General features: G+C 47.9%; 1 protein-coding gene across 6 annotated transcripts; it reads left to right on the plus strand.

Annotated features, from left to right (window-relative positions):
• Positions 1-6956: 6956 nt before the first annotated feature.
• Positions 6957-93893, plus strand: PAK1 (p21 (RAC1) activated kinase 1). 6 transcript variants are annotated; one of them, XM_063326683.1, is made up of 17 exons: positions 6957-7079; positions 10657-11114; positions 38611-38688; positions 55798-56008; positions 61508-61608; positions 63271-63418; positions 65072-65109; positions 67637-67753; positions 68047-68221; positions 72034-72097; positions 72991-73039; positions 75993-76105; positions 81971-82088; positions 82556-82655; positions 84470-84666; positions 86161-86298; positions 88723-93893. In XM_063326683.1, exons 4-17 carry the CDS (start codon positions 55819-55821, stop codon positions 88807-88809), a joined length of 1635 nt encoding a protein of 544 aa, XP_063182753.1. In that variant the 5' UTR covers positions 6957-7079; positions 10657-11114; positions 38611-38688; positions 55798-55818; the 3' UTR covers positions 88810-93893. The 6 variants fall into 6 exon arrangements, with proteins under 6 accessions (XP_063182753.1, XP_063182746.1, XP_063182770.1 ...); XM_063326676.1 differs by lacking the exon at positions 38611-38688; XM_063326658.1 differs by lacking the exons at positions 6957-7079; positions 10657-11114 and adding an exon at positions 11366-11451.
• Positions 93894-102635: the final 8742 nt, after the last annotated feature.

Genomic DNA, 102635 nt, shown 5'->3' on the forward strand with positions numbered 1-102635 from the left:
TTTAACAGAATTTGAATGACTGTATGGCCCGGGACAGATGCATGTTTTGTCTGCTTGGTTTTTAAATCTCAAATGCATCAGCCAGAGATTAGAATCATAGAATAGAATCATAGAGTCGCCTAGGTTGGACGGGACCTTTCAGATCATCAAGTCCAACCATCAACCTAACACTGACAAAACCCATCACTAAACCATATCTCTAAGCACTATGTCTGCCCGGCTTTTGAATACCTCCAGGGATGGTGCCTCCACCACTTCCCTGGGCAAAGGGATTGTGGCATCCCTTGTGACTGTGCAGTGTATACACAGGGTAAGAGCAGAAAGGCTCATTCCTGTTTTTTTCTGTTCATGAAGAGAGACAACACAATGAAAAATGAAGATGCTTAGTAAAATAAGCAGCATTTCCAGCATCCCAACTGTGTCCTTGTGGCTGAGCGGTATGAAGGCATCCTCCTTAGCCTAAATTTTAGTATGATGTGAAGGAGGCTGCAGTGTCATTCTTATGGATACTCTTAAGTTCTTCCTCTTGAAGGACAGCATGGGAAAAAGCATCATGGTGTTTGAGGGAGTTCCAGCCTGATGAACAGCAAACGGTGATCCCTGGCAGACCGTCTTCCTCCATTGCTCTAGATACAACATGATGCCCTCCCCAGGAGCATTCAGTGAAGTTGGAGATGCTGCAGCTCCCAGAAGGCCACTTCTGTGATCCACTTGAACATGAAAATGTGAACACCAGCCCACAGAGGTTCTCTTTCTCTGACTGTAATTTGTTCCGGTGGTATTCCCTGATAGGAATATCTAAGGATCAAAATATTAAATTTTAAGAAATATCCTATTGGAGTTTAGGTGTGTAGGTTCACAAGCATGGTCCTCCAAAATCACCAGCCAAATGATTTCTTTCCGTCTGGCAGAACTCTGAATTTTCTTTGTGCACATCCGGCCGGATGCTGTCTTGGCAAGCAGTTCAGCTCCCGTATTGCTCTTAACCCTGCCCGGGATCCTCAGATGCCATTCCCTTGCTGGCATCTGCTGAGGGTTGTGGTCTGGAAGCTGTGCTCCAAGCACACCTGCTTCACAGGGGATGGCGCTGAACTGAACACATACCACAGCGCACACAGTCACATCAGGAAACAAGTGAATAACCACGGGCGCAGCAGCATTGCAATTAAATAGTCAAGAGAGCTTGGACCAAGACTAGAGCTCTTTTTCCCCTGAGGCGTTCTCCAACCTTTAGGCTCCTTTTTTTGGGCCCAGTAATTCCTAACTTGTTACACCATGACAAAAACTCAGTAAAAGTTTTCTTGTTCTTATTTCCTTGGGCACTTTCACGCTTATTCGCAATTCTGCTTTCATCTTAGCTGCAGGCATTGATGGATACACTCTGGTGAGTATTGCTGTGGCTTGTTCTGCCCCTCTGGTGCGGGTTACTGCTTCACATCAGAGCTGTCAGAACGAACGCGTGCTTGGGCTTCTACCTGGTGACAAAGCCAAGCTCGTAGATGGTTGATAAAGATGCATCTGAGTGAAGACGCTGGATTTTGGAGAGGAGCAGGTAAAATGTAGGCACACATTCCTTCTGCTGACTTTGCGAGAGGGATGGGAGCTCCAGCCCGAGGTGACGGCGAACAGCTGCAGAATGGCAACATCTTAAACTGATGCAGCTGTTGCTAAGTGACTGAGCCGAATTTAGTATTTTAATTTAGCAAATTTAACAAATTAATTTAGCATGCAGGTGTTAATTTATTACCTTAACTTATAAATATATTTATGTTGGTTTTTTCCTCTTTGCATTTGAGACTGCCTGGCAATAAAGGGAGCAAATTAATTTGAATCCCAAAGTTTGTCTGGCTTCACCATTCTTTCCTAGCTGATCCTGGGAGGTGATTTATATCTTGCCATCTGATTCCTTAATTGCAGTTTGCAACGAAGAAAACCATATAATACTTGAATTGCAATCTAGTTTCTGTTAGAAGCAAATGAAATAATTATCTGGAAGACCAATCAGGAAGCATTCCGATCTTCCTTGGTGACATGCCTACTTTAGTTGTATAGCTCGCGTCCTTCTAGATCGCAAACATCAGCGTTAAGATTAGCCCAGCATTGTGAAAGCGCTTACTCGGCATTTCATCATCAGAATGAGTGAGTCCTGCTGGATTTTGTGATACTGCTCCTCTGCCAATGTCAAACGGATTCCGGCAGAGCAACCCTCACATGCTCGTGCTGAAACCTGGTCGGCCCTGAAACGGCATGTTAAAACAAGAGCTTACAGTTGGATGCACTTTGCTTTGGGCATCGGCTGAGAATTCCGAGACTGATACGGATACCTTGCAACTGGATACCCATGAGAATAAAAGAGCTGAACTGAAAGAGATTAAGCAGCTCTTTGTACGTTCTCCCCTGTGAAGTGTAAAGAACTGAGAGCTTCATTGTTTTGTAACCACTTAAAAATTAAAGGGGTAAAGCAATTACTTCAGCACGGTCCTCTTGAATATGGTTTTATTAAATGTGCTCTTCCCAGAAATCTAGGCTTACGTGCAAAAAATAAGAAATCCTCCCTACACAGTTTTCACAACAGAGCATTGTCCAGCATGGAACTTAAATGTTCCCAACCCCAGCTCCCCGTGAGTAGCTTTCCCACACTGTTTCAAACACAGTCCGCACACGTCAGCACTTTCTGCACGGTTCTTTGAAAATTATTTACCTTATGCCCCTAGGCCCTTTTTATCTTTGCAGCCATTTACGTCTTCCAGTCTGGGTGGGATAAAGGCCGCCGGCAACAGAGAATAAGTTTCAGTATCATGGTTTTTTGCCAGGCTGCTCTCTGCTAACACAAAGCCTTCGGACAGAGGCCGCCAACCCGCTGCAAACGGCCGGATGAAATGTTTCTTCCCTGTAGCTCACCTGCCTGCTGAAGCTTAGGGCTCTGTGTGACTGCACTGGGTCAGGTCTGTTCCTCTCGGTGTGTATCTGCTGTCACTGGAAGCGCTCAGAGACAGTTTGAAGGATCGATCTGGTCTGAGAGCAGAACTGGGAGCCAGGAACGCCTGGATTCAGGGAGCATCATTGCAGTAGTTTCGCTGCGTGGCCTGAGGCTACTGGTTGAGCTCTTACCTCATTTTCCCCATCGGCAATACGGCTCACAGGACGGTTTGGTGATTAATTTATGCTGATGAAGTTCATTATTTAGTAAGAATTGAATAATTTGATAAGAATCTCTACGTATCCCAGAAAGTGTGGCAAAAAGAAAAACATAATAGCCAGCCCTAAAACTGTTAGTTAATTAACAAACCCAGACAAGATGGGGAGACTGAGGACAGAAACCTCATCAAAGAAATTACTGCCAGTTTCATTGGGGCATTTTGCCTAAACTGAAGATCCTAGATGAAGTTATTCTTCCATGACTAGTGCTACTTGACACTCCTCTGATTCCCTTGACAGGAATGTAAAGTCAGAAGATGTCATATTCCCGAAACCTCAGTTTTATCCGGGCATTTTTGGCAAAGCTACGCAGCATGCTAAGGCAGCCAGTGAAGAAGTTCAGGGGGTTGTATGTTGTTATTTTGCAGTTCCTGCAGGTACACGCTAGGAAGCAATTGGAAAGGATTATGCAATAAAATGAATTTATTAAGATTTCCTGTGTCCTGCAGAACAATCCCTGACTCATCGGCGATTTGGAGAGCACGAAGATGTACATCATATCAAAGGAATTCTGCAGGGCCAGCTCTCTTGGCAGGGCTGAAGTGATCTGTATCTCCAGTGTAACTTTGGTTTTAGTGTGACCAACCAGTATAATTAAATCAGCGGTGTCCCTGTCCTCAGCCAAATTACCTCTGAGCTTTTATAGCTCCCTCTATTGGATTAACTATCAAAGCTGGCAAAAATATCAAAACGGGTGCTCCGTCTCCAGCTTTTTGGTGAGTTAATGTTGCTCCACAAATTTGAATGATCTTGCTGTTTTTATGATGCTTTGTGTGCGCTGGGTCAGTGCAGGGTATGTTACTTTGCACTTTAAATGAATTTAACTGCACTGATGTTCGAAGCTGCCATGAAATATCATAGAATCATAGAATCATAGAATGTGTTGGGTTGGAAGGGACCTTTAAAGGCCATCCAGTCCCACCCCCCTGCAGTCAGCAGGGACATCTTCAACTAGATCAGGTTGCTCAGAGCCTCGTCAAGCCTGGCCTTGGATGTCTCCAGGGATGGGGCCTCCACCACCTCTCTGGGCAACCTGGGCCAGTGTCTCACCACCCTCATTGTAAAGAACTTCATCCTATTGTCTAATCTAAACCTGCCCTGCTCTAGTTTAAAGCCATATCTCAAATATCTCAAATTCAGTGTAGTTTTTCCAAAATATCTGAAGTCAGCTACTCTGTAATCTTTGTGTTATGATCCGCTTAGTCCACCTTGGACACAATGCAAATAGGTAGAACTGAAGGATGGTGGTTTCGTATTTGCACAGCTTGTGAAGCATCTGAAACGCCCAGAGACTCCGTGTCTGTCAGTGCTCTGCACTTTTTGGTTGCCATTCATGTAACCCGGTGAGGCAGAATAGCAGAGATAAGGGAAAGCGCAGGGGAGGATTTCTCTCTGCAGCTTATTCTCCAGGGTTTTGTTCAGTCCAGTTTTAAACGGCTCAAGCTACTGAAGTGATTCAAGCTATGACATTTTGGCAGGGTGTGAAACAAAGTCTGGCAGAGGTGCTGTGCCTGAGGGGCTGGTTTTGTTCTCTCTGAAATGTGTGGCAAATCTCTGGCGGGCCGCAGTCAGGGCAGGATTGGGTCCTCAGGGTCATTCAGTTTGAATAAGCTCGGCAAAACCAGCAAAGGAATCTAATTTTGTTATACCATTACACTGTTACAATCTCTTTCGGGCTCAGCCTCTTCTGTTTACGGTGTCCTCCAATGCAGCCAAGATTTTCTGTGTAGAAAAACGAGCTGCTTTTGTAAGGTTTTGAGTAATAAATAGCCCTGGATTAGTAGTCCCTGGCTGATGTCTCATTCAGACTGTCTCTTGCATTACCTAGGGTTTTTTTTTAAGCCCTGATACTGGAAGTGGAAGCTCTCTGGAGGCATGCTTTAAAAAATCAATAAAGAGAGGAAAAGCTAATTGATTTTTAAATTATTTTTATTATTATTTTCTTTATAAGCTAGCCCATTAAACCTGGGCAGTCCCTAATGGAAGGTAAGTTTACTGCAGTCTGTTTTACCAAACTTTCGGAGTCGTCTCCCTTGTCGCCTTGCTTTCTTTTTTATTTCTCCCCACTTAGAGATAAAAGGACATTTAAAAAAAAATAACATAGTTCAGGACAATTTGGATTAATTTCACTTTCAGAAGTGTTTTTCTGGATTTCTTACTGGTTCAGCAGGAGTTGTTGAGCTCAAGTTACACGTAAATCCATTTCTCCTGTGTTCTTCCACAGGCTCACAGACAAGGGTTTATCTATCTCATCGTAAGTCTACGGTAAAATAGACTGAATAAAATGCATAGAAAATTATAGGACATAAAAGTGATTCTGAGCGTGTGTTATAAAACCATTGCAGCCCCGTAAGCTGAATCCTGGAAGGAAAAACCTGTCACAGGCTTGTCTGCTGGAAACACTGTTCTGGGCAGCAAATTTACATTTTGGGCAACAGAGTGCTATATTTTTTTTTTTCCGATTTCTTTGTATCGAGGAGAGAAGATTAGAGTCATGGCTCTGGGACAGTCCAGAGAACCTCTTCACACCCGAGGCCAGGACAGTCACCCAAAGGTGACCCGAGAAGGCTCTGGCACACAACGTCGCAGGTCAGGGCCGCTTGCTTGTCCTGGCAGCAAGAGGCAGCAACCGTAGCTCGTTCTGGGATTTCGGCAGGTATTTTGCCGGTCTGGAGACACGCTCTCATGCGCTTGGGATGTCTGCCTTTACCGTGCTACTTTCCACGCTTCCTGCTCTGTCAGCAAGTTCCTTCATGCTCCAAAGGCCCAAGTGAATACGCAGTATTTATGACCTCCCCCACCTCTCGGTGGTGCCCCTCTCGCTCTCCCTGGGTGCCTCGTTCTTCGTCGGCCGTAAAACGCCGCCTGTATTTTACAAAGCAGAGTTAGTCGCTGTCACGATTTCCAGTCAAGATGGAGCGCTCATCACTAAAGGAGCGTCTACCGTATATGTATCCTCGGGGGATGAGGAAGGGAAGGGACTTTTGAAAGTGAGGTGGATGATGAAGTAAGGCGGGGGGGGGGATAAAGGAAAGGGGGAAAGGGAGGAAGTGGGACTAGATGTTTCAAGAAACAGCTGGGGAAGAGCCAGGGGAGGGATGGATGGGGGCTTTTTGGACTGCGGGCAGAGGGAAGTTCTGAAGCAGGGAAGTACAGTTACGACTGCAGTTGGGAGATTAAAAGAGGAAATTCTGTCTCTAGTTTCATGCCTGCTTTCGGAGCACGTCGATGCTGTTTTTAGTAGCTGAAAGCAGGCTTTTCTGTTATGGCACTCCTCTCCGCAGATTCTTGCACAACGTGGGATTAAAATGCGAATGGTCAGATCCTGGTGCAGATTTACACAGCTCCAGTGGCTGACCCAGTGGGTTTGAAGTTTAAGCTCCACCCCCTCCAAAAAAGCTTATGGCATTTCAGTATGTTTTTTACTCAGGATTACCAGCCGTATTCTTTCAAGAAACAAAACTCTTCAGATCGTTGAGAAAAGATACAAAATCTAAGTCAAACCCAGGATCCAGTGCAACTCCGCAGAAACTTCAGAGTGCAGGGTAAAACTCTCCCCATCTTTTTAAGCTTGAATTAGCAGCGCGCCTCAAAACGGGGATACGTGCTTAGATTCAGCTGTTAGCTAATGAATCAAAGACTGACCTCATTGTTAAGCCATTACCCATCTGTATTTTATGACTTCCAGAGATGCACGAGGCTTCCAGAATCAAATAGTCACTTGTGGCTTCTCGAGTATTCACCCTGCCTTGCTGACTGCTCACCAAAGCGCTGAGTGCTTTTAGCTGTCTCTCTGCAATTTCCTGGCTAAAGGAGATCTGGAATGTAAAAGTGTATTCATCACCAGAGGTTTTGCCGGATTCCAGGACTTCAATGAAGCGGTAAGAGATGATTTAAAATTGGAATGGCGTGGCGATTCCTCCCGAGTTTTCCATCAACTCTAGGGTGTTTTAACCAACAAGAAAGTAGCCCCGAAGGAAAACCTTAATGATTTGGGATTTAAGCATCAAAAAAAGTACCAGGTTGTAATGACTGTTATACCTGTACCAGGCAGGTCCTGGCTCTTTACTGTGAGCCTCTCGATACAGAAATGAAGGACCAAGCGGCAAGTGGGAACATGCCCGCTATGACGCTTTAGCCATGTATCCAGAGTGAAACAACCGGGTATAGCCAAATACCGAGAAATGGTAGCGCATAAGATGATGGATTTTTCGATTTCACTTGATAAAACAGCAGAGAGTGCTGAGATCAAACAAGTGTAATCCAGAGCCGTCTTCGCTAAAACGGCAGCCCTGGTTCCTACCCCTGTATTTGATCTGATTTTAGGCACAGAAATCTTAGCAAACCTTTCTCCAGGATGGTAGGAAATACATGTCCGTGTTAAATACACACCAGGTGTAATGTGCTACTTGCACACATTTTGGAACCGATTCGAGCTTCCTCTGTGATGGATATTTCACACCGTCTACCATCAGGGTATGTGAGATAGGAACCAGGTGCTGCTCTCCACCAGTCAGGTGTTCTGGCCCCTTTGTTATTTTGCTACTTGGCTTTTCTGGCGCTAGAACACCCTAAAACTTACTGAGGAAATGAAAGATCATTGCTGACGTGCGTTTGTATGTTTGTTTAGAGAAAACATTTGTGCATCAAGGATTTGTGTCCAGAAACACATTCCCCACTGCTTTAGTCTGTTGCGTTATCTGGACAAAGTAGTATGAAAAGGAGATAGTTCTGATTTGGAAGTGTTTTACGTACATTTTGCAGAGCTGTACAAGCTTATACGATATGTAGGGCAGCGATGAATCATAGTCTGTCTTCTTCATCGCTTCACACCACTGTAACAACGTTATTTTGCTGGACTGACTTCTGATTTACTGGGTGAGAAACCTCCAGGCAGTAGTATGCTGACCCACCATCACCTTCGGTTTTGCTTGCCGCTGCTTGCTGTTTCTGCATCTTCACAGCGAGATCTTTGGCCGAGGAACTTTATAATTGTGGGCTGTATGACTATATTACTCCTTTCTTTTTTTTTTTTTCTTTTTCTTTTTACAGTCCTTGCCTTACTACTAAGACTTGGAGACTTGTAATTAGTTTTCAAGCCATTCATGAACTCTGGTTTCTTCCTTGTAGGCTGAGGCCAATTTGTCTCTAATTGCTAGAGCAGATTAAAGGAGGGGACGGATGATTGCAGGTGACTAAATTGGTATGTCATAACACGTTACTGTCCCTCAGCTGAGATGTAGCTTCTGTGGTTTCACATGCTCTTGTGTTGCCCCTGCATTCTGTCAGCCAAGGTATTTGGGGATTTGATCTGGCTGAAAAACACCCAGGAAAACCTTTGGAAGACCAGCTCCTTGATCCCTTCCGTGACGTAGCTGTGCTGGCACAGCGCAGGGGGTAGCTCAGCAGCAGAGATGCGGGCTAAGAACTACCAATACTGGTACTGCTGACAAAAAAGAAATGGTCAGGCTGTGGCCTACGGCAGCCGGACTGCTCGTTCTGCTGTATGTCCGAAAGGGAGGAAAACGCGGTTCTCACACGATCGCTGTAAAATCGATTGTTCAACAGAGTTGGTCTTTGAGGCTGGGGCCTGGTGCCAGGCTTCTTCCCACAGAACACAAGAGACCCTTTTGAGGTGTAAGGAATCCCCTTTTCCCTCTCCTACTGGAAAAGGGCCATCTGACTTTATCCTGAGTACAAGACAAATCCTTTCCCTGAAAACCCCCTGAGCACTTTCTCGGCTCTGAGTGCTTAGAACGCAAATAAAATTATCTACGTTTCACTCATTCCTTTCTCAAGTACCAAATTCTGGCTTGCAGCAGTAGCTCGGTGTCCCATTCTGATGTGGTTCGTAGACATCCCAAACGCCTCTCCCTCCTTTGGTTTGGGAGCTCCCTCTGAAACATCCAGCAATAGCTTCAGAAAAAGGAGCCTTAAAATCTGGGTAAATTTAGAAAACTGTATCGTAATCCCAGGATGTCCCTTCGGGATATCTCTTTAAGATGCCGTATCACTACAGAGTAGGATAATAACTAAACGTGAGAATACAGTTCTGAGTGTTCTGCTGAGATCCCACGAAGATTTAATTGAAACAATGTCTGAACCGAGTTAATCTCAGTACAGATAAAGTCTTTTTTCAACTTGAAGTGGCTTTAAAAGCACCTATAATTAAAGTCCTGGTTATTTCACGCTGCTTTAAGTACCTTTATGCGATACAAGCGCAGTTACATAGCGGGGGCTGTTAGAGCACTGCACCAGCCGTACACGGACCAGGCCTTAGGTCAAGCACTGCCATTGCCTCACCCAGCCATTCTCCAAGCAGTTAAATGAATGTATTTCGTAAAATATCCTGGCGAACGAGGCATGTTTATGAGGATTTTGGACCGCTCTCTTGCCTGGCTTCAAGATTTATTTTTTAGATTATCAGGGTGCATCCCTGTTTCTGAAAAGGCTTTGTGGTTTCAAGTGCAGTACAAAAGGAAGTTGCTCTTTAGGTCTCAGTTCAGGGCTGAACGGTAAGTTTTCAGGGTTTTGGTTTTTTTTGATGGTGCCCCCTTTGTGGATCCGGCGTTCAAGCTGAGCTGCGCGGTTTTCTCCTCCGTTCCCTCCCCCCCCCCCCAGCTCCCACGTAACTGTGGGATCCTTGGCACAGGCTGATCGTGGCTGCCTTCGAAGCGAAGTGACCCATTGTCCTGGTTTGAGGACACCGATACGCTGCCCTGTACTGCCATAAGCACCTTTACGCTGCAGCCAGAGCGCAGGCTGTGGGGTTCACCCAGTCTCTCCCTGTGTGTGGCTTTGAATCCAATTTTAAACGTATCCAACAGAGGGACGCAATTCTAACTGTGCAATTCCACAACAGGTTAAGCTGGTTGAGATCGGCTCTGTTGCAGTCCAGCTCTTCCCCAGGCTCGCATTCTCCCTTCCTCCACTTGTTTATTTTTGCGGGGTTAATTTTCTGCTGGTTTAGCTCCCGAACAAACTTTATCACGGGGAGCTGATAAGCATTGGTACAAGGGGGAAGGGCAAGACTGTGGCAGCACTGTCTGAACCTGTCATATACGGGCACGCCGTAGAATCACGGAATGGTTCGGGTTGGAAGGGACCTTAAAGACCATCCAGTTCCAACCCCCTGCCCTGGGCAGGGACACCTCCCACTAGATGAGGTTGCTCCAAGCTCCGTCCATCCTGGCCTTGAACCCCTCCAGGGATGGGGCAGCCACAGCTTCTCTGGGCAACCTGGGCCAGTGCCATCTCAGTGTAACAGTCAGGTCTGGGCTGGTGACCTGTATTATTTGTCTCCCTTTTTGTCTGCCTCTGCCTGCTTCGCTTAACGTTTTACTTTTGTACATTCCACGTACACAACCTCACCGTGCCGGTGCTCTGTTCCGGAGAGCGGTGCAGCCGGGCGTCTGTGCAATCACATCCCTCCTCTTTTTTTCCCCCTTCTCTCAGCAGAGCACAAACGCTGAGCTGCAAAACTCCTGTTCACCGGGGTGACAAGCTTCCAGCGAGCTTTGGATGGCGGGGAGAGCGAACGCATCCCTGCAGTCTACGGTACCGACGCCTCGGCTTGTGCGAGAGCGGAGCCCATTTAATTCTTGCCTTTTTTGGGTCTGTGCGCACGCAATCCCCAGCTCAACGGAGCTCCGCCAGAGCACGGTGCGATACAAATAACAGGAATAAAGTCATTCCAAAGGGTGGAATTGCCGGTGATAGCTCCCCGCCTCGTTGCTCCGTTGATGGCGTGATCACGAAAAGACTTTTACGTCCCGGGTCAACGCCGCTCCCTCCCTCCTTCCCTCTGCCCTCCGAAGGAGCCGGGTACGGCCCGCAGCTCCCAGGTGCCGGCGACGGATTTCCAAGGATTTCCAAGCGAAACAAGCTCCGGGCTCCAGATCCGCTGCACCGGGAAGGTACCAACCCCCCCGCCCTTCCCCTTCCCCCCACCTAAAACTTTTCATCCCGGGCCACTCGGCTGCGATGCTTCGCCCCCCCCCCCCCCCCGCCATTCCCGAAGGAAACGGGAGGGTCCTGCCCCTCTCCCCGGCTCCTGCCCCCCCACCCCGTGCCCGGTTGCCCACCTTGGGGCGGGCCCCCCCGGAGCCAATGGCAGCCACAAGGCGGGGAGGGCGAAGGGAGGCGGCGCCGGGCCCACAATAGGGGCGGCGGGAGGGCGGCCCGGGGAGCGCAGCGCAGCGCAGCGGGGCCGGGCGGGCGGCGAGCGGGGCAGCACCTTGCGGCGGGCGGAAGGTGAGTCCCGCCGGGCCGGGGAAGGGGGGGTTTCCTCGCTTCTTGTTTTGTCGCCGGGGAGTTTGCAAAGGGGTTGAGCGGCTGGGTTTGTTCTCCCCCCTCCCCCCCCCCCGCCCTTTTCTTTCAGGAAGGGGGTACCAGCTTGCCTCCCCCCTCCTGCCTCCCCGGCTCATTCATTTAACAAAGGGAGTTGGCTTCAGCCTCCCCCCCCCACCCCGCCCGCCCCGTTTGGGGCCGCATGGTTGGGGTCCCGGGGCAGAGGGAATCGGGGCTCAGCCCAGAGTCTGTGCCGAGCACCCCGTCCTGCCTTCGGCTGTAGGGGGCGGGTGCTCCGGGCAAACACAAAGAATTGAGGAGCTGGACCCTTGCTGGGCGATGGGGTGATGCAGCCCCGGGCTTTGTGTGGCTGATGCGCAGGGATGGAGAGGGGGGAGCGTGTCTTCTAACCCCCCACTCCCGCCCCCGCATCCTTCCGCCCGTGTGCGTGCATGAATCCGTGGCTTTTTGCTTTCAAAGTACTCAAAAGCAATGCTGAACTTAAGACCGTGAGATAACTCAGATTGGAAGGGACCTCAGGAGGTCCCTAGTCCAGCCTCCTGCTCAAAGCAGGGGCTCCCACCTGGGGAGTGGGTCGCAGTGAAGGGACGTCGTGAGATGGGTGGCACCGCTGGGTGCTCTTGGATGCTCCTGGGAGCTCGAAGGAGAGGAGGCAGCACCAGCAGGACGAGCCCTCAGGGGTTCGAGCGCTTCTCTCTTCCACTGTGCACGGAAATGCCCCCAGTCGACAGCTCTCCCATTCCCTGCAATCCCCGTTCTTGCTGCTTTTGTTATCCAGCGGGTTTAAAATTCATGATTGTTGGGAATAGCTGGCTCCATCCGTGTGCGTGTCACGGTGCATCTGCTCCTGCTGAGCACTACTTGATCCTTATTCCGACATTACCTCCAGGAGTTTTTCTTCAGGAACAAGATTTATAAATAAACGTCAAAACCGGGCTCTTTGCTGGGGACCTGTTACCGCCTGTGAGGCATATACTGTACGTGGTGATTATGATATTTATATATATATATGTTAGAACAACTGTAAAAGCTGTTTAGTTAGCCAAGCTTTTCAAAGTGAAAGCGGGTGTTGTAGCTGGGTGAAATGGCTGTGTCGGGCACAGACGGAAGAGTGTTTGTTCTCTTTGCTTGCAATTACTCTTTGTACAGTGACTCATGGGTGCCTTTCGCTGAACTGCCTCCCCCTTCTCCGTACCTGGAGTTTCCTGGTGTTGCACACATTACCTGGCAAAAGCAGGGAGCATCTTCCGTGTCTGCTGTTCTAACATCTCCTAGTGTGGGCGTGCTAATCTTGCTCACGGCTTTTTAGGATAAGGCTGGAAAAACTCCTCCTTGTGGAACAGCTTCTGTGTGCGTGTCCACTGGATGCTTAGAAATTGCTTTTCCCTGGGCGTTTTTAAGTCGGAGAAGTAAAGCTCATCTCTGCACGGAGAACAGAAGGTACAGTAGAAATCTGAATACATCTATTAAACTCTGGATTGCCCTTGGGCCACGGGACAGAATTTGTTCTTAGCTGTACTGTGTAATAAAGCTGGAGTTTAAGACTGGAGACTGATAAGCTGGGTGGGTATTTAGCTTTTCTGAGTCGGGTGGGGAGGGACCAGGTTCTTTAAATGGGATGATATAACTACCATTCTTTAACTTGGAAATGAAACCCGAAAATGAAGTTGAAGAGGAAAATGCTTTTGTAGCATGACAGTGGGAATCCTTTGACTGGTTTTAGGGAGTGTTGCGTGCTCTGGCTGTTGCTCAGAAACGAAAAGAGTAGGGCAACGTAAGGTTTTTGATTCGTGCTTTTCCGTGCATCTCGGGAACGTTGGAAGAAACGTGTGACAAGTCCAGCGTAACTTCCCCAAGTGAAAATATATTGCTTGTTTATTGTGTTTCGGACTGCCTTGCACGCACTGGATTGAAAACTGACGCTAGCTCTTCTTGCCCGAGAGGTCAAAGAGCTCTTTGATTACTGCTGATTCTTATGTATCCCTATCCCTTCGCAGGTCTGTGCAGAACTTTTCTCAAAGCTTTGACTACAAGTGCATGAATTTCACCTGGTTTGCTAACTAATGTTTTGGGGTTTTTTGTTTTTGTTTTTTTTTACAGATGAGTGAGCTTTTTTCCTTCTTTCTCCTTTTTGTGCACCTGTCTTGCTTCCTCAATGTGGGAAGTTTTGTAATTTCAAAAGCTAGTTGTTACGGTCTAGTTCCTTTATATTCTTAAAGCTGAAATAGACTTTTCTCAGTAGTAAAATACAGAAATGATCCAGAGCTCCACCCTTAAAGTGATCGGGGTTTACAGTTCATCCTGTCAGCAGCAGATAACAGAAGGAAATAGACTTTGTAAATGATCTGAAAAACAACCACTCTTTGTGAGGACAGACAAGAAACAGACTGAAACCGGGCAACTAAAACCAGAAGTCATATTTCCTTAAAGCCTAGTCACTTGTTATCCCTTTGACAGGTACAAGAATTTCTCTGGTTGGCTTTTTACTTCTACGGGAAAGCAAAAGAATATTGTGTGCCAGAATCGTATTGTGTGAAAGAGGCTTTTTGTACGCCTGGCAAGGAGCTCAGCTCGTTTTCTCAGCCTGATGCCTTGGCCTGTATAGGAACCGGGGAGAATGTAGGCATGTTCTGCTTGATGCTGAGGGCTTGCTTTTATGGAGAAAATAATTTTACTAGTGCGTGACTCGTCTTAGGCACATGCACAGCTCTCACCTGGGTGTGGGGGGGGGGAGACTGCTTTGCACCCCTGTTCCCAGAGATGGGAATGGCTGGGTCCGTTCCCTTTGGTGGCGGCGGAACTGGGACTGTCAGCAGATGCCCACTCATGTGGCACATAAGTCACTGTGATCGCTTCTTCCCTTCTGATCATAAGGCATGTGATGCTCTTTAGGAATGAATAGCTTAAAAATGTCTGGCGCTGCTTCTGCTAACCGGGTTTTTACTCAAATTTAAGTGCAAGCCTGAAACTTCTGAACTGGGGCACTGCACGTGTAGGTGTGGACATTATGGCTGTGAGGGGCAACACTCGGTGCTGCCACTGGTGGTGACTGCTCCTGGCTTTGTGCAGGGGAGGAAGCTCACTTCTCTCCTCTTCCTCCTCAGGCACATCCTCAGAGCTCTAGATGGGTCTTCAGGTCCTCCCACGCTCTGTCTCCTTTTCGGCATGTGGCAGTGGGGCGCGTGTCACAGTTTCAGGGCCCTTCACGGGATTCGCTTGATGAAAACAGAGATGCTGAGAGCTGAAAACAGATGCTCGGAGCCGAAAACATAGATGCTCAGAGCTGAACAAGTCTCCCCACGCGCCCACTGTGATCGTGAGAGAGGAAAAGGCCTTTTTAGAACATGGTACATATTGTCCTGAGGTTGGTGTTTTAAAATAGGTCAGAGAGTTGCACTCTGAAGATGCTGATCTGTCTTTGTAGTCGCCCTGGCCTCCTCTGTCCCCCATGTACTGCGTTGTACGTGGCGGCAGGTGGCCGAGAGGAGTTCCGCTCACTCCTCTCGCTGCGGGGATGGGGGCAGGCGGCACCGCTAACAAACCCGCTGGCAAAAGCACTCGAGCAGCATGGCTTTCGTGAGTTCCCTTCCTTTTAGCGCTTGCTTGTTGGGGGAAGGGGAAACAAAAAGGCCATTCTGATTCAGTGCATTTCCAGGGGAATTTGAAGAAAAAGTGGAAGTATTCAGTTCTGCTTTATGTGCTAATATAATTCTGGTAGATTGTCTAGGTGCTGGAATAGCTGTGCAAACTGGCAATCCAAGTGTTGGGCCTTCCAGTCGTGCAGCTAACGATGGCTTTTCTCTCTCTCTTGCGTCTAGTCTGAGATGCAGGTTAAACAATAACTTCCCTTCCATGGTTTCTTTCCTTCTTGCACTCTGACCTTCTATATAGCTAGTTTATTTCACTCTTAAGCTGATATAACTGCCTTAAAGCCACTCTGTTTCCTAGTTCCTGTCTGGAGTCAGTGAAGTAAAGCGGGGGCAAATCAGGCATCTTTGTATCATCGTAGGCTTAAAAAAAGGAGTGGGGGGAAAAAAAGGTAATAGGATAGAAGAAAGGCCCTAATTTCGGAAAAGCAGGCCAAATCAGAAGACTGCAGAAGTAGTAACCAAATGTGCTTCCTGAAAAGAAATAATTTCTCCTACAGTAGCCCTTTGTGATCCCAATTGCCATGTGAGAGGCAATGCAGGTAATATATCGTGACTACCTTGAAGCAGACGACATCTAGCTGCAAACATCTCCCTGATCTAGGTGGGCCTGCAGCTGTGCGACTACGAGGAAGTCAAGTGGCAAGTACGTGCTGCACACCAGTGGGGTGTAAAGCCTTCTTTCGTGCCTTTTGTTCTCTTCTTTCGCCATAAAGTCAGTCCATACCTGTCATCTAAACAGGGAATGGAAGAGGAACATAATTACTATTCATAGGATTCATAGATAATATTCTATGATGTTGTGTGTGGTTTGGGGGCGGGGGGAGTCATGCAAGTTTACCTTAAGGCATTGTCTCCTGCTCTTAGAGCTTGCTGCGTGTTGTGACAGTGTGTCTGTCCATGGTGTACAGCTGATGGCATTCGGTGACTTCACAGATGGCAGCAGAGAGAAGGAAAATCAAATACAAAAGGTTAGGACACAGTTTGACGGACTGGCTCGCTAAGGTGTCACACTTTGGGGCTTTGAGTTACTTTCTCTGAGCATTAGTAGGGCTCTGAACTATCCATTCTCTTAATGACTGTAAGTGGCACAAAAGTATTTTAGGTGATGCCTCTTACAAGACGAAGCCCATTTCTCAGGGCTTCTGTTCTATTCATGAAATAGGAGCTGGAGTGAGAAACATTTTGCATTGAACCGGTGGCTTGCTTCATGTGGTTTTTCTTCTCATTTACATATAGCAAGCTTAGTGTAACGTGAAATACCTTATCACTTCTTTAGCATAAAGAATTTCCAGTATAGATTATTCTCTGCACCCTACGTATTCCCAAATGCACATTCTCTGCTGATCTTAGAATATGAGTGGCTTGGCCACTTAACCCAAACTCCTCTGGAGAAAGAGGAGAGAAGCGAATCCTTTTCTAAAACTCGGATTTAATTTCCCCAGCTATCTGTAAGTGAACGTGATGCAGTTTCAAGTTCAACCTATGGGCTTTGTGCCAGGCTAAATCTATCATTTGCCTTTAGTAGGTATTTCAAGAATGTCTTATTTCAGTCGTGCTTTCGAGAGGCTTGAAGTCACAGCTGAACGTAGAATTCATGTGCCTCCGTAGTTCAGACTTGTTCGGGATGAAGGAAAAGCTGATTTCCTTCAGCAGCACCAGCAGGGAGGAGTGTTCCAACCCCCCTTTCCCAATCCTGTCTGTACTACTGAAGCTGTTGGATTTGTTTTAGCTCAAGGCTCTTTGCTAACCTCCGTTTGAGGTGCAGTGTGTGTTTGAGGCCATTATTGAGCTCCGTAACCCCAGCATGTGTTGAGGTAAAGGGGGGGAAAAAAAGAAGAGGCCGGGCTCATAATGTATCCTTTGCTTTTCTAGTTCATTAAACTGCTGGCCTGAGTCTGAACTCTGGTGTCCCTTCGTAACAGAAGGTAGATTTAACGGTGAGGTAACAGCTGCAAAGACCAGGGAGCGCAAAGGACCGTAGAACAAAAAGGAATTAGCAGCAAATGGACGCATCAGGATTTGAAATGCAATATTGATAAGTTCATTAAAATTGATAAGACACTCAATTATAAAACCCCCGTTACATTTTGCAGTTCTTTTGGAAATAGAACAATTCACATGTCCTTATCCTTTCAGGGATGCCTCACTCGACACAAATTTTAGTGTCATTTCTTTTGGAAACTGTAGAATGTGTTAATTCTTAGTGGAACTCAAGTTTGCCTGTGTTTTATTTGGTAAAACATTGTTTTTAGTGCACTGGAAGACTTAGTCTTAGTATTATGTACTGAAAGTTGCTTCAATTGAGAGTGATACAAATCAGAGTAGAATTGGGCTGATGTCACTGTAGTTAGGGTCAAAACCTAAAAGGCAGATATTCACATACTGGCTAATTTTTAGCAAATTGGACAAATCTGTAGCAAAACAAGGCGCATATAGAGGGGAAACCCTTTGATCCAAGCTCAGGAATTCAAGGAACAAGTTTGTGGAAGGGAACGTTGGTTCATGAAAAGGGAAAGTGTCATGTTTTTCCTAATTCTTCAGGAATGTGCATATGGCCTCCGTAATACAGAAATTTTCAGGCTGCAGATCTAATTGCCTTGTGGCACCTTAAATGACTTAAAGCTGGATTTCCAATGTGAGTCTCTATACTTTACTAAGTATTGTGCTTTTAAAAATAGTACCTTTAATTAAGGATTTGCTTGAGAGGGTCTGAGCCACTTGACTCATGGCACTTCTTGCTGAAGTAAGAAATTACTCTAGGAATACTCAGTTTCCTTCCAAGGAGGAAGATGAAGATGTAAAACGAAGATCCTGGAGTGACTGTGAAGTGGATGGTGCTTCTCGTGGACTTGGTCACTGCTAATTCTTTTTTCCGCAGAAGTTTGATTGAATTTTCTTGCCGTGCTTCCCAGGAGAGCAAACTCTCCCGTTTAACCACCAGATGTTAAACCGCAAGCTTATAGTTCGCGTCCCTGTTTGCCCTGACGTTGTGCTCGTTTTCAGTCCCGCTTTGGAATAAGATGCGAGCGGAATTTCAGTGTCGCTTCTCTGGCATCGGGATCGCAGCAGATTGCAGATGATAACGGAAAAAGCGTTGGGAGCTGAACTCAAAGGGGTGGCCTAGACATGAATGGTGCTAATGCCGCATAGCCCTTCATCTAAACCATCCGCTTGCTGATAATCAAAGTAATTGGTAAGGTTCTTTGGTAAAATGTATGCATGTTGTGGGTGTGTGTTAAGGTGTTTGATGCTTTCTGTTAAGCTCTGAGATCCTGGAGATGTGAAAGCTATGCAAAAATCTGTGTCATATAAAAGAGACTTCTCCCACTCCTGTCTGCAGAGAGGAAAGACAGAATTTGATCCAAGTGTGCCTTGAAGACTTAAATAATGAGATTTAAGCACAGAGAGGCTTTGATTTGAGCCTCCAGTTCCTAATTTTGTGGGGTGAAGTGAGGGTATCTACAGTAAGTTATTAACATTATAACTTAATTCTCCAAAACCAGGGAAATCTTCACTGGGTAGCGTTACAGGCAGCCAGAGAAGTCGTGAGGGGAGGAAGGAGGGGGAACTGCAGCGCCAGCGACAAGTATTTTATCACAGTTATGTTAATCTAATAAAAAAATATCTCAATTTCTCGCTCATCGACTTTCTGGTTGTTGCATCAGCCTATATGCCTCGGTAAAAAGGTGTCTGGTAAAAATTGCAGTCTCTTGCATTTGTGTGTCTTACAAATTCTTCTCCTGCGCAATTTTGACTCCCCAGGTCGCAGAGAGAACAATAAAAAAAAGCTGTACCAAATTCACACCAAGCAGCAGGACTCTCATCCGCTACCAGGTCCGTGCTAAAAGAGTCTGAAAGAAAGGGACTAGAACAACTTTTCCAGGCCTTTTTTAATCCCTGTCATACGCTCCTGAACTGGATTTTGAAGAGTACAAACACAACTAAACTGACACTTTGCCTTGATGAAGCTGTAGCCTCCAGTGGCAGACCGGTGTCTCTCTTTCCGTATCTGGGAGCCCTGACAATAAAACTTAACTTGCTGTGTATTTGTGGGAACTAACTTCTGTGTTCTTTCTGTTGTGTGTCTCCATTCCTTACTTATATCTCAAAAATAGCCGAAAAAAGGTTTTTCCTTTTGCCTTTCTACGTTAATGTTGTTTGTCTCCCTGCCTATCTTTACTTTCCCTGGCCACCCCTAAAGTTGATGAGATACAGAGTCCTCGTACATCGGTGATGCTGAAGGTACTGGGAGAACCCAGATGAGCAGCTGGGAGGGAAGATGCCTTGTCCTCCACCCCGGTAAGAAGCAGCCTCTTCAGGGCTTGGGAGGAGGATGAAGGCTGGGGAGGGGAGGAAGCCTTAGGCTCGTTCATTGCCTGCTTCTATCAAGCAGGCAGTTTTGCTGATGAGATATCTGGAAATATTTAAATGCGTAGATTTCCTTTAGAAAGGCTGAGGAGGTGAAGGTAGGGCCGGGAATGGCAGAAGCAGGACTTTCTTCCAGAAGAAAAAGCCCAAAACCTCAGGATTCCTTCGGGGCTCTCTTAAAAAGCCGGAAAGTAGAACACAACCAGTGTATCTTTCTGCGTAGGCTGTCTTTAAATGGAGGCAGACGGTCACGGGTGGCGTTTGAATTCTAGGTTCAATAAAGGCCCATCCTTCCCTTAGACGAAGCAAAACAGTGTCATTTGTTAGAATTCAAACCCAGCATCTAAACGCCGCGATGACTTGTCAGCAAGTGACTCACTGCACTGTCATAGTAGGACTTCGGGCTCTCACATGGAAGTTATACTTGCTGAAACGGCATCCTGCCAGCTTGTATTAACCACCCTCCCCCCCCAAAACTTGTCTCAGATTTACTCGTGGTGAAGAGGGGATTGGGGGGACAGGGCAGGAGAAGGCGGCCAGGGTAGGTTGAATGATCAGGAATCTCATTACCTCTTCCCTGCAGGCTTCTGAGCGCCGGCTTTTTCGTTTGTTCCGTGTCTCTCTGAAACGAGTCCTTGGGTTGCAAAAGGGAAAACATTCAGAAGTGATGAGCGGGCCGTATTTCTAAGTGTTTAGTCATTTACTTGGTCTAACCGAAAATGTCTTTTCTTGTGTGCAATGTCTTTTTTTAAAGTTACTGGCCACTTTAAAAAAATACCAACGTTGAAATGGTCTCAGCGTGGTTTCCTTTACCTCCCGCAGCTGATGAGGGGATCATCAGGATCATGTTTTTCTTTTTCTTTGTCTAATTCACATCATCGATTTTATTTTAGATGCCCTTTGCTTTTTTTTTTTTTTTTTTTTTTTTTTTAAGAGCCAATCCTCCTTTCTAATGCGAGGTACATCCTGCAAGAGCCCTTCCTGCCTTCTCATCCAGTACTTATTCATCCTGGGACCTGGTCCAAATGCCACCAGCAGCGTTGGTGTGAGCTTTTTTTTTTTTTTTTTTTTTGGTTTGTTTCAAAAATGTTTGATGACGTGCTGACATGCGGCAGCATTAAACACTGAAGTGTGCAGTCAAGGAGGTAACGGTGACGGAGATTAAAAGAATCTCACCTGGCCGAGCAGCAAGTGGGTTTCTGCTCTTAACGGTGTATCTGTTTCTGCCATCACGCTTTAAGTTTAGCATTACAGTGGATGTCTGTCATATCTGGTGATGTTCAGTTGCTCTTTGAATCCCACCCCATTGTTTTGGCACAGTATCGCGGAGGAGTGACTTCAGCCAGGTGATCTCACCCGCCGTGTGGTGTAGCTGTGTTTGGTTTTGAAGACTTGAGGTTCTGTTCCATCTGCGCTCCCCGTAGCTGTAGGTAAATCATCGACAATCCAGTAGGATGAGCATGTGTGATCTCTGTGGTCTGTCTCTTCCTCCTTCCTCATGGATTCACGCACTTCCCTTCTGTGGCGGGGCTCTTGTTAGCGTTGTTTTCCTTTTCACTGGGACGTGAATGGGATGAGCAGTGAAAGAATCATAGAATTATAGAATGTGTTGGGTTGGAAGGGACCTTTAAAGGCCATCCAGTCCCACCCCCCTGCAGTGAGCAGGGACATCTTCAACTAGACCAGGTTGCTCAGAGCCTCATCAAGCCTGGCCTTGAAGTTCATCTCCAGGGATGGGGCCTCCACCACCTCTCTGGGCAACCTGTGCCAGTGTCTCACCACCCTCAGTGTAAAGAACTTCTTCCTAATGTCTGATCTAAACCTGCCCTGCTCTAGTTTAAAGCCATCGCCCCTCGTCCTATCGCTCCATGCCCTTGCAAACAGCCCCTCCCCAGCTTTCTTGTAGGCCCCCTTCAGGTACTGGAAGGCCGCTATAAGGTCTCTCCTGAGCCTTCTCTTCTCCAGGCTGAACAACCCCAGCTCTCTCTGCCTGTCCTCACAGCAGAGGGGCTCCAGCCCTCGGATCATCTTCATGGCCCTGTGCTAGACCTGTTCCAACAGGTCCATGTCTTTCTTGTGCTGAGGGCTCCAGAGCTGGACACAGTACTCCAGGTGGGATCTCACCAGAGCAGAGTAGAGGGGCACAGTCACCTCTCTTGGTCTGCTGGCCAGATAAAAGACTTCTGTCTAAAGCATAACCTGTGCTAGTCTCAGCATAAAGCCTCTTTCACCTCTCTGTGAGGGCTCTGATCCTAAATTCCTAATGAACTAACTACAAATTTGGAAGGAATGAGTCTGTGGTTGACTTTGCATTCTTCTTGACTAACAGATGAGAAGCTTGTGTTTGCTTTTTTCCCAAAAAACCAGGCTCCCCTTCCCCCATCGCAAAGCCATAAAGCGAGGATGTGGCTGTTGGCAGCTGTTTTCCTTTAGATGTGGTCAACTCAAAATTAATATTAAAAGCGTAACTCTGAACTTGCATTTTCTTGGAGACCGAATGTGTGATGAAAGGACAGGAGGGTTCTCTACCTGCTGGAAGTGTGCTCTTTGCTTGCGTGGTTTTTTTTTTTTTGTTTGGTTGGTTTGTTTGTTTTTTTTTTGGAGGCTGCGATCAGGGGGTGAAGCTTGACACAGCTGAGCTCACCGTGGCACGCAGCCATCCAAAGGCAAGGGTGCTTTTCCCTTTCAGCGCTGGGCTGTGAGCTGACCTGGCAGAAACCTTAACAGAGCTGTGTGAGGGAATGTAGCTGCGGTGTAGTATTAAAAGATCCCGGAGCTGACTGGAGGTTTGAAACCTGGCTGTAAGGACTGTCGGACAATATGGCTAGATCCGGTGGCTTCTCGGGATTAGCTTACAAAGTAAGTGCCTTTTTGCTCTTGAAAGATTTGTCTTGTCATTGTGATACCCACCGTATACAGCTTTTTTATTTCGGTTGTTTTGTTCTTACTTTCCTCTATCCCCAACCTCTCTGAACCTCTACCACCTGCCCAGTCAGCTCCTGATGGACCTGCTTGTGCTCCGTATCTGAGAGTCCTTCGTACAGAGCTGTTCTCTATGGCTACCTGAAAGGAGGTTGTAGAGAGGTGGGGGTTGGTCTCTTCTGCCAAGGAACAAGCTGTGGGACAAGAGGAAATGGCCTCAAGTTGCACCAGGGGAGGTTTGGGATGGATATTAGGAAAAATTTCTTCACAGAAAGGGTTGTCAAGCATTGGAACAGGCTGCCCAGGGAAGTGGTGGAGTTGCCATCCCTGGAGGGATTTAAAAGCCGGGCAGACGTGGTGCTGAGGGACATGGGGTAGTGGTGGACTTGTCAGCGTTAGGTTGATGGTTGGACTCGATCTTAAAGGTCTCTTCCAACCTTGATGATTCTGTTATTCTATTCTATGAAAATGGGTTTTGACTCCTCATTTAAATGTTAAATGTTGAAATACATTTAACAAATGTATTTGCTAGAAAGAGCCTGACGGAAAATCACAACCGGATCCTGTATTTCTGCCGGCTCTCATCGTGCTGTTCTGGATCCTCCTTTGATTCAATGGGAAAGCAGTTGCCTGCAATCCGTCCCACGCTGTAGGGACTTCATGCTTCACCTGGTGGGTTCATTTGTTAGCGTGGCAGAGCGCTTTGGGGATTTTTTTGGACCTGCATAATGTCTTACCTCTTGTAAGCGTTATATATCTCCCTGTAATCTTGAAAAGATAATTCGGAATGGAAAGGATGTTTTCCCTAGCAGGTGTAAGCTGTCCCCTGGGCCCAAACTTCTTGCTGGTGTCCAACTGGAACTATAGTTTTAATCCAAGACGGAATTAAGTTACTAATGCTGCTGACGGTCACTAACTAACGTTATGAAATAATGCTCCTGTTTCGCTCTGCTTCTTCCACCTCGCAGCCCTTCGGTTCATAATCGAAGTGCTGCGGTGCAGGAGTTCTCTCTTGTACAAATGCTTGCGGCTTATTCACGGAGATGCTGGGAGTCTCTGTCACCTTCCACCTAAACGCTGCCTGTAAAGGCTCACGGTGAGCATAAAACACAGCTGTGCTGGAGGAGTAACAGGCTTTTTTCTGTCACGCAGGTGTAAAGGGCAAACACAGAAGCGGCGGGCACAGGGAGGAACGGGAAAACGTATTTCTTGAATAGCGTAGTGTCGCGTTATCTCTGAATACCCTGAAATGTCTGCAGAAAGACTTTGGCAACATTCGTGCCTCAGAACTCATAGCCAAGACGAAAAACAAGATGAAAAACTTTTATGTTGTCGGGAACTGTGCAGCAGGTATTCGGTAAGATCTGCTGGGCATGAAGGAACAAAAAAAAGTTGTGGGGAGTTTTTTCTCTCTCTTTTTTTAACTTTTTTTTTTTTTTTTTTTTGGTAACCCGGGGACATAACTCTCTCCTGTGGGTTTCAGTGGGAACATTCAGGGACTGTCTTAGCAGCACTTAGAGAGCCTAACCTTGAGAACAGACGCAGAGTCTTTCATGTGGCTACATACTCAAAGGTGCGGGTAAGCATCGAGTGGGAATCCAGAAAACGCATGGGTGCTTGATTCCCTCGGAAACTGCTGGGATTTGGCACCTCAGCTGGTCAAGTATTTTAAAAAAACTCTCAAATATCTTTCTGAAAATCGGGTCTGATGTTGCTAATCAGTTTGAGGAGTTGGGGGATTTTTTTTTTTTTATTTTTTTTTTCCCTGAAGTAATTGCCGCCTTTGATCCGTGTTAACTTTCTAGCAGATAAACAGGAGGAAATGGAAGGAAAGCAACAGAAATGACTTTGGGGCTGGAGGGATTGGCGCAAAAAGAAGATAAAAGAGCTATATCCTTGTGTAGTTGTATCAAATGAGGAGGAGGGCAGGACTGTTTATGGGTTTCTGAAGGGTATAAATGCCAAGGAATGGAGGGTGTGGAAGAAGGAAACTGTTTTGGTCTCCGCTCTGCAAGTGCCTGCGCAGGCAGGCAGCTTCGCACACCGCCTCGTCTGAAAGGAGCATTTTTATTAAATTTGCGAGTGTTTCAGGGATGTGCTGGTGAGGAACAGAAACACTTTGTGTGGCAGCGAGGAAAGTGCCTGCTTTAGTACTTCAGTCAGGGTAAAACATTTAGACCTGCAGTTTTTTGCACCTCGGATTGCCTGGCTCCTGTCAGTGTCATCAAGTGGCACAAAAGTCACCTCCCGTTTGTGCCGGGCTCCCGGAGCAGGAGGAGCCCGGACAGAAACCCCACCTGAGGTCCCAGCAGCTCCTCTCCCAAACTTGCATTGTTAGTGCTTGGATCGCTCTGTGTTAACGCGGAGCTGGCTACCGTGGGGCTACCGTGGTGACCCAGTTTCGTCTGACTGATCTCTCTGTGGTATCCGAAACCTCCACCAGGAAGGAAAAGCGGGGTGACGGCCGTGCCGGGGCACAGGTTGGTATGAGGGGGAGAGCGGGGACAGCAGGTAGGCGAAACTGTCTTGGGACTGCCCTTCTGTGATGTTAGGGCTTTGCTTTTTGTAGCCATTAGGACACGAGTGTTGTATACATAAGGATATAATCCATTAAGATTAGGGTATCTTGGGGAGTGCTCGGTGACGAGGGTGTAAAAAGGTTACTTGGAGTTGATAAAGCTGTAGCAGAGAATATCAAGTCTTAGCTGCTGAAGGTACTGGGGACATTCCCACACCAAGCGCGCTTTGTGTAGCCAACAGAGCAGAGAAACTAATTTGGGATAATTACAAAAGGAAAAAATTAGGCCAAATAGATAAGTTAGATGTTAATAAGTCGCCAGGGCTGGATGGCGTTCAACCGAGAGTCCTGAGGAACTTGAATGGGAAACTGCAGAACTGCTGGCCAGGCTGTAGAATTTCTCACTACAGATGGCCACCGTGCCAGAGGACTGGGGAGTTGCCAATGTAATTCCCGTCTGTAAAAAAGGGCTCTAGAGGGGATCCTGGGAACAGCCCACCGGAGGGTCACGCCACCAGGAATGGAAAGGTCTGTAAGAAGGCTCTCTGAAAACATAGATGAATGTTAACTGTTGGGAAAGAGTCAGAGTGGCCTCTGAAAATGAAAATCCTGCTGCCCTACTCCATGAAGTTCCGTGGGATGTCGGTAAAAAAAAGGGTTAAAGTGGGTGCAGTATATTTGGATTTTCAGAAAACTTCTGTTGAGATCTTAAGCTCCTACAAGTTTGGAGAAAAGGTTAACTTAGTAGTTTGAAAGCTGCATGAATAAAATAGGAAGTAAAAAAAACTGGGGATGATTTCACTTCTCGGGATGGAGTGGGAAACATCACTGCAGTCGGAACCAAAAAAGCCACCATCTTCATCAGGAAGGGGATGAAGGGTGTCATTTTGCTTCAGTATAAATGCTTGATGCACCCGCATCTTGTGCGTGATGTGCAGTTCTGGTCTCCACATCTCCAGAAGGACACAGTGGCGTTGCGGAAAGGCAGCTAAAAGGGTCAGAGAGATGGGCTGCCTTCCAAGGTGAAGCTAAAATAGCTGGGACTCTTCCTTTTGGGAAGGAGGGGAGGAACATGGGCAAGGTTTAAATGTTAAAGTCAGCAGGTGAAGCTGAATATGAAACGTCTGTCAGCTCCCGTGCTATTACAGCCAGGGAACTTCGGATAAAACAAGGTGAGCTTTGATTTTTAAAAAAGACGCAGGAGCATACTAGTGCTGTAAAGGAGAATTGCTGCTTGTGGCCTCGGAATAGGTGGGATTTGGTGACAGGCTTTGCAGCTCTCACCCATGCAGGGCGAATCCCACCTGCGTTGCCTTTGCAAGAGAGTCTGCATGACCCTTCCTTTCCCCAGGGCTCTCTTCTGCCGCTTTCCATAGGAAGTGATTATCCAGGTGGCGGCCAAGCGTTTGACACTCCCTTGTCTATGTGCTGAGACTTTTTTTTTTTTTTAATTATAAGTGACTTACCCCTCTCAGAAGTGATTTATTTTTTTTTTAAATGCTGCCTTCAGCAGGGTGTGCATGTGAACTTTATTTTAATTAAGGGCGAGGAATCTGTTTTACATAACCATATCCCAGATTCTCATGAGAGAGTGAAAACAGCCCTGAGGGACTGATGAATTCGGCCAGCGGAATCCGTTGTCTCACCGATGGGAGGCCTGATTCTGATCTCTCTTAGGTTCTCTCTACCTGTGGGACTTGCTCTGGGCTGGCTGACAGCCAGAGGATTGAACTGATACAAAGGGACTGCCTCCTCAAACCTTTATTTTGGGCTACTGATTTGTATTTCTGGGCAGATACAGGGGTGGTGGTTGCAACTCTGCATGAGGTTGTTGTCACTGTAGGGGGAAAAGCCCAAGTGGGATGCGAATCTGCTTCCAGACCCTTTCAACCATGGCTTGATGTCTGTCTTCGATGACTTCTACCGCTATGCCTGGTGCCAGGGTGTCACACTGCAACGCTTGGTTCACCCGCCTCCTTGGCGCAGCAGCGCCTGCTGCGATCGAAGTGCCGTCCCCAGCGGCCAGTCGAGTTGCTCCGGGTTTAGTGCTGGCAGTACTGGGTCAAGGTGGGTCTCTCGGTCTTTAAGAATGAAACCAAACTGCGCTGGGAGTCACAAATGAACCTCTTAGAGGTCGTTGTGTATTTCTCGGTCTTGTTTTTTAAGTGCTGTCAACTAAAATTGGATTTCAGTTGTAAAGCCTGAAAGGGATGGTGAGCAGATGAGCGAGATGTTTCTGTACCATTAAGGAGGGAAAATCCAGGGTGTGCGCGTGGTCTTTTGTTTGTTTGTTTGTTTGTTTTCTCTTAAGAAGAAAGAAGTGATAAAGATGTTAAAACTCAATTGTTGGAGTACTGGGAGCAGGGCGTGTAAATAAAAGAGGATCTCTTTCAGTGTGCACAAAGAGAAATATGAAAAACAAACCACAAACTCTGTAAAGATGCTAATGAATTTTGTGAGTCAAACCTGGCACGCCGTTAGCATCTGCCGGTTGTTTACGGCGCTTGAAGTGAGCATCCCTTTCAGAGAGTCTGACGGACTGGAGGTGGTTTTACTGCCCTGTTACCAAAATCTCGCTGTGGTGCTCTGAAGAAGCTGGGCTGTTGCCAGACCGCACAGTTGCGACCTCGTGTGTCCTGCTCAACTTGGTGGTGGCTGGCAATTATTTTTTCTGAAGCCAAAACCGTGGGGAGGTTTGGCACCTCTGTTTATTGCATCCAATGATACAAAAGGCAGATAACTTTTTTTTTTTGTGTTAATCCAGGCTCAAACACTGATGCCACTGAGTAAGGTCCATGTTGCTTTTGTCGTACCGCCGTTCTCTGCCCTGAGAATGTCTAGAAATTTGGGTTCTCTTGTCAAAATAAGTAATCATCTTACATGAATCAAAGGAGGGTTTTGCTGGTCTACCCTTAAAGTTTTCTTGAAGTGGTAGTTCATGCCATCAATCTGAAAAGTGTTTAGGACTTAAAATTGATGGGAAGTAGCTGGTGGTGCTGGAGCTTTGCAGCGGTGCACAGCTGATGGGCAACTGCCATCAGTCTCCTGTGAAAGGAGGAAACACTTTGGAGGAGCACAGAGGTTGGGCGAAGATAAGCCGGTTGGAATAGATGTTCTTCAGCTGTTCAGCAGAGCAACGTGAACGAGCGCACTTTAGACAGAAAGGCGTCTGGTGGTCCTACCGCTGCTCGGATGTGCTTTGCTGCGGGGCGAGTTGGTAGGTTGGAGCTTGTCCTTCAAGCGGAAGGTGACAGAGGTGCAGCCTGGTGTCAGATGAGGGAAGTGGGGAACAAGGTCAGTGTCAGTCGCGTAAATCTGAGAGGAAGCGCCGAGGGCTTTAAGCACCTGAGAGCGCAGAAACAGTAGAGAAATTCCCGATGATGAAATGCTTTTTTTTTTTTTTTTTTTTTTGAGAGAGGCCTAGAAATGAAAGTCCCATCCCTGGTATAGGTGGTCAGAACAAGAACACCAATAAGCTGTGCCAGGAGCAGTGTTCTAAATCTCTGCTTCGCGGCGCTGGTGCCCTCTAGGGAGTAGGGTAAAGTGTTGTAATCACTGAGTAGTTTGAACCGGGAACAAACCCGTGAGGTTCATTCAGGAGGAAAGGAAAAAGAGAGTGGGCAGTGCCGAAGTTTCACGGGAGGTGGGTAGGGATGGGAGAGCGCAGCCAGCTCCTGCCCCGCTCTCCGCGCGGTCTCCATTCCGAGCGTGGTACCAGACCCAGCAGCTTCTGCCTGGCAGCCTGCCCCCGCCAGCAGATCCCCGCGCTGTGCCTTGACCTGGAGTCGCTTGTGAAATTAGCAGGGGGTTGGAGGGTGGCAACAGAAAGCCCAGAGCGGGACAAAAGTCTGGAAACCCACCTGGTGTTTCTCCTCTGCTGTAAATTTGTGTGACCTTTCTCAACTCACTTAAGCTGTGTCCTTAATTTACACACGGGCAGCGGAGCTGTTGTGCGCTTTCAGGTATTCTGTGTTACCCAGCAGAAGTTGTGCCTTCACCCGCCTCAGTAACATTTTGACACTGAGGATGGATGACACTTTTATGGAAGGATGGTTTTCTGTGGCTTGCTTAAAATTCAGGAAAAAGATCCTGAAATTTTATGAGCCTCTAGTGTAGGCAGAAAGAGTTGGCCGGGAGGGAAAGGAGTATTATCCTTTTCTGCAGCAACTCTTGCTCATTTTCCCTTCCAAAACAATTTTGGAGTATTTCTTTATTCCAAGCCTTTGTTAATTCAATGTGCAGAGAAAAAGCAGATAGTTGGTTCTTTTTGAAAGCTGCACAGCTTAGAAGATGCTTGAATATATAAGCCATAAGCAAAGAAATAAGAACATCCTAAGGAATAATACGAAGTGTGATGCTTTCTGGACTGCTGCACGGCTGTAAAGTGATGGGCGAAGTGAGATTTTGCCCGCACAGATCTCCTAAACCTCAATACTTTGAGTTTTACTTGGTTTTCTTTGGCTTCAGAGACAGCCTGTGTCTGGAGCTGAGGCACTCCAGTACTTTGCTTAGTGTCCCCAAAAGACCTGCAAACGTAGCCAAGCTTTTTGGGCTTGAAAGAGATGAGCTGCGTAGCTTGAATTGCAACGGGGTGCCTCTAGTTCTGGGAGGCTGTAATGACTGCGACCTTTTGAAACCTTGTTCAAACTGTTTTTGTTGCACTCAGACAGGAATGTTGTGTTCTTTGTTCCACCTCCTGAGAGGCAAACCTTTCTGTATAGGCCGCTTGCGGCTTTTATAGTTTGATATATATGGGTCAGGGGAGGTAGCAGGCATGCTGTTAGATGTTTTCAAGCTGCTGAAAAAGTCCTTCTGAATGCGTGATGGAGGTTTTTAGGATCCCAGCTGAATTTTTGCAAATAACCTCTGTCTTGATTAGGCACATAAGCCCTGAAATTTGAATTCCTTCCAACTTTTGCGCACGTGAGCGAGTGGGCTGACTCCTCTCTGAGGCAGACCTGTGTGGGAAAGGGTTCCATGTTTAATTCTGAACTCTTCTTTGCCCTGGAAGGAAGCATCCAACGTCTCAGTTTCCATTACTGAAATGTCATTGTTTTTCAAACAGAATAAAAACGTGCATTTGGTAGTGACAAATAAGGTAAAGGTTTGCACTGCTTCCTGAAACCATTGGAAGGGCTCTTCGTGCCTCTACACCTTTAGGTATGTGTCTTCACAGAATCACAGACTAGTTGAGGTTGTAAGGGACCTCCAGAGGTCATCAGGTCCAACCCTCTGTGCTCAAGCAGGGCCACCCAGAGCCAGTTTCCCAGGACCGTGTCCAGACGGCTTTTGAATATCTCCAAGGATGGAAACTCCACAACCTCCCTGGGCAACCTGTGCCAGTGCTTGGTCACCCTCACATTGAGAAAGTGTTTCCTGACGTTCAGAGGGACCCTCTGGTGCTTCAGGTTGTGCCCGTTGCCTCTGGTCCTGGCACTGGGTGCCGCTGACAAGAGCCTGGCTCCATCCGCTTTGCACCCTTCCCTGCAAGTATTTATTTACATTGATGAGATCCCTCTGAGCCTTCTCTAGGATGAACAGTTCCAGCTCTGTCAACCATTCGTCATAGGAGAGGTGCTCCAGTCCCCCCAGCATCTTTGTGGCCCTTTGCTGGACCCTCTCCAGTATGTCCGTGTCTCTCTTGTACAGGGGAGTCCAGCACTGGACCCAGTAGTCCAGGTGTGGCCTCACCAGCGCAGAGTAGAGGGGAAGGGTCACCTCCGTTGACCTGTTGCCAACACATTGTCTAACGCAGCCCAGGATACCGTTTGCCTTCTTTTCTGCAAGGACCCATTGCTGGCTCATGTTCAAGTTGGTGTCCACCAGGACCCCCAGGTCCTTTTCTGACAAACTGCTTTTCAGCTGGGTGACCCCCAGCGTATATAGCAGCCGTGTTGTTCCTCCCCAGGTGTAGGACTTTACACTTCTCCTTGTTGAACTTTGTGAGGTTCCAGTAGGCCCACCTGCAGTTCCCTGGGTCCTCCTCCTTGAAGATTAGGAGTGACGTTTGCTTTCCTCCAGTCTATGGGCGCTTCTCCCAGTCACCATGATTGATCAAAAATTATCAAGACTGACCTCGCGATATCTGCCATCTCCCTCAGCACTCGTGGCTGCGTCCCATCAGGGCCCATGGACTTATTTTGTCCCCAGATGTAGATGTGAACTGAAACTTCTGGAGGACTAAGGCCTTGCGAACTGAGCCCGTTCCTCAGTCCTCCTTTCTTCCTTTCTCTTCCTCCCTCCATTGCCTGCTGACCTCCGCACTCAATTACTGCAAGAGGCACTGCACTTGCATGACGAGGCTGTTGTGGGTTTGGCTTTAAATTTAAAGCCTACAGGTAATGTGGCTTTAAAGCCAGGACACCTCTTTTGCAAAGGTTCTCCTGCTGTGTGGAGCTTCTCCTGGGGCGGTGGTGGCATGCCCATATGCAACTTGGTGCGTGTAGCCTGTGGAAGGCGTTTTCTGTGTTATGCCTGGCTTCGGAGGCGAGTCTGCCGCAAGGATCGACCGCGCGGCTTGTGCTATTTGCTTTGGAAATTATAGTTTCAATTGCTGCTGATAAACCCAGCTGATTGTTATGTTATACATTTAGCAGTCTCTTTTTTTAGTTCTTTCCTTAATTACTTATGTAAATAATTTTAGAAGACTTAGCATTTATTTTGGAGAAGCTGGCATATCAAAGGCTGTGAGGCTCGCAGCAGGTGCTGTAAGTAATCGCTCTTCTAAATTAAGCAACGCTTTCCAAGGCAGTAGGTTAATTTCTGGGTAAGCAGCCTGCATAAAGATTCTTAGAATCAGCTGGTTCGTGACCCAGCAAGTGACTTAAGGCTGTGTGTAGCTTTAATTGCATGAATTGTCTCACGGAAGCCTTTCATTTTTGGAGGAAGCTGGGGCTGCGCTGGAGTTTCTGTTGAGATAGTGGTATCACGTTGAAATCTCTGTCACCTGGCTCTGTGCTTGGCTTTGTACCTCAAGAATCCACACGTTTGGACCATGGGCAGGCATGTCAAGCTGCCTGGAGCCCAGGGTGCGCACATGAGTGGCTAATGTTTGTAGCAAAGTATATGCTGCTGCGGATTTTCTGGAACTAGTAAAAGAGCAAGCAAAGGAGCGTTTGAGAGTTTTGTGCCATTTCCACCTTTGTTTGTGCAAAGAATATTTCCTTTAATATCTCCAGCAGAATCACAGAACGGTTTGGGTTGGAAAGGACCTTAAAGGCCATCTGATTCCACCCCCCTGCCCTGGGCAGGGACACCTCCCACCAGCCCAGGTTGCTCCAAGCCCCGTCCAACCTGGCCTTGAACCCCTCCAGGGATGGGGCAGCCACAACAGTGGATTGTTCTCCACAGTGTTCTCCACAATGGAGTTCTCCTGGGATCCATAAGCAGTAACTGTTGTCCTGTGGGATGGATTCTGCTCAAGTGACGCTATCGTTAACCTTTGCAATGCCTTTGCATTGGCACCACCGTGTTCTTGCTCAAGGCTAGGAGGTCACCTGTGGCCTGTTTTTCAGAAACCACCCGGCCCGTGAGGCTGATGGGGGTCAGTGGTGCTTGTGATTTGATCACTACGTGGTTTTCGTAGACTCCGCAGGGCTCTGAGGAAATTGGTAAAATCTTTAGTGCTGTCACTACACAGAGTGTGACTTTGGAGCATTTCGTCTCGTTTGTGGAGTAGGAAGGTGCTGTTCTTACAAACTCAAACTCCCTTTAAAATAGCTCTTCCTGCAGGAGTATCTTGCCAAAAAGTAAGAGGAAAGGGGGATTTTCTGCTTATAGAGAATCCCTTGCAAAGTAGAATAGAGCAGAAGTTATTCCCTTCTTCAGGGATTTAAGAAAGGAGAAAACTTCAGAGAGCTGGATAAAAAAACCAAAACAAAATGTATTTTTGATGCCTCCATGTGACTGTAGACTGGGACTAGTCCCTCCTCTGACTTATGGTTGGTGCCTCCTGTGTCTGCGGATGCTCAGCCTAGTTACCGAGCTGGTGCTTGGAAGCATACACCTGCTAAATAGATCCGAAGCCACTTTTCACGCTCCTTAGCTTGATTTTTGCTATGGTCATTCATCTTCCGACAAAAATGCTCTTAGGCTTGAAGCTCAGTGTTGGGACACAGCCCTTTCATGTTTAAAAAAAGGCAAAACAAAACCAAACCAATCCAGATGACAGGCTTCTGAAGGTTTGAGCTGAATTCTTATGAACAGTGTTACAGAATGACACGGTTCTTGTAATTGGTTTAGGGGTCTGTAATCTCTTTCAATCTCTTTTATCTCCTCGTTTTCTAGATTAAAACTTCACCGATTTGTTTACTTTGAAATCTTGAAGAGGCACAGTTCACGTGCTACTGCGGAGTCTAACAAACTCAATATTCTACTAAAACAGATTCTTGCGCTGTCAGCAAAAATACTCTTTCGGTCTTTGTTCCTAGAAGCGGCTGCTTTGATTTAAACAAACACCTTGAACAAATCAAGAGCCGGGGGCTGATGCCCCGATCATGTCTGTCAATGAATGTCAGGTTCTAACCCTACGTTCAGGAAGCCTTGTCTGGTGGAGAAGGCGCTTTCCTCCAGCTTGAAGAGCCTGACTTGAGTTCCCTGCTCTGTAATGGAAACAAGATGGATAAGCGACTTTGCTTCTCCGTAGCTCAGCTTTACTCTGAAACCTGATATCTCATGGGGCGCTGTGAGCGAAAAAGGCCCTCTTTAAGTGACGTTACAATTCTGTGGGAATTGGGACCAAAATATCTTTTAAAAGAGACGGCGAAGAGGAAATCGCACTCACTGCTGAACACGGATTGCCTGCTCTTCAGGGATCTTCTCACTGGGGATGCCTTGTGGGTTTAACAGATGGTCCGAACGCGTATCGATGCACTCGGACGGTCTGAGCCTGTTCTCTGTGGTGCTGCGAGACGCCTGCAAGGCTTGGAAACGGAGAGTTGCACTGGGCAAGAGCTGGACAGACCGCTTTGGTGACGGGAGCGTAGAAACATGATAATCTTGCATACGTCCAGTATGTGAGCGGGGTTTTGTCCTCCAGAGAGACAGCAGTATCTCAGCTAACACAGCATTGTCCTCTGCTTCTCTAAGTCTTTCTCGCTAAGAACTGCCTTAAACTCAGTCTTTTTTTCCAGACTGTGTGAAGAATCGGTAACGCTTTCTGTTACCAAAAGCAGGACTTGAAGAAGAAGGAATCCTGTCCCTTACCAAAGATATGAACACTGCGTTAAGGGACTTGGACGCATTAATAACAACAAAATACTACTCCAGCAGTCGGTCCTCTGAAATACAACACGTCAAGCAAATTGCTGTAACGTTAGACCGAAACTTGGCAGTTATGTTTGTGCGGCAATTTGATTCTGTTCTCCTAAAATACCCCTGGAGAACATCCAACTGTAGCTCTGCTGTGATCCCAGGACTACCCTGTGAATGCCTTGAACGCTCGCACGTACGTGTTGAGCAGCAAGTTCTGGCGGCGTGGCCTGCCTACTTGTTAGAAAGCTTCGAAATCTGGTTTGCTCTCAGAGGGCTTTTCGTTTGGGAAAGAGGAACTGATACCATCCCGATTTTAACTCCGGAAGAGGACGGGGAAATAAAAAGCTTCAGAGACCCAAGCTTTTGTCTGGGCTGTGGAGCCAGCTGGGTGTCTCGTTCAGGCTTGCCCGCCTCCCTTCGCCTCTGGGGCTCTTTCTCAGTGCCCGACAACTGCGTTCCCTCTGAAAGTAAAACCACTTTCGGTGTGGCCTGTCAACCCTGGTGTCCCCTGCCCATCTGCAGTCACGGTTGTCACCGTGAGCGCCTTACTGACCAATATAAATGCACGGTCTCCTCTCTTTGTCCTTCCACAGCCATCGTTTGAAAAGCTTTCCGCTGCTTTTGTCTTAAAAACTTAACTTTTGAAGTTAAGGGTCCCTTTTGCTTTATTGACTATAAAACGTGCATGATAATTACAGGACAATTGTTGTGTTAGCTGAGATACTGCTGTCTCTCTGGAGGACAAAACCCCGCTCCGACCAGGAGCAGTTCAGCTTCTCTCACTCGAACTCCAGGGGCCAGGGATGAGGAATTTCCTAGGTTTTCCGCTCAGCGGTGACAGCGGTATCTGTGTGGCTGCTGTTTATTACGCTGTAAGTAATAGTTTAATGGGCTTGCATGCAATAAATTGCTATTTCGTGTTGGCGTGTGGTTTTCAATAGTGTGTCAGAGAATTACTTACGCCTTTTAATTTGCATCGTTCCAGAAGGAAGGCAATATTTTAAAAATGTGATTATGGTATCGAGGGTTTGTGAAGTGGAGGGCAGACAGGCTTTTGCTTGCTCCAAAGATTTCTTGTCTAGAGAATGTAAGTCATAAACATGATAACTGTGGGACTTTTTTTTTTTTTTTTTTTTGCTGCCTTTTTATTTTTTCTTTCTTTGAGTCAGGCTTCTTTCCTTCTCCTGCTTTTGGATCATCTTAGAAAATGACTAGTTTCAGGGTAAAATGCAAGCATTACCAACTAATCTGCGGAAGACATCGTGTCATTTGGTAACTAAATGCTGCTTTTAAATTGGAACCCGTCTTCTCTCTTCAGCAGCACGTGTGCTTAGTTTTGACTCTTGGTCCAAAATGAGCCACGTTTCAATCCCTGAAAGACCCACCGTCCCTTGGTTATCTTTTAAGCTGTTTCAGTTTTGTTTGGTTTTGTTTTGGTTTGGGTTTTTTTCTGTTGGTTGTTGTCAGGGAGCTGCTGTGACGGCTAACGAGGCTGTACCAAATCCTTGCGCGTTGTGTCCCGGTTGCTGCGTTGATTAATTACAGCGATGCGATCTGACTTGCGCCGTAGGTGTGTCGATCCAGTCGTGTGCAAGCCCCTGCTGCCTCCAGGGATCCAAATAAAGGATCTGTTTAAGGATGAGATCCTGCGGACCCCATGCTGTTGGCAGTGAAATCGGTAACTTCAGTTTGGGCAGGATCCAGGCCCCCCATTCGGAGCAGCGATACTGTACGAAGGCCTTGGCTCCTGGAGTACGTGTTACTTGGCTCACGACAGGACAGAGGTCAGATTGGGTTGAACACGGCTGAGAGCCGTGTTTCCCTCGGGGGGAAAACATTCAACTTGGGCATATAGTTAACTAAGCAAATATTGACCAGGTACGAATGTAGAACAGGGATGGGAAAGACCATCAACTAATGGCAGACTGGTTTCCGGAGCATCCGTGCTGTTGGATCTGGGCACGAAGGCGCTCTGTGGGTAGCGATTAGCTCTCAGACCTCGATGCTTCTCGGCTGTAAACCTGTCCGCCTTGTCCCAGGTCGCGCTGGGGGTGGCAGCAGTTATTTTAGGGCTGTTGTGGAGGTATCAGTGGGAGAAGATGACAATTTGGGAGGTGGTGCTGGAAAAGCATCTGCCGGTTGTTGGTGTTGCTTATCTAATCACTAATGATAGCAGGGAACCAAACGCCGGGGATTATTGCACAAGTTCAGTCATGTTCCGGATGCAACTGCTTTGTGGTTGTTTTTTTTTTTGGTTTTTTTTTTGTTTTTTTTGCCTTTTAGAAGTCTGGTTTGTTTGGCAGTGAGTAGCTTTTGGAGTTGTGTTTTTAGCCACTGTGCTTTTAAAATCAGGATGCCAAACCTCCTGTTAATGCGGAATTGCGAGAATATGTGCATATGCAGGCACCTATTTGTTGAATTTCATTGTTACAAAATACCACCCTGGGAAACCTCACGTCGGATGTTGTCGCACGTCCTTCACATTTTGCCAATTTTCAGAGGCTGTCAGGTAGTACTGTGTGGGAAGTGTTACAGGGCATTACGGGATAAATCCCAAAATCCTAATTCAGGCCAAACTCCCACTGTTTTCAGTGGGTGGCTTGCTGGCATTAAGGCCAAGTACCCCTTAGCTATCACAGATGACCTTTCTGTCTTTTTAAAGTCAAGGAGACTGAGAATTCGTGCTTGTATTGCAGATCAAAGTGCAGGATTGCAGCCTTTAAAATTTATAGATGCGCTTGGATTTGTGAACAAGAAGCCGGTTAAATAAAACCATTTCCAGTAACTGTTCTTCTGATTCTCAGTAAGGTTGGTGAAACGCCAGAGATCTGGAAACAGAAATCAGCTGGTGATTTAGAGCTGTTCATAAAGAAGACTCACTTTTTAGGGGAAACGCCGACGACCTGAAAACTCTACCTTTCATAAATGGAGAAAATGCAACCACTTTTATTTTGCAATGAAAATTTAAAATTCTTTCAAAATATCAGCACAAATTTATCGAAACGTTGTTTGTTCAGATAATTGATTTTTAAATATATATTTTTTTTTAGGAAAATGTTTCTGTGAAATGCCCGAAACTTTTGCCAGAATATTGCTTTCCAGTAAGAGATACTGAATTGCGTGTATTTTAGAAGTTAATAGTTTGGAAGGAGGCACGTGAAGGGTCCAAATAGTAGAGACTGTGTGGTGTTCTGGCCTCTTCTGTCAGTGCGAGAAAGAGGAAAACGTTGTGTTTGTGTTGGCAACACTCAAAAAACCAAACCAATATCCCAACAGTAAAAAAAGAAAAAGGCCCAAAACCCTTTAAAAAAAACGTTGCTGTGCAAACGTTGTCCGGCAGGAAGTCTTCCCAGCCAAAGTTAAGAGCTCCTTTCCTTCACCTCAGTGGAGCATCCTCATTAAAGTCCGCCTGATCCCGTCTCGGTGCCAGCCTTCAACGTTAGCAACGCACAGCTAAGGAACTTGCTCAGCTGCAGTTGGGGCTCTGAAGCCCACGCTGTATTATTTTCTTCCGTCCCCGCTTCCCCTTTGGTGGTCTCTTACCTACTCGTACTTCAAGCTGGGGAGAGCTCTTCCATCCCATCATCTGGGATCCAAGGGGGAGGAAGGGTTTTCCCATCCCTCTGTGTCCCCCTTTACCCTCTGCCATTGAGTTTCCAATCAGGAATGTGTTTCCTGTGGTAACTGAAGTGGCAGAAGCACCTGGAAGGGATTTTTTTTTTCATGCCGTTGTGCTCTGTTAACTACCTGAAGTGCCTTTCCTTTAGAGAGGTGATGGAGCGATTGGAGGTGGGCAGAGCAAACAAGAAGTACTCGCGCTTTTTTCCCCCCTCCTTTTGCGCCTCTGAGATCACAGATGAGGTACTTGCAGCTCCCAAGTACCAGGACTGCACTCCGCACGTGAAAACCCAGAGGGAGGGTGTTGTAGTACTGATCCCAACTCTTTCACTGGTTTTTCTGCGCAAGGTTGTCGCTTTTCACCTCTTTTAATTTGTCTTCATCACTAAACCGGGGCCTCGGATGCCGCTGACTGAAAATCTGCTTGTTTCAGATAAGTAGCTAGAACGATGTTGGGGACCTCTCTCCCCCGGAGACTCCCTGCCGCTTTTTGTGCCTTGCAATTGCAGAACTGGTGAGGTTTGCAGGATAGTCTAGTCCAAGCCCCTGCTTAAAGTGGTGGCAGCTGGAACAGTTTGCTCAGGGGCATGTCCAGAGGGCTTTTGAGCACCCTCAAGGATGGAAACCCCATGATTTTTCTGGGCAACCTGCTCTGTGGTTTGGTTCCCCCCCAGAAAAAATGGTTTGGGTTTTGGTTTCTTGTTGTGGTTTGTGTGTGTGTGTGTTCTTTTTCCCCTTCCTTCTTACGCCTAAATGGTATTTCCTGTATTTCAGTTTGCGCCCATTGCCTCTTGTCCTGTTGCTGGATACCACCAAGAGGAGCCTGGTTCCATCTTCTTTAACCCCCATCAGGTATTTATGCACGTTGATAAGAACCCCCTGAGCTTTTCCTTCAGCGGGCTGAAGAGTCCCAGCACTCTCAGCCTCTCCTCATCTGTCAGTTGCTCCAGTGTGGACCTTTGCTGGACTCTTCTCCATTATGTCCATGTCTCTCTTCTACTGGGGAGGAGAGCACTTGTCCCAGCACTCCAGATGTGTCCCACCAGGGCTGAGCAGAAAGGAAGGATCACCTCCCTTGGCCCGTTTGTGAATGCGGCCCAGATGCTGTTGACCTCCTTTGCTGCAAAGCCACTTTGGAGGCTCATGGTCAACTTGATGTCTCCCAGGACTTTCTCTGCACAGCTGCTTTTCTGCCGGTTGGCTCACGGTCTGTGCTGGAGCTCTCCCGAGCAGCAGGGCTTTGCATTTTCTTTTGTTGAACTTCATGAGGTTGGTGTTGGTCCATTTCTCCAGCCTGTCCGTGTCCCTCTGAGTGGCAGCACACCCATGGGGTCCACCAGCCACCCCTCCTAATACCGTATTGTCTTTAAGCTTCCTGAAAGCATACTCTGTGCCGTCACCCATAGTTTTCCTTTATGAAGACTCCTGGGTGAAGCATTTAATGAATCAAATCTCTCAACAGTTCTTGAAAGTACCTTGCTGTTCACTGGGGAAAATCAGACAGAGGTGAGGTAACTTCCCTAGTGCTAAAAGAACATGAAATACTGCGCCTTGTAGTGAAGGCCTTCATCATTATTATTTTAAGACTTTAATTCCTTGAATCTCTGATACTTCCTGCAGTACCAGCTCACGCCTTATGCTAACACCATAGCAACCTGCTGTGTCACTCTATAATGTTGCTCGTTGGTCGAAAGCTGGGCAAGGAGTGCTTTCTAGGGTAGGAAATCCATGGGGTCGATGGAAAAATGCAGTAGAATGAGTGAAAAATCCTATTGTAATTTATTAGTATTGCAAAGTGATTTTTTTTTTTTTTTTTTTTTCTCCTCCCTAAATTGTGCCCCAGAGGAAATCGGGGCATCGACTGAAATTTTCTCAATGCTTTATCTATATCCCCCTCCCCCAAAACCTACACCCTAGGCACAGTCTAAACCTCTGGGCTAACAGATGGTGTTGAGAGGGGGAGGGAGGGGAGCAATTTGCATCTAAATAGCTGAAATAAAAAAGGGTCGTGTCCCACAGACCAGCCCCACTCACCTGCTGTTTAAATCCCCCTGAGAAACAGGCAAACGCGCTTAGTTTTTTAATGTCTGCGTCAGCTGTACTTAACTCTCTGAAGCATTCTGTCCTAGAAAAGCTGCAAACCTGCGTATCTTGCTGGATGGATTATGTTCCAGCCCCAAAATAATGAACTCTTAAGGATTTGAATCTTTGAATGCGGTTGACAGCTGTGTCACTCTTGTTTGGCCCTCCCATCAGAGTGACTGCTGCTGTCGGCTGTCGTAATTAGTGTTGTGCAAGCACTAGTGGTATAGAAAAGGCTCAGAGCAAATATCACCTCTTCCGTCAGCCTCATACTTCAGGCTTGAGTATGTCTTGGTGAGTCGGTCTTCAGAGGTGCCCTTCCGTATGGTCTGGTGGCCTCATGCCGCAATATTCCACGCTGGGTTTGCGTGCGCAGGTGAGATGGGCTTTGGCCCTAGTGACCCCTAAGCTGCAGCACCGTGGTGACCCTGATCCTGCAGGACTGTGACGCAGTTCCACGTTGGGGGTCATGCTTAATCCCGCATACGGGCGAAGCCATGTTGCTCTGGCTTTCTGACCGCGTACTGTAAAAACTTGCCAGGTTAAACGAAGACCTTCCTGCCTTCTGCCTGCAAGAGCTGCTTTGTAAGGATTTTCTCCTTGAGCGTAAAGGTCTAAAAGTTGTTCCAACTGTTGTTCTTTTGGGAGTGGGGAGGGGAGCAGAAACGCTCACCCACCACTTCTGCATATTCGTGGCGACTGCTCTGCGTCTACGCCCTGACCTGGCAGCAGGGAGTGAGCTTCTGTCCCTTCAGGCAGACTTTCTCAAAGTTTAAGGGTCGTAGAACCTCTAACAAGGAAAATCTTCCCACTTCATCATCATGACCTTCACTATCAACACATCCTCCCTGATTTCCTACTGGGTTTGGAGGGATGCAGGCAGTGGAGGAGGCAAGAGGGCTTCACAGCTGAAGGTTACTCTTACTACTAAATACCAGGATGAGTGAAACTTGTTTCTACTCACCAGGTCCTTGGGCTTCTACACTCAAATGCTAAAAATAAATAACGTGAAGATAGTCCAAGTTCAGGAACTTTATTAGTTTTGTCTGTTGGCATCTTCTCTACCTCCCAGTAAGCCATTTGGAGTTTGAATTTGGCAGACTTGAGGGCTCGGCAGGATGAGGAGTGGTGAAGGAGATGGCTGGGGACCCACCATTGTCTTCTGTGTGTTGACCTGGTAGAATAAAATTTCCGCAGAGGAGGATTTCTGTTTCTGGAACTGGAAGACCTTGAATCTCTTCTTTCTTCAGCGCAAGCCCGAAGGGAAATTGTGTGGTTAACCCTCCTGAGCTGCCTGGCCCTCCCTCCCGCCCACAAGTGTCTTGGAAGAGGAAACGGGCTCAAGAAGTGTCTTCGTTTTCTTTTCTCCTTTAATTCCTAAGTGTGTTTCCATACAGCGAGTGGCAGTGGCTGAATGACCTGCATGCGTGAGGTCAGCGTGGATTTGGGCAACAACCTCGTTTATATGCCTCTGGGGGGTTGGTTTGTTTATTTTTTAAATCAATATGGATTGGGGTTAGTAGAAACAAGACCCGGTGCATGTATACTTACAGAAGTAACTTGGCAATGCGTAATACCAAATTATGCGACTTCAGAGCTGTCTATTGTGCTTTATAGCATATATATATTTTTTTTTTTTTTTAAGCACTTTGTATCACTTGAGGATAGTTATTTTTTATAAATGGTCGTAGGATGCACTCTCACTGGGAGTAAACAAAATAGGCGAGTTGCTTGGGTGGTGCAAGCGATATACGTGCATGCGCAGATCCGTGTGTGTATGTATGTGTGTGCGTCCGTGTTTCTACAAGCACGCTCTCCTGTACTACATGCTCTGCCTCTGCCCTGCTCCTTCCGCCGTCTGCCCCGGGGCCCCAGTTCAGTGATACCCGCAGGGAAGGGGCTCTGGCAGCTGCGCTGGCTTGTGCCGCTGCCGTCTCCTCTGGGTAAAATTCATGCTATGTGGCAGGGCCCCACGCGGCAGGTGAGAGCAAATCCAGAAATGAAAGGTGATTTTTTGAACTACTTCTTTCTCTCTCTCTCTTTTTTTTTTTTTTTAATTTTTTTCTTTAAATAAAACCACGTGAACTGCGCAGCTGTAGAAGAGGCGCATGTTACGCGTTGACAAAGGAGGCAAAGGATTGGAAATAGGAGGAAATAAATAAAAGGTGTCCTTCGAGACTATATTTGCAGGTGGTGGGGTGAAAAATGGGAAAACTGTATTTATTGGCCTGGGATATATGCTTCTTTTACTTTATTAGTTTTCATTTCTTCTTTTAAGCGGCTTAGCAAGTGGCTGACTGACATTGGAACATTTATTTCTCAGCCTTCCTTGGCTCTCCGACTGGGAGAGGAACTTGTACAGAATGCACCCCTCTGGTAGTTTACAGGGTTTTTTCGATCATTTTCTGGGTATGGAACTTACAGATAAAAAAAAAAAAAAAAGTGTGCTGGATTGAAACCACGCCTGAAGCAATCCTTGGGATAATACGATTATTTGACTGTTTTTTAATTAAAATAGAATTCTAACTAGATTGTCTTGAGCATACGTTCAGCTCTGGTTTGTTGTTTGTTGCTCTAATCGCCTCCTAAATTAGAGCTACTGATATTCTAATTCACCCTCTCCCTCTGAGGACACCGACGTTAGTGTGAAATGATACGTAAATGATACACAGGCACGCAAGACGATAGCAAACGGTCTTTAAAGACATTAGCCCAAACTTCGGTCTTCTCTTTACCTGCAATGTCTTGACAGAGAGAATGATGAATTGGTATCTTTCTGTATTTATTTCTTTCTCTGTCCCGACAGGTCTTTCAAACGCTGAGAAATCTAGTCTGAGAAAAATGCCAATAATCTCAGCCTTTGAGGAAGGAGCAGTTAATGACTCTCCAAGGAAATACCCAGAGTACAGATGCGCTGGGGGGGAGGGAAGGTTGGGAGCCAGCGGAGCAGAGGCTGGAAACGCTACATCGTCTTGGATCTAAGAGAGAAGCCATTTCACGGAATCACATAATTTTTCAGAGTTGGAAGGGACCTCTAGAGATCATCTAGTCCCACTCCCCTGCTGAAGCAGGATCGCCCAGAGCACGTTACTCAGGGCTGCATCCAGGCGGGTCTTGAAAGTCTCCAGAGAAGGGGACTCCACACCCTCCCTGGGCAGCCTGTTCCAGGGCGCTCTCACCCTCACCGGAAAGAAGTTTTTTCTCATATTTCATCGGAACTTCCTATGTTCCAGCTTGTGCCCGTTACCCCTCATCCTGTCACTGGGAACCACTGAAAAGAGTCTGCTGATATAACGTAAGATATTACAATAACAGACTTGCAGGCTGACTTGCTCAGGGCTGCTTTTTGAGAGCCCGTTTCAAAAAGCTGGGATTTGGGATTTGACCGCTTCTATTTGAGCTGTCTCGGTTCAGCTTTGTCAGAGCAAAAGCATTACGTTTTTGCAGATTTTTAATCTTATTAAGGATCGAAACCCTCGGGGAAAGTTTCACCTATGGGGCTGTAAATTCAAACCGTGTTAGAAGTTTAAAGAATGTATATTAGGCTCAAATCCAACTTCTGTTTTTAAAGCTAAAAGGGACCTAGCACAATGGCAGGCCACAAATTTCGATGTCTGTTTTATAATATTTAATAGAGCAACAGAGACTGATAAAACTTTGAGGCTTTAGTTAAAGTACCCTCAGATAAAACTAGATATACGTTGAAGAGTGTTCACAGAAAAACAACAGCTATTTCCAGCCTGAAGTGATTTTTCTTAAAGCTGAAAGCAGCCAAACCTGCGTATCTTGGGAGGCTGTGAATCAGCACCTGCAAATACCAGCAGTACAAGAATAACCAGGAATGGAGGAAAACTCAGCTCAAAGGAAACGGCTGGAAAGAAGGAGTGGAAGAAGCAACCTCATACTTGCAAAGGAGAGGGTTTACCTAAGCCATCGGGTCTTGCTCGTTTCTGGGTTGATTTGTGGGATCTCCTTTCCCGCAGCCAGTGTATTTCACCTCACCGCATCCCTCTGCGAGGAGTGTAAGGACAGCCCCTCGCTCCAGGAAAGACACTGAGGGGCTGGAGCGTGTCCAGAGAAGGGCACCGGAGCTGGTGAGGGGTCTGGAGCACAAGCCTTGTGAGGAGCGGCTGAGGGAGCTGGGGGTGTTCAGCCTGGAGAAAAGGAGGCTGAGGGGAGACCTTCTCGCTCGCTGCAACTCCCTGAAAGGAGGGGGCAGCCAGGGGGGGTCGGGCTCTTCTCCCAAGGAACAGGCCATGGGACACGAGGAAGTGGCCTCAAGTTGCACCAGGGGAGGTTTAGGCTGGATATTAGGAAGAATTTCTTCCCTGAAAGGGTTGTCAAGCATCGGAAGAGGCTGCCCAGGGCAGTGGTGGAGTCACCATCCCTGGAGGGATTTAAAAGCCGGGCAGACGTGGTGCTGAGGGACACGGGGTAGTGGCGGCTTTGTCAGCGTTAGGTTGATGGTTGGACTCGATGATCTGAAAGTCCAACCCTAATTCTATGATTCCAGCAGGAGAGGGGGGCAGTCAGCGCGGGTTGTGCCACGGTGGGTGTACGAATGTGAGCTGCAGTAAAGAGGGAGGCAGTGCTTACGTGGGGCAGGGTGTAAATGCCATAAAGCGGAGGGGGCGAAACTGGTTTGGGAGGTGCAGCCCCCGGCGTTCCTCCTGGGTATGCTTAGGGGTCGACGCCGACACTTCTTGTGGGCTGTGAAATAGCTGCTCTATCAGTTTTATAGCAAACAGAGCTGTTACTGTCGGGGTGAGAGGTGAAATTGTAGTGTTTTAGCTAAGTATCTCATTTTACACTCTCTTGCCTTGGATTTACAACAGGAGAGAGAGGGAGCGTGGGCTGGTAACGCGGGCTGGAGGCTGAAATGAGAATTGGTTTGAGTGCCTGAACGCTGAGGAAGCTTCAGGGTTATGGGTACGGAGCAGGAACCTCTAGGAGAGCATGCTGGTGGTGAACGTCCTTGAATCTGAATTATTGGAATTACGGAAGGATGATCAGAAAACTCTGCGTCTCGATCCGCTGCGTGCGGTGCTCTCGCAGGGAGGCTGATTCACACACCGGTGACCTTAGCGGGAAGTAGCCGTGGGACTTCAGCAAGGTGACTTACAGCGGTGGGAGGGAATATTATACGGAACAAAACGCTCTGACTCATACAGCTTCCTAGAACATCAGTCTTTGGTTGTTGTCTTTGTTTTGGAAATCTGTTGAGTTTTGGCCAGCACTTAGAAAAGGGACAACACTCTCTATTGAGCTTCTCGGCTGCTCGATAGTGACCATAAAATGATTTTTAGCATTTTAAGGACAGAAGGGAGATGCAACCAACTTGACAAAGCAGTCTTGAGATGAATAAAACATGCGTACTGGCAGTCCATCCATCAGTGAAATCCAAATTCTGCTGAATTTGCAGTTCATATTGTTGCTAATTTTATGATGTAGATCCTCGTCCGCTGGGAATTGGATTGAAAGGAGCGAGCCGCTTGCTGCAGGCGCTGACAGGGCTGCGTGAAGGAGCTCGATCGGTCTCCTCTGGGTTAGGTTTTGTGGCTGCAGCCGGTGTTGCTGCCCCATCCCTGGAAGCGTTCAAGACCCGGCTGGATGGGGCTTTGAGCACCCTGGTCTAGTTGGAGGCATCCCTGCCTGTGGGGGTTGGAGCTGGGTGGTCTTTAAGGTCCCTTCGAACCCAAACCATTCTGTGAATCTAGGAGAAAGAATGAGGTAGCAGTGAAGATCCATGCGCCCTACTTAAAGCTGCTGGGGTAATTGTAGCAGGAACACGGGATAAGAAGATCCATGCCCCAGAAAGACTTGCACAAAGATGTTGAGGAAAACCTTGCCTGCTATTCCTGGTCCTGTTATTAACTCCTACTCCTAATTACACAGTGCCTTAAAACGGGCCCGCTTCTGTAATAAATGATGTTCTTACATTTCCTTTTATTCAACGGAGTAAAAATAGTTCACTTGGCTGATGGGCTTTATTTAACCGAGCGCTAATGCAGTTGTGTCGTAATGTCTTGCAGAAAGAGCAGATCCTTTGTACCAGCCCTGTAGAGCTTTCTTTTCTCTGCTGACATACAGAAAGTGTGATTGAGATCCGAGTAAATGATGTGATGAAAGGCTTGATGGTACCTCCTAAAACCAAACTGCTGCTCATGAAATTAAATGATGATGGTTCTTAATGGGCTAGCGAATGCTCCGCAGTCCATTTGGTACAAGGAAGGAAGTCTGGGAACGTGAGACCTTGCCACAGTATCCTCGCTGCGCCTACTTCTGTACGGACTGGGATTATAAACTAGGTACAATTGGGGGTTTTGCTAGATGGTATGTAATTATAAACACGGCGCTGATGCTCTACCAGCGCAGGAGGCTTTTCTGTGAAAGCTCGATTAGGTGGAAACCCCAAGCTACCTTAGGCTTTTTCATTTTGCCTTTGAAATGAACTGCTTTTGGAGCATTACATGTATCATAATTCATAGAATCACAGAATGGTTCAGGTTGGAAGGGACCTTAAAGATCATCTAGTCCCACCCCCCCTGCCCTGGGCAGGGACACCTCCCACCAGCCCAGGTTGCTCCAAGCCCCGTCCAACCTGGCCTTGAACCCCTCCAGGGATGGGGCAGCCACAGCTTCTCTGGGCAACCTGGGCCAGGGGCTCACCGCCCTCACAGCAAAGAATTTCTTCCTAATATCTCCTCTCAATCTCCCCTCTTTCAGAAGGAGTAATCACTGCAAACTTGAAGCAGATTTATATGCAGATCTCAATTTTTTTTGTCTTTACTGATGCTAAATTAGGTCTTTCAGTTCTGACTATGTGATGGTGCTCTCCTTATAGAATCATAGAGTCGCCTAGGCTGGAAGGGACCTTTCAGACCATCGAGACCAACCATCAACCTAACTCCGAGAGAACCCATCCCTAAACCATATCTCTAAGCACTACGTCTGCCCGGCTTTTAAATCCCTCCAGGGATGGTGCTTCAACCTCTTCCCTGGGCAGCCTGTTCCAATGTTTGATAACCCGTTCAGTGTAAAAATTTTTCCTAATATACAATCTAAACCTCCCCTGGTGCAACTTGAGGCCGTTCCCTCTTTATCTCTTAATTCGGTTTGTCTACAACAAGCTTGTGTTTGACGCAGCGCTCATTCTGTCTTGGGAGAATTACTCGTTCTTCCTCTTTTCCCCAGCTTTGAAGAAGAAGCAGAACTGTAGCGAAGCAATGTGAAACTGAAGCAGACTTTGCGATTTCCTTTAATTGAAAACTACTGCCAGGATGAAAATCCTGGCTAGCAATTAAGGGAATGTGACAGCTTTGCCAGTCGTTACATAAATACGACGGAGCACGGGGCTTCCTACTGTCGTTAGCTGCCCTGAACACAATGGAGCCATACACAGAGGCGAGCGCTACCCTGATGATAAATGTTTGCATTTCTAATTAGCGCTGAACTCTTTTGGCATTTCCCCCTCAGTCTTAATTGAGGCTCTTGGATGGCTTCATCCACTAACGATGCTTGTGTTGTCGTCTTGTCCTTTCGTTTCCCAGCAAAGAGAGGAGTTAGATGAGTTCTACTCCTGAGAACATCCGTTTCCTCTTCGCAGGTCTCTGTCTTCGTGTCTCTTCTTCTTAGGAAAAAAATCATCTTTTACAGGTTAATGCGAACTTTTTGCTGTTTACGCACTGTGGCTTTTCGCTAACCACTGCGTGACCGTGTCTTCTGTGCCTGTGGGATGTTCTTTACTTGACGTGACAGTGTTAGAATTTTCTGACCTATTTCTCCCCCCCAACTCCCATTGCTAAATGGCAAAGATCAAATCTCTGCATTTAACAAGGCGCAGTTTTTGCAAATACCTATGTGCATTTCAAACGTGAATATGCCGACTAGGAATTATTCCACATCAGGGGACAGCGGGGGCTTAATTCTGAGCCCTGTGCTCAATGTTCGTCTTCTGGATTGGAAACTTTCGAATGGAAAAATGATGGATGATTCGGCTCCTTTCAGTTGCTGTTGCCGCTAATGTGCAGTTTGGGTTTAGAGCCAAGTAGGTTAGGTGGACAGTTGCAGGGATGGGTTTAACTGTGTGTGTTAATATATTTTATTTATACTGCATCCAGTCATTTCCTCTGGAACGCGAGATTTCCCCCAGGGAAACCTGCTTCTATGAGCTTTGGGTGTGCTTTAACAGGAGGCCTTTATTTTTCCCACCCTGCTTAGCAAGCTCTAACTCCCGTCGCTGCTTCGACTCCTGCGGTTGAAGCCCTGCCTTCCTCCGAGCACAAGTGGAACCGGAGCCAAGGCTGCTCCGCTCCGCACCGCTGGGAAAGGGAGCCTGTCCCGGCATCTGCACCAGCCAACGGCCTTGTTCAGGCACGTAGCCAGGGGCGGGGGGACAGCACGCCTGGAGAGGAGGAAATAAGGAGGATGATTTGTGGACTGAGAACTTTGGAAAATTATACTCTTGGTTCCTTCTGCCTCAGCGTGGATTTCCCTTCCCCACTGCCTTTTCCCCCCCACCCCCTTTTACCCCCCACCCCTTCTCTTTTTAATATGTAATCTCTTTTCTGTGGGGCTGTTTGGAAACGCCGTTGGAATGGGGTGAGCGCTCACTCAAACCGAGCGGGCTGCTGCCCGGGGATGGGAAGAGCCGGAGCTGGTCCCTGCAGCTCTCAGAGCCTGAGCCACCCGACTGGAGCACCGGTAATCCCAGTTCGTGGTGTACTCCGGGTACCTGGGCATAGCTGGCATTGACCGCGAAACGGTTATCGTTTGACGCTGCTAGTTATTCAGGAAACGGCCGAAGCGAAGTTGAAACACGGCAATTTAAGCTGGCGTTGCCTCTGCAGTGTTGGATTGAAGCCTAATCTGGTGGAAAGGGCTTGACCTGCCTCAGTGCTGCTGAACCCCTCCGTGTATCCGGGTTAGCGACACGGCGGTCCTGCACGGGCCCACGCCGTGGAGGCTGGCGAAAGCCGGCCCTGGATTATTTAAAACAAAACCGAAAGAAGCTTTGTTAACTTGAGTGAAAGGAGAACTCTGCTTCGTTGCTAGGAATCGAGCGGTTATAATTAGTCTGCTCTTCTTTAGAGGCATATCTGGGTGGTACAACGGTACATCTATCTGCCGAGGAGGAGGTCTGACAGCTCTCCTGCCCAGAGGTGGTGCCCGCTGCAGTCGGTGGTGTCCGTGTCCTCCTGCAAAATACGGGCTAGGGCATCCCACCCGGCAGGTCTTGCATTTGCCTGAACAGTTGGGGTTGAATTAAAGGCTTTTTTTTTTTTTTTAATTATTTTTTTTTAAAAGGACCCTCCAGTCTTTTGCCATTTAAAATCCCAAGCCGTGGAGTCCTCCAGCGTTCCTGTTGAGCTGGAACTGGTCAGCCATCCTTTGTGTCTAGCGCTATGGAAATAACGCTGGCAGGGGAGCAAGGCTGCAGGCGGTATTTGGCCATCTGCCACGAGAGCATGTCTCCTTCCCCCTCCTCACACCCCCCTGCTCCGGCTGTAGCGGTGGATGCGCTCCCTTCCAAATGTATACTTATGTTGAGTGATTATCACTTCATCTAATTTAGGGTTTTCATCTGCATCTTTAGGTGGTGGCAGCACCTGCAGGGTCTAGCAGGTAAATTCTGAAGATAGGTGGGCAAACGCTGCTGAACTGTAGTTCTTTCTTTATTAGAACTTTATGAAAACCTGGGGCTTTGTTTAATTCACATGTAAATGTTGGGTCTGGGCTGATGCGCTGATGGCCCTTGACTTTTTTTTTTTTTTTTCCTGTTGTTTAATTGGCACACTTGCGCAGCGCTCAGATGCGCAGTTAACTGCCTGGGGAGACAGCTAAATGCAACAGTTTCTGGGATTTTTTTTTTATTTATTTTTTTTGTTTTGTTTTAATCACCTCTAAATGTGACGATGAGCCTGTCCTCCCTCAGGGTGTGCGTATCGCTGCTGCCCTTTTCTGTGACAGCACGTGTCCCAGATCCCATCCGCTGTCAGGTGGGGGAAAGGGACACCTCTTGCTTCTCTTCCAGGTGGAACGTGTGTGGGATGCCTTTCCCTCAATGCGAGACTGTGTTTGGGACTTAGTCCCACGTAAAGCAATAAAGGAAAAATAAAAAAAAACGAATGAGTATCTTTTGCATCCTGTGTCAAAACCCAGCCGGTAAACTCTGCCGTTAACTTTCTGCTGGGATTTGGATGAAAGAGTGGCAGAGGGGGAGGGAATCTGCTGCCCGCAGTGTGTTTGTAGAGAGCAGGGGACAGCCCCTGCTCCTTCCCACCTGGGCAGCACGAGGAGGAAAAAGGAGATTTATTTTTTATTTTTTTTTAACTCTGTGTGTGCACGAGCAACCTCTAGCCGTGGGGTGGAAGGCGGCAGGGATAGTGGTGCAGGGGTGAAACGCTTGTTCTGATCAGGATCAACTCTAATTAAAGGTCAAGACGCCCTTTCCTCACCCTGGCAACAACAGAAAAATAGCGTCTTGGAAAAAATGTGAGGTTTCCTTCTGGTAATAGGCAGAGAGGGGAAAACGGTTGCTGAGCATCTCCCCCGCCGCCCCTCGTTCAATACACTTTTGTTCATCTCTAAGTTGTAGTGAGTAACTTGCAGCTACTGTCTTGCCAGACTGCATGAATTATAGATGGCTCTTTTATGAGTTTTCGTGTTGACTCCAGCAATTAGTATGCATTGGACATACTTATCTTTATGGAATCTACTGTAGCGTAGGTTTCAGCTCCTCTGACTTTTTAATTGCTTTCTGGTTTAGCAATCACTCATCTGCCTGTCTCGCTAAGGAATGCAAAGGAAACACAGCCAGCTTGCTAGAAACTCACAGTTCAACGTGGAACATCAGGTTTGAAACGATGTGGTTTACCAGAAGGAAAAATGACATAAATAGAGGATCTCTGTTCTCTCTCTCTCTTTTTTTTTTTTTTTTTTTTTTGTGTGTGTGTGTGTGTTACACGCAGCAGTGCCAGAAGGCTCCACGTACGTTGGGGTCCCACTCGGCTAGAAGAATGGCTCTTGGGCCTGTGCCTGTGTTACAGGGAAGCTACAGCCATGAACGTCGTGATTTTGAGCCACGTCTACTGAAGGCGGCTCAGACAAGGGTCTGTGTGCTCTCGGCTCTTGGCTGCCGCTGTTGGCACCCGTGGGTGCCGTCTCCTGTTCCGTACCTCTGCTTGCCCTCTCTTGAACCGCCAAGTGGTTTCCTGAGCCTCTTGTCCCCTTTGTGCGTGGTCGTCTGTCTCTCCTTCCTGTCTGCACAAGCGGTTTGTAGGTGTGAAAGGCGTTTTATCAGGTCTGCCGCTCGGCTCTGCGGAGGCTGGAGTAATCTGATTTAGCTAATGGGTTTCAAAAGTTGATGGGGAGGAGCAGGGAGCACTTGAAGGCCTCTGTAACTTGACTTAGGTTGCAGTATGTAATAAAACTTTAAAAGAAAAAAGTACTGTGAGCTGAAACAACTCGAACTTCCCGTACTCCCAAACGGCTGCAGAAACAATAGCGCTGCGTTATGGCCGTGCCTTCCTAGTGGTGGCTGTGGGGTTTGGTTCGAGCGCTGGTATTTTTCATATACGTAGTAGTTGAGAATAATTGCGTCTGCAGCTAAACGGTATTCCCTCGTCTGGCTGCGGCTGAAAAGTTCATGTGCTGTTTCATCGCTTCCACTGCTCACTTAATCATGCCGCGGAAACAGAAGGCGAATTTCGCAAAGCACAGTCATGCTGGGGCGAAGAAGGAAGCGGCTCGGTCCGGTGACGCTTTGCGTTCCTGTTAGGATGGATCGAGGCGCTTCGGTGCCGTAACGCTGATGTTATGCCGGCTGGTGAAGCCATTGCCTGGCGCCCTGAATTTGAGCAGGGCCTACACAAGGGGTGGTGGCGGGGGGACGGTTGTTTAAAGCCCGCTTACGTGGGAATTGGCAGGAGATTATTTTAGGAGGACGAGAATTTGCGCAGTCAGCTAGGCTACGGCGAGGGAGACGGCCGCCTCTGTAACCACTTGGTGTGGCTCCGTGCTCTGGGGGCTCAGCTCGGCCGTAAAAGCCCTGGAGAGGGGGGTGCGATTCGGTTCAGGACGGGGTTTCATCCACGCGCTTTGAAGCCAGCAGACGTTTGAAGTATAACGATGTTGAGTTTGGGGGGTAGACTGTGTCTCTGTGTCGCAGGGAGAGGACTCACGTAAGCAGGTTTTTTGGTTTTCCCTTTAAACACATAGTGGGAAAAGGCTTTTGGGAACTCTCTGGGATAGTGCTGCTATTACAGGGGATAACTTCTGTAGAACCAGTCTCTCGGTTTTGTGGGTTGAGACATTTCTCTCGCCCCTCCCCCCATCTCCAAACAGATTAAATAGTTCTTATTACTCCAAACATAAGACTTCAAGGAGGAGGACGGTCTGGGGGCTTGAGCGATGGAGGAGAAAGGAGAGGGTGTATTGTAGGCTTTGCCCACCTGAGAGTCGCAGTTACCAAATAGGTGTAAAACAATATTGTTTGTTAAACTATGTAACTTCTCGGCAGTTACTTGCTCATTCAGGGAATAATATAAAATAAACAAGAGCTTGTACCGCCAGTGTTTCCAGCCCTGCGGTAAAACAGTAATTCACTTGCGCGCCGTCCTTTCCGACTGAGGGATTTTGAAAAACCCTCTTATATTGAAGAAACTGTGAGCAGATGTCCCCAGGGCTCTGCAGTGGTGGAACTGAGGGTGAGGACGCTTGACATCCAGAGGTTTTTCTTATGTTTTCATGGTCTTTTTGGTGTTGGATATTTTTTTTTCTTTCCCCTGTGTTCTTTTTCCTTCTCCCAGCACTAGGCCAGCCTCTGCCTATACTCTGGGATGGGGGGTGTTCCTTCCTCTTCTCACTTCTTTTTCCCCAGCCTGGAGCCACGCGCCGCTCTGTTCTCTTCCTTGTACCGCCCTTCGGTCTGATCTTGCGTCCATTCCCCAACACAGTGAACTTCACCCCGTCCCCCGCTCAGCCCCGTGCCTCTGACGGGCAGGTACCGAGCACCGATTCTCACCTGCTCGCCTCTGCTCGGCGGCAGAGGGACCCAACAACGTGGCAATCAATCATCTCCCCTGCTGTCTCAGCCGTGCCTGCAGCTCCAGGAGTCCTGGCCGGTGAGGGAATCTTTGGATGCACCTTTATCCAAACCCCTGGGGGGGTCAGCCAGGGTGTTACAGCAGCAAATGGGGTGCCTGCTCCCGGGGAGGGCCGTTTGGCCGGCACATAGCTGCTAACCTTCATTTTCCTTCCGCTTCCCTGTTTGCAGCGTATTCCTAGCACCCTCCCAGCAACTTGCTTTCTCGTGGTTAAATAAGCAAAGAAATAAGGAAGAAAAATAAATGCGAAGAATGCATCTCTTTACACGGCCCTTCTGCTTATGTCCTTTCAAAAGCTTTAGTTGTGCCGGTTCAGTACCGACACTGCGCAAAGCCCGTCGGTGAGGCCTCAATATCTTCATGTCGCACAGGTCTAGTGCGCAGCAGTGGCTGCCAAATTTACCAGTTGGGTTTGAGTTGAGACTTTTTTTCCCCACTGCTTAGACGGGGAGAGTCGTCGTTTGCACCGCTTCACGGCTGGCGCTCCGGCTGGCGCCTGGTTCTGCTCCGTTTTTTACCGAAGCCATGAGTGATGGGAGACGCGCAGGGCACGTGCCGGAAGACGCCCAGACGAACGCGCAGCTAATTTCCCCCTGCCCCTCCCAAACTGTCCCCTCGTTAAAATCAATACCCCACATACTAGTCTCTCGTTTAGAATTCCGTCTCACGGTTGCGTTGGGAGCAAGCGGGGCTGGGGTCAAACCTCTCACAAAGCTCCCTGTGTGTGAAGGCCTGTCCAAAGCCTTGTGCGCTGCGCAGTACTGTCAGCTCTCCCATTTAAAAGCAAGCGTGAAGAAACCGGGAACCAAATAAGTGGAGGAGAAGGTGGAGCTGGAGACCAGTGACAGCTAGGGAACCGCAGCTCTCAGCAAAGTCCAACGTGCTGCAGCTGAGTGCCTTCTGCAGGCAGCATTCGCCTTTCTGAACTCCCTGCAGCTCTGAGAGCAGCCTACCCCGGGTCCAAATCTTTCCAGTTAATGCTGAGCATCAGTAGCTTGGCCAGAGAAGACTTTGAAGACCTCCAGGGTGGTGTGTGTGTGGTGGTAGGACCGTCGTGTGGTTGCGGGATCTGTTTGGAGCGTGACCCAGTGTGGTTCCTCTCCGATGGAGAAGCAGCTCCCTGGAAGCCAGCAGTGATCTTGGCTTTGAAGAGCAAATCGCTTTTGACTTTCGGCCACCCAGTAATTCTCCCTGAGCGAAACGTCTTCCCTTACTGCTTGTGAAATTCATAAAGTTGTTGAACTGCTTTTTCCACCCAAACAGAAACTGTGCCTGCTTTGGCCTTTGTTCTACGGTTAACTCCCGACTTTCTTTTAAGAACATAATGCAGACTAATTCCGGTTTCCAGAAGGATCTCGCTGCAGCCAGGCTGTGTCTGGAGTAACGCTGATCTCATTTGGGTGGAACAAGCTAGTTGTTGCAGAATAATCTATTACCCTGTTCCAAAGCTTCCGTCTTTAAATCCGCACAGCAGGGATTATTTACTTAGGGATTTATGTGTGTGTTGGGGATCTAGTTTTGTTTGACCCTTCCAACAGAACAAAATGCAGTCGACTTCCCAGCGGTTTGAACTGTGTCTGAAGTCTGCTGCTACCAGGGAAAGGCCGGGGCCGGCTTAGGACCAAGCGAGGACCGTGGCCCTGCGTCTGAGGTGACGTGGGTACAGCTCTGCGGCTTCCTGGCCACCTCTGCCTCTGAACCAGTTCAGCAGCTTTTTAGCGGCTGGATCGAAACTCTTGGAGTGCAAACTTCAGTCTTTCTGCATCATAGAATCGCAGAATGGTTCAGGTTGGAAGGGACATTAAAGATCATCCAGTTCCACCCCCCTGCCCTGGGCAGGGACACCTCCCACCAGAACAGGCTGCTCCAAGCCCCGTCCAACCTGGACTTGAACCCCTCCAGGGATGGGGCAGCCACAGCTTCTCTGGGCAACCTGGGCCAGGGGCTCACCACCCTCAGAGTGAAAAATTTCTTCCTGATATCCAATCTAAATCTCCCCTCTTCCAGTTTAAAACCATCACCCTTCATTCTATGGCTCCCCTCCCTGATCCAGAGTCCCTTCCCAGCTTTCCTGTAGGCCCCCTTGAGGGACTTGAAGGGGCTCTAAGGTCTCCGTGGAGCCTTCTCTTCTCCAGGCTGAACACCCTCGACTCTCTCGGCCTGTCCTCACAACAGAGGACATCCTCTGATCATCTTCATGGCCCTCTGCTGGACCCATTCCAACAGGTCCATGTCCTTCCTGTGCTGAGGACTCCAGAGCTGGACGCAGTGCTCCAGGTGGGGTCTCCCCCGAGCGGAGTAGAGGGGCAGAATCATGTCCCTTGACCTGCTGGCCATACTTCTTTTGATGTGCTGGAGATTGATACAAACATTTTGACGTAGTTTTTAGTGGAACGAGCATGGAACTGAGAGGTCTTTCGAGCTCAGCAACTTGTTGGCTCCTCTCGAGTATCTTTGCTGCCTGGTATTTACTGCTTTTCATCCCCACTCTACACTTCTGCTCCGTGGTTTCCTTGAGAATCGGCTGTATCCTGAAACAGGCTTTTCTTAACGATCAATAACTCAAACGCTTGAACAGAGTCTTGTTAACAGAAAAAACTTGGAGCTCGAAAAGAATTTGTCCCGCTGACGCTTGGTCTGTGTTGATACGAGGTTACAGGCTAGTCTGCAAATGCCCGTGTGTGGTTTATTTGGCAGTGTGTGATTCTAGTTTACAACAAATAAATAAATAAATAAATAAATAACGCTGCTTCTTTCTCTTTCCTGTTCCTAGTAACGGCCTCCCCAGCTGAAGATGTCTAACAATGGAGTCGAAACAGAAGACAAACCGCCTGCTCCTCCGATGAGAAATACCAGCACTATGATCGGATCGGGCAGCAAAGATGCCGGGACTTTAAACCATGGCTCAAAACCTTTGCCTCCCAACCCGGAAGAAAAGAAAAGGAAGGACCGATTTTACCGAGCTATTTTACCAGGAGATAAAAGTATAGTATTTTGTCTTTTCTTCTGAACCTTCTGCCTGAATGTTGCTCTGAATGACCTCAGCTAAGCACCTGGTGCTTACTAATGGTTTAGGTTTTAGAAAATGTTGTTTGTTTGTTTCCTGTGTGACTGTCTTGGTCATTTTGGGGAGCAGAGGGAGGTCTTTTGCCTGTTTGTTGCTATAAACAGCAAATAATTTGAATTAAGCGTGACTAACAGGCCATCTCCTGCCAGGCCTGTCATATGTTACTGCATGGTTGGTCTGGTGTTCGGGTCAGTCATTGTCTACTTGCTGTTAAGAATAATCCGTTACTGCAAATTCTTTGCACATTTCTTGTGAACTGAAGGAATTTTCCCCTGTTACAGGGATTGAAACAGATGGAAAGGGAGATAGGAGCTGTGAACTGTACGTGAAATTCTAATTTTTAAGATCAGGATATTTTAAAAAACTCCCTCTCTCCCATATGAATCTTTTGAAGTGATGTAAGTTAAAAAAAAAGCCTCTATCCCCTAATATATGCGGGTTTCTTTTTATATCTGACCTATTTTTTTTGAGTTCCTCTTTCTAATACATCAGCTTTTTGCAGAGTCTGCATTGCAATGGTATCTGGACACTGGATCACTAAAGTCAAGCCTTGATGTCTTCAGCTTCCTGGGCTTTGGGAGGCAGGCTGTCTCCTTAAATTTGTTAGAAAAAAGACTAATTGGAGTGCCACTTCCACTAATTTAAGTAAGACGTAGGTTCATTTTCCACAAAATACTGCAGCATTCATTATTATTATTATTGTTTGGTACCTTTGGCAACTTTATATTGTTTTACAAACATGGATTTTTGATTATGCAATGCAGAAACCCATGAACTCGATGTTAAAAGTTTGCCGGATCTTGGTTAGAACTTGCAATTATGATTGTTAATCCTGAAGAGCTGCAGGATTTTTGTGTCCGCTTAAAGAAGACACAAGGGAAAAGAAAGAAGGGAGTGCAGCTTTTAAATCTCGAGGCTCAACAGTTGCGGGGACCGAAGAAATCACCTGAAATTTATTAGAGAGTAAAAGAAATGCAACCTGAAATGCCAGTTTGAAGTAGGTTTTAAAGGAGAGCTGCAAAAGTGAACGGTTTGGGTAAAATCAGCAGACAGGCTGCCTCCGATTTGGACATGCCTGCGTTTGCTGAAGGTTGGCCAACATGGCAGATGCTTCAGGAGATGAGAGATTTTTGTTTAGCCAAGCCCAGCAGAGCCTTCTGTTGCAATACACCTGCCCGAACGAGAATGGTTGCTTCTGTCCTTTAATTCCTGTCGAGCAAAAAATACCTTTAACGCTGTCGCCTTCATTTCAGATGGGTTGATTTTCATCTTCTGAAAACTCCTCCTAATCTCATGGTGACAGCTGAACTCCCGGTGTCTCCTGTTGCTTAAATGTTCATGAAATTCCCAGGTGTTCAGCCACCTCTCTGTGGTTTGTGCCTGAAATAATTTGGGTGTTATTTGTTAGTTTGGCTGGACTGAAAGGGGAGTTGGTTTCTGTTCCGTTCGAGAAACGTAATTTGGGGCAAATCCGTGGACCTTTGGATCTTTACGCAGGGAAGGCAGAGATTTGTGTTTAACCTCTGCTGGGGCTGCAAAGAGCCTGCGAAGAGCTGAAATGCTCGGCGATTAATTTCGCTAGTGAATATGGACGCGGGCTTTTATGCTGTAGCCTGAGAGCTGCTGAAGTCGATGGTATCAATCCCTTAGGAGACGTGGTAGCTCTTTATGCCGGGCAGGGAACAGCACGGGAGCAGGCACTCTACAAAGGATGGGTGGGAAAGATGGTGAAGAGGTGGTACTTTATGCCAAAGTGCAGCTGAAACGCGTGGAGTCCTGCTGTGGAGCAGGCCACAGACCTGTTGAGAGCTTGTGGGGCCAGATCAGAGGGGAAGCCAACAAAGGGGGGACATCTTGAGGGCATCTTTTACAGCTTACTGGGTCAAGAAGGGCAGTTCTAGCTGAAGGCGCTTTCAAAAGTGTCTTTTCCATTGCGCTACTCCTGTGCGTGAAGAGAGCCATAAAGGACACATGGGGCTTAAATCCCGGGCCCCATACACATTTGCACACTTCCACTGAGCGCTGTGCCCTTGCCAGGCTGCTTTGGAGATGTCATGCTCTGCCGGCAAAATTTAGGATGTGTTTTCCAGTCCTGATTTCCCCTGTCCCAGCCTAAACCCCAAAACTGCTATTTAAAAAACACGTCGCCTTACTACTGGATGGGTCATACGGGTGCAGAGCTTGCGTGACTTGTTGCTTTCACCAGGTGTTGTGAACATCTGAAGTTTTTTGGGTTCGGGGCTCCTCGGTGTCCTAGTTGAGGGTATGAATTTGGCTTAAATGTGGAACGTTTAGCGCCTCTGAGCTCATCTTTTACCCACAAGACGACAGTTTGGAGCACCCGGGAGCCCTTTGCGTGGTGACCAGAGGGAATGCTTCACTCCACCTTACCAGTGGAGAAGACCTTTCCCATCTGATTATGCTTCAGGATGGGCTCACGGGCTTATTTTACAGTGGGACCTCGTGCTTCCTAGTTGCAGCTCAAGTTGCCAGAGCATCATAAGGAAACTTTGTGGGTGGCTCTTGTAACAGCGTCAAACGTGCGAGGTTTTGAATGAGAAGGTGGTAAGGTGTTTGTGGGAATAACGCACTTGGTGGTAGGTAGGCCTTCTTAAACAGATATATGATTTCTCTTTTATTTTTTTAATTTGAGATTCCTCAAGGCTTTTGGACTCCATTGCAAGGATAATATAATCTCTGTGGAGGGGGATTAAGCGTTTAGGAAGATTGGGAGTGCCCATCTGTAATTCTTTTTGTCTTCGACCTCCTGCTATGACATAAATACCTGCTACAAAAAGCAATTATGTCATTAATGGTTTAATACGTTTAGGCTTTTAGATCTGTCAGATTTTGGATCAAAAGCTTCTGGAAGTTCATTGTCCTCTGGGACTGCTGGAGGAAAATCTGTGAATTCACGTGCCAACTTCATGCGCGTTCAAATGATGATGAATTCAGTCTGGGTGCTATAAACCCCTGAGAGTGGCAGGCGGGCAGGTTTAAAAAAAGGATACAGAGCAATTATGGTTTCAGGCGCTGTAATGTTATCACCAAGGCAAAGTGATCTTCAGCGCGAGTTTGCGGCGGCTGCCCCAAAGAGTTCTTGAGAGTCAGGGAAAACGCAAAGGGTTGAGATGCCGTAGGAAACGGTTGCAGGAAACTAAGATAATTGGGAGAATATTAACTGCTGGGGTGTAGGAGAACAAAATAAGCCATAAATGCAGAAAAACCTCTTCCTATTTCTGTATTGCAGCGTAGCCGTACTGAAACTCTCTACCTATTTGTCGAACATGAACAGAGAGCTGGAGCTTTGATATGACAGAGGCCATTATGTTATTTAATCAATCCTTCTAGAACCGTCTTTACTGCTGTGCGTAGCTGAGGCTCGTTCGGGCCATCGTCTCCCGCTTTGGATAAGTCAGCAGTCGGCTCGGTTTGCTGGTTGAACGGATACTGGAACAGCTGGTTCCAGAGAAGTTTGTTGGGATTTGGGTGTGCGGCAGGGAGCTTGGGCTGTAGAAATAATAAAAAAAAAAAAACCCCAAACACTTAAGTGTATTGACTTCTGAACAGCAACTTCGTCATGCCCTTGGGCGTTTTTAGGGGTACATTCAAACCTACTGTGGCAGTCATCCTGGCCCACGTTGCGGGTGTGCGTCACGCGTGCAGCGTTCCCGCGTAGTGGTGCCAATCCCTGTGCCCTCTTCTTCCACGCCTGAGTGGTGGGCTCCGAGGCTGAGCTGACGCCTTGCTCTCCGGCTCGGAGGAACGGACGATCCTGAGGCCCGAATATGGTGCCTCTGATGGCTCTCTCTGCCTCTCTTTTCCTCTTGCTTTCCATCCACCGCTAACGCACGCAGCTTTTTCTGCCTACCTGCTGGATGCAGCGGCTTGTTCCTTCTTTGGCAAGGCCTCCGTGCTGCAGATGCTCACCATCTGCTAACCAGCAGCTGCTTCTGTCTCCTCCCGGCTCCCCCCTCTGTGATGGCTCCTCCGGCATTGCAGCTTTCTCTCCTCCTTCCCCTTGGCAACTCTCTCGCTCTTCTGCGATTCAGCTTCCCCCGTCCCCTTTGTTTGAAAGAGGGATCGAAAACAATCTGTTCCAGCTTCGTGTCCCAAATGGAGCATCTGATTTTATTTTTTTTTTTTTGATCCAAAATTAATCTGTGCAACAGTAACTCTGTAATGATGCAGAGAACGGTGCCAGAGCTGGCACTGAAGGAAGTGGGATTCGGTCCTTCGGGGCAAGCCCTGACCATCTCTACACAACCAACCACCAGCAGCGTCTTAAATAATTGCAATATCGAGCATTAGCGTCACAGGTTTCTGAAATACCTGGGGTTTGGCATTCATGTTGCCAAAAATGCACTGGGGAATGTCAGCCACGGAACGAATTCTGTTTGGCTTTAGATATAAAAGGTAGCAGCTGAGAAACGCAAGTGGTTTAGTCACCTTCTCCTGGCTCTGTTTGTTTTTTAACTGCGAGCAGCAGCAAAGCCGAGTAGAACGTGGTCCTTCCTTAAACTGCTCTCGACTTCTTGAATACAGCCAATATTAAAAGGAAGGCGGAGTCCTTAATATGTCATGAATATGGATGAACTCAATCCAGGGCAGGACGATAATCTTGTTTGAAGACTTGACTTGAAAATTCGCAGAGCGCGTCTGCTTTGATTTATTTCCTTTCCTGTTTCTTCGTGACTTGTGCCCCTCACCTGCCACATTCTGCCCTCTTGCTCTGTGTCTTCAAAGCTTGTTACTAAAACCACATTCAGGTCCTTCGGTGAGCAGGAGAATATAAATGGTTTTGCTCATGTAAGATTGTGTAGCAGGAGCTCATATGTTATATTTGGTTTTCTTCATGAACTCTGTTTTGAGAATGTAGGATGCAGGAAGCAATTTATAAGCAGCATTTGTAGTCAGTTTTGTCCCTGTCTTAATATGAGAGGCGAGTGTGTATTTAACAGCGCATAATATATATATTTTTTTTAAAGTTCCTTAAAACAACAAATAAAAAAACGTGTTCAAAACTGCATGGCTCCCACTTAACTGCTGCTGTAGTGCTTTTGACTCTGACTTGTATAAGTTCGAGTGAATATTTCAGGTAAATAGCTCTTGTGCTATTGAGCCTGGCCCTACCGGTTGATACTTGACATACCCAAAATATCAGTTTCCTTGGCTTGAGCTCGTCCTGGGTTACGAGACTTTGATTTTTCTTGTCCTTTTGTTGTCCCAATCCTGTGCTGGGGCTGCTCTGAAGTGAGGTGACAAAGTTTTTAAACTTGCTGGTTTTCTGCCCCGGATCGAAATCCCGTAACTAGCAAAAGTGGGGTGTGGTTGGGGAGGTAAATTGGAAGCTATTGGGGAGATTTGAATTCTCGATGGACTTAATTTTTTTTGTTGTTGTTCTTGTCTCTTCCAGCCAATAAAAAGAAAGAGAAAGAGCGGCCGGAGATCTCCCTCCCTTCAGACTTCGAACACACGATTCATGTGGGGTTTGATGCAGTCACGGGAGAATTCACGGTAAGTGAATCCGGAGGAAAAGAGAACTATGTGGTTTGGCTTATTGCTGGGAGGAGCCAGGACCCATTAATCTTTTATATAGTAATGCTGGAAAGGTTATTACCATCATCTAGTTTGATCTCCTCTGAAATACATCTGCAGAGGTTACCCACTAATTCTTGCTGAGAGACTGTTTGTCAAACTTGGCTCATCCCAGGAGCCCAGGCTGCCAGCAAACTTCTTTCCGTTACTGTTTTTTGGCTGATATGGGCAGCAAAACGTGGTATATCTGCCCTCCCTTCCCCTCTCCTCCTCTTCTAGAGCTGGCTTAGGCCTCCAGCATAGTCTGTGTTCGCCAAATGGGGCTCTGAGAGCTCCCCTTCAGGACACGCACAACTGTGCGTAACTATTTGTGACAGAATGTGTGTGCGCTGCCCGAAGGCTAGATGTCAGATGCTTTTATGGTGGTTTTTTTTTATTGACGTGCAAAATACTATGAAGACAGAGTTGTATTTCATCATATTATTCTTCTTAATTTGATTACGAAATAGTATTTAATAGCAGCAGAAGGTGTACATGTTTTTGCCTCTTTAATATTCTTCTTTTTCAGGGACTCTGCTCTCCTAACCTGAATCGTGTGTACAGTTGTGTTTTGCATGTCAGCCTCTAGACTTGCCCAGGTTAATGTAGATCTACCAGTGTGGCGTTACCTGAGTGGCGTATCTAGCCAGCCTTTTGAACAGGGAGCGTAACTTGCCCCTTCGTCTTGTCCCTTGCCGCTTCATCTATACAAACTGTGACTCTTGCTGGTGGTGAAGGGCACGAGTCAGGCCGTACTCCAGATGTCTTTGTTTTCTGGCTGAAATGACGTCCCTGTAATGAAATTCGGAGCTTCGTATGTGAGGTTGACATCTCTGCTTTCCCAGCTCCGGTTACAATAGGCACCAAACCACTATTATCAAAGAACCTTTAGTGCTACAAGAAGACCCAAGTGAATGTTGCATGTTTGTTGCACTAGATCATAGAATCATAGAATTGCCCAGGTTGGACGGGACCTTTCAGATCATCGAGTCCAACCATCAACCTAACTCTGTCAAAACCCATCCCTAAACCATATCTCTAAGCACTACATCTGCCCGGCTTTTAAATCCCTCCAGGGATGGTGCTTCAACCACTTCCCTGGGCAGCCTGTTCTGTCCCTATCGAGCCTATGCTCGATAACCCTTTCAGTGTGAAACATTTTTCCTAATATCCATCCTGAACCTCCCCTGCATGCTATACAGTGCGTGTTACTTCTGTAGTCTTTCTTGGATATATGTAAATATGTGTATATCTGTGCATAAAGGGTTTGGTTTCTTTGCTTGAGGCTCTTCCTGAACTGCAGCATTTGGGTCTGCTCCTTTCTGTCGTTTGAGTTTTGGTCTTCAAAGGATGTGGGTTCACCCAGAGCCCTGTGAGCAGAGTGGCATTTGCATGTCTATGCAAGGAACGTGTGACTTGTAACACAAGACAGTGGCTAGTATCGATCCACTGCCTCTTTTCCTTTCCTCTCTTCTTTTCTCGCAGTTACCCTCACAGCACTGGGTAAGCCCAGAAGCTGCCTGGCAGAGCCGTGGTGGCGGGTGTGTGTGCTGTCACCCGTGTTAGGCTGACTGTGAACTAACGAGGTACGTCTCCCCGCAGGGAATGCCGGAGCAATGGGCGCGTTTACTGCAGACTTCCAACATCACCAAGTCGGAGCAGAAGAAGAATCCCCAGGCAGTGCTGGACGTGTTGGAGTTTTACAACTCCAAGAAGATCTCCAACAGCCAGAAGTACATGAGTTTCACAGGTACGTGGTGATCATCTCATACAGCTGCTTAGTCATTGTGGGGTTTCTTTCATTTAATCAACAAGTAGATCTGTCTTTTCAAGGAAAACGTGGATGCGATTCTCTGGCTGCCCAAGCACCCCTCTTCCTTTAAAATGCTCTTCTGTTAATCCTGATGCCCAGCAGAGGTGCAAAAGAGGAGTTCAGTCAACTGCCTAAATCCCAAATCACATAGTTTTTCTGAAGCTTACAGCCAGCATCTGGAAGGCAGAACCCAGAGCGCTGGTGTTGGGATCCCAGTGATGAAAATCACTGGAAAAAAAACGGGCAGTTAAATTTTGCACCAGTTTCAATTTCCAGCATGGGTGTGGATGTTGATTCGTGCGTGCTTGGGTTGACAGTGTCTGCTCCGGTGTGCCGTGATTGAGGAATATGCCTTAGTGGCCAGGTGCTTGATAACTGCTGGCTGCATTCCTCTAAAAAAGCTACTAAGGTTTTGTGCCTTCTTTGTATGGATTACCTGCCCACTGGAGGACTCCTGCAGCCTCCGCTCCTTTTTCTCTTTCAACTCTAACTCCTTCTCTTTCTAAATATTAATCATGGATTGGAAGGGGCCTTTAGTCCAGCCCCCCTGCCGTGAGCAGGGACATCTTCAAGTAGATCAGGTTGCTCAGAGCCCCGTCCAACCTGACCTTGAACACCTCCAAGGATGGGGCATCTCCCACCTCTCTGGGCAACCTGGGCCAGTGTTTCACCACCTTCATTGTAAAAAATTTCTTCCTTCTATCTATAGTCTAAATCTGTCCTTGGTAGTTTAAAGCCATTACCCCTTGTCCTATTGCTACAGACCCTGCTAAAAATGTTGTCCCCATCTTTCCTGTAGACCCCCTCTAAGGACTGAAAGGCCTACAATAAGGCGTCCCCGGAGCCTTCCCTTCCCCAGGCTGAACACCCCCAACTCTCTCAGCCTGTCTTCACAGCAGAGGGGCTCCAGCCCTCCCAGCATTTTTGTGACCCTCCTCTGGACTCTAGACCTGCACCAACAGGTCCATGTCTTTCCTGTGCTGAGGGCTCCTCCTTTGTGGTTTTTTTTTTTTGGTTTGGTTTGGTTTGGTTTGGTTTTTTTGTGTAAGGGGATATAACCGTGTCACCAGAACGGGTATTAATTAGGAAGGCTTCAGGCAGGTATGAAAGCACAAATCTTCCCCATGTGTGCCTGGGTAGTCAAACAAGAAGCCTGCCATTTGATTCATTGGGTCCTCTGTTGCTATTCCAGCAAGTTTAGGTGGTTGAGATTGAACATCTTGCAGGTTTTGGGCTGGCCGCAGCGCCTCTGCTGGTGATTTAGCCCGTTTAATATTGAAAATATTGAAGAATATTGAAAATATTTTGTGTATATGGATGGAGGACAGTATTCATTCAGGTGTCGCATTGGGAAATTCTACCCTCCTGCAGCAGGGATTTGGGGCCCCTGTGTTTATCTGCAGAACTTTTTACCCGCTATTCCCATATCTGCCGGTTGTCCGCTTGCTCTGGGGAGCCGGAGGTAATGCCTAGGTTTGGGAGCAGACTTTTTTCCTGCCCCTTCTGAAGGGAGCGTGTCCCTTTCTCCAGTCCGCACTGCTGCTGCGTTTGCAACTCATTCCTAACGGCGTTACTATCTGTCTCTTTCAGATAAATCGACAGAGGATTACAATTCATCAAATACCTTGGTAAGCCTTATATTCTCATTCTGTCTGTTTAAAAACTTGCATAAAGTAGTTAACTACACGTAAACTTTTACCTCGCTTAGTCTTTTAAAGTCTGAACTATATATCTGCATGTGAATACACGTTTATAAAAACAGGCATGCTCTTTCTGCTTTTTTTTCAACCTGGGGAGCATCAAGTAGGCAGGAGTAGCTTTTGTTAGTGAACAGAAAGTGTTGAATTAATGAGTTGAAATAGTTCTGTTTTCATAGAACTCAATCTCTTCCTGTACCTAGAACTTGATAACCGCTCTGCTCCCAGGTCTTATATGTCCGTATAAACATCTGTGATATAAAAAAAGCTTAATTACTAACCTACAAGGTCTGATTGAGCAAAGCTAATGTTGTTTGATTAGTGTTGATTAACCAAACTAATCTCCATCAGAAAAGGAAATAAAAGGATTTCCTCCTCTCTGCTTGACCTTTACTCTGTCCTTGCCAGGGCAGGCACCGCTCCTGTTTGCTTTGTTAGGAGACGCGATATGTTTCTCCGTGTACACGCGAGATAGAAGAAACAAAACATTCAATTGAAGATGATTCATAAACCCCCACAATTCCCCCAGCTCTCGTTTTCTCACTGCCATGCCACTATCTAGAGTTGGCTTGTTCTGCTCCCTTCGGGAGGCGGTGTAGTTGGATCTGGCCCTTTAGGACTTTCTGCGAAAGGAAAAGGGGAACCTTTTTGCCACTGTTTGTTGTTACGTGTAATTGTAGGTCAGTCCATAGGAGCTTAGAATATCCGAGATGTTGGATTTTAAAGTAAATCCTGAAAAAAGCAGTAGTTACCAGTCTACTGAGATAGCCTGATGTTTCTGGATAGACGCTGAGTAGCCTTTAATTTTGGGGATATTCGGGAGTTTCCAAGTGTTTTTTATTGATGCTTTTAACAGGCTAAGCTTTTTTGTCAGTTATGTGTCAGGATGCTGATGACGTCAAATATTTTACGTTTGGTGAAAAACTACATTGTTTTCCCCCTCTTTCGAAGAGAACTTTATTTTAAGGCCTTTTTTTTCCCCTGCCAGTCTTAGGGAACTGATGATAAACAGCCTGGAAGCAGGAGCACAAGCAGAACTGGTCTAGTGGGTCGAGGAGCTCGCCAAGTTTATTTTGAAATGTTTATAGTGTGAAGGATGCCATGAACTTCAAATCCAGTTTCAAATTTTTAAAAGGCTAAAAGTGGCTTTGAGCTCTGAGCACAGTATTGCAAAAAATTCCGGTTATTTTTTTTTAACCAGTTATAAATCTTTTCTTAAAAAAATAATCATTGTTCCTATTTTTCATAAAATTTTCTTTTAGAAAGCAATTTTAAAAGGGATTTGAAAAGATTTTTCCAGATTCTCTCATTAGTTAGTTCTCAGTCACAATACCAAAGCTGATACTAATTTGATCTCCCAACTTGTAGAGGAAACATTAAGGTTTTGATGCAAATTAAAACATTTAAAGACTGGAATTGCCAGTCTGCATGGTCGGGGTTTGAAGCAAGCAGCGAGAAAGAGAGGCAACATAAATAGGGACAAATATGTCCAAATCCAGATGTTGTCCCCAGAGTTGCTGGGTCCGCCGTGCGGGTGTTGGGCAGGCAGTGAGAGAGCTCAGGTGGGTCTCAAGTCCTTGGGAAGAGGATTGCTGTCACACAAGCAGGTGACAGGCTCTGTCTGAACAGTTGAGTCGGGCAGTGCCGGATTGTCCTTGCCGTTTCCCATGAAGGCTCAGGATGTTTGGAGTTCGAATTTGTCGGATATTGTAACTGTTCTGGTGTAGCCTGTTCTGGTTATTAATTTTCATAGAATCATGGAATGGTTTAGGTTGGAAGGGACATTAAAGATCATCTGTCCCATGGGCAGGGACACCTCCCACCAGCCCAGGTTGCTCCAAGCCCCGTCCAACCTGGCCTTGAACCCCTCCAGGGATGGGGCAGCCACAGCTTCTCTGGGCAACCTGGGCCAGGGGCTCACCACCCTCACAGCCAAGAATTTCTTCCTAATATCTCAGCTCAGTCTCCCCTCTTTCAGTTTAAAACCCTTCTCCCTCGTCCCATGGCTCCCCTCCCTGATCCAGAGTCCCTCCCCAGCTTTCCTGGAGCCCCTTGAGGGACTGGAAGGGGCTCCAAGGTCTCCCTGGAGCCTTCTCTTCTCCAGGCTGAAGCCCCCCAGCTCTCTCAGCCCGTCCTCCCAGCAGAGGGGCTCCAGCCCTCCCAGCATCTCCGGGGCCTCCTCTGGCCCCGCTCCAGCAGCTCCGTGTCTCTCCTGTGCTGAGGCCCCAGGGCTGGAGGCAGCACTGCAGGGGGGTCTCCCCCGAGCGGAGCAGAGGGGCAGAATCCCCCCCCTCGCCCTGCTGCCCACGCTGCTGGGGATGCAGCCCAGGCTGCGGGGGGGTTTCTGGGCTGCCCTTGCTTCAATGCAGTCTCTGTTAGGACCTTAATCCAAGGTTTGTGATTTTGTTTGTAACAAGCGATAGGGTTTTTATTGGTGCTGTTTGTGTACCACACGCAGAACGTGAAGGCTGTCTCCGAGACCCCTGCAGTGCCCTCAGTGTCCGAAGATGAAGACGATGAAGATGATGCCGCTCCACCCCCTGTGATAGCTCCGCGCCCTGAACACACAAAATCTGTGAGCAGAAATCCTTCCTTCAGCCCCCACCGCTGCAGTCACACGCATGGCATGGTGCTGAGCCCTCCTTGGGAACAGGAGAGGGGGAGCCATTCCTTCTGGCAGAGCACCTTCATATTGTCACCTGCCTGGTTGTGGGGGGGGACAAGAGAGTCCTTGCTTAGTGACATTAGCTTGCTAACAAAGTAGCGATAGAAATGCATCCCTGACAACAAGAACGATAACAATGAATAGAAGTCTTTAAGCCTTCATCTGATTTGTATTAATACGTGTGTTTCTCTCAACAAAATTAGATATACACCCGCTCTGTGATAGACCCCCTTCCTCCTCCTACCAGGGATGTGGCGACTTCTCCTATTTCTTCTCCTTCGGAAAACAGCACCACGGTGCCTGACATGCTGGTCAGGAACACGGAGAAACAAAAGAAAAAGCCAAAAATGTCAGATGAAGAGATCTTGGAAAAATTAAGTATGTCTTTTTTTTTTTTTTTTTTTTTTTTAAATTTAAATTCCGGGTCCTGCTGTGTTGGTTTCTCAAAATCTTAATACGCTGAAATGTTTTGACATTCCCATTTTGAGATCCCTTGCTGAAGACATTGCGTTGTGACTGTGTGCCAAAATCGGGGGCAGATGGAAGGAGGGAGCATAAATGTAAGCTGAGCACCTGTGGTGCCAGCTGAAGTCCCCGGGGAGTTACAGATCCTCAGGCTCTGCAAAACAAGCGCTGAATAAGTAACATCAACTTAACTATGAGGTCTGGGATTGTTCCACATCTTGATAGTCTGTAGCTCTGGAGCAGGGATGTTGGTATTGAAATGTTAGATGTAAAGTGAGCAGAACTTCCTCCTGTGTCTAAAAAAGGGAGAGAAAATGAATGCATCCCCAAATTCACCTTCCCCGATACCATGATGTAAAGTGACTTGGTTATTTTTAAGGGCCCTGACATTGTGTGGGTACCCGAATTAGTAGCTGTTTCCGAGAAACGCGTCTCTCTCTTGTGTCCTAGTGTCTTTAACAGCCCCTGCCTTTAGTTCATGGATCTTCTAAAGTGCTCCTCTGCTGCCTGGTATTTTTGGGTTATGCTGTGGCACATCCAACAGCTGAACCCGCTCTTCCGTGCAACTGATTGCTCTCTTCAGCCTGGGCCAATTTTTATTAGGGTAGAGCATTTCTAATTCTTTGAAGTACTAATCCTGTATTAATTACATACATGCCTTGCTTGTCAGTTGATGTAAATTGCGTTAGCACCCCTATGGTCAGGCTGGTCTCCTCGGTTGAGATTATACCCCTAACGGTCAGTATTCTGTGAAGCAAAGACTAATAGCTAGATGAAGGAAAATTTCATCTGAGGGTATAACTTAAAAAAAAAATAACTTAAAATGGCATCCGGGTACCTCATTCCTCCGAATAAAGCCTAAATTGAATTTGATGGCATGTTAACTGGAACTGGTTGCTACTGGAAAACTCATACCCGTTGTTTCAAAACAGCAACTTTGCCCGCTTAATTAGCAGGACCTTTCCATCATTAAGGATCCAAGCCATTTTTGTGACTAGGTGGAGCAAGCCGAGACTGTGGCACAAAAAAAAAAGGTGCTATTCGGATACAAATATACTCACTTTGGTAATGAAGAGAAATGAAAGTGCTGCTCCTGGGAGTCTTGGGCGGCAGATACACCTTCTGACACCGTGCGTGCTCCGGCGAGTGGCGTCCGGTGCTGAACTGATTCTTTAGCGTTGAGGGGTTTCGTTATAAATGTACGTGGGGGTGTGGAGTTCAGTGGCCGCTGTTAGGTGTCAGCTTCTAGATGTGAGCTAGTCTGAAGAAACACACAGTGAAACTGAATCCTGTTGCAAACCGGTGGTTTTTCCGCTGAGAGCAGTGGGGTCGTACTTGTACAAAGATACGCAGCCCTTGCATGTTTTTGGTTTGACGTGAATGAAATGACTAAGATCTTAAAGCACATATGTATTTACGTATACTGAAGATGTGCGAAGGTTAAAAGGGAGCTGATAAATCTCCACCGCTCCGCATTAACACAGCATCGGAACAAGCATTAATGAATCCTCGCCTGATTTCTTGAGAGGGGGGAAACGTTGCCCCATTTTACAGACGGCGGCGTTAAACGGGGCAAGATTGGCAGCTGCCTCTTGCACTGGCCTTGGGGGAACCGTCTCACAGTCTGAACTTCTGGCCTGTGTCAGGCCTCGAGGGAAGGTTTACGAACATTTGTTCAGAAATGCCTGTCCTCGGGGCAGGCAGCGCTGCCTCCGTAATTGTACAGCGCGGGTTATATCGTCACATTTCTCTTCCCACCCTCCTCTCCAAACACGGGCCGTGTTCCCTTCCTTTACCTCTCTCTGCCCTCAACCCTGTGGGTTTGGCCGCTTTCCAGCGGTGTCTGAAAATAGCCTGCTCTTACTCTGCTGGCTACTGGATTTCTTGGCCTAATGACCACGAACGGTTTCTTTGCCAATATACATCTGTTTAGGCTCAGCCCCGGACCCCTGTGAAAGCAGCACCATATGTTGGCAGCTCGAGTGACTTGCAGACACCATCTCAGCTGCAGCTCCGCATCCCTTGATCCTGTTAACCACCCTGGCGCTGTTAGAGAGGAGGCTTGCTCCCAGCTGAGCTCTAGGAATTGTTGGCTCCGATTTCTTCAGCCTCAAAAGGGTGCGATTCCTGCCTGCCGTAGGGGTGTTGTGAATATCAGTTCATGTTTGCAGGGCGTGTTGCGTTTCAGTGATGCTCCTTTTGTCAGCTCCTCCAGTTTCGTAGAATCATAGAATTGTTAGGGTTGGAAGGGACCTTAAAGATCATCCAGTTCCAACCCCCCTGCCATGGGCAGGGACATCTCCCACTGGATCAGGTTTCTCAGAGCCCCGTCCAGCCTGGCCTTAAAACCTTCCAGGGATGGGGCTTCCACCACCTCTCTGGGCAACCTGTTCCAGTGTCTCACCACCCTCATGGTGAAGAACTTCTTCCTAACGTCCAGTCTGAATCGTCCCATCTCTAGTTTTAATCCATTCCCTCTAGTCCTACCATTCCCTGACATCCTAAGAAGTCCCTCCCCAGCTTTCTTGTAGGCCCCCTTAAGATACTGGTAGGCCCCTATAAGGTCTCCTCGGAGCCTTCTTTTCTCCAGACTGAACCCCTTGAATTTACCCCCTGGCAACCCACCATGCAAGTTGCAGGACTCCAGCGCGTCTTCGCAACCTGTCCTCGTGCTGAGAGTTCCCTCCCGTTGTACAGAAAACATTGTGTTCCTCGTGGATAAGAAATCCAGCCTGAGCCTGAGCGGCCCCTCACCGCCCCAGAGTGTTGCAGAACACCAGGCAAAGTGCTTTTCCCTCCGAGGGATGCAGTGCTACACTTTCTTCTGGCTGAACAGCCACGTTAGGGGAGAATGAGCTGAGATCGCCTCGGCTTGCTCTCCAGAACCAGAGCAATGCTGCAGTCGCGCGGTAACTGCTGCTAAAAACTGCACTTGACTGTTGGCTTCCTCGAACAGCGGCTGAACGACGCCCAGGCCAGGGGAGGTTTGGCTCTGAAAGGTCTCTCTAGTTTCCCCCCTGAGTCTTGCAACCCAGTCATTGGGTCAGTAATGGCTACGCTTGTGCCGGTATGTTCTCCCAGAAGTTGTTGCAGTGTAGGAAAATCTTTGGCTAGATTTGCAACAGACTTAGCTCTAAGATGGTGTAGGTGCCCCATCCCTGGAGGTGTTGGACGGGGCTTTGAGCAACCTAGTCTACTGGGAGGTGTCCCTGCCTGGGGCAGGGGGTTGGAACTAGATCACAGAATCATAGAATGGTTCAGGTTGGAAGGGACCTTAAAGATCATCCAGTTCCCAACCCCAGGACATTGCGGTGCAGGAGCATCCTAGATCATCCAGTGCGTTTAAGCTGGGAGTGACTTTAAGTTGCAGGTTTCCAGCAAATAATTGTATTTACACGTGTGAGGGCCATGTGTTCCCATCCTGGGCCTGGCAGTGTGCACTCACCGTCTGCTAGTGAAGATTAAATGTACTTCCTGTCTGTGTCCCACCATTTCTGAAGGGAGATACCTGTGGGAGGGGAATGCCGCAGCTGGTGCGTGTGGTTATAACCGAGGACTTCCTTGGTGTGCGTGTGCCTCTGGATTTCTGACGAGTGGTTCACGAAGCACAGCAGGTTCTGCTGTGGCCGTGGGGCTGCTCTTAAAGTACAGTTGTTTCTTATATCTGTACAAAAAAGTACTTACAAAATTCTCTTGTGTGTTTGTTTGTTTGTTTGTTTTTGTAGGAAGTATTGTGAGTGTGGGCGATCCGAAAAAGAAGTACACATGTTTTGAGAAGATTGGACAAGGGTTGGTATATGCTCCTTCTCTGTCCTGTACCTTCCCTTACGTTAAGAAGGAAGCACTGAAACCAGGCTAAGTTACTTTGCTGGAAGAGCTGTTGGTGATGCTTTGGAGTTGGTTGTTATTTTGCTTTCTTTTTCTTTTGTATTTTTTGGGGGGTTTTGGTTGTTCTGATGGGTTCCCCACTTTCCTGCTCTTCTCCCTTTCCTGGCAAAGTTTTGAGTCACAGGGACTGGGTTTCTTGCGCGAATGTGTTTTAAAGTAAGAAAATATGTCATTAGATGGTCAGGTTGTTAAATGCAGCTGCAAGCAGGGAAGGAACCGTAAGACAGTCTTCAAATTACAGATTTGTTTTCTGAATTAACTCTCCTTAATGCGGGTGTTGTGCCCCTCTTAGCAAGGTAGGGGGAAAATAGGGGCTGGGGGGAGGCTATAGGGAGGCAAATCAGTGCAATTCACTGAGAGATTTGCGGTCGGCTCTGTGTGCTGAGGCTCACGCTCCCGTTCCCCTCGCTACAAATGCCACGTTTGTTTACTTCAGCGGATCCTTTCTCCTCTCTAATCACGTTGGGCAGTCTGCAAGCCAGGGCAGTGCAGTCACGCCAGTTGAAATGGGATCAACTCCCGGTCCTACAAGCTGTGTTAAGTCGCTGGTTCAGCAGCAAGGGTTCAGGTGACCATACTGTCCCTTATTAGGAGCTTTGTTGCCCCTAAACTCTCTGGCTTCTGCTCCATTGGCAGCCTTGGCTCAGAAATACTTCGGATTATATTTACTGTGTGAAAAGGAATGGGACTGAGAGCACTTCAAAGGGACAAGTGGGAAGGGGCATGTGTTCAGCTCTCAGCCTTGCTCCGAAGCGCTAATAAGTGTTTCTTTTCCTTTTCTCTCTTTTGTGTAGAGCCTCGGGTACAGTTTACACGGCAATAGATATAGCTACAGGACAGGAGGTAAGTGCTACCAGAACACCACAGCAGTGGATTTTGGATTGTGTGCTAAAAGTTCAAGTTGATGCTACAAAATAAAGACCATCTTTCAAAGGTTCATGACATCTTATTTTTAATGAGGTATTTATTTCCTTACTAACGAGGCATGGTCAAATGGTCTGAGCCGACAACTGGAAAAAATTACTTCCAACGTTTTGATTCCTGAATCATTCTGTATTTGTAAAGAATCTTTCTGTGACCGCAAAGGCCAGAAGCAAACGTTCAGACTGGATGGTTCGTCAGTAGAAGTTTCTCTCTTCATCCCCAGGGTTCCTGCCTGTCCCCATTTAAACTCTTTTATACACCCTCTGCTCCTTTACTACCTGCTACCTTCCTACACTTATACTGGGTGACTTCCATAGAAATCGTTCCTCTCCCACCCTTTGCCCGCTCGCTTTCTGCCCTTGAATTGAGAGACAAGGAATGTCTGTCTGTCTTTTTTTCCCCCTCTCCCGAATATTGAAAAGTGCCCTGCATATTGCTTGCATAATAAACTAGGAGTGATGGAGACGCAGCATCTCTGGAAACCATTATTGCTAGGCGGAGGATTTTTACAGAGGAAAGCGTATGCATTATTCCAAATACATTTATGGAAGTCTGCAGCAATGCGTGTCTGCTTTGCATTTAGACAACGTCAGGGTTGTCCACCAGCAGGTTTCATAACCGTGCTTTTGGATGAAACTCCGTCACCCCCTTTCCCAGATCCTGAAGAATTAATACCGTTTAATTGCAGCCTCTGAGGAAGGGGCGCTGCATTTATTTTGAAACAATGGGAAAGTTTCCAGGAGGAGGAAGTCTTTTGATGGTTTTCTGCTTTCTTTCTGGACCCCTCCGTTGACTCACATGGGAATATTTGAATCCTTCTATTACAGCAGACTTTTAAATCGTTCCCACTACGCTAGTGTGATTGGGCCCTGGATTTTTAAATTTGCTTTCGGCATCGCTGTAACCTTGGCACATTGTTCCTTTCTGTGAAGCGCCCTGCTACCAATCCTTTGAGCTCAAGGAGCTCAGTGAATGGCAGCACATTTTGGGAACACTGGAAGGAAACTCCTTGATTTTGCGCTGTACGGGAGCCTTGGGCAGCTCCCAGGATTAAGAATACTGAAGATTTTCACCGATGGTGGCACTGGAAGAGCCTGCCCAGGGAGGTGGTTGAGTCACCATCTAGATTTGGCACTTCAGGGCATGCTGTAGTGACAGAGATTGTAGGTTTGGGGTTTTTTTGTGTGTGTTTGGTTGGACTCAGTGATCTCAAAGGTCCTTTCCAACCATGAAGATTCTATGGTTCTATGATTTAGTATAACTACAGCTGTTTATTTTGTGTCCTAATGCATGGGATGGTCTTAGATAAGGAAAAGGCCCCCATATGCACTTGGACTGTGGGTCTACCTCTGAAGAGGAGTGAGGAAGTACAGGAGCCTCTCTGAAGCTCCCTCAGCATTGGTCTGGGATTTCTTTTATCTGCCTCAAATGCCGTCCCCCTCTTCTTCGTCTTTCGTTCTCCTCTCTGGTCTTGCATAAAGGGCAGGATGGGGTTTTTGTTTTTGTCTTTTTTAGGTGCTGTTTGGCAGCCCTGGTGAATACTGTGGAAAACCAGCATGGTGTCTGTCTGTTCTTGCCTTCTCATGTGTTGGGATTTTTCTATAGTCGCCCCTGCTATAGTATCAAAATGCTAATTGTATCCGTCTATATTGGCACTCCGTGGCTTGTTTCCTTTTAATCCTTGCTTTTGTGAGCTGGAGTTACTGGCTCCCCTCCATTCGCCTAGGCCTCTTTCCCTGCAAGTGGCAGTTTTTGTGAAGGCATAATTACATTTCATTCCCTTTGCCTAAATATTGTCCCAAATACAGTTGGGTCGTAACGTCTGTGGAAGTGTTTCTTCCTCCTGCTGTGCTGAGTGGCCTGATTGATTTGACGGCTTGTCTGAGGGCCAGGTGCTCTCACGAAGTACTGGGAGTGTGGCGAGGTGAGCACGAGTGTTGAAAACACGTTGTACCCTCCTACCTTCTGCGTATATACCTGCAGAGCAGGTGTCCTGAAGCAGGCAGAAAGCTACAGAGCCAGAGGACTACAACTGACAAATCCGTCCCTGTTGCCCTTCAGTTATGGCTGGGGATAAAGCTGAATCCAATTCAGTTATTTTCAGCCTTTTATCTAAACGCTGGTGCTTCTTTCCCCCAGGTTTTGCTGTGACAGAAAGAAATAGAATTACCACCTTGAAGTACTAAGCTCAGGCTACGTTATTTACACCCTCCGTGCATGGAGCGTAAATACCACCCTCCAGAGCACGGGCATGGGCTGCCCAGAGAGGTGGGGGAGTCTCCGTCTCTGGAGACATTCCAAACCCACCTGGACGCGTTCCTGTGCCACCTGCTCTGGGTGACCCTGCTCTGGCAGGGGGTTGGACTGGGTGATCTCCAGAGGTCCCTTCCAACCCCCACCGTTCTGTGATTCTGCGATGGCCGCCCTGCTGTAGATTTCTAGCAGCAGAAATTTGCACAAGAGCAGAAGAAAAATCACCCAACTTCCAGAAACATCCAATCTAAAAAAAAGATTAATAAGAATCCTTTAAGAAATAAAAAGGTTTTGACATATCAGTCCATACGAGAGTAAGGGGATCTCGTCTTTGTTACCAAGAAGCTGTAGATGGAGACGGCTGTCCAGCTGTGACTTAGAGGTTCAGGATGAAAACAGCAATTCCCCTTGTCCCTTTTGGCATTAAGTATCCTCCAGCAGGTGTGGAAACAGACTTGGCTGCAGGAACTCGCAGAGTTACTAAATGGCTGAGCAACCCGCGATGGAAAAAGTGTTTTCCCCCTTCACGTGAATGTGGGACTAAATAATCGACAGTGGTACGGGCAGGTTTCTAGGGGACTCCCGCAATAATGCTTTATTTGGTCTTTCTTCACTGCAGGTTGCAATCAAACAGATGAATTTGCAGCAGCAGCCCAAAAAAGAACTGATTATTAATGAAATCCTTGTGATGAGGGAAAACAAAAACCCCAACATTGTCAACTACTTGGACAGGTATGTCACGACTTGAAGAGTTCACAAAGGGACTGGGGAAGACACTTCCTTGTCACTGTCTTAAGCGATCCCGTCGCAGCTTAATGCAGGGATGGGACAACCTTGCGTTGTTTAACGCGTGTGGCCATGTTGGGGTGTGGGTGGCTTGGTGGTCCTTTTCCATATCCCAGGAGAAACGGGTGTCTGAATGGGTTTTAGCAGGGTATCTAGGCTCGCTTTAGAGATGCTGGCAGCAAAGACAGTAGCAGTTTGCTGTCGGGACTCTGTTTTTCTGCTCTCTGCTTTCCAAATTTGACACAACAAGCCATTTCCTTCCTGCTGCTAGTGAAGAAATACAAATAGTTTGAACTGTGCTATTTGTATTTTCTTTCCTCTTCCTCTGCTTTTCTCTACCACTGAGCAACGCCGACATTCTGCTTGCGGAGGAGCAAACTGCTTCCAGGGTTAGAGGGTAATCTTGTCCCTGTGTCTGTCCACTGACGTTTTCTGCGCAGTAGCATAAGAGCGACGAAGGTGAATGACATGCGGCACGTAACCAGGCGAGGCTGCTTTCGTTTGGGTGGGAACGAGGGAGAAAAGGAGACCTGGCAGAGACGTAAAAACCCTTTGGAAGACAGAGGGAACAGGGTTAATCCCTGCTCAAAGCTGGGCTTTGGGAGGGCTCATACACATGCCGTGGCACTCCCGCTCAGCCTTGGGTATGTTACGTCCATGTGGGAGAGCTCGTCCTTGAATCCCCACTTCTTACTGCAAGAGCTGCACCTAATAGCTTATCTGTGTACAGACCTGCTCTGCTTGAGCTGATGTCCCTCGGACTGTGACAATAACAGAGCAGAAACAAGCAGCACAGAGGCCGCTGCGCTGAGGGTGAACTGGTTTTAAAATAAACACGTAGCTGTGACAATTCTGGTCACTGTAGCTCAAGCCCCTTTGTTTGCCCAAGTCTGCAAACAAACGTGGCAGTGAGAGCTCTTCCCCCCAGGATGTTAATGCTGTACGTAACGGTGATGGAAGCAGCGCCACCATCACCCGCTGTTTGGAGGTTGGCTGCTTCGGAAAGAGAAATTGGTAAATGTGCTTCTTTGGGGCAGGGAGGTGCCTTGGGAAGCGCGAGAAATTCTTGCATCTCCCCTGCTCAGACTCCAGGAAACAGTCGCAAAGCGTCAGCGCTGAAATCTGGGGCGTACCGAAAGCCCAACGGGCAAAAGCGTTGCACGGTGGCTTGAATTCATCATCAACGTAACATCGACGCGTTGCGTCGAGGCTGGTGTCGTTCACCTTATGTTGAAGACAGAGGTAGTTCCAGTCGAGCTGCAGCAGGATTTTCAGTCTGCTGCACTCGTGTCAGAATCCATCCGTCCTGGGGAACTGCAGGTTTGGCTTATTGTAGGGTAAAGAGTGCCCAGAGAGGGCGAGCTGCAGGTTTTAATCTTGGCAGCTCATTTTTTTTGGGAAGCTGCAATGGAGGGATGTGACCTAGAATCTGTTTTGGAAATGTGAGAGCGTGTTTGCACACTTGTTTGCTCTGCATGTGTAATAAAATCTTATCAGCTCTTTCTTTAACAGATTTCTTTAACAGGCTTTTAACGTCTTAGCCAAAAAAAGTACTTCTTGTGTACTGCAGCATCAGTTGCGATGCTGAGTTTATACGGTGCTGCGTCCTGTGCGTGGCTGTAAAGAGCTGCCGTGTTGAAGGGACAGAAAGTTTGCTCCTGAAACTTTGTGGAAGGGGTGCGGGCACGGGGGAGCGGTGCTGGGCAGACGCCCTCTTCTTAGGAAGCGCAGAAGGATATTACCCGTGTGAAATGAAACAAGCGGTAAAGAAGAGTTAACGAATTGCATCTGGGCTGCAACTGTTTGTTTCTCCCGCCTGATTAGAGGCTTTGTTTTGGCAAAACCGTTTGAGAGGCACATTCTTCCCATTGGAGAGGGCATCGCTGAGTACATGCACTTGCCTCGTCTACCCAGCCCATCCCAGCTGTAAGGTCCTGCTCTCTTGTTCAAACTTCCAGCAACAAAAGCTGCTGCTTTTTGTCCTCCGCTTTCTCTCGCTAATCTTTTTCGGAGGGATTAGCTTTTTGTTTGAGCGCCGCAAATGGACGGAGCGGCAGCGGGGATGAACCCGGGGGTTCTCGTGCCTGTCGTGCCGCTTCAGCTCTGCAACTGCAGGATCCTGTTGCTGGGGAGCTGCGTCCCTCCTGCCTGGCCTTAATGTCCCTGTCGGCTTCCTGAGCGCTGAATGAAGCTGATATTTGAACGCCGCTTGCTGGCGTCTGCCTGCTGCTGTCGCGGAAGGAAGGACGAGGAAGGATGCGTGTGCCACTGTGCGACCTGGTTTCTTTTTTGCGGTTGTGTTTTTGACGGCCTCTCCCCTCCTGAGTCCCTCATGGGAGCTGCAAGGTAGTCATCGGTATAAACCACCTCTCTTGCTTCTTTTTGCCTCGGCTCCTGCCCTTACGCAGAGGTTTCCTGTGCTTTATTCCCTCTTACCTGCGTGACCTACTTGCTCGTGGTTAAGAGGTCTGGCGGCTTTACTGTCATCCCAAAACAAGCATCGCTGTGGAAGTAGTGCATTTATGCTTCAGACAGCTTTTCTGCCACAGTGTAAGTGACCAGGGTTGCACAAAGATGTGCTGTGGCGCTTAAAATAACGACATAGCCGAATTCAGCTGTATTTAAGAGCTGAAATAAGAAGCATCCAGCTCTGAAGACGGTGACACTAGTTTTCCTGTGCAGACAAGCAGCCACTTGTGCTGAGTTACCTTCTCGAGGTGCCAATTTCTTTCTGCTGCATGAAAGAAGCCCTCAGAGCCCTGCTTGTAAACTCAGCCATGTCAACACGGGTATCAGATGCTCATTGTTAGGCAAAAAAACAACTCCTGCCCTTTGGTTTCTTTCTTTCCAGAGAACTCTCCTTAACCTAATGTACCCTGCAAATCCTCACTTTAAGCGGTAGCCGCTGTTCCCCTCACCCCAACCCCAAATTCAGCTGGGGCTTGGAAGGACAACGAATAAAGCTGAAGATGTCCGACAGTCATGCTACGAGAAAACACTGATTTCTTTCCAGGCTAACTTCATGTTTGCATGTTGGAGGCATGTTACTGATGCAGAAATCTGTAACGAATGATTTCCCTCTTCTGAGCAAAACCAAATTTTATAAAGTTGATCAATCAAAAAGGACTATGACTGACTGCTGTGTGTTTGTGATAGGAAGGGCTTGGTGGACACCTTCCTAAGGTATCTAAGTGGAAGCTGAGGAACACCTTACAGGAGCAGACATTACCTGCTCTTGCAGAAGGATGAAGAGAAAGCTGTAGACCACCTCTTCCTTCCTCAAAGACTTTAATTAGCTTGTTTTTCCTGCCAGCCTTGTTTTGGAAGGTGACTGTGGGTGACAATGTTTGACACCATGCTATGCCCGATGTCACATGGAGAGCAGCACGTAGGTGTATGGACTTCCCGGTGGTGTCTCTGGAACTGCTGAGAGTGTGGTTTTGAGGCACACCTCCAGTAGGCAGCTCAGTGACTAGAAGTGGCCTCTGCTGCAGCAAGAGAGCGAAAAAATCCTTGAGACGGCACAACAGTCTTCTGAAATGACATTTGCTCAGTGGCAGCTGGTGGGGAGCCACCATTAATTCCACCTCCCTGCGTGTTATGTCAGATCAATCAATTACTGAGGTGCCTGGGTCTTGGCACATGCCTTTGGCTGCTCATGGCACAGCTTTGGTTCGCAGTGTGGTTCTTGGCTCGCTCCATCCCTTTTGGCTGCGGAGCGATACCAGCTTGCTCCCAGCATGTGCAGCCTGAGATTGTCACGCAGGAGCGGTGGAGCCCATTCTGCCCCCGTCCTTACCGTCAAGTGGATTTGGGCTGCAGAGGATGCTGCTGGTAATGAAGGGAAGCGTTGTGATGTCCAAGGTGATGCTGGTTTGTGGAGAGGGTGCTGATAAAATCTGGAGAGAGCCTGGTTTGGCAGGAGTGATGAAGAAGCAGCAGCAGCACAGGGGAAGGAGGGAAGGGGGTGGATGGAGCGGCTTTCAGAGTCTGTTAGAAGGTAGATGACCCGCGGAGGTGGCAGGAGTACTTCTGAAGGCAGTTCTGCTGCTCCTCCGTCACTCCGAGGGGCTGCTGTGCGGGTGATACTGCTTTTGCTGGCATCCATGATGCTGGGGAAAAAACTGCCAGTGCATCAGCTTCTCTTCCGTAGTCGAGTTGGAGACGTGACGTCTCTGCTCGGGGAGCGTAGCCCTGTGTCCTTGGGCTCTGTAACCTGAAAGAGACACCAGGCACTGTCTCCCTACATAGTCTTCAGCATCACCAAACCAAGATACCATCTTTGTCTCCAATATTAAAAGCTCTCCATAACTGAAACACTTTGGTCACACAGCTCACACTACACTTCTTGTTTTAGGGGAGTTTTTTCGTCAGCTCAGGTGTAGGCAGTGTGTCCTTTTGGGGTCAAAGCGTACCTCCTCCCCACTCCTGTGATGTCTCACACATCTCTGTCTGCTTTCACAGAACCACAGAATGGTGCCTTCCAAGGAACTTTCTCTTCCAAGGCATCAACTTTCCATGCCAAGTTGAGCTTAACTTGTTTCTCCTTCACTGTTGCCTTCTAGCTCATTGTTCTCTAGAACCTGTCCTGCTTTTTGCCGTTGGCTCTCAGCAAATTCACTACTCATTCTTCAGTAGGATCAGCGTTCCAGAGCAAAGCAAACGTCTGCTTGCTGAACTCTAATGCCTGCAGAAGCTTTTAGTTAGATTCTCAGCCCTCTCTCTTGACTCATCCGTCTGCTCCCTTTGAAAATGGGCTGCAAAGGTGGGTTTTCAAGCTGATGATTCCTTCCTTCAGGAATGTGTCATCCTGATGGATCTGTCATGGAAGATTGTGTTGATGTTTTTCCAGATGGGCCCAAAAAGGCAGAAGTGGTTGGTGGTTTGGGTTTGTTGTTTGGATTTTTTAAAAATGAGTTAATGCTGAAGTCTTCATCTCGGGTCTTCTGCTTTTAGACATGAGCACACACCCTCCCGGCAGAGAAGAAAATCCCAAATGGCTGAGAAAACTCATCCCCACCTCAGGTGTCTCCTCCCCTATGGGAGTTCCTATGGGTCTTTTTGGACTAGCCCTGCCCTTTTGGGCTTTTCTTTTTTATTTTAAGTCTCTAGAATTGCTATGGCATCCAGCAAGATTCATTAGCCCTGATGAACGGTTCTGAATTTTTCAGACAAAATCCCAAATTACTTTGGTAGCGTAAAACAGGGTCGAGGGGATTTTCAAATGCGTGATGCTTAAAGAAAAGTGTTCTTTCTGGGTTGTTCGCGGGCGGCCATCCCTCGTGTCTCCCAGGATCGTCCCTGGGCCTAGGCGAAGTGGGTGGTTGCTTTGGACAGCAGGATGCCAGCGGTGATGAAGCAGCTCCCAGCCACCTCTTCTGATGCAAGGGTCCTCAAAAGCCATGCTGGGTGCCAAATGTCTGGGCTGCACCCCAGGTATTGGACCCCATCCGTGACTAGTAGCTCTTCTTCTCTCCCAGCGGCAGCAGGAGTTGTAAGGTTGGATCTCCATCTTAGTCTGGGCCCTTTCCGTGGCAGAAAAAACTCAGCCTGTCTTTTATGGCCCAGAAGCTTGTAGCCTGCTCTTCCGTCGACTTTCTGCACTCATCCTTCCCTCTGCTCATTCAAGTTGTGGTCCCATGTACAGAGAGCACCACGAGTACCTGGTGCCCCAGCACTGGTGGATACACTGCTCAAGCCTCATGGTTTCTCTGCACTTCTAAGACAGCTTTAAAACCCAGTGCATTCTGGATAGGCGAAAAGTGGCATGCTCATAATTCCTGATTTTAAAATCTGGTTTTGGCTCTTCAGTTACCTTGTAGGAGAAGAGCTCTGGGTGGTCATGGAGTATTTGGCTGGAGGCTCCCTAACAGATGTCGTGACAGAGACCTGCATGGACGAAGGACAGATCGCAGCTGTGTGCCGAGAGGTAAAGCGGCACTCGCGCTCCAAGGGAGCTGTGATTGGGAAGGGGTCACGGGCTTTCCACGACCTGTCGCTGGCTCCACAGGAATAGCTGTCTCCAGCTTCTGTAACGCAACGGTCACCCTTTCAGAGGATGGATTTCGTCTGGGAGGTTGCAGCATACAATCCCAATGCAAGCCTAATGTAATTCACCCTACTGCACTCACTGGAGTGCAAAATGGGGTTGGAATCCCCCTGGTTATGCCTGTTCTCCAGGTCTTTTGGGACTAACTTGTCCTCCTAGGGCCTGCTGATCCCAGTGGGATATCTCTCTGTAGCCCTGCACATACTGAATATGTGAAAGACTCCAGGACACTAAGCCCTTGCCGCTCAAAATGCGTGTTGTTAGAGCCCGTTAGTTGGCTAATTGCGACTGGTGAATAATTTCATGCACAGTAAGAATATCTCCGTTATTTTTATTTTTTCTTTCAGTGTCTCCAAGCTCTGGAATTCCTCCATTCAAACCAAGTGATTCACAGAGACATCAAGAGTGACAACATCCTGCTGGGAATGGATGGCTCTGTCAAACTAAGTACGCGGGGAACGGCACTGGTGATGACTTGAGTTATCAACCCAGGCCTGTTACCTGCTATGGGCCAGGCCTGGTGGGGAGACGGGTGTTGGAGAGGCTTGATGCTGTGGCAATGAAGAGGCTGTAGAAATGTTCCTGTAGGTATTTTTGTGGCATTGGTTTTAAAGGAGCTTCACAAGCATCTTGAGTCCTTGTGAACTGATACCGGACTCGAAGTGAGGTTTGGGGTTCGTTTAGCTTTGGACCATCTCTTTTTGTGGACTAAAATAACAGTATTTTTAATGCTACTCCAGTCTAGAAAGCTGGATTTGAAGGCGTAGGGCCAGAAGTCTTTGTGCTTGAGTGATCTCTGCCATCTGGAAAATACTGCAGGTACTTCAGGGGCAGAGGGAGTGGAGGGAGAATTGAAAATTGTGTAACTAGAAAACATTTAATTTTACAACACCAACCCGGACTGGACTCTAAATGTTATTTCCTCCTTGCGTTATCACCAGTCATGAAGACCTTGAGACTGTTCTGCCCCTCGGGTGCTAAGGTGGCTGTTGCGCTTGTCGTTGCCCATGCCGAGATAAGTCTGTAAACCAGCGAATAATCATCTTCCACCTATAGCTTTAACAGAACTGCGCTCCCTTTCTCTTCCTCTCAGTTCTGTTGGCTAGCACCCAACAGGCATAAATAAATCTATTTTTGTCGGCAGTGACAGCAGATATGACTCAAAATTCACACAGTGCAGATATGCTGAGTAAGAAGGTGGTGGGTTTTTTTGGTTTTTGTTTTTGGTTTGTTTTTTTTTTGCACACAATTGCTTTTTAGACTAAAGCTGTACTTTGGTACAGTCAGATCTCTGGAGTGTTGGCGACGAATAGCTGATCGGGGCCAAAGTGCTCTGTTCCTATGGAGTAACTTCTTTGAGCACAGTGTGCAGGTACCGGGCAGTAGTTTAAAGTTAGAAAAAGTCCCTGTGGCTATGATGCAGTGACCTTCCGGACTTGAGCTGCTTTTTGGCTCTGCTGGAAATTTTCTCTGTTTGTGAACCATATGTACCTTTCCTGGTTGTTAGCCTTGATGAAAACTCAGCTAGGGATCAGTTTAATTGTCATCATTCTGCCTAAAATTAAACCCGCGGTGCCACAGGGGGTCAGGATGGGCGGTGCATCTTGCTGTGTTGATTCTGCTGGGCTCCCAAGAACAGAATTTGTTTCCTTTTGGTAAGTCAAATACAAAGAAGACACAGGGCCCAGGCAGTCTTTGTGTGAAGGCTCTCCGTCTTTCTGTCTATTCGAAGAAAATAATGAGTGAAATTTAAAGTACTTTAGACTCAGCCTGAACACTGTTTGCTCTGTTAAAGCAAATGCTGTTTGAGGGATGATATGTCTACTGGGGAAGTAATATCTTCTGGGACTGAAATATCACCAGACAATATAGTAAGCATGTGGGTTGGGGGTGTGCATCTAGATCAGACTGCGCATTAATTTCTATTTTCACACAGCCAGGAACAGTCTTTAGACCATATATTACGGAGTGTGTTACAGCTGCATAATGCTGCAAACGCGGTCGAGTGTCTCAACATCCATATGCGGTTATTCACTGACCCCCGTCGTGCACGTCAGCAGCTCTGTAATCCTCATGGCCTCACGTGAGGCAGATCTAGAAACTTACTTCTCAACACCGTCTTCTAGATTAGCCCCAAAACCACCCCTCCTTTCATGGTCGCAACCAGACGTTGCGGCAGCGTAACTTGTACTACAGCTCTGGCATCAGTAAGCGTTGGTTTTGGAGAAACGTGCTGATTTTCTGTTTCTTTAATTTTCCAGCTGACTTTGGCTTCTGTGCCCAGATCACTCCTGAGCAGAGCAAACGCAGTACCATGGTGGGGACCCCATACTGGATGGCACCTGAAGTGGTGACGCGGAAAGCCTATGGGCCCAAAGTGGATATCTGGTCGCTGGGGATAATGGCCATCGAGATGATCGAAGGAGAGCCTCCCTACCTCAATGAGAACCCTCTGAGAGTAAGCGAGCATCTTTTGCTCTCACGTCTTCACTGGGCCTGGTGGTGCAACTAGGCTCTAAAGGAAGCAGGTGGATCCTCCGCTGTGGTTTCACCACCTGCAGCCCCGTAGCTCCGTAGATGTCACAGTGAGAAGATGGGGATAGTTTGAGTTAAAAGCCATAGTCGGCTCTGGGTAGCCCAGGTGTGGGTTCTTCCTGTTGCAGACCTTCTGGTCAGCTGTGATGAGTTAAGTCATGCACGCTCGTAATGCCCCACTTTCTGGAGATACTGATAGGGGCAGAAAGACTACCTGATGGCACCAAAGCAGTTGACTTCTTGAGTCCTTTTGCCTTGTGAGTGGGGAACAGTTCTCCTTAAGTACAAAAACATGACACGTTACTATTTCTATAAACGTAGCTTTTTCTTACTGGCTGATTGTTCCTCCTTGCATGCTCCAAATAAAACTACAAGCTTACTAAGTCTTTAGACAGGGTTTAAGCCTCCTGATGTTTCCCTTGTTTAGTTTTTAATGAAAGGGGAGATGCTGTCGGTTTGTAGGGATGTAACTGCACTTAATATAAGCCAGGTTTATGGCTTCTCCTTCAAACACAGAGGATGAGGGATCTAGAAAAATTCTCTTTAACTTTTGTCTCCAACTCTTGCACTGTAAGTGATTTTTGGGAGAGAAGAGCAGCAGCAGAGAAGAGTGAAAGAAACTGGGTGTCAAGTTAAACGAGGGTCGTTACGTAGCAGTAATTTGGCCTCATTTAACTCAACTTCTGCCAATTCCCAGGCTATCACTGCTCCCATGGGATGTGCCGAGTGATGTGCTCAAAGGGCTTGCATATTAACAAGTCTCTCACAGGTTTCCGTTTCCTTTGAAAATCCATCCAGGAAGTTCCTCGCATGAAATCCTGAAATGGATGAATTCTGAGTTCCTTGATTCTCAAAAGGGGTGTGTGTGTGAATGCTTCATCCCCAAGCAGTACCAGAACTTGTTTCTGCAGGAGGTTAAAAGCTGCTTGAGGGTCTCCTGGACATCTTTTGTAAGGAGCCAACTGCATCTTTATCCTATTGACTTTTTAGGCCTTGTGCACTCAGGGAAAGTACCAACAGAACAAAATCTCCTGTTTATTCAGGGCCACCTTCCCATGAGGATATAGTTATTGCAGGAGTCTAGCACTGGTAGAGTCATGCCAGTTGACTTCCCTATGTAAACACAGCCTGGAATGTTGGTTTTTGTCCTCCTAATCCCTTGAGAGGGCTGCAGGATCCAAACCCAGATTAGGAGGGTAAAACAATAAAGGATTGGATCCCATCCACATGAAAACAGGGCTGGCAGCTATTCTGTTGGCTGGAACTTAAGCATTGATCAGCCACCCTGATAAGGTGGGTCTCTCTTCCTCCTGGTTGAACTGGGGGAAGGGAGAGAAGAAATGAGCGTCTCTGTAATCCAGAGATGGAATCTGACCTTCATAACCCCCTGTTTCTTTGGTGCTGGTTTTTGCTTTAGGCCCTCTATCTCATTGCTACTAACGGGACTCCGGAACTGCAGAATCCGGAAAAGCTTTCACTCATATTCCGAGATTTCTTAAATCGCTGTCTTGAAATGGACGTGGAAAAGAGAGGTTCTGCCAAAGAGCTGCTACAGGTAGGTGATGGGGAACAGGGCTGAATCGATGTAATCATGCAATGCCGAGCCAGGCCAGGCTTACGGAGAGATCTTGTTTGGCGTCTTAAATACTGCATCAGATGAAGGCACAAGCACCGCTAAGGTAACCTGCCAGAAAAAAAAGCCCAAACAACCCCAAAACCTTAATCTATAATAAAGTGTTAACAGACTACTCCCTTTTTATGCTGCACTTACTAATAGCGGCAGCTGTGCAGCATGTTCTGTAGCCAACCTCAAATAATCGCTGTGCCCCAGGCCTGCCAAATGCCGAGCCCCTTAATTCCCACGGCTTCTTCACAGAGCTGGCCCTGATACCTGTGTGTCTTGTCACGGTCTGGCCATGGTTGTTCCTATTTGGACAGGAGGAGGGCTTCTAGCTGTTGGATGTTCTGGTTGTCTCCCTTCTGGTGGAGGGGTCCCAAAGCTCTTTGGAACATGCATGGCTTGCGTTAACTGGAGCAGTTTGGTGTTACAACATTTTGCCAGATATTACTCCTTACAGAGTTGATGGAACAAAGCTTGTGAGATATCTTAATCGTAGAATGGTTTAGGTTGGAAGGGACCTTTAAAGATCCTCTAGTCCAACCCCCCTGTCGTGGGCAGGGACACCTCCCACTAGATCAGGCTTCTCGAACCCCATCCAACCTGACCTTGACCACTTCCAACGATGGGGCATCCACAACTACTTTGGGCAACCTGTTCCAGTGTCTCATCACCCTATCAACAGTTATTTCACTGAAAACCTGGTGTCTTAGTCTGAACTTCTGGTGAAAAGGAAGGGCCAAGCTAGCAGGCTTTTTACCAAGATAGATGAGAGGAGTGGTTTGTGTGTTCCTTCTGTCAAATTTACCATAGGGGTGGGAAATATAGATCTTTGTAAAATAAATCTGTGATCAGGGGCACTCAGTCTTCAACTGTGAGACAGTTCCCCATTGTTTTTTTTTTGTTGTTTTTTTTTTTTGCCTTTCTTTCCGCTAGTTTGTGTAGTAGATTCAGCTTTGGATGTGTTGCTGCCTTCTGAGACTGTGATGAAGCAGTAATCACTGGCAGAATGGCAGTAGCTGAAAGATCACTTTTTCTCCTTGACTTTCCAGCCCCAGAATCATAGAATTATAGGGTTGGAAGGGACCTCTGGCGATCATCTAGTCCAACCCCCTGCCAGAGCAGGGTCACCCAGAGCAGGTGGCACAGGAACGCGTCCAGGTGGGTTTGGAATGTCTCCAGAGACAGAGACTCCACCACCTCTCTGGGCAGCCTGTGCCAGGGCTCTGCCACCCTCAAAGCAAAGAAGTGCCTTCTCATGTTGAGGTGGAACTTCCTGTGTGCACGTTTGTGCCCGTTACCTCTTGTCCTGTCCCTGAGCACCACTGAGAAGAGCCTGGCCCCATCCTCCTGACACCCACCCTTTAAGTATTCATAAGTGTTGATGAGAATATCAGAAAGCAGTAACGTTCTGTTCCTTGGAGCAGGAGAGCATTTTGGCTGTAGTGTTTCTGCCTGTTTTTAACCACCCTTTAGCCTCTGATTATTTGGATTTTCTTCCCTCTCTGAAGCATGTTGCCGTGGGTGATTGATCCCCTCTGATGCTCAGAAGTCCTGTGGGATATAGTTGCTTTTTGTTTTCGGAACAGCTTGTGACTTGCCCTGCATGCCTTCACTCTCATCTGAAGGCTGTTTAGTCATAGAATTGTTAGGGTTGGAAGGGACCTTAAAGATCATCTAGTTCCAAGCCCCTGCCATGGGCAGGGACACCTCCCACCAGACCAGATTTCTCAGAGCCCCGTCCAACCTGGCCTTAAAAACTTCCAGGGATGGGGCTTCCACCGCCTCCCTGGGCAATCAGTGTTGTTGTACTTAGCAGAGCACCTTGTACAGGAGACTGACTGAACGGTTCTGTGTTTCTGCTCTCCTAAATTTCAGCTGCTTTGTAAACCTCTAATATCCGTAGAAGGCCACGGCAATGCTTTCACTAGACTTGTGACAACAGGGAAGGGAGAAACGAGAGGTGATTCCTGCAGGAAGCCTTGTGCCTCGTGTTTGAACCGCACAGCTTGTTTTCACTACACCGTCCTTCCACGCAGAATTCCGCTATAGATTTTGCAAGACTTCTTTATAATTCCCCAGGGGAATTTGCTGACTTTTGCTCGGTCTTGGAGAATTTACATGTGTTGGGTGCAAATCTGTTCATCACTTCAGGCAAGCCCCAAAAGTTTGTGGTGGTAACAGGTGATTCTATGATTCTATGACCTTTTGGTTTGACCTTTGTTCAGAGATTGGAGTAGGTTTTTAGGCTGCATATGGGTCTAGGTGCCAATATTTTGAGTAGCCAGCAGACTGCTGGGGCGTGTTCTGAAAAATTTAACTTTTTTTTTTCTCTCTTTTTTTTTTTTTTTGTCTTCCTAGCACCAGTTCCTGAAAATTGCAAAGCCTCTGTCTAGTCTCACTCCTCTGATCATTGCAGCTAAAGAGGCAGCCAAGAACAACCATTAAAGTGGTGGAGTACAACGCGGTCATCGCGTCAAGACTTTTAGGTGTCCATTTCAGAGACTGAGTTACCTGCCTCTCTCCCCTTCTGCTCCTTCTTCACAGGCGCGTGCTTAAAACTTTGATCTGGCCTGAAAGGTGGCAGGGGTTTTGTTCACTGGGTGTGGAAGGGCACGCAAAGGGACACGGTTGATTTGACATCGTGAGTTGTCTTCCCATCCTCGTGACGGGGGGCGAGAGGGGAAGGGTCTTTTGTATGGTTGAGAAGGTCTTTCTGAGAACGTCTGAACCTGACCTACACGTAGCGAAGCCGGTTGGTTTTCCTCTTTCTTACTGCGTTTATTTTAAAAAAGAACGTGGCGCCTTAGACCATGTTTATCTTAATAAATGAAATCTTTTGTTGGCTGGACTTTTCCTGCTTCTGGCAAGCTGCTATCACGCCACTGTGCTTTGGATGACTCGAGGAGGCAGCAGAAACGTGAACAGCTGTAACAACGGAAAGGGGAACGAGGGTGTGAATACGCGTACCTCCTGCAGCCCTGCTTGGACGCTTTGAGGGAGCATGGAGAAGACCTCTGTGTGCTTCCTGCAGCCATGGGAGAAGTCAATTCATGGATGACCTTTTTGCCAAATTGTGCAAATTAGGGCCACCCCTCCCCCTTTAGTTTCAACTGATCTAGTTAAACAAATCTCAAACGTTACTGGTGTTCTAGAAGGTAAATCGCAGGAAAAATGGACAGAGAGCTCTTTTAGGGTTATTTTATCAGCGCTGTGAGGCTTCTTAGAGACCCTTGCCCTGTATGGTAAAGCAAACAGAGCAATTACTGTTATAAAGATAAGATTTGCCTGCAAAATGATGTTGAAAACTCTTGTTTCTTAGAGGAAATCCAATGGAAAACAAACTAATCGTGGATGCTGCTTTCTTGGAGACGTGGGGACATTAATTTTTTTTTTTTTTTTTTGAAATTATAGTGGTTTCTTTATGCTACTGATTCCTTTGGTTGCTAATAGTCTGTAAAACAACAGGAAACCTGGAACTACTAGAGGGATTGGTTGTAAACACTGGGCTTACGTTCAACTGTGTACTGATTTTTAATAAAATGAACTGCTGTGTTTCTTAACTTGGGGCTGAGGAAGGATCGGAGAATGCACTGTCACCAGACAAGTCTGTCGGATGAGATTATTGTTCCTGTTGTCACGGGGAGCTGGAAAGTGTTGGGTGAGGTCATATAACCTTGTCTCTTGCCCCTTTTTCTGTAGTTCTTTGGCATAGCAAGTGGCTCTCAAGGGAGTAACTTTATACATAGAGAAAATTGATAAAAGATGTGTGTTATAACTGGTGGAGCTGCTCTCTCTGTTCTGCTTTAGTCATCTACGGGGGTGAGTTTAAACCCCTTCTGGAGTAATTGCTCGTCTCCCACCAGAACTCTCGTGTGGCACAGAAACTCATTCCTGCTTCTTGCCGAGACCTGCTGCTGGCTCAGCCCTTTCCTCCCAGCGCCGGGGGTTTAATTCAAATCTATTTTTCCTGCTCGCTCCATAATAGATGACAGCTCTTATACTACTTTTACCGGGCGTAGGTAAGAGTTTGTGAGGTCTTTTGCTTCTGTGGTGCCTTCTCCCATCCTTTGTGCTCCAGGGTGGTCACTGTTTGACACGAGGCTCAAGTCTGAAGTCCATTGCCAAAATCTGCAGCCTCTCTCCCTTTTTGTATATACATGTCATGTCCCTGTAATATTAAGAGTTTCCCCTCGCAAAGCTTGTATCTAAGGATGAATTCCTTGGGCAAAACAGCAAAGCTGCCAGCCTGGAGAGGGATGGGGAGCTATTGATGAGCTCCTCTGCTTGGAGCTTAGCTGGAGATGGCGAAATGGAAGGCCACTACCCTTCAATAATTCCCTTTGATAAGGACTTTGTTTATATTTCTTCTGGAAGACTTCAGATGGCATACATGGGAAGAAAGGAATTAGGGGCTAGATCTCACGTGATCTAAGATCTCGCATGGCTCTCATCTTACGGATTTGGCAATTGACTCTTTGATGGCAGAGGATTAAATCGAACCCACAAACGTGTTTAATGTCTTTTTAACTCCCTTCCTCACTCCTTCCTCTGCGTCCCATTGAGATGAGAACCTTAATGCAGGTATACCCTATCTGCAAGCACGCATGGGAACTTACTTTTCTGCAGCAGGATTTCTGCTAAATTTCCCCAGAGAAGGTAAAAAGGGTTATTTGTGTGTGCTTAAGTCACCCTTCTGGATTTGCTGTTGCATAATGGAAAGGAATCCACAGGAACGACTGTTTATCCTTATTCTTAGGGTAGTGATGTGCGTCTGTCTCATTGACTTCCACTTTGAGTTGCTCCTGCCTGGTTTCTGTTGGCTGCTTGAGAGGGGATTTGCCAAAAGCCTTTCATTCTCCACTGGGATGCTGCAAGGCTGTGACCATAGATGTGTGTCATCTTGTCCCAGGCTTTTTTTTCCCCCACCTGTGATGGGTGGGAAAAGGGGACGACAGCTGCAACATGCTTGGACCTAGTTTCAAGTCAACACGCACGTCGTGTTTTGATGTACTAAGAAAATCTTCAAAAAATTTTGTAACTACCTTAAGCTTATGAGAATGGGATTATTTTTTGTTCTTCTGAGATACACCCTTTCCTCCACTCTCCGTCTGTGCATCGCCCGGCATCAGCACCTGTGTTGTCTTTTGTGTAGCCATTTACAGCACTTGCCTGTCTAAAGAGACCTCTCAAATAAGCGGCTCTGACTTAAAAATTAATCTCTGGGACTTATTTTTCTCAGAACATCTCAACTCTGCTGTGATTTGAAAGCGACTCCAACTAGAGAACTTCTTTGGTGGCGTTGCTTTTTCTTTTACTTTTGCTCTATGAACCGAGTCGCCCGAGTTGAAACCGTTTTTAATCACAGCCCTTAATTATTTATTTGCCTATTAATATTAAAGTCTCTCTTCTATATTAGAACATAAAATATTCAATTGTTTGAGTATCCTTTCAGAAAATTGGCTTTGTTTCTGAGGGATCTCAAGCAATCCTATGCCAGAAATGATATAGCATGCTAAAGCTTTACAAAGGGCTTGGTGGAGGGAGAGCCTAAAACTCATCATCTTTTCCAAAACACAGATCGTCTTATTTAAGAAGCAATTAGTAACTTCGACAAGTCGCTTCCTATATTTCAAGAATGGGCATTGATTTGTATTACTTTAGCTCTGGGTTTTCTTTAAACAAACCGTTGATTTGGAGGTCACTGGGACCAAGAGACGGTTGTGGGATGCTGAGAGGATGGAGCCCGGGCAGGGATGGAGGGGCCGGCAGAACTTGCTAGTTTGGTTGTAGCAGCGATAGCGCACCTTTAGCCATCCCTGAAATGTCTTAACTGAATGGACGTAGTTTTTAAAGGACATAAATCTGGCTGATGAGTCGTTACAGGCTCTTCTCTAGATGGGCTTTATGGTCCTACCAAACTGCCTTCCCCTTTTAAACAAAAGGGGTGCACGGTTTCCTCCAGCCAGGAGGCTCCTTGAGAAAGGAGGTTTCCATGGAGACACTTACTTGACTTAAGCGATTTGGTTAGGGCTGGAGAAGAGGCTTGGGGGGTAAACACCGCATCGACACAAAACCCGCTATTTTGTGAAGCAACTGGGGTTGCCGCAGTGTTTTGTTTCCAACTTGATGCCCCTTTTCAGAGGCCTGGTTTTGAAAAAGTGCCGAAAACGTTGCCTGGTCAGAAATGGGAGGCGTGTAAAAGGCTGTCGCTTCTTAGCCGAGATCTCTGTTAGTATCCGAATCCATCTGTCTCTCAAAATGTCGCGGGTTGGTGTAAGTAGGGCACATTTGCAGCAAAAGTACTGAGCAAGAGCAGACTGCAAGGGCCCGGAGATAAGTACGCGCTTCCTTAAAACTTGCTGTCCTTGTCTGACAGTAAAATTGGTCCAGACCAAAGTCCAAGAATAATATTTGTTTGAATCTCATTCCTAATTAAGAGCTTGCATAATCCGTTTGTACAGTGGATGGCGACATCTTCAATGTTAAAATTGCTGAAGGTGAAGTCTGATTCTCCATTCATCTTCCCACCGTAAAACAGCGAGACTTTCTAACGGCTTCTTATTTCAACAGTGGTAGAGAGCCTGCAGATGTGTTTTGGGGTCGTAAGCCCAACTGGATCAAGCGTGTGGGTAATTAATGCTCTAGGATCTCATCGTTTGTTGCTAATGACAGCTGGCAATGCCAAAGATGGGATCTTAGGGAAGCGGCTGCCAACTTTGACAGGGAATAACCAGCAATAACGAAACAGTGATAGGGATGGGAGCAGGCCAGAAAGTCGCCGCCCAAATGGACACCTGTGGAGAAACGGTGGGAAGAGCTACGGCAGAAGATGGAGTTGGTCCGAGGAGCGTTGGGTTAGGATGAAGCAAAGGTTAAAACCTCAACTGCGCAATTGCTGAGGGAACTCAAGGAGTGCCACAGCAGCCGGCTGCGTCTCGAGGCAGGAACGTCTCTGAAGGAGGAGAGCAGAAAGGGAGAGGGGCTGGAAGTGGAGGCTGGAGCTGCAAGATGGCTTTGAGTCCCAGCCCGTGCCAAGGGAGCTGGAGCTAATCCAGGAGGTTTGCAAAAATGACAAAACTCAGCTGAAAAGGCAAAGTGGGAGCTAGAACGGAGGAGATGGCCTTGATGTGCCAAGGAGCTGAAGAGAGAGGCCCCATTTCACGGGTACGTGAAACGGCAGAAGCAAATTTAACACAGGCTTCTGTGGGTGACGAGCAGCTCGTTCCCTCTTGCCTTGCAGCGTCGCTACGGTGGCTTTTCACGACCAGCGCTGCTTTGGGACTGTGTCAGCAGCCACCAGCCTTTGCCTTGTTTGTAAAGGTTTCTGACTGCAGCTTTCGTCTATGGGCAGGTGTCTTTGTGTCGTGTCCCACCTGGAAATCCCGGGGCTGTTGCCATTTTAAAACCGGCAAGATAATGTGTTTCTCTTCGTACCGCCTCGGCGTAAGTCTCCTGTAGTGCCGGGTGTGTTTAATGTGCGAGGTCAGCTCAGCCACTTTAAAAAACAAAACTCAAATAAAACCTGAATGAATTACCTGTTTCTCCTCCACTTGCTGTTTCCGTGACCTTTGCGGTGACAACAGAACTGAGTGGGGGGGTGCTTAAAGGGGGAGCTGTGTTTCTCTGACCTATTTTAGATTAGTGAGATCTTATATGATCAAGCCAAAAGCTGTTGCAGCAAGTGTGATTTTTACCACTGATTTTAACTTGTTTGTTTGCTCTGAGAAACATCAGTCTGGAAGCAGGATCTAGACCACAGCTTGAGGAGGAAGCGGCTGACAAGGGAAGTTGTTGCCTCCTGGATGCTTGTGTTCTCCCCAGGTAGAGCTTGGTGTCCGGGTACGGAGAAGGAAATCAAGGAAGGGTTTGGGATGGGTACCTACAGCCGCCTTCCCCAGCATCACTCTTTCTTGTGGGATCAGTAGGATGAGGCTGATGACAAGAGCAGGAATTTATCATCCTACGTACTTGTTTGCTCAAGCGCCTCATTGCAGCAGGGAGCAGGAACATTGTGATTTGGGGAGGACACGTGTGCCATCACAACCCTCCTCCTGCAGTTTATCTCCTGCTTGTAAAGCATCTGACCTGGATGTTTTACTCTGAAGTCCGAGAAACCCAACCCAGTGCTGAGAGGACTCTTCTTTAGGAAGCAATTCTTTGCTGTGAGGGTGGTGAGCCCCTGGCCCAGGTTGCCCAGAGAAGCTGTGGCTGCCCCATCCCTGGAGGGGTTCAAGGTCAGGTTGGACGGGGCTTGGAGCAGCCTGGTCTGGTGGGAGGTGTCCCTGCCCAGGGCAGGGGGTTGGAACTGGATGATCTTTAAGGTCCCTTCCAACCCAAACCTTTCTATGAATCTGTAATGACTTTCTGAGCTCAGCCTCTGAGGAACGTGGGGATGAGCAGCAGTGGGAAGCTCTGCCGAGCTCTCATGAGTCAGCTTGGGTGCTTAGCCAGATTTTAGAGGGCGCTGGAAGTAAAAGGAACACCTTGCACAGGGACTTAACATAACCGATGAGAATAAGGCAATTGGTGTTACTTCATAAAATCACCTCTGCCCAGAACAGATGCTCTAGCTGAAGACTGCTTCCCAACAGCTCTTTTTCAGGAAAGACCAGTTTCTCTGGGTTTTTTTTGTGAAGATGAGGGGCCCTGTTGCTTGAGCAAGAGGAACCTTACAGCCCCACTGGCCGGCGTTGTGGGCAATTCTCTTTGCCGTGATGTAGTAGCAACCCATGTTGGATGTCTTTGTCCCATCAGAGAAAGGAAACCAAACAGGATGGCCACCGCCGCCTCCTCCTTTGAAGCTTCACAACGGAGGGTACCAGGCAAACTTACGATCCTGGTAGCATGCTCCCGAAAGTGCTACTGGGTTAGTGTTTGGTGGCTCTACCTCCTGCCCCATGGAAGACGAACACTCTAACTAGCTACCATTTCCCATGATTTCTGGGGGGTGCTTTCTGTCTTGGAGGCCACTCCCCTTGAGATGAACTTAATTGGATTGCTCAGCGGTTGCCGTGGGTGGGAGATGTTGGACAATGAATGATTTCAAGGCTTTAAGAGATGGTTGATGTTGATTTCAGTGAAGCAGAACTCATTTGAAGGTTCTTCAGAGCCATAGTGAGCTTTCCTGAAAGGTGAATTCCTAAATGGACTTAAATAATTAGTGAGGGTTTTTTTTTTTAACAGCTGAATCAGTTTTCAAGAGTCAGTTAAATAATTCTGAAGATTTCAGCCTTTAACCAAACACGTCTATGAAACTGGGCTCAACACATCTCCAATTAGGAACACCTAATGAAGTTGGGCCGGGCATGGTCACCCTTTCAAATCTTGGTGCCTGTCCATTGTGGCTCCAAACCAGCAGTATTTGATGTTTGGCAGTGCTCTCATCAACCGGTCACGCGTGCACAGCAGGTTTGTGGTTGCACCTTTTACACATAGAAAAGGAAGGACCCACTCAGGTGTGTGGGAAGGTGGGCACGTGGCAAAGGAGATGAGCTTCTGCAGCGGTCCTGGTCAAGATGTCCTGGCTGCAAAATACATCCCAGCTCCGGTTCTCTATTCCCAGTGCCTGATTTTCTTCCATCTGTGCAGGAGGGAAACCCCCGTGTGATGATCTCAGAGGGGTCTCCTGAGGCTACAGGTGCAATTATTGCTATTTCTGTGGCACCTCCCCCAGGTCTTTAAAGTTTTGCTTCTTCATTCCTAAATTTAGCGCCTTGTCCTCTTAGTTCCTGTGTGACCCCGGGGTGAGGTTTACAGGGAGGGGTGATGCCTTGCGTTAGACCGGCTGATGTAAGGAAGGGAGAAGAGGGGAGGAAATATGGAGAAGGTCTGGGGAACACACACCTTCAGGTCTGAGCCAGACAGAGTGAAGTGGCAGCTAAATCCTAGTGGGAACAGTTACTCTGCCTGTGACTGCGGGACATTAGTTTATTTGGGAGCAAAAGCGGGGAATTAGCGGTAGGAGCAGCAATGCGCTGGTTGGTACGACGGAGAAGAGCTGTTCCTTAACACACGCTGCAGGGAAAACTGCAGCACCCCATGCAGGTGATGCTTTTACTGCATCCCTCATTTTTAGCAGCACCCAGAAGACATCCAAGTTTCGGTTCCCAAGCTCATCTTTGAGGAGGACCTGTGGCTTGAACAGCGGTGCGCAGGGAGCTCGCTGGGCTTTCCTGGCAGGCCCTTGCCCGTTGCTGGGGCTGTAATGCCCTCTCCTGGCAGCTGCTCTGGGGAGTCGTTTCCTTTTGTGGTGCTCGGTTTCCACGAGACACGTGAAATAGAAGCTTTTTATGTTTCTTTTGGCGGATGCACGCTGGAGGCAGCCAGCAGGCACCAGCAAGGATGAGGAGGTGGTTGTGACACGGGATCTGGTGCCGCAGTACGTCCATTCTCCTGCTATCACCCTAACTCCAGCTCTGCTCCCCTCCCATTTTTAAGTTATTAATTACACTTATGTGTTGCGGCAGCCTCCTAAGGGAAACGTGACCCTCCCAGGCCAACAGTTACATCTGAGCAATCGAGCACAGGCTCCCTGCTCCTATTGCAGCGCAGCTCCCCAGTCCTGGGTTCAAGGCCAGGTTGGACGGGGCTTGGAGAACCTGGTCTGGTGGGAGGTGTCCCTGCCCAGGGCAGGGGGTTGGAACTGGATGACCTTTAAGGTCCCTTCCAACCCGAACCATTCTATGATTCTCTGTGTACATCAACAGGATGGGTGTCTGCAGACACCCTGGATCTGGTGGGGCTTTCTGGTGGGCCAGGTACTGGTTAAGCCTGGTAAGGGACATGGGCCGTGTCACCACTGTGCTCACAGGGTTGGGAGAGGCTGTGAGGCACCACTGAGTAGAGGCTCGTCCCCTCTGAACGCAGCCATGGGCGAAGTGAACCGGGACCCGTCCCTCACCCCACACCTTGTGCCCCACAACTACTAGCCTGCATAAATTTGGGGCTAGCAGCCCTGCTGGCAGTCAAGGTCAGGGTCCCGCTGGCTATGTGTGCGGCTGTAATGGTGGCCAGGACTCAAGTCTGCCTGGATCATGCCCTGAAGGGCAGTGGGCAAGTAATGGCCCTGCGGTTTCTCACCAGTGGGGAGCTGAAATGCTCAAAGGCTGCTCCTGGGAGCTGGGCTGGTGCAGGAGGGCAGTGACCCGGGCGCAAGACACTTGCCCTTCAGTCCCGCTCCTCCTTTTCTTTCCCTAAGCTCATGGCTGTGTGGATGAGGGGTGAGGGGTCTGGAGCACAAGTCTGGTGAGGAGCGGCTGAGGGAGCTGGGGGTGTTCAGCCCGTAGAAAAGGAGGCTGAGGGGAGACCTCGCTCTCTGCAACTCCCTGAAAGGAGCGGGTAGTGACGGTGGGTTGGTCTCTTCTCCCAAGGAACAGGCGATAGGACAAGAGGAAATGGCCTCAAGTTGCCCCAGGGGAGGTTTAGGTTGGATATTAGGAAAAATTTCTTCACAGAAAGGGTTGTCAAACATTGGAACAGGCTGCCCAGGGAAGTGATAGAGTCACCATCGCTGGAGGTATTTAAAAGCTGGGCAGACGCGGTGCTGGGGGACATGGGTTAGTGGTGGTGAGTGTCAGGTTAGTGGTTGGACTTGATGATCTTAAAGGTCCAACCAAAACGATTCTATGATTCTATGATGGTCCTCAAGTGGGAAGCATCCACTGCTTTCTTCTATGCCCCGTGTTTCCCAAACACGCCAGGCTCTAATCCCATCCCTCACCTTTGTGAGAGATGTGTCTTTGTGTTTTGCCGGCACCTCGGAGCACGCCAGGCTTTGGGAACGGCTCAACCCAGGGACACTACAAGTTGTCCCATCTCCTTTGCCACCATGAAGAAGCTGGCAGGCAGGTCCCAGCCCAGGGAGGACCAGCGCAAGGTCAGTGGTGATGCTGGAGCAGAGAGACATGGTGGTGTCCCCACACTGGGTATCGTCCATCTCTGCTTTTCCCTTGCACTGGGGAGGCTGGGTTGAGTATGACCAGGCGGGTGCAAGAGCTTTAGGGGAAGGGACATCTCATCAATGGTGGCTCCCTCTGACCAGCCTGGCTCTGCTTGCGTGGGCCACCCACCCATGTGAAGGGTGAGAAGTGGCTGGTGAGGTCTCTGGGCTCATCCTGGTGACAAGAAATGCCACCTAAGATCTTCCACGGTGAAAAAGCATCATGGCCTGGGCTGGGAGAGATGGAGCACAGCACTGGTTTCAGAGCCTGAGTGGTGGGAAACACCTTTGCTGACCCAAAATGGAGCATCAAATCTGAGCCCCCACAAAACTCATCGGGGCTCAGGAGCATCACACACTGCATGGTTCCCTGCAGGGCGTCCTGTGTGGTTTATAACCCCGGGAAAGAGGGGACCTCGCTGTGACAACCCTGCTGAGAAGCAGCGGGGTGTCCCCACCACTTAGGGGGTGTTCCATCAGGGGAGGGACTAACACGGTCCTCCAGGTCCCTCCGGGGAGTTGGACTAGATGATCTCCAGAGGTCCCTTCCAACCCGTATCATTCTGTGATTCTGTGAGATTCACCCACCACAGAGGACCGTAAGGCAGGAGGAGGCAGCACAGAGCAGCTGCCCCCGGCAATCATGAAACAAAACCCCGATGTGCTTCACTCCTAACATCCAGCACAGTCCTCTCGCACCCTTTGCCACCTTACATTGCTTGGGCGCAGACGCATTTGGCCAAGGGATGGTTTATTGGACCCTCTTTTTCCTCACTTGTCCTCGCATCTGCTTTTCCCTTCTGAGACTATTGTGGCCCTTTGGGGCACCTCAACTTTCATCCTCCAAGGGGGTTGCAACCCCCTGATTTCTGCCAGGATAGGACAAAACGATGCCATCGCATAAAGGACAGCCATAAAATATGGAAGAAGAAGGGTGAGGACCGCCTCTCCCCTTCTTTTCACAACGCTGCGTCAGCCGGTCCGTGGCGCCGGCCCCGCCGTGGGAGAGCGGGCGGCGGAGTTGCTGCAGCAACGGCTGCGAGGGGCCGAGAGTTTGTCGCTGCCGTCCGCTTTGAAGGATGATGTGAAGCTCCCGTGGTTGCCCTCCATCCACACAACGCGGCTTGTTTTTGTGCCGGGGGGCCGGTTCCCCACGGGCAGGGTGCGTGATGAATCTGTCTGGTCCCTCCTCGCTGCCCGCCCGAGGGATGCAGCTCGCTTGGAAACGATGCTCAGAGCCTGGCTCTGAGCCCCAGGACTCAGCAGTAGCCGTCTGGTAATTTTTTGTTGATTTTTTTTTTTTTTTTTTTTTTTTTTTGAGTTTAAATTCTAACGCTCGGGGTAAGTTTTGCACCTGGTGGGTTGCACACTCCAGAACAAACCGCGGGGTCTTTGGCACGTCTCGATGGGCTTTGAACCATTATTCGCGGCCGCTGCCATCACTCGGGAAGGGACAGCAGCATTTCTTGGGAACAAGCGGGCTTGAAAATAAGCTTTATCAATCCAAGCAGCCTGAGAAATGGTGGAGAAGGAGATATCCCGGGATGCAGGAGCAGGGTCAGGCTCTGGCTTCCCTGGAGGCTTGTCAGCACCGCGCAAAAGCTGCTGCTCCCCATGTGCGCGGTGCCTCCGCGTTGCCCTGAGTTTTCCTGCACCGACGTTTCAGGGAGGGGCTGATGTTTTCCCTGATTTTTGATGTTTCAGAGCCGTGTATCCAAGGGTTCAGGCTGGGAGATGGGGAGAGAGGCCCCACTGCAGCCTCGTCCCCCTGGGCTCAGCGTGAAGCTGGCTGTCAGCATCTTTGTACTTGGACACGCCGCACCCGTTGCGGGTCTGGTGGCATCTCTGCTTTCTTATGACGGGCTTTGGAGCCACCCAAGGTCTTTCTCCCCCCCAGCCCATCCTCTGTGCCTTCACCGACTGGTGCTTCTGCTTTTCAGCGGGATACTGCTCCCTGCAAGAGGCAGACGCTGCTCGCCCATGGCCACGGGGTCTGTGCCAGCACGCTGCCGTCCCACGGGAGAGCGAGGGCTGAGGTTTGGATCAGTTCGGGTCATCTCCTCCTCCTTACCCCCACCTCCCTTATCATTCCTGGAAACGCCAACGCCATAAATGGTGCCATTTCTGTAATTAATCTCGCGGGGATGTCGTTACCTGCATGAGTCACCTGCTGTCAAGGCTCTGCGGCAGCACATTCTGCAATCGTGCTTGGGGGCAGGGGGGGACACCCCATCCCCTCCATGCTGCCAGGGCAGGGCATCGCAAGAGGACAAATGTCCCAAACGGGGTAGGACCTGGGCTGGGAGGAATGAAGTTTTGTATTTCCCAATGAAATACTCCTCATCGTGGCCAGCAGCTTGGTAGGGGAACCGTCCCTGCACCCTCGTTGTGCCATTTCCTCCTTGTTTTTATCTTCTCCTGATACCAATAGAGGCAAAACTCACCGGGGGTTCAAGGCTGACCTGTCCTGCCGATATCCTCGGGGTGAGTTTCTATGGCACCAGTCCCTCGCAGGCATTTTCTTTATGGGCTCATAAACTCCAAGGTCGGGCTGGCCGGTGACAGGGCTCCAGCAGATCCTCGCTTGCCTTCGTTACCTGCTGCCGGCAGGGCGAGGACGCCGGCTGGGACACCGGGCGAGGATTTTGCGATTGAGATAGATAAACCGGTGGACTCTGAGCTGAAGGTACTGAAGCCAGAGCAGCCTCTGCCTGGACGGTGAGTCTTTCGCCAGAGTTTGCAGAGCAAACGGTGGCACTGAAGGCTTTGCATCTCTGTACCCAGAAGAAAACAAAAACATGGTGTTATTTTAGGGGAGAGAAAAGGGATATTTGGGGGTTTCTACTGTTGTTAGGAGGTGGGGCTATGGTTGTGTTTCAAATGACCTTTTTCACGGCTCTTCCCTCCACTGCAGGGAGCTTTTTTGCGCTGACAATGTTGCTCAACCCTGTCCTCTTACCCCTCACATCCCCCTTGGAGTCCATCCATGCCATGAGGATGCAGCAGCTGGAAGAAAGGCAGGATGTTTTTATCTTCTCCTGATCCATCTGGGGAAGGATGAGGGTGAAGCCCCTTCAGAAGGTATTTCGGGGAGCGCCGATCTTGCTGCTGCCTTCAAAAGCCAAGCGAAGCTCTTGGGCCCTCTGGGCTCTCCACTACTCCTCAAACCTGCTGGGCCATCCCCATGCCATGCCCACCCTGGGCATGGACCTTCAGGACCTTAGCGTGGCCCCAGGATGAGGCTGGGCTCGACACAAATATATAAGGAGAAAAATCCAGTGGATCAGTTTGGGAGATTAAAACGTCAGGGTACCCGGAAAAGCTGAAAAGCTGCTGTTGCTCCTCCCTACACCTCATCAGAGCCATCAGCCTTCTTAATCTCACCCTTTCCCACACTATTTATCAGGTTTCCAGGGGTCAGACCATAAAGCCAGTAATATTTCTGGAGGCTCACGCGCAATCCCGTGCCATGCCTCTCTTCTCCAGCCAGCTGAGCATTAGCTGGAAGATGATCAGCCATAAAAACAGCTGCTTCTACTTTCATTCCTTGCGGTTCCCTCATTTATTTAATATTCCGATTCCAAAGGGAGGTGATGGTATTTTAGGACCTAGTGCTAAGTAAGGATTAGCAGTTACTGCTTTTAAAGCGGAACTTTTATATGCCTTCTGCTCGTCATTAGGTTTCAGAGTGAACCAGGCTGTCATCTCTGTAGCTCATCTTCTAATTTAAAGTTTCTCTTTGTAATGTGAGCTGCCCAAAAGCCGCCGGGGCATCGCTGCTGCCCTGTTTTTCCCCTCCCTGTTTGCAGGGGCAGTTTCCTGATTTTGCTTTTGAGGGACCCTCCGATCTGTCTTTTCAGCCAACAAGAAAAATCCCAATGGGAGAGACGACAGGGATGAAAAGACTGCAGCAGTGGTGTTTCGGAGAGCCCTCCAGGGTTGGAGGAGATATTTCTTTAGATTCTTGTGCAGCAAAGAGCTTTTTTGGAGAAGGAGGAGCTCCAAGAGGTTGTGCAGCTTCCTCACCCGAGAAACTTTGCAGATGCCTCTCTGAAAGTCCAGGGCACGTTGGAGGTTACAAAATTCAGCCACACAAACTGCTTTTGTTGTGCTGACCTGCATCCTCTCCCCCTCCAAAGGAAGTTATGTCTCTAATAGGATTTAGATATTAAAGCCCCAAACCATTGCAAAAAATAAGTAAAATAAGCAGGTTTTGCATCTGGGGTGGCTCAGAAATCTGGTGCAGCGGATTCCTGCCCCGGGACTTCCAGCCGTGGGAAACATTTTCGTGGAGGAGGTTCAAGAGTTTTAGTTCTGAGGGTCAGTGACAACA

This window comes from Chroicocephalus ridibundus, chromosome 1 (assembly GCF_963924245.1).
Source record: "Chroicocephalus ridibundus chromosome 1, bChrRid1.1, whole genome shotgun sequence".
In the NCBI taxonomy this organism is placed as follows: Eukaryota; Metazoa; Chordata; class Aves; order Charadriiformes; family Laridae; genus Chroicocephalus; species Chroicocephalus ridibundus.

Bases quoted from the DNA above. Each gene is read 5' to 3' on its own strand.
- PAK1 (XM_063326683.1), top strand. From the start codon at position 55,819: ATGTCTAACAATGGAGTCGAAACAGAAGACAAACCGCCTGCTCCTCCG. The intron at 61,609-63,270 runs GTAAGTGAATCC...GTCTCCCCGCAG, and splicing joins CAGTCACGGGAGAATTCACG to GGAATGCCGGAGCAATGGGC. The intron at 72,098-72,990 runs GTTGGTATATGC...TCTTTTGTGTAG, and splicing joins TTTGAGAAGATTGGACAAGG to AGCCTCGGGTACAGTTTACA.